The sequence below is a fragment of the Alosa sapidissima genome, chromosome 15 (assembly GCF_018492685.1).
Source record: "Alosa sapidissima isolate fAloSap1 chromosome 15, fAloSap1.pri, whole genome shotgun sequence".
In the NCBI taxonomy this organism is placed as follows: domain Eukaryota; kingdom Metazoa; phylum Chordata; class Actinopteri; order Clupeiformes; family Clupeidae; genus Alosa; species Alosa sapidissima.
In genome coordinates, this window is record NC_055971.1 from 11,766,830 (window position 1) to 11,911,008 (window position 144,179).

The 144,179-nt window shown below is 40.8% G+C and overlaps 2 protein-coding genes and 1 long non-coding RNA gene across 7 annotated transcripts; all 3 read right to left on the bottom strand.

The window, feature by feature from the left end:
- Positions 1 to 14,484: 14,484 nt before the first annotated feature.
- Positions 14,485 to 14,975, bottom strand: LOC121684437. Its single transcript, XR_006023130.1, has 3 exons — positions 14,918 to 14,975; positions 14,653 to 14,777; positions 14,485 to 14,538 (listed from the first exon to the last, which is right to left on the bottom strand). It is a non-coding gene; the product is annotated as an uncharacterized LOC121684437 (long non-coding RNA).
- A 29,979-nt stretch (positions 14,976 to 44,954) lies between these two features.
- rnf7 (ring finger protein 7) lies at positions 44,955 to 50,847 on the bottom strand. The gene is made up of 3 exons (XM_042063751.1): positions 50,625 to 50,847; positions 47,223 to 47,270; positions 44,955 to 45,496 (listed from the first exon to the last, which is right to left on the bottom strand). Exons 1-3 carry the CDS (start codon positions 50,800 to 50,802, stop codon positions 45,378 to 45,380), a joined length of 345 nt encoding a protein of 114 aa, XP_041919685.1. The 5' UTR covers positions 50,803 to 50,847; the 3' UTR covers positions 44,955 to 45,377.
- A 1,467-nt stretch (positions 50,848 to 52,314) lies between these two features.
- On the bottom strand, positions 52,315 to 115,587 carry LOC121683888. Of its 5 annotated transcripts, XM_042063747.1 has the most exons (11): positions 115,305 to 115,587; positions 114,995 to 115,205; positions 85,573 to 85,725; positions 68,294 to 68,442; positions 65,341 to 65,481; positions 63,840 to 63,955; positions 61,595 to 61,663; positions 56,680 to 56,836; positions 55,100 to 55,206; positions 53,496 to 53,617; positions 52,315 to 53,271 (listed from the first exon to the last, which is right to left on the bottom strand). In XM_042063747.1, the coding sequence occupies exons 2-11, from the start codon at positions 115,199 to 115,201 to the stop codon at positions 53,257 to 53,259; spliced, it is 1,236 nt and encodes a 411-aa protein (XP_041919681.1). In that variant the 5' UTR covers positions 115,202 to 115,205; positions 115,305 to 115,587; the 3' UTR covers positions 52,315 to 53,256. The 5 variants fall into 5 exon arrangements, 4 of the variants coding, with proteins under 4 accessions (XP_041919681.1, XP_041919683.1, XP_041919684.1 ...); XM_042063749.1 differs by lacking the exons at positions 114,995 to 115,205; positions 115,305 to 115,587 and adding an exon at positions 114,185 to 114,527; XM_042063750.1 differs by lacking the exons at positions 114,995 to 115,205; positions 115,305 to 115,587 and adding an exon at positions 85,860 to 85,892.
- Positions 115,588 to 144,179: the final 28,592 nt, after the last annotated feature.

Genomic DNA, 144,179 nt, shown 5'->3' on the forward strand with positions numbered 1-144,179 from the left:
GTGTGCAGTGTTGGTTCTATTTCATATCGGTCAACATGCCACAGTATGGGTCATCCTCTCCGAGACAGAAGACAGAATAGCAAATTAACCACTCCCCGCTACGTGCGTGCAATCAGCCTCAGTCTACATTTACAGGTGCAGGCACGCCGGCACTTTCTCTTTTTGCCTCTTGAAGACGGTAAGCTGAAACGAGATGTGAGTTTTTTCGAAATCTATATTGGGATTGTTGCTAAAGTAGGGCATTTGCTCTCGAGAGGGAGTAAGTCGCTGCTTAAAAACATATTCCTGTTGCGATTAGCGATTAACAGCTCGCAACCGCAAACAAATCTCTTTGTTTTTCATTGTTGTTGAGGGCTCGCCATAGTGTAGCAGATTCGTTACAGAGTGTCACGCGGTCGGCCCCGGTTCGTATCCCGTATAGTGCAAGTACATTTTCTAGTTTACATATTTTTTTTTTATACGTAAGTATTTTGTACTTGTATGCCTTTTTGTCAGTGAGGAAAAAAGCTAACTGACCTGGACTGGTCCAAGGCGTGCACCAGCTCAGGCTGCCACAGCAGGTCCAAGCCAGTCTGCCTATCGTCCCTTTCGCCAGCAAAGGAGCGTCCGGCCTGCAAGCGGTAGGCAACCTGGACGGGCATTGCGTCGCTGACAGTTGCCAGCCTCCGACGTCCCACTTCACACCTCAACTCCTTGCCCATTGGCGCCAGTGTATTCATTGCCCTTGGGTGCTCAGCACCCTGGAGTCAGGGTACAGGCTGCAGTTCAAAACCAGACCCCCATGTTTTCTCAAGGTTGTCCCTACTGTCTTAAAGGACAATGCCGAGCACGATTCCTTGTCAAAGGAAGTTTCTGTTCTTTTGGGGAAAGGGGGCAGTAACACTCCTGCCTTCAGACGAGATAAGGCAGGAGTATTACTCCACTTATTTCCTCATTCCGAAGAAGGATGGCGGCTTGCGCCCCATTCCAGTGGTGTAGTGGGGATTTTTAAAGTGGGGGGACGCAATTTTAATGACATCATTGCAAAAAATCGTCACGCACCTCCACATACATCGGTGCGTAGGGCCAAGGCCAAAATTACCAGCTTTCGTGAACATGAAATCGAATAAAAAAAAAAAAAACAATTAAATGACATGGATTAGCTTCAAAATGTAGCATAATGTCTACACTTTTCCGCCAAAGTCTATGAATATGGTCTTTTGCTTTTACTTTTGTTGTATCATACAATAAACAGACAAACCATAATGTAGAGTAGCCTATGTAATCTAGTAGTAGTAGTAGTCTAATCTCCTTGACGCATAACATGCCGCGGCATGGCTTCATTCATTGCCACACTTAAACCATAGCAATAACAATAGCACAAGCAGGATTCTCGCATTCAACACGCTGTGTGGTCAGCGTTTCTCAATTTGAGGGGGCGTCATATGAATGTCATTGATGATTAAAATGCAGAGGTGCAGTCAATAAAACAAAAAAAAAAAACAGAAAGAACATTGGGCAGGCAAGTGCCAGTCATTTGAAAAGTTTTTGTTTGGATGAAGTAGCTGCACACTGCACCAATCGTAAGTTTTTCCTAAAGTTGTTCAGGTTCACCGTTGGGTCATTACTTATGGTAAAACCTTATCACTTATATTGGAGCTCCCTCGTTAAACATCACTCGTATTACTCACACATGCTTATCGTGTCTTTTTGACCACTGGATTAGCTTACATGCTTTCTGCAAAACACAAACGAAGGAATTGCAGTAGTGGGCCATGAAGATGCTTGCTAGATTCGGATACAGGCAGTTGTATAATCTATGGCTTTCTAGCCACTTTCTAGCTACTTTCGGGTAACGCGGAATGACGAGCTGCGCAGTTTTTAATGTCTTTACGCATGGTGGAGTGCTACAGCATGACGATCATTCTTGAATTTTATGACAAAGAGGCCTAATTGGAGACATTTGCGTGATGCGTTGTTATCACTGGTAACAACAGTTGTTATATTAATAAATGCTTATTAAAATGCTCAAAACAATGCTCCAAGAAGTAGGGGGATGGCGCTCCCCCGCGTCCAACGCCCACTACACCCCTGCCCCATTCTCAATCTGAAGAGGTTTAATCATCACTTACAGCGCCTCCCCTTCAGGATGCTGCGTCTGTCAACAGTCCTCACTTTTGTTCGTCCTGGAGATTGGTTCACACAGTGGACCTACGGGATGCTTACTTCCATATCCCACTCCAGAGACCACAGGAAGTACCTCCGCTTTTTCTTTGAAGGGGCGGCATACCAGTACAAAGTTGTGTCCTGAACTATCTGGACGACTGGTTGATTTGTGCCCCAACCTAGGAGCGGGCAGAGAGCGACACAGAGGTGGTGTTGGCACACCTCTTCAAGTTGGGCTTGGCGCTGAACAGGGAGAAGAGTGCTGGTTCCCTGCACCACAGTAGAGTACCTGGGTCTGGTGCTAGATTCCACCACAATGAGAGCCTGGCTATCTCCTCGGAGGAAGCTTGTGTTAAGGAAGAGCTTGTCCCATCTTCTAGGGGCAAAGTAAATATCTGTGATGTCCAGTCGGAGGCTGCTTGGCCTAATGGCAGCAGCAGCCCAGGTTGTGCCACTAGGCTTGCTTCATATGAGGACGCTGCAACAGTGGTTCTCGAGGAACAAGGTGAGCCCCTACGAGGACGGGCGATGTGTTCTGCAGCTGGATGCAGGCTGTGTTCCAGGCATACACTGGTGGCTTGCCGCCCTGGACCTGCAGGAGGGTGTCCCTCTGGGCCAGCAGAGTTCAAGAGAAACTGTAACCACGGATGCCTCCAGTCTGGGCTGGGGAGCCATGTGGCAGGGCTGTCCTGAACCCGGGTTACCTGCGTAACCCTGCATTTTTGTACATGACGTTATTATTTTGCAGTCACTTCATCTGTTTTTATAACCCAGATGGATTGATATACTTGGTACCAATGGATAGCCCTGTGTCTCCTCTTTCATCTGCTATGCTTGTCCCAGTCAGGAGGGGTTTATTGTCATAAATGTTGGGTTTTGGGGTTTCCAAGTATAAATGTCTGAGATGTGGGTTGACAATGCTTATTTGTGTACAATGAACAATTTCCTGTGATGGACATTTTCCTGGTTTCTCACTGTGATTGGTGGATGGACTAATTGGACTGGGGTGTGTGAGGGTTTGTGATTGGGAGGTAAATCCTTTTTATCGTATGTAATTCATTTGTACTAGTCCTGGTTAAATCATACCTGCCAACACCCGGGTTTCCCGGATTTCTCCTGTATTTCAGTCACCTCTCGGCGCCCTCCTGTTTTGTTATTTTTCCCGGAAAACTCCCGTAATTTGCATGACCATCAAACTTAATATCACTGATATTAAAATCACTGATCCATTCATTTTTTCTGTTAGTCTGACATTTCCCAAATTGCTAGATTTTGTATGAAATACACCCTACATATATACTATAAACAATGACTTACTTTCAATTTAAACCTTTTTGTCCTAAAATCTCGCAACCCAAAAAAGGAAGCGGGTGCACACTGTGCAGCCATGGAGTCTTGCAAGCAAGCGGGCTAGTTGAATAGCTTAGGCCTACTTCACAACTAGCTGTTGTCAAATTGTTAGGGAAGAAATTTTGTAATTAACACATCACATAAACTGTTATCGAGTGTTGTTGATACACAATAGGAAACTTGTGTCTTTGGAACATCATAATCAGACAGCAGCTTTGGAGTTTTGCATTACATCTCTTTATTCCCAGACACGACAGTCATATCATGCACGACCCTGTATCCCAAACCATGGATCCGTTAAAGAGGTGTCTGGTCCCGTTTCCCTGAATAAAGCTTGAAGTCTGACATGTAAGATGTGTTGCCGTCACATCGGGCCCAGAACTAGATTCCAAACTTTTCTGGTTTGTTAGGCATGTACATTACAAGCTCTGTTCTGCCTTTGAAGCCTTTCATAGCCTCGTCAATAGAAATGTCACGACCGTGTTGATAAAACAGCTTCCAATTTTGACGTGCCATCTCAAACACCGGCGCAACTTTAGCTATCGGATGATAGCTAGCATCAGCTCTCGTCACTCGCGCTGCAGCATTATTACAGTGTAAGTACTTATGCTGCACTTTTCGTCCAAAAAAAGCTCTCATCTCGTCGCCGTCAGTCGGAAACAAGAGGCTATCAACTCGCGAGTGTTCTTGAGCACAGCGCTCCGCGTACAAGTTTGTCACATTGTCTCGACGAAAAAAAGAAAAAAGTAATCCAAGGGTGTAGCGTTTCCTACATTGAATGTCCTTGGCAACTTCGGTCCCGAATCCATAGTAAATTGATTGATTGTTTGGTCCCTTATAACACGACTCCTGGCTACATCTCCCGTTTCTCTCATCTCGTCAGTGACATTTTCGTGACCATCACTTTCGCTGTCACTTTCCTCCGAGGGTATAAAATCATCATCAAACCCAGAAAAATCAGACCCATCAGACTCATTATCCAGAAAATTATCAATATAAAAGGCTGCATCTTCCGGATTCCTGAACACTCGCGCCACCATCGTCAAAATGTCAACATTCGCAGGTCACTCTGATAGCTGACGCGCTCGTCTTTTTCCCCCTCAGAGGCTAGAACCTACTAGATCGTCAAACTTCGGAAAACCCCGCGAATATGTATCCCCTATTAGTTAGCCTGGTGTTGCTAGGTTTCGGCTATGCCGATCAGATTATTTGTTACAAAGGCATACACGGTACTTGCTCTAGTCATCGTCAAAACACGTCTTTATTGATTCAACAGACTCGTCAAAACTCGTCATAAAGGATTTGTGGGGGGTAGTCATATGGCGTCTTTATGGGGGAAAGAGTTAAGATGTCCTTTCCTTTTGTAAGTTGCTTTGGATAAAAGTGCCAGCTAAATGACTCTACTGTACGTACCTACATGAGATTCTCTGGTTATTGGGGGAGGGACTGCACAAGGAGTTGTGGGATTGCAAAGCCAACGGATGGATGGTGGCGCTGGTGCGAACATCTTCCGAAAGCAAGCAAGATAAGCAGTAAGCAGACCATATTTATCTCTTCGTAATATAATAGTAGTCCAACAATTATTATCATACCTCCAATTAAAGTCAGTTTAACCTAGTAGTAATAATAGTAATAATCAACTAATGCTAGTTCGACTTCAATTTAACTGAACCTAAAAATCTTTCTTTTTAGTAAACTATGTGTACACGAACAATGTTCTCAATGCTCGAGTTCATATGTAGAGACACTGATGATGCTTTGATTAAAGTTTCATGTTATATTGAGCCTTCTTAGTGTTTGAAAAATAGCGATTTTGACGCAACCATATAGCCTATTAAACTAAAGTTTGACTCGGGTACGTTCGTAGCCTATTTCAAGTGACAAAATTTAAAGTTTAGCTGACGATATAACAACCTACTCGACTGTGACTTCGTTCGTGACACTCCTGTTAATAAGCTAAACTAGAAAGAGCTAAAATAACACACCAACCTTATTTGCGCCTTTTATTCACATTTGCTCAAAGATCATAAGTATAAGCCCTTTTCGCTCCCTACAATGATGTATTTATTCCAAGCGGTCAGCTGCATCGGGGGCGGGGAGGTAGTAATTGAAACACCATGCCTGTGTAACGTAATCGCTCTCAGGGATGCCCTCTGTTTGCTGGTTGGTTCGGCTGCCCAACTGCCGAAGTAAACGAGGGCGAATCAACCTATTCCAGACTGAGTACTGTAGGGAAAAGAAATCGAAAGTCGGAAGTACATAGGCAGGCCGAGGCCAGGCTAGCGGATTTGTACACACAGTCTTACAACACTGTTTACAGCTCTTCGAGTCATGGTAAAATGTAATTTTTGATACATAGCTAATTTACATAGACTTATGATGTGGGTGCTTGCGTTTCTTTAGGAATCCGCCATCTTGGTTTGTATAGAAATGAATATTAACTGACGCATCCTAGATAGTAATTACTTATTGAATCTATGTTAAATCAACATTATTTTGTCAACGTTAAATCATTGAATCAACGTTGCACTGCATGATTCTATAACATTTTTCACCCTCTATTAAAAGGGAAACTTGGCAGGATTTTCCCCTCTGCTGGAGAAATTGTGCATTATGCTATTTCAAACTGTAGGAAAAGGTAACGATAAAGCACATGGATTTGTTTACAAGCTAGCGAACGGTTAGCATAAGTTTGGCAGAACTATGTGGATGTTACAAGGTAAGAAACGCGATTTAAAATGAGTTTCTTGTTTCTCACTTCTCTTTCCAGGACGGTAGTCTCAATGTTGCAAGGTTGGTTTTCCGCCTGGGGACGCTAGGCGCAGCGGGGAAAGTCACCATTTTCACCGGAACAGGTCATTTAACCATTAATAAGTCCCGCCTCTGAAACAGCCGTGTCCACCCAACTTCCGGTCGTCAAATGTCTATGGGAAATAACATGGCGTTTCGAAATATCGTGCCTGTCAAACTCTGTAGGTGGCAAAGTAGAAAAAGCTGGTGGGGCGATTAGTCTACACACTTCTGCCATCTAGTTTCCACTGGATTTTTTGATTGTCTGTGCCGTTAAAGTAGTAAACGATTATTAATGATAACCGGGAGCTAGTTCCGATGTACGCGGGCGGAGGAGGGCGTTAGATCTCGTTTACAACCAGTCACAACCTAACGTGATGGTCATTTTCACGTGATTCATGCGTGATTTCAGTGGTCTATAAAAGTAAATTGTTTGCAAGGTTCAGCCTCTTTTCAACACGACTTAACTTAAAAGATTAAAAGATATTCGATTGCTGGCAGATTGTAGCTCATAGATAGTAATAGTATATATATGGTATAAATCTAGTAGTATTTTTGATATATTATAAATCCAGTACACAACCCTTAACTTATAAAAAAGCCACAAGGGTTGTGCTAACCAGCACGAGGACTAGTGTTAGCTTTCGGCAACCTAGCTGAATTGGCTAGTTTGGTTATATTAGTTATTATATTATTTTTATTTTTTTAGGATAGATACTCGATATTTTTTTGCCCGTTTGGCGCATTCTTACCCGCTCGTTTTAACTAAGCTAAAGCATGGTTTGCTTTTACGCGCTAGGTTGTTCTCACAGGACTGGAGGTGTGTGAAGAAGTGTACAGTAAAGGGTGCATAAGGTTATTATGGAAAGGATAGTTTGCAATAACGTGGTCAATCAATGAATGGTTTTAATTGGCACCTCATTTAGGTACATCCTCTTGAACTGTGTTTAACTTAAACAGGATTATACCTCCTCGGGTTTTGTTTTTTTAGAAATTGTACTTTGATTTAAGGTGAGTCGAATGTCTGTATCTGAACAGCTACAAGTAAAAGTATGTGGCTAGTAGCTCTCGACAGCACCAAGTTCTGTTGCACCCCTCCCGCTCTGGTTTATAGGAGTGCGTTTCAGCCCAACCTATTTCTAATGGTTATAGGATTGCTGTTAAGATCCTAGCACAGGCAACAAAATGTATTGAAGTGTCATGCTTGGCTTCAGAAAATGGGTAACGGATAATCCGTGAAGTACCATATACAGGTAAAACATATATTTGTTTTTTAGTAAAACACTTTTTAAGCCAAGGGGGGCTTCTTTGCCTTTAAAAACATGCTGCAAGAACACCTTAGAGGAGCCAGCCTTTGTTAAAAAAATTATTTATTTCCATTGATGTAGAGTTGAATGCTAGTCCAATTTAAGAATCTACACATGCAGAATCTACACAAAATGTGCTTCTGCCAACAGACGTGCTGACCGGAAACCCACTGATGCTTCCCGTGTCTGCTCATGCCATTTCCCATGAGGGTTGGGCCTACCACCAGTTCTATCTCCAGTTGCACGTACTGCTGTTCAGAGAAGCCCCCAGCCAGAGGTGGTGATTCAGAGCTCCTGTGTGGAGAGTGATGATGCGTGTGTTGCCAAACCCTTCAATTGAGGTATGTTCACCAGCGAGTATTGAGCCCTCACCAGCGTGTAGTGTGGGCAGTACTGAGCCCTCCAGCTCCAGTGTGGAGATTGATGATGTATTGCCAAGTCCTTCAATGGAGGTATGTTCACCAGCGCGTAGTGTGGGCAGTACTGAGCCCTCCAGCTCCAGTGTGGAGATTGATGATGTATTGCCAAGTCCTTCAATGGACAAGGTCAGGTCAGGTTTTATACTTCGTAACAGACATGTCTGAAAGAGTTCTGAGAATGGAGACGGGCCTGCCAGACAGGGCTATGTTTAATGTAATCCTAGGCTTTTTATCACGCTTCAGAGATGGTATGTCTTACATTGATAACTGGGTCGTCCGCTCTGTGAGTTTTGAAAACCAGCTTTTTATGACTTTAATGAAATTACGCCAGAATTACACAAACCTCCATCTTGCAACACTGTACGGCTGTGGTACCACTACCGCAGGGGTGGAAGTAGTTTTTATTTCTTGGTGGTACTATGATATAGAGTTATAATGCGCGCCCAGAGCGCGCGCCGAAAATTTCACTTAGCCTAATTATTTATTATTTATTTATTTGTTTATTTACTGTATTATAGTCTACTTATCAAGCATTCACTAGGACTTCTTATCACTCTAGTATCACTCTTTAACCCACCTGCATCTGTTTTTGATTATGAATAAATTGCAAACACTTAATTTCAACATTTATTTATTTATTTAACCTAGTTACTCTGCTCGCTCCCACTTCCAATCAATTTTTTTTTATATAGGCTACTGTATATCATGAAACACGTTTCTTTGAGTCATGCCTTTTTATTTGGGAGACTGCAACATACTTCTGTCCGCTAAAACACTTTCATTATTGCTGCGCAAGATCTGGTTAAGCCGTACACGCACTGTCTGTCTCCTGTCTCTCCAGCGAAACACTGCACACATAAAACCAGAATAGGCTATTGAAACATCAACATATTTTTCTTTAGCCTGTATGTTTTTTTTATTTGGGAGACTTTCCAAGAAACGTCCGTCTGCTAAAACACTTTGGATACCAGTGCACGTTGGCGCAATTACTGTAGGCTACTGTACGCGTGCTATAGCTTGTTCGTTGTCTGTCCAGCTGCACGGGAGGTTTAGACACAATTCAGATACAGTTCAGAACGATGTATATGAAATATATTTTGGGGGAAACGTGTTGCTTCTGGTAATTTGACGTTAGCAGTTGTGTTGTCATGCTGAAAGTGCTATATTTCAGAGACAGTATAGTTTTCTTTCCGGTACAGCGTACCCTCTCCAAATATTTTAGTGGTACTCCGTACCGGCCAGTACCGGCTTACTTTCACCCCTGCACTACCGTGAGTAATGTTGTGAAGACGTTTATTGTTATGATCCACAAGTTACTCTTCAAAGGCATTATGACCAATGTCCCTAGCAAGGAAAAAAGTATGCCAGCTCCTTCCTGAAGTTCCCTAATTGCAAAATGATAATACATTGCACTGACATCAGAATAGCAATTCCCCAAAAAATGAGTGTACAGAAAGAGACCTACACACTTAAAAATGCTGGGTTGTTTCAGTAACCCAACTGCTGGGTTATGACAGTAGCTTGGGTAGTTTCAACCCAAAGTTGGGTTGTAAATGCTCATTGATTAGTAACCCAATGCCTTGGGTTGGAGAAAATTTGGCTCCTCCTATTTTTCATAAGAAATCTCTGCATATCAACTGCCATTTTGTCAGATGTTCGTCAATGTCCTTGAGACTGCGAGGCAAACACCACTGCTCTGTATCAGGTAAGTTCATTTACGACAGAATTTTTCTCTTGAGTAATTCTAAACAATTTCAAATGGGAAATATTTGTTTGTGGCTCAAATGTAATAGGATAACTTTAGACACATTGCCGTTACTGAATGGTTGTTAGCCTAGCATGAGCTATTAACAGTTGGGTGCTAGCAGGTAATTTAATATCTTCAGGTGACCAGCCAGCCCAAAATAATTTAAAAAGGGACATTGGAGTTATTAATTTCATTTTCATATCGTCAAAATATCTAACGTTTTAGGGTAGCTATAAGAAGCAGGGAAATGGGATTTGGGGGAGTCCACTAGACGAGTGCATCTTGACTCAACATGAACACATACGTGAATATTACATGATTGGAAGCCAACGCATCTCTAATTCTAGAATACTCGCAGACTACTGCTACATCGCGTGGTGCCAATAAATAAGCTGACCAGCAGCGAGCGAGAAACGCTGTAGAAGCGCTCTGCCTTGGATAGAAGAGAACTTCAAGAGCGAGAATCAACGTGGGAAAGCAAATTTGAGGTAAGATATAAAAAACGAACAACCTTGGTTGCTGACTTGTATCAAACAGGAAAGCACAGTCTTGAAGAAAAGTGAACTAGCCGAAGCACTACTTTACTATGTATGCCAGTGTCTTAAGTTAGGTTCTACTGAATGCTAGCGGCTAGGGCACCTTGCATATACATAAGATGGAGTTCATCTAATCAACGAGCTATTCTATGGGGACTCCGCGGAAGAATGGACATTTGTAGATGAAATAGCTTTTAAATTTCATGATTTAAATTGATACAAAATAAACAAATAATGTCATAAGTTCAAATCTTCACACCTATGGCTACTGAAAAATGTAAGGTTCATTTAGCAAATGTTATTTTGAAGTATTAAAAAACATCATTGTTTTAAGAATTTTCGAACGAAATGGTTGGTAATTAGCACGTTTACGATATGACATTATGTGACCCTGCAAGGCGAAACCAGTCGTTTTGCGCACGGTGCTAGTTTGAGAAAATCCACGGTATACAGTGTCGACGGTATACAGTCTACTCTACACTTTCATATTGTGAACAAATTTCACGGATAAAGACACTCACTGCACGGTTGAAACTGCACTAGTCATCCGCTTCAAAGTCACGCTACATATCGTTGGAAAGCTTAGTTTATGGCCGTTCATGTGAGCACATAACTTAATTTTGTAAATGTTACCAAAGCGACTGGTTTCGCCTTGCAGGATCACATATGTTCGCTCGCTTAGTGCCTAACAACACCCCTCAGCTATGCTATATTCAATAATAATATTGCTTAAATAATATTAGACCAGCATTTAAATTACACTTTTGCTTGAACCTAAACTATGTTCTTATGGCTTTGTTCCAGAATGAGGGATCTCACTGTAGAAGATGTCGAAGAAAGGAGCACACTGAAAATGTTTTACATTTATTTTTATACCATAAGGGACTTTTCTACATTTTCTTTAATACCTAAAAGGACTTTTCTTATTATTTGAACAATCCAACTGAACTGCACTTGCTCTTACATTGCCATTGTTGACTACTGTGAGATGATTGATGTGATAGTGTTTATTTGCCATTTTTACATTTATACAGTATTGCCTTGCATACACTACATCCATAACATTTTACTAATTTACTAACTTTACTAACTGATTCAATGCCACTATTCTCCTTCAGTGTGAATTCCCATTTTTATTGAGATAAGTTGTTGGGGTATGCCACAATACAAGCCTTTTCTGTAAATGAGTCATTTTGTAGTTTGTTCTCTTTGTTAGTTAAAGTTAACTATGCACTGGTCTCAATGTCAATCGCATTTGTTTTGTGACATAACGGCCATTTCCCTTCTCGCGCACTCTTCTCACCTTTTTCACCCCTGACCAGTTTGCATGTCTGAACCTTATGGGCCGTTTATACGAGAATGATTGCGAAGGAAGACGACAAAATATTTTATCATAAGTGCCTTTCGTTTACACGGCGACCCCGCCATCGGGGCTTGAAGACGCAAAAATCTGAAGACTCCTTCCAGAGTGTAGAGTTTTGAAGACGACCCGGGTTGCGTCTCCGTCTAAACCAAAATCCTTGCTTACCTCTCTGGCTAAACTGTCAAATTAGAATGTCTGCGTGTGACGTACCGGGGTTCTATCACACCACCACCCAGTGGTCTGGAATGCATATCCAATCGAATATGACATACTCTTGCATCTTCATATAAACAAAGATTTCCTGAGAATGCTCGTCTAAACGCGAATAAAAAAATGAAGACGAGATGCCACTTCTGCGTCTTCTCTTTTCATCGTCATCGTATAAACGTAGCCTTGGTAAGTCATAGCATCAAAGTACAGGGATGCAAACGGCGCGCCTTTTGGCGGATGCCGCCTTTTTCACGGCTGTCTGGGGGACTTGAGTGAATCGTGCAGATCCGATGAGTTTTTCTTTTGGGGGGGTTGAAGTGTCTGATAAACACATAGCTTACCGTTACAGTCCATGAAACATAGAAAGTGTAAGACAACACTAAATCAAAAAGCTGCGCACGTAAAAATACCATTGGCTGCGCACCATTATCTGACTGCAGGGCTGCACTTAACTGCACTCACTGCAAGGATTTAACGTTACATCTATCAGTCCGGGATCCAGTAATTTTGTGTTGCGCCTGGTCTTTTTTGCAAGAAAGGTAAGGTTAACCATATTTGATGTCTTCTAATCACATAATTTCTACCATTTGCATTGTGTAATGTTTAGGTTGTCCTAATGTGTCATTACAGTCTTTACAATAACTATGCCAGGTTAGTGCTAGGTAGCACACTAGCGCTACATTTTACATGACTAGCAAAAACAGTTGGATTTTTTTTTAACCTTGTTTGTTGCGTCAGTCAGTTTAGTAGTATTCCGGACAGACTAGCAGTATTTTGTCTTGTAATATTTTAGTAGCAGCTTAATGTTATATCCAACTCTACCCCCTTTCCAATGTGTGCCTAATGGTAACGTACTTGTGCTAGTTTTAGTTCTACCCACACAGCAAAAGGACTCCGCGGCGGATCCGCCGCGGAGGTATGACGACTTCCGGAACGGACCCGCGAAACGGACCCGTATCGGAGTCCAGATGCTCTCAGGAACGGATCCGCTACGAAGGCGGATCGCGGACCCGCCGTGGCTCCGCACTGCATCCACTCCGCATCCGCGATTAAAACCTTACCTCCGCGGCGGGTCCGTTTGGGATCCGCAAATTGATACATACATCCGCCGCGGACCCGCAACGGACTCAAAGGCTCATCTGGCCCGGGTCCGTTTTGGACCCGTTTATCTCATTTTCAAAATTCCTTCTGTTCTTGCTGTAGGATAAAACTAGGCAACTATAGGATAAAAGTAAAACTATCACTAGGCCTAGCCTAGGCTACTACAGCAATATAGGCCTACGATTAATCTGCATTGCCTCGTATTTTAACTTAACAATACTGTCAATAAACCTAACAGAAAAGGTTTAAGTCAAGACATCAATTTACTGTACAAACGTGATCACTACTCAATGGAAATATAAAATGGACATTTATGGAAAGTTACAGGTTATAAGCTATTCTGTTTTTGTTAAGTAGCCTACATTGCCTAGGCTACTTTACATTCATTTTGTGGTCAAAACCTAATTTAGTGCTTTATAGGCCTAGGTCAGTGCAGACATGAAATATTTTATCTAATAGGCTACAACTTCAATGAAATACTGCGCTATGCACAGCTAAAATATCAGAAAATGAATAACTGGTGAATGACAAGAAGTTCAATAAAAAGATTGTTTAATGCTTATTTCTCCTATTACTCCATTTGTGTGGATGGAGGCGGAACACATCTCCTCGTTGCCCGATCCACCGCCGGTTGAAACACCTGATTGCGTGTTTGGTGACCTCAGTGTCCGTGGCAGACCGTGTCACCATGTTTTTCCTCACAGCACCTGTAATCAAACAGACAGATATGTTTATGTTTATGGTATGTAGCATCCAAAGCCAAGTATGCTTACACAATACAATATATGAGATAGGTATTAAGGAGATTAAATTTAAAAAGAAACATGACTTACAAAGCTCCTCTGTTCGCTGCACGTTGAGGGCTGGTGTGGGGGTGGAGGGAGTTGAGGAGGGACTGCCGTTCCTGGCCCATAGTGAGGTGGGCGGTGTGCGAGAGGGGGAACATTTTTTTATTAAATGGTAGTATTAAATTGTAAAATTGTAAAAAATTGTATTAAATCTGTTAACCATGACTGATAATACACATGGGGCCTTTCTATTCACTAATATTTCAGAGATCAGTCCCTACCTTGAGTAACTCTCCGTATGTTAAATGCAGGTGCAGGGAGTTGAGGTGGTGAAGAGTGTTGCGGTCCTGCCCCATGGTGAGGTGCTAAGGGAGAGAAATGGTTGTGATCTGTTAACCATGGTAGGCTGAGAGCTACAGGGCCAAACAATGGCAAACAAAAACAAATCTCTGGTCATGCTGGACATGAATTTGTATGTTTCAATATTTTGGTATGCACTATCTATATCAACTCCATGAATGGATTGACATTGAAATCAATGTGTTTCAATACAATCTGATAATAATGAATTAACTTTTCAGGCAATATTGCATGAATGCAGATGTTTTAACTGACAAAATATTTGGCTGAGATTTTGAAAGTAATGGAGTGACTACTGCTGTATTAATATAGATGGGGCCACTGTATTCAATATTATTTCAGAGATCAGTCTTTACCTTAACAGTTTTCTCCAGGTTGAGGGGTAGTGACTCGGCTGCCTGGCACTTGGCGAGATGGTGGAGCTGGAGGAATAGATACAAAGAGAGGGGAATGTCTTTAGCACTAAGAATGTTAACCATATCTCTAATATTAATATTATGATTTAGTTATTTCAATGTTAAGAGATTATTACTTACTTTGCCAGTGCAATTGGCTTGGGCTTGAGGCTTCAACTGATATACCAGGCGAGTTGGAAGGTACTTCAGAGATGCAGCCACCATTTTCTGGCTCTTCACTGTCATCAGAGTCCCCGAAACGATGGCTGTTACATAACGATATCATTATGGTTATTGCAATCCCAAAATTTCCAAATATACATATAGTACAAGCATCTCTGGTCTATTTTGGAATGCTACGGGAATGTGTTCACATTACATTTTAACAACCCAGAAAGTATCTTACTTGATCAAGCAAACCCAACAGAGGCAATCGTAACGTTAGATGCTAGAATCCAGCCGATAAAAGTTGACGCTGCAGAACAAACAAAATAGAAGATGGGGACCAAGTTCCATACAGTTAAGTTACGTTAGCATAATAAATCACAAACCGATGCCAATAGTTGTCTGAACCGACTTCAACAGTGATTAAAATGCCGAGGCTTTCATTACAAAGATGGCAGATAGACACTAAAGTTACGTATGAGACCAAACTTGGCAAAATGCAAACGTTAATGCACAGCTAGCTAGAGGCTAGGGCTAAACCATTATCAGTGAGTCAACATGCTAAAGTTGTAGGTAGCTATCATAGCAGAGTGCTTCACTGACTTCATTGACTGAAATACCAGTGCCAATATCACCTTAATCAAGGTTTGCATCGCAAACGTGATTTCAATATATGTATAGCACTAATAGACATTAGCAATAACTTATGCAATTGCGCCTAGCAGCATGCTAGCTAGCAGCTTTATGCCGCTAGCATAGTAGCACTATATGGACAACAGCGACACATTAAAACAGACAAGACCAGACTAATGTTAAATAACTATGTGTGTTTTTTAAATCACACTACCATAACATATTCTGCCGAAATTGCTATCCCATTTTAAACCAGATAGGCTACAGACTCATATGAGCATCACAGCTAACAATAACGTTAACTTTGCACAAACTGTTGCACAAAATGACAAACGTCTCTGGTTGCACTAACGTTAACGTTAGTCCTAATATCAAACAACGTCATTACAATTAATAAACATGATGATTATAAAACCACAAAGGCCAATGTTTAGCTATTGTGAATGTCGCAATATATTAATAAATATCACTTACTCGAGAGGATTCAGCGCAACCGTGTCCCAGCAAAGAAAATATCCACTAGTATGACTCTTCTTGGCTCTTGGTGTACAGTCATGTTCAACCGTTACAGTAAATGCGCGTCCGCGCCCGCGGATCCGACATGGGTCCACTCAGGATCCGCTGTTTGACAGTAGAATTTACGGGGCCGCCTGGAGGCGGAGCTGATCCTCTGTGCGGCACCAAAACGAATGCGACAGTCACGCGGGTTTGGCGTCTTGAAGGCGGATCCGCCTAGGAGTCTACTGCTGTGTGGGTAGCAGCTTGTTGACGTCTTGTAGCCTAATGAGCCGCTGGTCTAGGCTTTTTCGCAAATGCAACCCGAAGTGACAAGTGACGAACTGACTTATTTTCAATGACACCTACCACATAAGGGCGAGAAACTGATGTGTGGGCTTATCCTAACAGACAGACCGCACTACTTACTGTTGATACATTTTAACTGTACATTTTCGTGCAGAAGAACGTTATTTTGGGGCGCATTAAAGGAGAATTCCGGTGTGATATTGACCTAAAGTGTGTTGAAACATGATACCGATTGTGAACGCATGTCTCATAGCCCACCTTGGCTTGTCCCCTGCACTCCAAAATCTGGCGCTAGTTAGCCGATGCTACCAACAGCTTTTTCAATGGTGGTGCTTCGGCATCGGGCTAGCCATGCAAATAAATCATTGTTTAACACCATTTACGAGGCTCAATGTATCTCCACACTTCATTGGTAGACTTCCGAGAGCCCTGACATTTAAAACGAGACATTGAGAACTTTGAAAAAGCAATGGTAGTTTACTTACAAGACGATTTATACAGACAATACCTTCACAAAGTTTAGCGTTTGCAGCCATCTTGAATTTAGTCACGATAAGTCGAGCGACGAGTAAGAATGAACAGGTATGATAAGGGATCAGATTCCAAAAATAATTCCGTGGAAATGCATGGATTCCAGTTTCTTCCAGTAGCAGCAACTGGAATCCATGCATTTCCACTGAATTATTTTAGTGATATGTTATGATACTGTCAGGTCTAGGGTAACACTATGGCTAATATATGCAACTTTTCATTTGCAGAATGAGAGAATTTGATGAGAGTGAGGCACTAACAGTTAAGAAAGTGGATCTGGTCTTGGTTACAGGTTGAAACAGAGATTGAGGTCAAGACAGCCAAACACAAATTCAAAATGACTTTTTCAAAAAAAAAGAGAAAAAAAGGGACATGCCAAATGTACTTTATGCATGAAAGAGATTAATTATGCTAACAAGGGAGTGCATGCTCTGTTGAATCACTGCCAGAGTGCTATACACACAGAGAGAGTGGCTACCATCATATCTACCCAAAGTGTGGCCCATCTCCTCTGTCAAGACAAGCCAGCTACCAGCCAAAGTCAGGCAGACAGAATAAGGGAAGGAACTGGGACAGTGTATTTTCATACAAAGAACATTTTTGTGTGAAGAGGGTGAGCCCTGGATGGCAGAGGTGGTGGCAAAATGTAATTATATGATATTTCCTGCGGGGGCGTGGGCTTCGATAATCTCACTCCTTTTTGACCATACCTCTGTTTGCATCCCTGAAAGTAGGAGTTGAGCATTTGACACCGCACATTCTCAAAAAAATAAACAAAGTGAAAATGCAAGGTAGATCATATGGGTTCGGAATCCAGTTCTTTTAAGTTCTCAAAGTAGGTGATAAAGGGTTGCCATTTCAAGTAAAAGTTTTTCATTGATCCTCTCAAGGTAAATTTAATTTTTTCAAGCTTAAGAAAGGGCATAACATCCTCCAGCCAACGGGCTGGTGATGGAGGTGTAGTGGATTTCCACCCCAGGAGGATTCTACGGCGGGCAAGCAAAGAGGTGAATGCGATAACATCAGACTGGGCTCTAGTAACTGTTTCTGAGGGAGTACCAAATATAGCAATCAAGGGGTTCGGTTCGATGGATATATTGAGAGCTTCAGATAAAATGTTGAATACTCCTGACCAATATGATTTAAGGGAAGGACAGGACCAAAAAGAGTGTGTGAGATTAGCTGGGGAAAAAGAACACCTGCTACAGCTTGCATCAGCTCCTGGATATATTTCTGCTAGCTTGGCTTTACTGTAGTGTGCTCTGTGTAGCACTTTAAACTGAATAAGTGCCAAGTGGGCACAGGATGAAGATGAGTTGACTCTCATTAGCGCATCTTCCCAATACTCTCCCAGATCAACTCCTAGCTCGTCCTCCCAGTTAGACCGAATCCTGGCTAGGCTGTGGTTTTCCAAAGAGATTATTTTCTGATACAATACAGAAATCACTCCTTTTCCTGGCTCTATAAGAGTTTTAACTCCTCCCAGGCTTCACGTGCTGGTAGGGTGGGGAAGGAAGGGTAGCAGATCTTGAGATAATGTCGTATTTGAAGGTATTGAAAAAACAATTGTCTGTGGAGGTTATGAAGTCTCTGTAAATTGTCATAACTGTCTAGGACGTTAGATTGTAAAGGTCTTGAAAATAATAAATACCCCTCTTCCACCACTCCATAAAAGACAGATCCATAGTGGAGGGAAGGAATAGGTGGTTATTGTGAATGGGGCCAAGGATAGAGGCAGAAACAAATTTGTAATGAGAGCAAAATTGGTTCCAAATCTTAAGAGTGGAGAGCACTATAGGATGGGAAGTGAAGCGAGAAGCTCTTAAAGGTAGAGATGAATAAACCAAAGCTCTAAGGCTAGACCGCTGACATGACTGTTCCTCAAGAACGCACCAATTTATATGAGGAGAGCGTAACCAAAAATGTATCTTTTGGATATTTGCAGCCCAGTAGTAATGGGTGAAACTGGGCAAAGTAAGTCCACCAACACTACATTGTCTTTGAAGAAGATCTTTCTTAACTCTAGGGGCTTTATTGTCCCAGATAAATGAGTTCACCAATTGACTGATTGGCTGAAAAAAAGATTTAGTAAGAAATTTGGAAGCACAGTCATCTTCACTGCATTTATACGGCCTGACAAAGAAAGTGGCAGAGCAGACCATCTTTTAAAGTCCTCCTTCACTTGATTAACTAATACTGTGAAATTTGATGATTGGGGCGAGGTGAAAGATTTAGTAATAGTAATTCCTAAGTATTTGAAACCAGAATCAGAAAGATTAAAGGGGAAGGGCGTCAACCCAGAGGGCACCGGAGAAGTAAGTTGGAAACACTCACTTTTCTGCAAATTGAGTTTGTATCCAGAAAAGGTCCCAAACTCCTCAAGGATAGACACAATTTTGGAAGCACAGGTGGTTGGATGGCTGACATATAACAACAAGTCATTGGCATATAGGGAAACCCTGTGTTCCATTCAGTAAAAACTTTCTAGAGGAGAGGTGCAATCTGGTCTCTAAACTTTTTATAGAACTCTATAGGGTATCCATCCATGCCTGGAGTTTTGCTATTTTGCATGGCCTTAATGGCTTCAAGGACCTCTCCAATTTCTAAATTTTGTTCAAGTGTGGATACAACAGATTGGTCAAGAGAAGGGGCTTCCATGTTGTTCAAAAAGGCAAACATTAGAGGTGTCTGTAGGGAAGTCAGAGGTATAAAGTGAAATGAAATGGGAGACAAATCTATCGTTAATGTGTTTGGGATCTGAAATCAAATTACTTTGTTCATCTGCTAATTGCGGGATGAGATGGGATGCGGACTGGTGTTTTAGTTGGTGAGCAAGTAGACGGCTAGACTTATCCCCATATTCATAAATGTTCCCGTGGGTTTTTAATAAAAGTTGCTCTGCATGTTTTGTAGTCAATATGTTAAGTTTAGCAAATGCAGTTGCAGTATTAAAAATGTTAGAATTTTCGAATGAAATGGTTGGTAATTAGCACGTTTACGATATAGAATTGCTAGCTACTAGAATTAGCTCAAGGATCTTTCTAGTAGCCGTTGGTCTTCAGACTAATAATTTATTTTAATTAAATTTATTTATTAAATAAAGTGGCTTAGAAAACCAACGGTAACTACCGATTACGTTTTGAGGTGCCCGATCAATGAAGTTGGACGTTATTTGAGCTGGCATCATTTAATTTGACACCACACACTTTGCAAGGTGCCTTTTGCTTGTTAGCCGTCTGTGTTAAGGCTGTAACCATTATGCGATATCGCACAGTTCCAGGTGAACTTGTAGTCGTCATGGTCAGTGTTGATTTGAAATATGTGGCTTCGTTGCATTAATGTGTTGCGTGACTATCAAAGGAGATAAATATTCAGTCGGTCTCCGATTTTCACATAACGCTAGTCAACGGGTCTTTAAAATGAACAACCTGAACTGGTTCGCCTTTACAGTTCTTGTTTGTTCTTTCATTCGTCGCTGAATCACACTGACCTAGTGCTGCTCAGAGTCGTATGGCCCAGCTTCGTAAGGCGAAAGCCAAACCAATCGTATGCTGTTGTCTATTGTTTCTAAAAGGTTCTCATCAAATTAGCCAATGAGGGGCATGAAAGCATAGCAACCGTTTCCATGAAGGAAAAAAAAAAACAAATGGGCTAGTGAGACTAGTGGGAGAGCATAGGCCTACAATAAAAAAAATAACGATAATGGTTTACATTAACAATTCCATTTTGCATTTCAATATTGGCATTTACATTTAAATATCTGTCTAATGGTAAATGCATGCTGTCTTTGTATTTTCTGTTTCATGCCAGGTTAATACAATTACAAGGTCTCTTCAATTTGTCTCGTTCATAGACTGTATACAGTCTATGGTCTCGTTGTTCGTTCGTTCGTTCTCATGCCAAGACCCCCCCACCTGTTTCACTTCGGTCTGTCGTTCTCGTTAAGTCAGTCACTCGTTCTTGGCTGTATACTACTCTATTTACCTTCAATATGTCAATTTAATGCCAAGGTGAATGAACACATTAGCTACTGCTGTTTTGTCTAAAAGTACACATAATCATGAAGTTGCAGCTATAGCCTATATTTGCAGTGTTGTGTTGACCGTTTGCACAAACGAGGAGCTGAGAACCTGCATTCCATCATCCATGATTCACCGCTGAACTACGTTGTACCAGAGCCCGTCTACTTCCCGTCTTCCTATTAGACATTCTCTGGTTGTACCGGAAATGCGAATGAACGATTCAGAAGGAATCATCTTGGCGAAATTAACGACGCGAACTGTGTCATGAGAACGAACGATAAAATTCACCTCTAGTTGCTAGACTACCCTGGCTGCAAATTACATTTGCTGCCACTAGGGTGCGTCTAGATTTCTAGGCTAACAATTAGCTCCTTTCTCAGGTGTTTTTTCATGGGGATCTTTTTGAGGTGTCATTTACATTTCATCATGTGAAGGACTGACATACACATGAGGCTTTTAAATCACCATATACCAACTTGGCTGTTCGTGTAAAATTGCATTTTAGGTATGTACTTGCAAGGTAGACTACCTAATGTAGGCTACTGTTTATTTAGTCCACACAGGAAGGTGCATTTGTTTGTTATTAACATTGCAAGATTCTTTCTTAGAGATAGGTAGCATCGTGCTCTCACAACGACACTACCATCTACTACATTGAAGACTATACAAAAAGAACATGCAGGTAATAATTTAATTATTTAATTTAATTAAACAATTTACAAAATATTCACTGAACAAATTCTGATGTGGTACATGAAAATTTAGCGCAAAAATGTAGAGAATGCAATGCAATCAAGCATTTTGGACGATATATTGGCACAAGCTGGCAGAATAGGCAACAGGCCGATGTGCGTTTTATTTGGAGACTGTTTTGCGAGACAGAGACTGCTGCTGATATTCTGGGGATAGGCTACAACATAGCCAATGTAGGACTTTAGCCTTTTAATATATTTGCTGCATTGGATCAGTGTTTCTAGAACAGGCAAGAGCTTTCTAGCCTCACGTCAGCAGCGCTGCATCACCCATATACATTAAAACAACCAGCGGATGGTGGGCGGGTGCGGTTTTGAAAATTGGTCAAAAAACTTTGGTGCTAAAGGATGGCGGATGGATGATAAGTTTTGCTATGCAGTTATGGTTGAAATAATAGCACATCAGCGCATTTCTAGTGTGTGTGCCTCTCTCTCGCTCAGAGGGGAGGGGGAGGCTGAGGGGTCGATCAAGCATGGATTCTAAACTCTGTGGTGGATAGCATCTACAATTAGGTGTTAATTACTACGCTAGGTCGAAATACTCCCAAGTGCTATTGCGCCACACATTGTAGTTATCCTGTTTATTCGCTTGGAAAATCGCCACGTTTCATATTGTGTGACGGTACACATTTTTATCAACTACTCGTGCAACTGTATTTAAGTAGGGAAAACGTGGATGTTTTTGATTACTTCCATCTATGGCTACGTCTGAGCCCGCTAGCATAGCAACATGCTAACACATTCACGCCGCGCACCAGAGTGTTTGAGTGCACGCACCGACACGGGAGAGGTATGACTCAACTCGTGAAAGTTAAGGTAAGAACATATATTACTACTGACATTGGGTGGCGTGTTGGGGTTATCTGCTAATATGAAAAGGGACTGCAAATTGATTAGTAAAGTTTCTGGCACAGTATGCCTCCACAGGATTTACAATTGTCTGTCGTATTTCTAATTTTCATTTAAAGCTTGATTAATGAAAAAGTTGTTTATTGGCTTTTTTGACAAATCTGAAGGTAATGAAATTAGAATTTTGTTTGTGTGGTTACTTCTCGTTTTCTGCACACCTGATACAGTTAAATAACAGTGATTTTGTTTTATTATTAATGCATAATAACTTTGTGTTCTCTTTTGGGGGCTTTTGAAGTGTATTCTGATGATACTTTGGTACATGTTTTATCTTGTTCCATGACTCCTCAGGTTCTTGTAAGTCTCTAAACCTTTTCAGTTTGAAGTTTTTTTTGTTATTTAAAAAACAATGTTTTAGTAGTGTTTTTGAAAGTGACCTGAAATTGAAGTGGTTTTATCTAGAATGTTTATTGTGGAATCTTTCCATCTTTGATAAATGTGCCTGAATCATATCTGACCAAATTGGAATCACCGGTACACAATTATTGAATAATTTCTCAGGTAACATAGGGTGAAAGTAAAGTTTTTTTCCTGCACTTTTTTATAAAGGTCAGCTGTTTCCGTGCTTCATTGCGAATTTGATTGAAATAATTAAGAAATGGTGATTGGTGTGTGACTACCTCAAAAATGTCCCCTGATAGGCTGTCATCTTTTTCCTTAAAGTCTTCAGACCCTAAGCTCTTAACTTTTCTCTCTGAATTGGTTGTACTTTTCCCTACCACTTCTGAGTACTCTCTGCACTCCAAGACAATTAAGTTTTTAGCTTCATCAAGTGATTTAACATTTGTTAAAAGACTAAAGATACAGTACCAATTCTATATCTACAGAAGAGTATTAGGGCCACGTGAAGAGAAAATATTTTGCAAAATTCTGAGAGAAAAAATCTCAGAATTTTTGAGATTAAAATTACTTTATTTTGTAAGAAATAAAGTAAGAAAGAATTTCTGAGGTTAAAGTCAGAATTTCTCAGAAAAAAGTCCAAATTTTAGAGATAAACTAATTTTTCGAGAAAAAAGAGTCAGTAAGTAAGGAGCCAAACAACTTCATCTCAAAATGTCTAAAAGATGTTCTGCTGAACTCTGTGTATGGTCATCTGTTATCTTAAAGCCAATTGGAGCAGACGCATGAGGAGTTGAAGAAGAACTAATAGTCTTCTAATGGAGGAAATCATGTTACCTCATGCCAGAGTCTTATGCCACCTTCAGTAAAACAGATAACCCCAAATGGGTAAAGTTGAATGCTTTGTATGGATCCTTTAATCTTTTCATTGGACACGTCATCTACCTCCATTTTATTTTTCAGAAGCTGCAGGGACTTAATTTCATCTATATCCAAGTAACTCTTTTTGTATCTAAGTAACTAGTTCTGATTTAATTTTCCTCAAAATTGACGAGTCTGTTCCTATCCCACTCCTATTTTGTGCCGCCAGTGCTTTTATATTTGCCTCTGCAAAAAGGTTATTATATAGTTTGTAAGCTGGAATGTTTTTCATTGCAGCAGCAGCAGCAAGCTTTTTTCTTTCTGGCTCCCTAAATGGTCAAGCTTTGAGTTTCTCTCCAGAATTAAATATATGACCCTCAAAGTAAATTTAAAATGTTGGCTCTGTTTTTTGTCTCATTGTTATACTGAATGTCATAGCACATTCTTTATGCGAGCAGTAGCCTTCAATTATTAGATATTGTGTTTGTCTTTTTTCTGCTATGCTATAGTAAATTGATGACTTTTAAATACTATTGTACAGTATGGGTTAAATTCAGAAATCTCTGAAGTAAATAGTTGTTGCCAAAAATGTTTTGGAAAATATCTACCATTTCTATATTTATGACATTTTGTCCAGAGGACGTGTAAATACACCGTTTCCTGGGACAGATTTTGAAAATGGTTTAAGACGAGCTTCATTGGATAAAAGGCATTTGACAGTTTCTTCACTAATTTCAGTTTTTCCAAACGCTGCATCTCCTGTGTCCTCTTCCATGTAAGTGTGTCTGTCGGTGTGTCTGGTTTTTGGTGTGCATACAGGTGAAGATGGTGGTGTATTTGTGATGTGTTTGTTTTGGCCTAAGTCATACTTGTCTGAAGTCATGCTTACATCACATATTTGACCCACTGTAGTTGACAGTGTTGGGACATTTTATTATTGTATATATCCATTCTTTTGTGGATTTATTTGTATTTTGCACGAAATAGAAGCACAAATAAATCCTACAGAATCAGTGTCTACAGTGACACAGTCAAAATGAAACCACTCATCGCAGATATGACATGCTATCATGGGTTTTGTTTTGTCATTTGACAAAAACATAAAAGTTGTAATTTTGTTTACCACAATCTTGTGTTCCTCCTCCCGCAATACAAACCGGAACTGAAACACATTGGATCGAAACGCAATGGTCGGAGGAGGCCATCGAACAGCTGCAGGGCTCTCACTCCTGCACTGACGGGGGCATTTTCCAGGGAAGTTTGGATGAGCGGACTACACAAAGTTCTGCATCACCACCACTATTCCGGAAAAAACCCATCACCAGTTACCCAAATTCTAAACCCTGGATCACCCCTCCATATCAAGCACACCCTCAAAGAAAAACAAAAAGCATTCAAGGACTGGGCCACTCTCAAACTATTCAATAGACGGACACAAAACGACATTAAAGCCAAAATGAAATACAAAGATAAACTGGAGCAGGAATTTATTAACATGAGCACAAAACAAGCTTAACAAAGAGTCAAAATATTAACCAGACAGGAACAAAAACAGAACCATACTGTATCACAGCACCAGACCCATTAACCTCTGCCAACACCCTAACAGCTTCTTTGCCCGGTTCGACACCCACAATTACTCTGCCACGTGAGGATTTGCTCAGCTCCCTCACTAAGACCCCACGTACCCCCCTTCACAGAGGAGGATGTCCGACAGCAGCTGGCCAGGTGCAAACCTGGCAAGGCAACAGGGCCAGACGGCATCCCAGTGTGGCAAGTGGAACACAACTAACAGGGCTTAGGCCCAGACAAGTAGCAGACTACGCCACGATGGGACTTGCACCCAAATAATTAGTTCTCTTATTCTAGCAAGGCACTCAGGTTCGTTGATGGATTAGCCAGAAACAGTAGTCTAGTACAAAAACAGATTTTTTTCTTTATAAAACCAAGGAGCACACACAGTAATTCACTCAACATGCGATTGGATCTCACAGCAAACAATGGAACTGTACACCAAATCAAACAAGGCACAAACACTTACTACATTATAATCAACGTGCACAGACGCACACACAGGAGGGAGAGGGAGAATAGGGGCTGAAGCTTACCGGTGGGAGGCTATGGCTCAAGCAATGAGCATCCATAGAAAACACCCCACACACGTGCTGAGTTCACACACACACACAAACCGCAAGGGAGACAGCCACACTTGGTGAACACAGCCACTGCACACCAAAGGCCACCACCGCAAGGACACTGCTACCACTGGCAACCCTCAGCACCTAAATAGAAAGGGAACAGGTGAAAGTTACAGATGTTCACACATGCATAAGTTGGAGTAAACAGGTGGCTAGTAGACCACCTGTTCTAGAGCCCAGGGTATATGGCTAACACGAGGTGAGCGATCACTCAATAAACAAAAAAAAACATACATAGACAATACACAACAAGAAACAAAAACAGCCACGCTGAGGATCAGCAACTTCTAAGGCAGGGGTCTCAAACACCCGGCCCGCGTCCTGCCCAATTCCGGCCCGCGACGTATGACAAAATAATAATGTAATCCGGCCCTTGAGGCTATTAATTGCGACAAACAACGATACTGATTCAAATAGACGATAGATCCAGGTACGGTGACAAATCTCATTTGTAGGCCTACTCTGCTCCACTATGTGCAAGACATCCAGAGCTTGATTCAAACCCAAAATCGCTGCGCAAAGTTTTCAGGAAATACTTCTTGTATTTCTGTATTACACGCGAGAAACACAAAGACGTGCATTTGTAATGACGCGGAAGCGATGCAGGCCATAGTGTTGCAGAAATTAAGCAGAAACAGGCCTACACCAAATGTTGAAAAACGTTCACGTGTGATGAAGTCTTAGGTAAGCTATGTTATTCACCTATTCTAATTCTGAAGGAGAATATCCTTTTGGAGATTATGATCAATCGTCTATGACAGTGATAGTCACGGTGCGTCTGTGAATGGAGGTGCGTGTATACAACGGTGTCCACTAAGCATACCATGCTTGTTTCGACCCTCTGCCCAACATAGCTTGGAGGTTGCAGTGGTAATCGTGATGATAGTGTCCGTAATGGATGTGGTACAGACAGCAGGGCTAGTAGAAATAGGGCTCCTAAAGAACTACAAAGTCACCCGCAATATGATGCGAACTTCTGGGTACTGCAGATTACCCGCGATAGGAACTGTTTGACCAGAATACTTTATTGTAGGCCTATATTGTAGTAATTACTAAACCACAACATCTTAGGTTTTGGTATACATCTTAGGTGTTTTCCTGTTAATTTGTTATGTGGGTAATATGAAAAAAGGAAAGTAAACATGCTTAAATATGTTCATCCAGTATTTACTGAAAGGTGCATAATTTGAGGTGCTTGCCATCCAGTGACAAATTAGATGGGTAAATTTACCCCCTTCATAAACTTTTGTTTTACTAAAGATTTTTACATTTACAGTAGGACTTTATCTCTGACTACTTTCAAGCCATGGCCTTTTGAAATTTTGATATAAAAATCCAATGGTGTTGCTTTCTTAACCCTGATGCCTAGTTTGCCAGGTTTAAAAAAGTTATGAGAGGAAATATTTTTATTTGGTGTGGAACACACACACATACCTGTTTTTATGTTTTTCATTTATTTTATAATTTGTATTAATATTTATTTTATTATTATTTTATTTATAAGCTAAGGTTGCTAGCACAGGTGTCTAAAACTAGATAAAAACACTTGCACTTTCTGTTTGCAGTTTTGTGTGGTATTTGAAAAAAAGAACATTGCATTTTCAGAAATAGCCAGCCCTCCAATCAGATGACGTTGGCAGAATTGGCCCCCAGCTCATTTGAGTTTGTTGTACTAAACTAAAAACTCAATCACAGCAATAAAGCCCAAGGATTAAAAAAAATGCTATTCAGTTTCTGCCTATAAACTATCACCCATGGCCACTGCAGCCCCCCCCCCTTCCCTCACCCTACCACTAAACAAGACATGATTGAAAAATAATTAAAGAAATCGTGAACTTTATTTAAATGAAGCAAATGCGTAAATGCATACAAACAAACCTTTTTCAAACAGAACAAACTTTTTTTTTTTTTTTGAACAAATGTTGATGAAAACGGAGCAAAAACATCAAGCGGTCGGTTCTGCGGCAAACAAACGCTCAAGATCCTCAATGTCCTTCAGCTGCCGGCCCCTGTGAACTGTCACGTGGTGGGTCGCCAGACGCAACTGGGACAACCACAGCGTCCTCGGCAACGTTTGTTTCAGTCAAAGGGACAATGGACAAAGTCAATCAGCTGCAATTCACAAGGACAAGGGCGGAGTTGGGCAGTCTGACGCACTGGTCCTCGCCGTCGCAGTTCAGCTCCAAAGAGCCGCTGTATGTGGCTTGGAAGGACGAGAACTTCTGCAGCATCCTGCAGCCCTCGCACCTGTGGGTTGCGCAGCGCTTGGGAAATTCCTCCTGGCTCTTGTGACACCTCCGGCAGCGCTGCTTCTGTACGATGCACACCGCGCTGATGCAGCCGTGGAGAGTGGTCATGGTGTCCCTGGAGTCGCCCTGCGGCTTCAAGGATTCGGGCTCGCCCACGTCCTCGATAGCGGTGGTGAAAGGACTGCTGGTCAATACGGTGAGCTCACCAGACTTCCGAGTCACTAGATGGTAGAACTTGAAAGATTTCGAAGGCTCGGCGCCCACGATGCTGCTCTCCCACAGCGTCAATTTTGTCTGGCCCCTTTTGTCGCAGATCCCAAACTCTTTCAGCTCGCTCATCACCCCGTCCACCGACACCACCCAGCTCACGACGTCGTCAGCCAGTATCTTTACGTGCAACTCGCCCACCTGTAACAAAACACAACAAAGGCAAAAAGAGTTAGTGAGCCGCAGGGGAGAACAGCGGTGTGTCCAGGAAGACTGTAGGCTGTGCAACTCATGGCGCTCTCCACTTACTTTTTGTCTTGGGCCCAGTGACAACACGTCTGCGATCCGCAGGCGGGTTGTGCTGGGGGGCTCCCTCCAGATGAAGGGTGCCGTGTCCACCGCGTCCAAACCGCTGGCGTTTGAGAAGAGTATATCGAAGCCGGCGGAGTCGCTGCAACCTGTACAGAAACGCATGCCAAAGTTACATCACTGATCGTCTCGACAACAGCTGCGGGCTACTTACTGACGGTTTTCCTAACGTTGGTCAGCTTGATTAGTCGCTTCGCCAGTGACTACTGCGCGAACGCCGGCCGCTTGTCTGGTGAAAACGCCACCAGCCGATGGTACTCTTGACAGCCGGTCTGCAAATTGGCGTCGAAATACCTCACATTCCTCTTGGAGGTCTTTATCGGGGACACGCAGTGAAGGTATCCGACCGCGCTCTCCAAATCGGCTTGTTTCGCCGGGCTGGCTATTCTGCAGTTTTTCACCTAGTCTTCCTTTTCCTTGCGGCTTCTCCCTCTGACTAAAGCGGCGCTTCGGCCGCAGCATTTAAACTTGCTCCTCGCATTTGTTACTTTGTTTCTTTCAAACCAGACGAACGCAGCCCCCCTGCACCCTGAATTGATACATCTCTTCATCAGGTGCGGAAGTAACGTTCTCGAGCTGCCCGCAATCAGACTGTCGGCGTTGATTAAAGCGCTTTATTTCGCATCGACATACAAAACAGAAAAAGTTGGGACGTTGTGTAAAATGCTAATAAAAACAGAAAGTGACAAATCTCGTAAACCCATATTTAGCAGCAAAAAGGACATAGACAACATATCAAATGTTGAAAATGAAAATTTGGACTATTTCATGGAAAATATATGTTAATTTTGAATTTGAAAAGTTTCAAAAAAAGTTGGGACGGGAGCATGTTTACCACTGTGCTTCTTCACGTCTTCCTTTAACAACATTCTGTAAATGTTTAGGAACTGAGACCATTTGCTAGAGTTTTGAGAATGAAATGTTGTCCCATTACTTCCCAATATAGGATTTCAGTTGCTCAACAGTATGGGGTATTCTTAGTCATGTTTTTCATTCCATTATGCACCTAATTTGACAAATCTGGACTGCAGACAGGCCATTTTAGCACCTGGACTCTTCCTCTATAGAGAAATACTGTTTAAAGGAACACGCCACCCAATGTCAGTATTAATATACAGTATGTTCTTACCTTAACTTTCACAAGTTGAATCATACCTCTCCCGTGTCGGTACGTGCACTCAAACGCTCTGGCGCGCGGTGCGAATTTGTTAGCATGTTGCTTTGCTAGTGGGCTCAGACGTAGCCATAGAGGGAGGAAGATAGCAGCAAACAAACACATCCACGTTTTCTCTACTTAAATAGAGTTGCACGAGTAGTTGATAAAACTGTGTAAATCACACAACATGAAACGTGGCGATTTTCCAAGCGAATAAACAGGATAACTACAATGTGTGGCGCAATAGCACTTGGGAGTACTTTGACGTTAGCGTAGTAATATCTTAACACCTAAATGTAGATCCTATCCATGCTTGATCGACCCCTCACCCTCCCCTCTGCCTCTCTCTCTCCTCACACACACACTCACTTCTGTAAATAGAACCAACCTGCCTTGCTGGCGTTAGTTTGAGCTGACTTAGCAAAGTAGCAGGTAGTGGTAAAATAGATTGTGAACAATCATGGTTATAACATGCATTGTGAAGGGTTGTGATAACAACAGAAGCATTATAGTGATGTCATGTTTCGTAGAATTCCGCTTTGCTGCAAACGGCGGAAAGCATGGCTAGCTGCTTTGAACATTGATCTTACAACAGCAGTGGAGTTGGCGTGTTTGCTCTCAGCATTTCTCACTGGAGGATTACACCACATCAGTCTTCGCCTAAAAGATTCGGCCACACCAGTGATATTCAAATCATCTACGGAGCAAAGTGGATCGTCATCCAACGCTGTAAGTAAGCTATCATTTTGCATGGTATGTGGCTTGCCTGGAAGGGACAGTACAGTGGGCATCGCTTTCAAATGGCCACTTCAGTCGCGCATTACGAGGCGTGAAGCTGCGTGAAGCTTTAGTACCACTTTCAGCCACTGTACATCGCTCTGCCTGCCGCCCCTTCTGAAAAAGCTAGATTTACCTCAATTTAGGCTACTTGGGTATGGCTTAAGGCTTGACTACACGGTGGTAACGGAAATCGAAATTTGCTGTCTACATTATTGTCAGTGTTGGGTTAACACAACTACGCAAATCAAAACAGTGGTGTGATAATTGAGCCAGTAGAGAAATAACTGTTCAGAATTAATCTGATGTCACTGACCCCAGTTATTTGTTTGCAAATTAATAATTATAAATATATTTAGGTTTCTAATTGATATTTACACTTCTAACCACCATACATCCATATTTTAAAATGCCCAAGGCAGAAAATACATAAATTAAAAGTCAATTTGCAGCCATGTGCACGTAAGTAAAAGTCACACCTGCAGATAAGGTGGTGCGCACTTTTTGACGAGTCAGCTGAGAATATGGGGGGGTCCTTGTTAGTTTACGCAAACCAAGCCAAGAAGGCTGATTCTGATTTTGGTAATATGATCTGCACAAAAGATAAACTTAGGTAAACAACGATGTCAATATTGTTGTCAAAATCTTAACCCAGATTCGAACTCTTGGACAGGGGACTGGTAACTGCTGTGCAACGGCGGCTGTCATCTGCCGGCCTTAACGCAATGCGCCACAGAAGTATGTGCAGGTGCCCATTCACGTGCTACTAAACGTCATTAACCACCTTAGTCCAGACTACTGAAGTTTGGAAACTATCATGGTCCAAACTTACAGTACTATGTAAGTACGACAGTTTTGGGAAACAGTTGTAACTTACATGTTGGTTAGTTGAACGATGCATCCTGTTAGTAAAAAGCTAACCTCCGTAGTTGTACGGGAAACGCACCCCAGATCAGCTTGTAGGCCATTAGCAATCTGTTTATTTTATTTTATTTTATGAAGCCTACACAGTAGATCACATGCCACATTCTCACTTTCAATAGACAGATGCAATAGCCATTGGTCAAGTATTGAATATAAAGCAATTAAGATAGTACCCTATTCAAAAAGTACTTCATACTATCATAAAAATTCGTTAAAACGAATAGCATTTTGCAACTTGACAAAACACTGGATTAAATATCGTAGGCACAGGAGAAAACTTGTACATCCATTGGCCCGTGGGGAGATCACATGCCAGTTGCCTCTCACTTCAGTGCTATGACTCGTTCGGCTGTGAGCTTGTTTCGCCAACAAAAAACTATTGCAGATATCAATGCGTCTTTGTTCATGGGTTTGGCCTCACAGCAGAGGCTTAGACAACTATGACCCACGTTTTGGTTTCGTAATTTGCCCTACTTATTGACTGCAATGTAGTCAATTGACTGCTTGACAGGTTATTTTTATTTTTCTGTACAATAAGTTTTTTGAAGACGTAAATGGTTGGGCTATAGGCCTAGTTTGCAAGGAGACATAAAGCGTGAGCATGCCACACTATCCACAGCTGTGGTAGCGGGGGGGGGGGGGGGGGGTTATATAAAATTCTCCAACAGAAGGCCTGCTGCGAATGCAGGCTTGCCCAAAAAAAGGCCTGTGGTTTTCGCAGCCTACAGTAAGTAGGTCTTAGTGAGTTAGGCAGGGGCGTCATGCAAGCCAAAATTCAGAGGGGGCACAATCAGGCAATTTTTTTCGGGGGGGGGGGGGGGGTCATGTTAGAGGGGGTCCGGAGATTTCTCCCCCTGGAAATTTTGAAATTCTGGCTGCTAAACATACCATTTCAATGCAGTTTGGAAGGGACAGAAATACCTTAACAGAGCAAGCAGCAACCCTCATCTATCTGAGGACTAAGATAAAGTATCTATTTTGTAAGTTACAGTTTTTCTCAGTCGCTTTGGTGCTTTTCTTAGATCAGAATGAAAATTCTATTAACTATTAGTTCAACCTCCACAACATTTAGTCATTTGTGCACATCATAGTAGCAATTTCTCCTTCCTCTGAACAAATTGCAAATGCTTTTGAACATACTGTATATCAGTTGCTTTGTCATGTCAGTCAAAATGAACTATACTTATGGATGCTTAATAGTCGCTTCCAATAAAATTAATAGTCTTCATTTCATTGCTTGAGTCATTACATACAAAATTGGTGAACTAGTTATCAAATTCTGTCATAATGCTGTAAAATTGCAAAGAGCATATACAGTAAAACTGTGAAACGTACATATTCAGTGTCTTGTACTCACTTACTCCCCTAACTACAGCAATTTGTAACTTTACTGTAGTTTTCAAATGGCTGTACAAGTACTGTATAGTGATGTCTTGAGCATTTTCAGGTAGTGTCACCGAGGTCTGACCTTTTTTTGCATGGGAAACACTGAGAGCATAAACTGTCTTAGTCAAATGGCTTTGTCATGTTTTCATTATCTTGTTCATAAACGATGGTGTCAAGACTTCTCATTTTGATGACACTGGCAGTTCCATTGACATAAATACTTGCTTTTGAGGAATGGACTATCCATTTTGAGCAAGTGACGTGCTTTTGCAGGTTATCCACTAGGTTTTGCAGTTTGCACTAATTGTTTTGAGAAATGCACTAACTGCTGTGCAAATGTTAATAGTGATGTGAGAAAAGCACCAAAGCGACTGAGAAAAACTGTAATGTTAAAACACATAGGTTGGTTAAAGAACTGTAAGCTCAAATTCAGCTCATTAAAGTGTAAGCTAATTAAAGCATGTTTAGACACACACATTTACACTTAGGCGTACTACACATGATTTTAAAAACCGTACCATTGCAGTTGTTATGATTTGATTGATATGTGACCTAAGAACAATCTTACATTAAAAAAGCTGCTGAGGTATGACTTTGTGGTGCTCAGAAATTAAATTAGTTTAATCTTAATTCATGTGCTGAAGGACTTTGAACGAAGTTTGACAGGTTTCAGTGCTGAGTAAGGTTAACACTAAATATTTGAATATTTTACTACTAATAATATATTTTTCATTACCATTATAGCAAGCAATAGGCTAGGCCTACCTCATTTGTACCTGCAAATCATGAGCAAGTGACCTGATAATCTAAGTTATGAGCACATGAGAGAGACTATTATACTTTCTTGCCCTCTACATCACGGTCATAGCGATCCTATTGATATAAAACAACTTTAGGCCTCCTTTTAAAAGGGTATCCCTTTTTACTACATGGATTAGCTGCCACATATGTGAAGAGAACAAGTGGAGATTGAGAAACATCCAACGCAATGCCTTGGTAGGCCTAATGTTATTAGGTTGGATTTTGTAGTCACTGCAAATTTAACACCCTCGTTTCTATGAAACTGGAAACAATTTAACCAGGAGACTTTGCCAAATATTTGTAATATGTGTAAGAGTAGCCTAGGCTACGTTACACTGACACCATGTAGGCTAACGTTAACGTAATGCTCTGAATTCGCGGCCAACATCAAATCCATAGTTCTAACTATTTGATCGCCAAGTCAAAATTTCCTGGTCAACCACAAATAATTCCACTACTTTTTATTGCTTAGCTAGACTACTTACCACTTCAACACCATTGACTGTATCTGTTTAAACTGTAACTGTTCAAACTGTAGCGTTAACTGTAACAGTTCAACACAAGCAAAACATTGCGAGCTCAATGCGCGTGTGAGTTGTTACAGGAACATACACAGACACCAATTTTAGGAAAAGGGCTAATGTTGACCAGTCTTCAGCTATTTTGGTACGGTTTATTACACATGCAGAAGAATGCATTTGAGTCGTTATAGGCTCTGGCTTATTATGGAGCATAATAGGAACAAAGTTATGATCAAAAAAATTATCAGGGAGGAAAAATCCGAGGGGGCACGTGCCCCCTTTATTTCAATGGGCATGACGCCACTGGAGTTAGGAGTCCTCTAGACATCTTTTCAGCTGTCTCAGAGGTGGAAAGTTGCGTTCGTTGGGGGCAGGGCCGGATTAACAATTCATAGACCCTTGGGAACAAATGTCTGATGCCCGCCCCCCAGCCAACGTGAATCAGGCGGTCAGTTAATAGGCCTATCGTGAAGATTTGTATTGCCATTTAAGGCACGAGCGCATCTGTGAGGCTAAGCCTCACCAAGTAGCCCGTTTGTTTACAACTAACATTACATTTAATTAAACTGCTTATAGGCTATGCTGAAATAGTTTCAACATTTTGAATATCAGTGTCGGGTGAATTAGGAAATGCCTTATGGCTGAAAGCTGCTTGGGATCCCCCCTGTCAAGCAATAACCATACAAAAAGTTAAAAACAGATGACATGATGCGCGTCACTGACAAAATGCGCAAATAATATAGCCTAGATATTTCAATATATTCGAATACATGTGTATTTTAGAGGGGATATTCGAACGTCATTTTTGAGCAATTTTGACAGCCCTAGTCCACTGTAGGCTACGCCAATCGTCTATTAACACCTTCCACCTAACCCCGGTGAGTGGGGGTCTCTATAATGTGTGTGAAATAGCACCATTTAGTAGCCTATGCGAAATAGCCTTAAAATCGTTCCGGTGTTGTGTGCCTTCTGGTTTCTCCACCTACTGGTTTCCTTGCGCGTGCATGCGCTGTAGCAGTTGTCAGACATTCACAAACAAGTTGTTTTTTGGCGGTTTGAAGTCGCTTTTCATACGTCATGAGCGCTCGGCCACATTACAGCCACTCGGACAAAAGACATGTAAAAAATATAAGTTCTGAAAACTAGCATTAAACTGGATTCGATCCCGCAAAAGCAACACACGCGTGACTCTCCATCCTGATTCCCTACTCTTTGAGCCAACTAATATGTTACGCGAATCAATTAACTATTGTAGGCTACCATTAATTAATAACGTAGGCAACACCTATGTTATAGACGTTCTATGAGGTACCAGTGTTTAGCTGTGTCACAAAACAATAAGCTTTGTCAGACTACTTTTAAAATGATATTCAGGGCTATATACATTTTAAACATTCGGGGCTGAAGACCCGACAAAGCCTTGCGTTAATTCTTCAGGTGGGAAGTGTCAGGAATTTTCGCTCAGTGTCAGGAGAGACGCTGAATGAGAGAGACGCATGGTTAGTATATGAAGTAGGGAATTGACAGCAACATATCCAATCACATTATGAGAGATGCTGAATTTAACAAACTGCGATGTTTGATTTTAAATGAATGTAAATTTAGCCGGGACTAAGCTGGCACACGTGGGTGCTCGATGTTTTCAGTGGGTGCCCGAGAGACTGAGCACGCACGGTATCGGCGCCTATGACAAGCGTATCTCGCGGTTGCATCTGTGGCAAGAGCGGTATTTTAGATAGCCTGACTACGCCACTCTGGGAATTTCACCCAGAGAAGTATTGATTCAATTGTAACAAGATTAAGTAATGGCACACAAGTTCGTCTACTCAGAATGCAAGAGACGTGGTTCCATCCATAAAAGTATATTTATTAACAAATAGTTACTACAAAACGACTAACAGATAGAAGGATACCAGGGCTGAGGCTTACTGGGGGAGGCAGATCACCATAGGCCGGGGGGAATCCCAGGAAGCCACACACACACACACACACACACACACACACACACACTGCAAGAAAGATCCACTGCAACGAGCACACAGCACACAGGTATGGGACACCACCACCTCAGGGGTACTTCTACCCTCCCCTTGGGCTCTCAGCTCCTGGAAACAAAATAATAAATGGTAAACACAAACACACACATAACAGTGGTAGGGTACCACAATCTCAGGTGATCTGCAGCAACAGAGGTGGCCTCCTACCAGTGCCAAAATCATAAACCAACAGCAACCACCACAAGACACAAATAACAAACAATGAACATACACATTAACACATGGTTACGGTCATACACATTAATACACGATTATTCATTCACGATCACGCCAGACCAACACTAAAAGCAGGTGTCTGCGCCCGCCACTGCCGCTAGCTTCGGTGCCACAGCACGCGAACGGTGAAGCAGGAAACAATGTCTTGACAACGGATAATACACGGACCAAAACTCAGCAAAACAGCAGTGAGCACCATGCACATCCAGATGACTTAGGCCCACAACACCTACAATACACGACAAAAATAAGATTAAAACCGGACAAACATGAGAAACAAGTTAAATACCTCAATAGGCTACATACCGGTGTAGCAGCGACTCATCACTTGAGGCAGGGTGCATGTTCCTGAGAGTGCACCGTGGTCAGTGGTGGAATGTAACGAAGTACAAATACTTCGTTGCTGTACTTAAGTAAATTTTCCACGTATTTGTACTTTACTTAAGTAAAATTTATAGTGCATACTTTTGACTTTTACTTCGTTACATTTTACAGCAATTATCTGTACTTTTACTCCACTACATTTCTACAACACCATCGTTCCTTTTTACGATACATTTTATGATCAGTTTTTTTTTTCTCTGACAAACACGTTTGTTTTACCGGGGGGTTGCTACCAAAGATTCTGGAGCGCTACGTGCATTCTTAGAAACATAAGCTTCTAGTCTAGACCAGGCAAAGCGTGAGCTTGTAGCCATCTGCATTCGGTAGGCTATATTCACCAGACCCATGGCTACACTGTACATGCAACTGTGTTCTGTGCCTTTCTCTGTCTGTTATCTGCAGCGTTAGGGCCTCCTCTCCGATGAGATTGCTATCCGCGGATCAGCGAAGTTACAGGCTATGCCCATGCTTCTGTCACACGTCTGATCATTTGCGGCACAAATGAATGGTAGACTATTAATGAACCGGTGGCCGGAAAAAACGTAACATTTTCCAGATTAGGAAATATTCCTTAATTGTGTGTGATTAAATAAAGATGCATAGCCTACAATTGGGGGGTAGTAACGTGAGCGCTCATTCAATGTCTATGCGTCTGCGCAAGTGAAACTGAACTTAATCATAAAGACACCTTTCTCCGCAACTTTTCTGTTCAGTCAGCATAATTGGCATTACGATCCACCCGACGTTTCCCTTGTCTACCCCGTTAAACTTCAGGCTTTCGTGTTTTGCTGAATGATATTACTCAGCAGATCACCCTAGTAGATAACCAGAATTACAGTCTCTAGAATTGTAGGTCAGAATGTAAACTGGGCCACAGATGGTAAGGACAATTGCATTAACTTAAAACTATCTAGTCGAGTATAACCTAAAACTAGCTTAATTAAAATGCCACAGCCCATACTGATTTTTCCTTTTAGAATATAGATATTAAGAGAATAAATCATTATGCAAATACTTTTACTTTTAATACTTAAAGTACATTTAAAAGCAGGTACTTTTTACTTTTACTTAAGTAGGGTTGTCATTGTCATACTTTTACTAAAGTAAATATTTCTCTGTGCATTTGTACTTTTACTTAAGTACTGAGGTTCAGTACTTCCTCCACCACTGACCGTGGTGGAACAAGCCATGCACCAAGACAGCATGGAGGCAAGCATGGATGGTGCTATAAAACCAGGATTGCAGATATTAACCTCCCGAAACAAGTAACAACGGTAGCGCAAGAGGGAGAAAAACACAGATCTCATACCGGCGGCCGGCAGGAAGGCGTGCGTTTGGAAGTGACCGAGGCAGGTTTCCAGGTGTCCACCTGGGCAAACGCTACCTACCATTTTATATGGTAGCCAGGTAAACTTATTGGCTAACCAATTAGGGAGTGATTATGGGGCGCTCCACCCCTTAATCCTGCTACACATCCATTACAAGCAAACATGCAATGTGAACGTCTGGGATTGGGGAGAGCACTAAATGCTCTTCTGAATAAGCACGAAGTCAAGCCTTTAAATGAAAAACACTCTTTAATAATAAACGAAAGAAATAAACGCTAATGAAGTAAACTTGTGACCATCAATAATAGTTTATTGCCTGTAACTCCGTGATAACAGGATGTAACAGGAAGACATTTGGCTGAGCAACGGAGGTTAATATGCTCTATATTTTGTCCAAATGATGTCTGTCTATCATCGTTGCACTCGGAGAAAACCAGAATGTTTAATTTGTCCTGCGTTTCTTCTACGGCTGCAAATGGGATTCACTCGCCGTTAACCAAATATTTCTTTATTAGGGCAGGGCAGGCATATTTCTGGCTATTAAATTATTTCTAAACCAGTCTGCTAAAGTCTGTAGTGAAGTCTGTGTAGGGTTTTCCAGCTCCATTTCTTTTTACGAGACACCCTGCTCACTTGAGACGGTTGTTGCAGCGTCGTTGCAGCGTCACTGGAAAAATACAAATTAAAGTCGCGTGATCCCACGCGCGGACCACGAGGGAAGCTGGCCAAGTTGAAGCACTGCCCACTGTATCTGGCGTTACCCAACTTGAGGGGAGTTCTATAGGATTACAATGTAAAAATAGTGGACTGCAATAGTGCTAAAAAGAAAAGACTACAAATCAAGCAGAGAGTAAAAAAAGAACAGGACATTCCTTCCATAGAGGAAGTCAGAGTAAAATCACTTGAAAACATCAAACCCAAAAGGCAAAAAAACTCACCAACATTTTAATATCTTTTGATAATACATTTGAATAAGGAGGATATTTCGATCCACCATGAAAGACTATGCTTATCACAATCAATATATCAGGTACACCAAATCATCTGGAGCACAAATGTGCATTCAAACACGATCTTCCCCAACTTTCATCACTGCAGTGGCTTTCTACTTGATGTCACCTTACACAGACTTATGCTCTGAGTTGAATTCAATTCATTACAAAATTGTTATACAGAATCAGGGTTTCAAGGAAAACAAGACAGCCCTAATATACCCATGCATCTATGCCTTGGTTTCATTGCCCTCTACCCTTCATGATATGAGGGCAATCTTTTTGTTTTTATGTTATGGAAATAAATTACATATTTTCTCAAATGAGGTCACAAACTATGTTTGAACAAATTCAACAAGTTACATGTTCTCCAGGTAAAGCTCCAAGCAGATTTAAAAGATCCTTGATGTTCTATGACTGATAATAATTGAAGCCATGTAGGTTCAAAGATTTATTTATATACTGTACATCAAAGATACAGAGATGCCATAGCCTATCGATTCAGAGAGCAGGGTAATGTACAGACTGACTAATGATGTGCAATGTCATACAAAAGGGGAAAATGAAAATAAAGTGGTGGTGAGACAGTAATGCTAGTAATAATATGGAAAAATACAAACAGGTAGCCTACTGACATAAGGTGCAGATAGTGGAAAATGTAAGCAGATGTCCAGCACATCATCCATTTACAGTAGGCCTATGTCCACTGCCTCATTTACTTATTGGAATCCAATATAAACACCTGATTCAGAAGGATATTTTCGTCTTATGGCAACAACAACACATGATGGTAGTGGTTTCCGATGCTCTTTGCCCAAAATGTCACCCTGTAGGGCCCATTCAAGCACGATCCGGTAGGACACAGAGTTTGACTGAGAAGACAGGAGAAGATAGGCTAAGTATAATGCACATAAACAGTGGCATGTTACGTTAGATAGGCATATTTGAATGGTTTCAGCAGGCACTTACTCAGGGGATAGTTGCCATCCAATCAATGTGGGTCGTTTCTTCCAATTAACTTTGTCACGTCGGAAAAAAAGTCAACGACGGCCGGGTGAATCATTGCTGCTAACGCATCGCTTTCTGTGGCACAGCCAGGGTCTTCTATGACCCCCGCTACCGATGGCAACGATATAGACCCCATTCTGGACAGCACAGGCTCTCCAATTCTGTCGGCATCTGTTGGCAACAGCCACACCTGCACCACCAGCAGTTGCTGATTCGCCTCATATATTTCCTGCCTTTCACGATAATAAAAGCTAGTTCCTCCTCTGTGCATTCGGGTTCAAACAAATATGGTTCTGGCCTGCTAGCCAGTCGTTATCGTCTATTAAGTCAGCCATTGCAAATAATAGATAGATGATAGATAGATAGATAGATACTTTATTGATCCCCAGGGGAAATTCAAGGTAATTTCTTAGTGCTTCCTAGCACAGGTTGAAGTCAACGTCAAGTTGGTTCTATTTACGGAAGTGAGTGTGTGTGTGAGGAGAGAGGGAGGGTGAGGGGTCGATCAAGCATGGATAGGATCTACATTTAGGTGCAGTGGCGTAATAGTAGGCCTACACTGTAGGTGCAGCAAGTGCCTTCGCACCAGGGCCCGTGACCTCCCGGGGGCCGTCGTTACCCCCGCCCTGCCTCCTTTTTTTTTAGAACTTCACCATTAAGAATCAAACTATCAAATAAAATCGGCTAAATCAAATTACCATCTTTCTTTGTCGTCATACTGTTTCGCCAGAGTATCTTTCTTTCTACTGAGATGCAGCAAGGATTTCTGGGTAGGCTAACGGCTCCCACACACAGCTGCGTGCATCGCGTTGCTGGAGACGCATCCCATTCACTTTAAATGGGCTCACGTGATCCGTTGCCTAACTGAATTGTGGGTCCGTCTACGGACGGCACCAACCAATCACATTACGGTTTTACTTCAAGTCATTTGCATAGCTACCGTCGGGAACACCCACTGGAATGCGTTGACGGAACGCAGCTGTGTGTGGGAGCCGTAACGTTCGGCAACGGATCACATGAGCCCATTTAAAGTGAATGGGATGCGTCTCCAGCAACGCGATGCACGCAGCTGTGTGTGGGAGCCGTAAGTGATTTGTTGTGATTTTTTGAATGGATGGTGGCTGCACATTTCAGTCATCGTTCCGACCAAAATGCCCTTCAAACACGAGAGCGGCTGCAAGAAGCAGCAGGAGCGTAAAGGGCAAGGGGAAAGGGTGTACTGCTCTCATGTTGTTTCTGACATTGTCTGTGACTGTGGCAACAGCTGAGCGATCTTTTTCCAAACTCAAACTTATTAAGACCTACCTAAGGAGCAGCATGGGGCAGGGGAGGCTCAGTGTGTTAGCTATCCTGTCCATTGAAAATACGAGAGCCAGAGCATTAAATATTGGGAACATCGTTGACGATTTTGCACAACGAAAGGCTAAGATGGCCTTCTTCTAATGGCCTAATTCACGCATATTGGGGATTGTATGCATATGAATGATTTTATTTGGTTTCTGCACGGTTAAATAAGTTAGGCTACATTAAGTTTTGTTTCTGCGCAGTGCGAGTTTATAAGCAAGCAATCTACGCTTGCAGTTTCAGCAGAGGGTTGAAGAGGCGCATTGAGTGTTCCCATAATTCCATGCGAGTTGATGTTAATGCAGTAATATTAGATTACCCTGGCCTGCAGGCTGTTAATAAAATTATTTTTAATATTTTCACATGTAATGGATCCTATTTTTTATTTGAAATTGTAATCTCTAACTAGGCTACTAAACTACTTCGGTGCCTCAGGCCCTTTGCTTAAACAATTGAAGTCACCCTTAATGTGTATTGCATGTATCACAGCTAATTCATCCTGGGCCAAAGTATGTCGGTATGGGGCCCGCGCAGCACTCTTGCAATTAGGCCCACCATCGGTTTGTTACGCCAGTGTTTAGGTGTTAAGATATTAGGCCTACTACGCTAACGTCGAAATACTCCCAAGTACTATTGCGCCACACATTGTAATTATCCTGTTTATTCGCTTGGAAAATCGCCGCGTTCCATGTTGTGTGACCGTACACATTTTTATCAACTACTCGTGTAACTGTATTTAAGTAGAGAAAACGTGGATGTGTTTGTTTGCTATCGTCCTCCCTCTATGGCTACGTCTGAGCCCGCTAGCATAGCAACATGCTAACAAATTCGCGCCGCGTGCCAGAGCGTTTGAGTGTATGTACCGACACGGGAGAGGTATGATTCAACTCGTGAAAGTTAAGGTAAGAACATATATTAATACTGACATTGGGTGGCGTGTTCCTTTAAATATGTGCAGAATTCCTTTTGGCATTGTTTTCCTGAAATATTCAAGGCCGTCCCTGGAAAAGACATTGCAGTATATGTTGCTCAAAACCTGTATACATCATTCAGAATTGATTGTGCTTTGCCAAATTTGCAAGATCCCCATGCTGTAGGCACTAATGCACCTCCACACCATCATAGATGTTGGGTTTCGAACTGAGCACTAAAACAAGTTGGATAGATTGGATACTTGGATAGGCCCTCTCCTCTTTAGCCCACATGAGTCCATGATTTCCAAAAGGAATGACAAACTTTGATTGGTCTAACCACAGGACCTCAGTCCATTTTAAACAAGCTCAGGCTCAGATAAGAGGGTGGTATTTTCTGTATCATGTCTCAGTACAATTTTAGCTGTTACAATTTTGGCTGCAGTTTTTGAATTGAGTATCAAACTGTGCACATAGACAATGGTTATCAGAGGTTTTCCTGAGCCCATACAATGACAGGTCTGGAAACAGGTCTGGTATTGATGCAGTGCCATCTGAGGTCCAAAAGACTACGGACATCCACTTTGTTTTTCAGCTCTTTCCCTTGTTTGCAAAGATTTCTCTGGATTCTCTGAATGTTTTAATAATATTATGTCCTGTAGATGATTAACTCCTCAAATACGTCATAATTTTATGTTAAGAAGCATTAAAATGACATTGTTTCATCATTTGTGCACAAGTTTACACAGAGAGATAAATAAATACCCCCTACATCTTTACTTCTAAGACACCCTGCCTCTCTAAGATGCTCTTTTTCATACCCAATCGTGTTGCCAGTTACCCTAATTAGTTGTGAAACATTCTTCCTTTTGTTTTCTTTATCATTACACAACTTTTCCAGCATTTTGTTACCCCATCCCAACTTTTTTTTTAAACATGTTGCTGGTATCAAATTTGAAATTAACATATATTCTCCATGAAATAGTCAAATTTGTCATTTTCAACATTTGATATGTTGTCTGTGTCCTTTTTGCAATTAATGAGTTTAAGAGATTTGTAGATTATTACATTCTGTTCTCACATTTTACATAATGTCCCAACTTTTTCTGTTTTGGGGTTGTACATGCACGGTAAGTAAATAATCTAGCCTATGTTTATCCAAATCCAGATTCTACCTAACCCACATAGAGTTGAATCATCAGCTATCTTCTAACCTTGAACGCCCTTGTTCTGGCTCTGGAGGGCTGTCTGGAGTTGCCCCACAGTCAGAGTTAATAAACCCTGAGGGCATAAACCTTGTTTTAGATCAGGGATGGGCAACTTTGATGAAAGCCACAACATTTTCTTGTCGCTGTCAGAGGGCCAGATGTGACCACACACGGCCACTGGGATATCAGGATTCAGTAAATATACTGTATATACACAATAGCCTATGTCTGTATGGTTTATTAAACCAACATTAATTTGTTAACAGGCTTTCATTTAATATTTTCTATACTCAAATGCGTTTTAATATTGCTTCTATTCACCAATGAACTTGAAATAAACTAAAAAAATATTACACATTCACAATAAACCTTTTTTCCATCATAGTGACTTGTAAAAAGGCTCTGTTGTTAGTGCATCTTTACCAGGTTCACTTCCCACTCTAAGTAAATGTCCATGACCAATCAGGAAATTTAAAAAAGGGCATTGAAAAAAACAGGTAGGTCTAACTACAACTAGTAATGGAAAAAGCTAATAACTCAATAAACACCAATATACAGTATTTGTATTCACGTATTTTGACCATTTTAAACTCCTACAACAAAATTCCCTGATATTCCATGACTTTGCCCCCCAAATATATAATTCCCTGACGTTTTATATCTATGACTTTATTAAAATGCTGATGGTATTCTTGAAATTCCATGACCCGTGGGAACTACAGCAGCTCTAGCAGCTCCGATGTAGCCTACATTTAGTTATCTTCTTGCATGGTGTTGTACAGTAGGTGACTTAAGTTGAAATCTTTCACGGCTGATTTTGTTTCTAAGCATAGCCTACTGAACACATAAGTTGACTTTGAATTCTGTGATAAGGTCTGTTTCCCACCTTGTCTGAAAAGTAGGCTACGATTGAGTTTTCTTTATAAGCCGCTCGCTGGCTGTAGTGAAGAAAGCTCGACTCGGCTGGATTTATTTTATATACTGTAGGAAGCGCCCCTATCGGTGGACTGTATCACTACAATAAGGATGTTCAGGTGAGGTACAGTAAAAACCACGTGAAACGAACATTTTAATGACATTTCAAAATTGATTCGTGAGCCGCACTAAGTGAGGAGGGCCGCATGCCGCATCCCTGGTATAAAGCCTGCCCAGAAGATTTTATTGGACGGCTGATTCTGATATGGGCATATATGCTTGTCAATGGAGCAATGTCGGACCAAATTTCAGGCTTAAGTTCAGTGGCGGCTTCCAGGCTACCTATTATGCATAATGCATTTTCATGATTACAAAATCAAAATATGTGTGATAACATTTGAAATTACTCAATTTTAACAATGCACACACACACAGCTGAAGTCCTTAGATGACAAATAAATGACATGTATAGCATCTCCAGTCACTCAGTTTATTACTCGATGTGCAGTGCAACAAAGAAAAACACACACTTCCCTATTAACAACATACCACTGATGTGTAACATGTCTTTGATCTTCCCACCTTGAGCCCTGTATCCCATCACAGAGGTGGGGTGGGCATTAGTGACACCGGGTGTTCACTGAGAAACCTCCAGGACTGCCTTGCCCACCCCTGACACATACAGTGATGGGTGCAATCACACACACAATCATACACAAATATACACACCACACACACACACAGTTGGGGGAGACAGCAAAAGGGAGATAAAGAACTGTGGGAAGAGTCCTGTCACCCCGCTGGGGGTGAGAGCCAATCGGGACGGAGGCTGGTGATGATTGGGCATAGTTGGCAAGGTGGGAGGCTGGCCAGCTATTTGGCGCTGGCATCGCCCGTCCTCACTTGCCGATCCTCTGTACCACCCAGTCCTGCTGGCACAGTGGGCAGCGATTGTTCTGTTTCACCCATAGGGACATGCAACAGTTGTGGAAAGAGTGGTTGCACTCGCCCCACACCACTGGAGAGAGAGAGAGAGAGAGGTGTTTGAGGAGTAGTCAGAAGTGCATCAAGCTATACACAAGGACAAAATAATACACTACACTACACGTCTAGCAGTCCAGGATTTCAATACCAAAGATCTATTAATCTAAAAGAAAAATAGATATACGATCAAATCGGCACGGAATAATGCACACTGTGCAATCCCTGACATTACAACATAATTTCTTACTCCTTATCCATAGGATAATGTTATGGTGTTTCATAAATGCACAGGGAAAGGTTTTATTACTGAAACTCAAGTTTCCCATGGGTTATATCTCCACAAGCTTTTGTGTAGGTTGGTTTTGCATAATGCCAATCAATAAATGAGCAATCAGTTCTTATCTACCATATAAATGAGCTATTTTAAAAATGTATAGGCTAGTTTAGTAGTCAAGGGTCGACTTATTTGAATTTAATTGTTTAGGGTGGTTTCAGTTTGTGTGCATACAAGGTTGTTCACTAGAGGGGGGGGGGGATTATTTGCAATTCACATAGGTTTATTGTGATTAAAGTTGATGGAAACGGTCTGTTTGCATTTCTACCTGCATGTTTCGAGGATATTTATTCATCACATACTTAGAGATATGGTTGGAAAACATGTAGTGACATTTTTTTAAAGTTTTCCTGTTTGTTTTGATCCCACAGCTGTTCAGAAATGCCCCCTTGATTATGAGAATGGCAAATCTTAATTAAAATAACACAATGTATGGAAATGCACACACTGCACATTTCTTTAGCCGGATTTTCATTAATGTGCTTAGAATATGTATCGTAAACGTGCTAATTACCAACCATTTCGTTTGAAAATTCTAAAACAATGTTTTTTAATACTTCAAAATAACATTTGCTAAATGAACCTTACATTTTTCAGTAGCCATAGGTGTGTAGATTTGAACAAAATCTAGTTTGGTTATTACCGGGGCTTTTACCAGAGACTTCCTAATGAGGAGACACAGCACTCAAAAAATCCTCCATAGAAATGCATATGGGGTTAGTTTGTAACGATGGCTGTTGTCTACACATATCCCACCCCTTCCTCAGCAAAACGTTGACATGTGAATACATTGAGCCAATCATGTGGTGTGATGTGAATACATTGAGCCAATCATATGGTGTGTTGTGAAGATATCTTGCCAATCATGTGTTGTAAACTCGCCGCTGGAACAAGATTGGTGTCGTGAAGCCTTGCGCACGCGCATTTCTGCTGAATAGGATGCCCGATGAGTGCCCAAAAAGCGTTGCTATATGGCCGCCAAGTGGAAGGACTTAAGGACTTTGCTTTTACTGCCTGAAATATCCGATTTTGTTTACCACACTCGGAGTTTAGTGCTGGGCTGGTGGGTGCTTATTTCCAACCTTTCTCACGGCACATCAACGGTTAGCCCGAGAATTCTCGTCAGCAATTCAAAATTCCACTGGAGCTCCAAGCGGATTTGTACACGCAGTCTTACAACACTGTTTACAGCTATTCGAGTCACGATAAAATGTCATTTTTGGTACATAGCTAATTTAGATAAACTTATGGTGTGGGTGCTTGCGTTTCTTTAGGAATCCGCCGTCTTGGTTTGTATAGAAATGAATATTAAGTGACACATACATGTAAGAGATTGGACATTCGTGACGGTTGGTAATATATGACGTTACGATAAATGAGCTGAATGGAGACCCATCTTTGGATTAGGAGATAATGACAAGCTTACCAACACAGTCCTCCTGCTTGTTTTCTGCTTGACACCTCAAGCACGCATCTGAAACAGAGTGGAAAGAAGATATTGGTAGGTGAACACTAGCATGTATACCTGCTATGGTCAACTGCCTGATAGACTTATATCATGCATCATGTATATTTTTCCACACCATTTTCCCTGAAATTCAATGACCCTACATAGTTTGAGACACGGATCAAGGTAAATTTAAAGGTTGTATCAGCGATTTCAGGCCCAAAAAAGGCCCAAACATAAATGATCATTCATCTAATCTTTCCTAGGCAGTCAAAAAAACCTCTCTGAGTGCTCTTTTTTTCTCTTTCTCTGTAAATATCTTTTATCATTTTGCATTTTAATCTCTTCTTTTTAACATGATTAGGTGTATGCTTTTATATATCATGTATCATTTTATTATTTCATGTAAACGTATTGCCCCCCCCCCCCCCCCATTTATATAACTCAATAAACAGTTGATCACAAAAAAAACAAACGCGTCTCTGTAGGCAGCTTAGGCTCCGAGATCTGTACACAAAAACAATTGCTACCAACAAGGGTTGGCACCCCACTCAAAGGCAAAATAAAGTGGGGGAGGGAGTAGCGAGCTAGCTCTCTGATTAAAGGTTGTATCAGCGATAGCGGGGATACGTCACTTCTGTTGATATTCAAACAAAACAAAGTGACTACTGGGATGGAATATTCCATGACGAAAAGATTGGCACTACTGCTAAGGATCTATGTCAGTTGTTCATTAAAAGGACGCGGCCCGTTGTGACCACAGTGGAAATAAGGATGAGGCGTTATTATCCCAAATGGTTACATGGTACCGAGTACTGAGATCTGATTGGGGGACGGGTCTGCCAGCAGTTGGGGCGAGGGCTTCATAAGGGTAGGCACTCTCCTTCTTTGGTGTTTCGATGTCAGGTCCACTACACCTCCAGAGGGCACATCGGCGACATCTGACATGGTACACCCCCACCTGCCTTTGCTCCTTCCGTTCTTTGTAGTAGAGACCTAGTAATGTTGTAGAATCCAGGTAAACTGCTGTGTTTCACCAGCAGGGGGCAGTGAAGTCCATGCTATGGATGGTTATTTTGGTATTGGACAGGAGCCCAGATGCAGAGCCATAGAAAGAGTTGCAACACTTTTGATGTCGCCTCCACATGATCAAAAGTTCCTAAAAAAAAAACTGAACTAAATGGCTGAATCGCAGGAAGGTGGGATGCATTTCTGGATGCTGGAGGGAGTAATCAATTAACTCATTGACTACTGGCCAAGTGAATGGCCGTTTTAAAAAGTTCCAAAACTCCATAGAAAAGCGCTGCCATTTCTTTCCACGGTCTCCTATGGGATAGTCGCTGTTTTCTACTGCTCTGCCCAGATGGTGTCCTTTCTTTTAATCCACAACCATTGGTTTGCTCATTCTGCGGCATTAGACAGCACTGGTGGTACCAAAAAGGACCAGAGATAGATAGATGGATAAATAAATAAATAAATAAATAAAGATGACAGGCTACCAATGAAACTGTAACGGAAAGTGCTACGGCTTGACACAGTAGGTTTGCAAAGACCATAAAATGCATAATGACATGTTTGCACTGACATGAAATAGCCTAATTTAATTTGATTAACAATAAAAATACATTTAGTTTACATTTCAATAATGAATGGTTTTGGTTTTGTTTGTGGTGTTATCGTATCCCTTACAAGCTGCATTTAAAAACGTTGCGACCAACGTGTAATGATACAAACTGCTGCTTTCAGATCTCTTGTTAATTGGTCTTAGTGAGTTAGGAGTCCTCCCAACTACTTCTAAGCTCCCCCAGACTTAGGTGCTACTTTTAGCACTACTAAAGCTTTGTACATTACTCTTGGTCAAAAATTAGGAGGCTGACTGTTAGTCAGTTAAGACTGACACACACAACCATTATTTTTTGGAGTTTCTCCTAAATTCACCAGTCGGAAGCTACTTCTAGCTGCAAGACTCTTTGAGAATACGGGCCCTGGTCATTTTATTTAAATTCCAAGTGCTTTCCATGACTGGAAAACTAGTCCATTAAAATGTCAAGTTTTCCAGGATGAGTGAAAACCCTGCTACGTGTACAACTATTGTTTTGAAGCACTTACATATAAGGTTGATTATGGGGGTGTGCCATTGTTCATAACATACTCAAACGACATAATTCCTCCCCATAATAAGAACAATATTAATGATGCAGTTCATGAAATGTTGCAACCTTAACATGCTTTGTTGCTGCAACTTGGGCTGCTCACATAGAGAACGAGGGGAAAAGGCTGTTGGAGTTCAAAAACTGTGTGTGAGATAATAGCTGATGATGGTCAGGAATGAGTTTCACTTTTTAGTGTGTACCTGGCTCAAGACTGCTAAAGACTGTTAAACTGATATGGGGGGTCAAAAAGTTAGTCTAGTGATGAATGATCTCACATCAATATATATAGTAAAAACACCTTACAGGCTAGGACTGGGAGATATGGCTTAAAACGCAGATTTGCTGAGGAGAAATGGTGATATGATACAATATAATAACATTAAAATGTTCAGTCAGGCTATACAATGTTAGCATCATATCATTGTTGTGTTAGGTTAAAAAACAAAAACACTTAACTCACAGTTCTGCATGGCATTAGAGAAAGGTGCAAATTGTGCACAAAGCTATGCAAAACCATTATCATGCAACAAAGTCAATATTGCAATATGAAACATACTTATTATATAGAATGCTCACGATACACGCCATGACACAGCCCTAATGTAGGCAGACATCGTGATATTGGCAGTCCAGACCTACCAGATCAGTATCACCAGCAAAGAGTCTTTGTCACCAGTTATAATATAATATAATCCATAACGGTGACGTTGACTCCAAATTGGCTGTAGCATGAGCACCATGTTGATGTGCCTGCCGGCCAGTAGGCTATCACTCTCAGACCAAGCTAACCGGCTTGCTTGCAAGCTAGTTTGCGTCATGCTTAACGCTACTTTATGACTGGGCTTCGGTTGTCTTTTAATAAATAGCTCAATGTTGACACAACCTCTCCTAGCCGACTAGCTCGAATGGTTCACTCGATTCCAAATAGGATTATACTTAGCTGAATTACCAAGGATAACGTTAGCTAGCTTGCTGACAGAGGAAACCTTGCAAACAGACAAATGACTATCTGCAGGGAATAGCTGCTACAATTTAGCGTTAAGGTAAGTCTTTCATCTCTCATGGCAAGCTAACATGACAAATGAGCCTTGGTAAAAACATTAGCAGACCCACAAGCACCAGTCATATGTATCAAACAGGGTGGTTTGTTAGCTAAGGGGCTAACCGAAAGTTGGGGGCTTGGTAGTAGTTAGGTCAGTTAGCAGCTAGCTAGCCAGCGTTTACTTACCCATAACCTGAACCCGACAAATGGCACACGTATCACATTCGACATCCCAGCTCCACATAGCAACAGCATTCCATTTCTTCAGAGAAAACATCTTGTCCCCACTAGATTTTGACCCAGATGATGAACCACTGTGCGTGTGAACCAAACTCGGCTCGTCACCGTCATCCATCTCCGCCATAGCATAAGGGCAAAGCCAAGCCACATCAAAATGGCTGAAAAGTCATTGGCCAATTTCAGGCAGTACCACCTTTTGTACACACGATGGCGCAACGATCCAAGTTCTGCTGCTGCTGAAAGTGTTCTAGATTTGGTTTGATTTAGCTCATTTAAAATAAATGGATCCTAATATGACATTGACTGAAATGGTCAGGTAGACTAACATCATGACTTACCATTGAAACAAATCAGAGAGGTGTCAGTACAACAAACATGTTAACATTGCTTTGTCTGATTGCCCACTTGTCTTATGGTAGCCTATCCCAAAATGTGCAATGAGAATGTAGCACAGGCTGCAGTCATTCAGATATAGGCAAAGCATGTCCACCAACTGTAGTCTATAAACTATCAGGCAATTAGTGTGCTTACTAAAGCAGGCACACTTTGGGCTCTGTGCATTAGCTACTTGAAGTCGCCAAACCAGTTTCAGCACCTTTGAGTGCTTTAAAAAAATAAAATAAATCTGCAGCAACTTCTTAACACGACTTCCTACATTCGTTGCGTTGTTCGCACCATTTTGTTTTATGTGTAATGTCACTTTGATACCTTCACACTCATCAATTCAATTAATCTAGGGTGACCAGATGTCCTTTTTTTCTAGGACATGTCCTCTTGAGACCTAAAAATTGTCCAGGATGTTGTTCTTCTAGAGCCTCAAACGTGTTTACAGTGAATATGCATCGTGTTTACCTCTGTCGTTCACAAATTAGTTTAAATAGCCTTTTGAGGCAGTGTTTTCTCGTGTCCTCTTTTTCACAAACCAAACAGGACACAATTTGGTCACCCTAATTCATCAATTTAGTCATCCATTCCAAACCAATCAATTGTTGACCAACCAATTAATTCAAAACATTACAGAATTCAAATGACTAAATCACAGGTGTTTACCACCGCTAGACCTGCATCAACTTCATCAGAAAATGTCAACTCCATGATGAGGATGTAAGTTGTTCAAATGTATTTGTATTTGTTTTGTTGTTGTTGTTTGACAGTGTTGACCAAAAAAAGGTATATTTTGATCAAATATAAATAAGATGGTTGGTTGTATCAAAATCTCTGTCCATTAGTATATGTTGAACAATATAAACTACAGTGTAATTTTTCATGACATAAAGTTGATTGTTTCCTAACCTGCATCATGTTTCGTCCCATGTCTCATGAATGACAGAAAAGCACCCGTGACTTCCCAGTTGGACATAATAGTCTATACAAACATACATTATACATATAAACTGTAGCATGCAGGGGCTGTAGCAACACTTCGGAATTTAGTGAGTAGTAGTTTTGCCCCATAATGTGATTCAGCCTTTAGCTCCCTACCCCTACCACTGCTACAATTAGCTAAAAGCCTCTTTGTTTTTGGAGTGGATGAATCCATTGTTTGATTTGTAAATATTGATGTTTAGAATTTCAAAGGTTCAAACGCATGTCATACAAATGTTCTGAAGCTTGCTCAAAACAATAAAGAGCCAGATTCAGGGGAAAACAGTTCATTCCATAAACAGTGCATCACAAAAACAAAAGACCTCAAACGCTAAAAAAAAGTTAAGTGCATCAGACCGCATGGGGCAACAGGTTTGCTATTTCCCAGGAACTCTCTTCCTAAATCAAACAGAAGAGGTGAAACATACCAGGTGCTGAACCTATAGCATAAATAGTGGAAGAGACCAAGAGCAAAAGTCCTGCAGAGGTCTGCTGTATCTGACCCAGTCACCATCAAACTCAAACACACACACACGCACACAGAAAGAGAGAGAGTCCACCCCCACACCGCTATATTCTTTTTTTTTATCCACCCCACCACCCCTCCTTTTTAAATCTTGGTCTTATTATTTTACTGTGTTATTGTCAACCCTGGCTTTGGTGACACTGTACTCACACAGTCATCCTAATGAAGCAACTTTGAATTGAAAGAGAGAGATCAAAGGACTATTCGAGGAGTGTGCCGAAAAAGGGGAATTAGTTCTCTCACACCCTCACAGACACACAGAAGCAGAGAGTGACAGAGAATGTGGCAGAACATGTTAAAATTGGCTGAATTGTCAGAAAATGGCAAAAGAAAGGACTTTTCTATCTGTCCATCAAACATTCTCAAAGGATTTCACATTCCAATATCCCCAATTGGAAACACTTGGTTTTTTTAGGCCCCAAATTCTAGAGAACACTACGCTACATTTTTAAACGATGCCGACAGAACGAGGTGTTATCCCACCCTATCATCGGGAGCCAGGTCAGAGGTCACGGGGTCAGAGTGATGTTGTGTGCCAGAGCGCAGTGGCTGGCGGAGGAAGAGTTCCAGATGCACCTGACAGGGTTCAGGAACCTTCACAGAACATCCTCACGCCTTGATGTATGTCCTGATTCCGGTTCCTCTGTCTTTAACGCCAACCTGGACCCCCACTGCAACTGGACTGACTCAGTTCTTCTTTGTCTGAAACAGACAGGGTATGAAGAATTCCAGATGATGCATGAGATGTGAGATGGGTCATTCGGTACTGAAAAAGAAGTTCTTGTAAAAGGAAAAGAAACTAACACAAGAGTCTTTGACTGTGAATTGGGGAGTAATGGGAGGATAGAACAAAGGTGAATGAACCTGGTGTGGTAAGTGGTGACACTGATGATGGGGTATAACTTCTGTGTTGCATTCTGCCTCACCTTTCTTCTGGATGGTCGCTTTCTCTTCACTGACTTCAACTCCTTGGAGCTCTTCAAAATGGCTGAGAAGGTAGAGGGGCTCATCCTTGTAGAGACTCGGATTTTAACAGGGGGGTGCTTGGCTGATAAGGGAAGGGAAGAAAAGGGAGGGAGTTGGATTTTCTACTCAGAAGACTAGCTTTAGCTACAGAGAGGACCACATATATATTACAGCCTATCTTATCTGGTGTCATCTGTTGAAATTCCTCTCTAATGTTAAGGGACTTTTTGAAATGGCTGTTTTTCACCATACAGGCATTAAAAGTGAACGCCGTTGACATTATAGTACTTACAACAGGAGTGAACGGAGATTTGATTTCCTAGAGGGTGAACATGAGCCACTGCTGTGTGCTTTATGTGCTCAAATAAAGAAGATTATACAGTTAACACAGGACCACACGTTACACACAAAGCCCTCTCTCCTCTCCTACCTCTCACGACATATGGGGTTTTAAGTAAGGGAGGTGGTCTCCAAACCCGTGGCTTTCTGCCAATCTAATACATAACTAAAGTGTCAAGCATTCCAAACCCCAGTACCTATGAAACGCAATAACATCTTGCTATATGTCTGATACTATTAAGGTTACTGTACATAAACAAACCTTATACTCCCATTATATTAACGCTATTAATTATGTTAACACTATTATTGTATTATGATGATGTTTTTTTAAGAGTCTCACTGCATCCTCTCCAACTCCATGAAATGCATGCAAGAAGTCAGCACAAGGAAACGCACACAAGAAGTCAGCATGATGAAATGGACGCAAGAAGTCAGCATGGTGAAATGGATGCAAGACTGATTACTTCACCCTTAGCCATTAGGTTGCCTGCATTAACAAGCCATGAGACACATCTGCTGGCAAGCTCTAGACTGGCCATATCACGCCTTATGTATGTCTGCATTAACACGGAAGATGATTAAAAGCCTAATAAACAGCCCCTTGAACAGCTTATCATGGTGTGAGTCACTCCTGTTTTTCTGAAATGCGTCTGTTTGTCATGCTACATAACCTTGAACCAAAGCATTTTGTTTCAGGGTTTAATTGACTTGTTTGTCCTTTGATTCTATGTTTATGGAGGACTACACTGTTTATGAAGGAGACTGTTAGGGTGTAATTGTTGTTTGTCTTCCTTTTTCCTGTTTTCACACATGCATGCACACACACACACACAGACACACAGACACACACACACTCAAGGGCTGGGAATCACAGAGTAACTCACAAATCAATACAGTCAGTTACAATACCTTGCCCACGATAACAATAATACAGCGATTCTGCATTACTCAATTCATTGCAAAAGATTAATCTACAATAGGTCTACATCACGATATCTGTGTAAATGAAAAAGAAAAAAGGCAAAAAGATGATTTGATAAGCGCCACCTACAGAATATATGAAGTAGTGACTGTGAAGTCAAATTGGCAAATGAGACTATTAGAATATAAATTGTACAATTTAATGTTTTAGTTAAGATACTGATATTTGGTGCTAGCATATTGACAACGTACCACATTTTGCTGTATCGATATACAAGCACTCAGACACACACAATCTCACCTTTGCGCCGTTCAATGAGGGCCTCCAGTAGTAGTTTTCCACCTGCCTCTCCGACATGGTTCTCACCCAGGTCCAGCTCCAGGAGGTGAGATGAGTGCTTGACCAGACTACACAGACACAGTAGGTAGGGGCAGTGAGAATCAGACCTCGGGTGACAGTTGTGAGGCAGATTAAAGAGGCTTTATCCTCAGTAGTTTTTTTGTTTAAAATGTTCAGAAATGCTGATGCAAATGTACACATCTCCTTTCAAGGTTGCCATTTCCTAAGCACATTTTTGAGAGAGAGGAAAAAAAACACAATTGAATATTCAGAATCAAATACTAACCTTCTATCAAATTTAGTTTTCACCATATGAAATTATGTAGTGGACCTTGTTGATTCTCAGTTGACAATGTTTTACTGGCCGAAGATACTTTGAAAGCTTTGCATGCTACTGATTACTTCACACTACTAAAGCTACTCTAGGGAGGGTTACGTCTTTGGTTAAGCTAGTTTGGATGACGTTGCAAACAATGAAATGATTAAATTGACTATGTAAATGTGATAGGAATTCATAACAAAATAAAATACAAAAATCACATGCCAGGGAAGAAAAAAATGCAACAGGGTTAAACTGCAAAATGAAATACAAAAATTCCTATTTTTTCACTATTCGTGGGAAAAGTGCGAAGAATGTCATCATTGATTCTGCATACAACTCTACTGGTGGCCATAAGGTGGACTAAAGGTCGAAAGGTCATCCACTACTGTGAGGTGCCTTGACGCTGTATCATAGTAGCTATAGATGACTATAAAAGTTCAGACAGAGTGACGGATGCCAACAGGTAAACAAGAGTAATGATTCCCATCTACACGAGCTGAAGATGACGTAAACACTTGTGTGTGTGTGTGTGTGTTCTTTTTCCCCTTCTTCTTCAAGGACTTTTACATTTTGGCATGATGTATCATGCCTGCTATGATGTGTTAACCATCTCCTTGTGTGAGGATTATGAGTGACACCCTGTGGACCATGAACAGATGGGGTGTGGTTTGCATGGATGGAATGAAGTCGTTGCAATGTGACATCTCTTCAAAATGCAAGAGCGCTGTGTGACATGGAACAAGTCTGCTACAGAGAATGTTGTGTGTCGGCAAGAGATAAAGCATTTTTTTTTTTAATATGAGAGCACTCTATCATTTCAACAGCACCATTCATCTACCTAACAGATTTTATCCAACCCAAGTCACAAATGTGTTGAAACACACTAATCTATCACACTTCACACACTATCAAGCTTGAAATGATTTTAAACATAAAGTACTAGGGTTGTTACGTTGAGAGTGGTATCAGTGAAATTCATCTCTCAATTTGGTTATTGTGTGTTTTGTCTCTTTTTGAACAACACTCACAATACAAATGCAGTTTAAAACCTCATCCCCCTTCAGCTAAAATGTCAGTGGACACACATACACACACACACACACACCTTTACTTACAATGTAAATACACACACATATACACCTTTACTCACGATGTAAACACACACACCTGTTCTTAAAATACACACACACACACAAACAAATGACATGACATAACTCACACACAAATGATGTTGATGAGGTCCACCCCTGCAGCAGTGGCCCCTGGCCCTGCCTCATCTATGGCATTATCCAGCATGTGCAGCTTCTCCAGCCAAGGCCCAGTCGCCACGGCACCTGCACTCTTTCTTTTCACCCTCTGCCTTCGCTTTTTCTGCCCTTTGACAAAACAAAACCATGAGACCCTCTATTGACCCTGGGAATTTGGCTGTCAGCGAATTAAGGCTGTTTGAATCATTCAGAGTTCAGAGATCAAGCATGGTTGTGACAGCAGAGCGGTGTGATATTTTGGTGCTTTTTTTAGCGAGAAATCTTTTGGCGGTCAGTATTTCAATGCTAATGTCAAACACATTCAGTCAATGCATTAAAATGATGGAGTTGAGGGTGCCTGCACAACTGAGACAGTGAGTGAGAACAGATTAAACATGGTCAGGGCAAAAATGCAACATGGATCAAAATGGTTTTGTTTGAATGTGTGTGTGTGTGCGTGTGTACATGGAGTGTCTGTGCTTTGCGTGCAAGACCCCAGGTGGACCTCTTTGGACAGCGGGATTATGGGAGATTTAAAAATGATCCCTCACTTCTTCAAGGGGATGGGAACAGGATGCACTGGGATTCATTGCTCGGAATCCACACTGCACATAAACACACAGAGAGAAAGACACACACACACATTGTGTGTGTAGACACACAGAAACACACACTCACAAAGACAGACATAGGTGCACTTACATGTGTCTATTTGCACAAATATACAGTACACATACACACACAGACACAAACACATTGAGTGGACAGACAGAAACACACACACACACACACACACATGGGTACACTGACACGTGTACATATGTATACACATACACACACCTATATGTGGATGCACACAAAGTTCCTTACACCTTCTCCTTTCAAAACATTCAAAAGGTGGTCAGATAGGCGCTGCCTAAAACAATCAAGAAGCATACACACACACACGTATGGCTGCACAGCAGGCACAGAGCTGCATGTGTGAGTCCTTTGTCTCGTGCCTTTGGCATCAGATCGATCGGTAAATGAATCCGGCAGTTCAACGTAAAGCTGAAGAGTCTTTTAGGGTGAGACCTGCTAAGCCTCTCCCTAAACGATTAAAGACGGTCCAGGAGCAAACAGTTGTGGAGACAAAATACAGCCGGCACACTACGGGCCTCTTCATCCTCACCTCAAAAGCACCCTGAGGAAGGGAGAGAAAGAAAGAGAGAAGAAATAGAGGGATAGAGAGAAATGGTGGGAATGATAATTATAACAGCAGTGAGAGTGTGTGCTTATTGAGGCTCTGCCTGGAGAGGAAGTGATCAGGTTCTGTCGTCGCAGCGTCTCCAGGAAGCAGGCCTTCTTTCTCAACACCAGGGGGCCAATACTCTCGCTTACCGTCTCTTGTTTATGTTTTTATTTCATAATGGATACATGGATAACATACACACACACACACACACACACTACTTTACTTCTCCTTACCGCTCCTTTGATCTCTCCTCTCATATATAACAGCTCTTTGATTCTTTTGAAGAGCACAGCAGTGGGCTACTGGCTGACCGTAGTGAGGATGTGTCAGTCCCTCTGTGGGTGTGTCTGTGTGTTCACGTGTGTATATTTTATTCCTAATATGATAGCTTTAGTAACACTTTACAGTCGTATATTAATGTGGGTATGCGTTTTTTCCAGCTCACCCACTGGGAAAGTAAATGCTCCATTTTGTTTTCCCAGACCTAAGATGCGGTTACCCACCTTGATAATATTTCAACCTTCATATATTTTCTGCACTAGAGCTTTTATTTAATGTATGCCCTCTTTCCATATTTTTGTATCATACACTGCCTTGGCAGGCATATTTTTTTTAACAATTAGGCTATTACATAAGCATCTTGAATTTCACCTAGGGATCAATAAAGTATCTATCTATCTATCTACTATAGCTCAGACGACATGGCTGTAGGTTTTTAATTGTGTGATACAATTAACATAGCCATGCACAAAATAAGTTTGTTGAAGTGCAGATAGATATCATCAGTAATTCACTTTGGTGGTGCAGTGATGCTAATTTATTGATGCTAAGCAGAAGGAACTACAACTGAGTGTCTGAAGGTGTGAGACTGTATATCGAATTGTTGGCATTTACGAAAAAGTACACAGGGCAAGTACATGTATGAATATAAAATAACTTGCCCAGACTCGGAAACTGCTTGTCCCTGGTGCCCTGGCAAGCATTTTGTCCAGTACTGTACAGTCATGCTACTAAAGCAAACTACAAACTAAATACAAATGTGTTTGTGTGTGTGTGTGTGTGTGTGTGTTAACCAGCCTGTATTTGTATGTCTTTCAGTGAGAGATAGAAAGAGAGAATAGTGAAATTGTTCTCACCATTAAATCTGGACCATCTCTGCACCCTATTATAATAGGCAGGAGGCTTACCACTTTCTCCCTCTACGGGGGGGGTCCGTGGCATGGCTAGATCACAACTCCTCCAGCCATGCATCAGTACTCAGGGTATGCGAGCCTGGTGAACTGGCTCTATAACGCAAACAAATAATGGCTCTGCTCTTTGTGCACAGACTTTACAAGGAAGTGTGTGTGTGTGTATGTGTACGTATGTACTGTGTGAGTGTGTGTGTATGTATGTGCTTTGTTAGGTGTGTGTGTGTGCGTGTGTGTGTATGTGTGTGTCTAAATCCCCAAATTATTCCCTGTGACTTTAGCTTTTGGGGGAACAGAGAGAGAAGGATAATGATTTCACCACAATGACTGACGATGAAGCATGGGAGGCTCTCAGGCTTTTATTGCCCCTGATTCAATGTATTTGTCATAGTGGTAAGAGGCCAGGCCTGGGGGAGCTAGGGTGCGGATACAATCAAATGGTCTCTTTGACCCCTCCATGCCTCCCTCTCTGCGGTTGGTGAGCGCTGTTCAGCCTGGGTTCAGCTTACCCCGGGCCTTTACCAGAAGGTGATTAAAATGATGGAGTTGAGGGTTGAGGGTGAGGTGAACACTGTTTACAAGGTATGTTAGGTTAGCTGTGCATTGCTTTTTCGTCAAAGGATTTGCATGTATCTCAAAACATATTGGTATAACATTACATGTCATCCCCCTTGTTGCTGATTGGCATGGAAATGAACATGGTGGTGGTGGTGGTGGTGGTGGTGGTGGTGGGGGGGGGGGGTTCAAAAAGTCTGCACTCCCCGTCATAAGGGGTGTGGCAAAATGGATGTTGTGCAAATGTCGGAGGTTTAGTTTCTAACGTTTAATGTATGTTTATCAATGCAAATTGTGTGCCAATGCCAATAAAGAACTGTCTGAGTTTTTTCTCCAAGGCCTGAGAGGCCATAGTAATAAGGGTGCAATCAGACAATCAAGGTTTGGCGCTTGTAAAACGCGAGGTGCACTGTGAAAAAACATGAATAACGTTGCCCGTTTTTCCGCTTGGAGTTTAACTTTTTTTTAAAAAGACCCTACTCACTGCAACAACAGCGTCCTTTATGACTGCACCCTAAGAAGGGTTGAGCCTGAATCATCATTACTGCCTTCTTAATCAAAATACAGGCTGGACAAAAAAAGTTAAGATAAATATATCGTCAAAACAAACAAACACGCAAATATATTATAGTATTATGTCAAATAACATTAATATTTCCACTATATTGACATAGTTACAACCAATTAAGAAAACTCATTGAATTCATTTAAATAATTGGCTTCTTTGACAGTATAGAATTTTGAGGTTGACTGAACTCAATCAACATTTTACAGCTCTTTTCTTCATTAAGATTTGGTTTATTGGGTTCATGTGTTTTCGGGGACCACTCTTGATGCCTTTTAACCAATTACAGCAAAACCACATTTAACGTCGTGAAAATTTATCTTACTTGACAACTACTCATTAACTGCAACCGTCTTTACAAGAGAACATGAGAACCATTGAAATGTAAAAAGTGACTGTAAAATCACTACCATGTGTCCTCTTTTGGCAGATAGTGCTGGTGAAATTGATTGCACATAACTGAGTGAATCCAGACTGAGTGATATGGGGTGTCTGACAACAAGACCCATAATGATGACTAACAATGATTTTCATTGTCAATTAATCCGTTGATTATTTTCTTGATTTATCAATTAGTTGTTTGATCGATAAAATGTTAGAAAACGGTAAAGCAATGTTGATCAGTGTTTCTGAAAGCCCAAGATGATATCCTCAGAGTCCACAGAATAAAGATATTTAGTTTACTATCATAAAGGAGTAAGTAAAGCTGAAAATATTCAAGTTTAAAAAGCTGCAGAGACTTTTGAGGCATTTTCCATAAAAAATGGCACTAATCGACTACCTACATAGTTGTCGATTAATTTAATAGTTGACAACTTATCAATAAATTGTTTCCTTAGCCCTAGCAAACACACACACAAACTAACACACACACTCACACCTGTGCACACACACTCATACCGCACACAAACACATAGCGTGCAGTCTGGAGGAGGAGGACTGGTGCTTTTATGTTTCATCTCAAGGGAACAGAAGGAGTAAGCAGAAGATGTCAAGAAGATTCTGTGCATGTGTGTGAGAGTGTGTGTGCGTGTGTGTTGGTGTGTGTGTGTGTGTGCATGAGTGTGAGTGTGTGCTAACATGTGTATGTGTCTGAGAAAGAATGCAGCCGTGCAGTTTAGCTGTCATTAGCATGTCATATGTTCACACGCAACTCTGTGTGTGTGTGCATATGTGTGTGCATGTGCATAGCGTGGGGTGGCAGTGTGTACATGCGCGCACATGTGTGTTTTGGAGTCTCCATCTGTGGCATTCCTATCTGCATGCAGAGTCTGGCTCTGTATTTATGTGTGTCTAGGAGTGTGTTTTGGCTGGTCTCCGAGGTCAAAAGACTCCTTTAGTACCTTTACCCTTCACCCTCTTCTCTCTGCTGTCCTGAGATAAACCTTGATGGGAGTTTTCATTAGCCGTATCTGTAGGGTAAAGCACAATGCAAACACACTTAAATTCAGTCAAACGTACACAAACTTTGTAAATCTGTCTGACCGCATGTTTAAATCAGTTAAGGAACGGGTATGTAGACGACCACTTAAGTGTATACCTTGCTATTCAAAACACACGTATATAAACTTTGTAAATCTGTCTGACCGCACGTTTCAATCAGTTAAGAAACGGGTATGTAGACGACCACTCAAGTGTATACCTTGTTATTCAAAACATACGTACAGAAACTTTGTAAATCTGTCTGACCGCATGTTTCAATCAGTTAAGGAATGGGTATGTAGACGAACACTTAAGTGTGTACCTTGTTATTCAAAACATATAGGCACAGACACACACTCACACACACAGACTGACACACACAGACAGACAGACAGACAGACAGACAGACAGACAGACAGACAGACACACACACACACACACATACACACATACACACAAAACACACAAACACACTAACTCAATTGAGTAAAAAAACACAAACAACTGTTATTAACTTTTCCCTACAACCTTTCATTACGCAACTCCACTTTAGACCAACACTTACATCAGCGAAATTCCTGTGGTTCTAAACCAACTTCAGTGTTACTAATCTCACACACACCAAGCATGAACATCCATATACATGTAGCAGTAAAAACACCTTGGGCTTCAAAACGTCAGTTGGTCAACGTGCAGTTTTGAATCCAGCTTGGGGCAATAGCCTGAAATCATATCTCATATCTCTAGTGAGTTGTATACTGGGTTCATGCCTTTGAAGATGGTTACGTTAGCCAGAAATCCCCAACACCCTGAGCGTGGATTGAGGTAGCACTCAGTAGCACTTCAAAATACCCAAAAGTAATGGTTCTAGTAAAATGAGATAGCACGCTTACCAGCTAGATGTCTGGTACACGTTTTTATTCTGACTGAGGCATTACCCTTATAACACAACATTCAGGACAACTGATCTATGCAATTTTGCAATGTTACATCCTCTACTCTTCAGCATCATCTAGAGATAATTAGGTACTCACTATAGACCCTACATTAAAAAAAGCGTCTAAAAAGTCTACAGTGTAACCAAAGATAATTTAGTAACAACTCAGAATCTATTTTCTCATTAATACAGTGAACAAACTACTATGCTCAAACATTGGTGGATCAGTTCAGAGATCCCACATGCCACATGATGTCTTTAGTTCATACACAAGACAGTTTGCTCTGAGTGACTTTGGTCTTGGCTTGTCATTTGAAAATAGGGCCCATTGTCTGAAATGGCAAACTAGGCCTACAGTCTACACAAGTATTCGTAAAATATACACAAACCAGTAATATATTTCAAAATGCTTAGGAAGGAGAAAGTATGAACATAATGTACCTGTAAAATAAACGTAGTCTATTCCAACCCATTTCATCAGCATCCAATCAGTCATCTCTGACTCACTACAGCTTATCAGTACACCTGGCATCTGTGAATCAACACACACGCCCTCTGTCACAGTCATTGTGATGTGTGTATGTGCATATGGTCGTGTATGTGTCACTGTGTGCAAGCAATTGGGTCTGTCTTGGGATATGTGCGTGTGACTGTATTAATGTGAGTGTGTGTGTGTGTGTGTGTGTGTGTGTGCGTGTCGCATGGGCTATGATTTTTTTTGTTACACAAAATAAGTCCATGTGTCCTTCACATCATGGTAAGGAAAGCATACACGCCAAAAGCATGCAACAATTTTTTTCGTTTCGATTACAAATGGTCCAAAATCATGATTGAGATGCTAGCAACATGTACATAAATTCCAAGAAAAACATTCCAGATCTTTACAGATGTACTCCATATGTGCATTATGTATTATTTCATACAATAATGTATGTATTATAGAAGCAGGGAGAAACTACCTTTTTGACTTAATAATGTATGTATGTTCCTGTATGTTCAATGATAAATAACCATGAAGATCCAAACATTCTTCTTTATTCCATATTAATATGCTTCAAAGTCTGCTATGAGGCCAAATGCATAAACTCAGAGCTTAAGCAGCAAGCTGCAAGGGACCTGGCTGGCAATGTCTTTGTGTGTACATCCCTCACTTTCTTTTCACACAGACACAGACACACATATGCATGCACACACGCACACATGCACGCACACTACACTACATACAGTACCTGTGGGATGTGTAGTCTGCTGAGTCATGGCAGTTTGCTCTGAATGTTCTGCCAAAGGCTGCAGTAGCTCAGTGGCGCCCCCTCTCTGCAGGCCATTGCCATTGATGTAGAGGTGCCTTGACAGAGGAGAGAATGCGAGAAAAGCACCATCAAGCTAGCGGCTACAGCAGCCATATAACACTGGTGTACAGGCTGCACAGCCATACAAGATACACTATACGAACAACAGTATTGGGACAGCTGGCCATTACACCTAGAGGAACATTTGACATCCCATTCTACATCTATAGACCCTTTCAACTGCAGAAACAAACAAGTGCGTTCCTAAAGCATTTCTGGTAGCACAGAAAACAGTTATATTGAGGTAACTTTGGGACAAACCAAAATGTAAAAAACAAGTTTTAGAGTTGACATTTTGTAGGGCATTAGGCTAGTACCTGTGTTGGTTTTGAACGTTTCAACCGGAAACCCTCTAGGAACAGATTGGAATGGTCTAATAGGATAAGATAGCTGTAGCAGCATCAACTCTTCTTAGAAGGCTTTCCACAACATTTTTGGAGTGTGTCTGTGGGATGTTTTGGCCATTCATCCAGAAGAGCATGTGGGGGTCAGGCACTGACTGACGTTGGACGAGAAGACCTGGCTCGCCGTCTCTGTTAGTTTATCCTAAAGGCATTTCATGGGGTGGATGAGGTCAGAGCTCTGAGCTCTTCAGCATTACCCATTCTTCCATAAATGCTTGTGAATGCAGATTGCAAGACAACATGCTTGATTTTATACAACTGTGGTAACAGATTTGGTGATTAAGTGTCCCAATACTTTTGTCCATATAGTGTAATATAACTTACAGTTGCACCCCTTCATCTCTCAAGCAACAATACATGTGTGGGTCAATGACGTGACATGCAGATTTCTGTGTCCGAGTCCATTACTTTGGTTTAAAATAATTTTAAAGGATTCATAACGTCATTTTATTCTATAAAACCTGTATAATTTGAACATATTTTCTGTTTATCATAAAAATTATATATATTTTATTGTTTTGTCATCTCAATGCCTCAAAATGTCAGGTGGCGCAACCGTCCGAGAAAATGAACACTATGTGAAAAGTATTAAATATAGAATTTAAAAGGTAAGGAAATTAAAACATAAATATGGGGGCATCATTTTATTTTCTAGTTGATTTACTAGTTTACTAGCTCTAACTTTGGAAAATTGAAAAAAAAAAAAACTTTTGTCTGGAAATTTGCATATCTGACATTTTTTGGGTGGTAAAATTCCAAATAGAGTCTAAAAATGTATTAAAACTCCTGTAAATGTTGGATAGCCATTATGACTTGTTTAAACACTGTCTTCCAACTTTAAATGCATTCTGTCATGCAAATGCATGCTGTCAATTTTTTAAAGCCCTACTTGTCAATGACCCGTGTACAAGTTCACCACAAGTAAAAGACAGCTCAATTCAGGACAATTTCAGAGATCTTCAGAAAAATCTCCCTACCGGACGGCGCTCCTGGAGACGAGGGAGGCGAGGGGAGATCCACTCCACGGTCCTAGTCCGCAATAGCACAAACTCAAGGAAAGGACATGGCTGCTCCACTCCAGGCCACTGAGTAAGCCTTTCAAACCCTCCAGTTCGATACTGATTGAGGCACCAAGAAAAGAGGGGGGAAGGGGGTGGGGGGGCTGCACTGTTTATCAAAAGAAAATGTGTTACATTTTGAGGTTAACTTGGCTTGTGTGTACGTGTGAGCGGGTGTGTATGCATGTGCGTGCGTGTTTATATGTTTGGCTGGCATAGGATGGACCTTCACATGAAGCAAGAACAGAGCAAGCAATCAAGCTGCACTGTGTATCACAAGAAAATGTGTTAAATTACGGTGAACTTGGCTTTTGTGTATGTGTGAGCGTGTGTGTATGTGTGTGCGAGCGTGTTATGTGGGGTTGGCACAGGATGGACATTCACATGAGGCAACAACAGAGCTCCAAACGTTCTTTCATCTTCATGAGGGTCCTTCAGAGGAATTAAAAGAGACAGACAGACAGACAGGAAACACATAAATGGAGGAAAACAGAGACAAATACAAGGAAATTGACAGAAAGTGAAAGAGAGATACAAAGGAGAGGGAAAGAGAAAAAAGGAGGGGGAGGAAGGAGAATGAAAGAGAGCATGTAATTGAGAGTTACACACCATCCTGAGAGTTCTGACAGAGTTCTGTATCTAATTTAGAGTTCTCAACTCAAAACGCCAGGGGCCAACAGAACACAACACACACACATGCATACACACAACTCTGTCTCTTTAACAAGTTCTCACCACTCTTACTAAAGAGCTCCTGAGAACAGGAAGAATGCCAGGGGCCACAGGCCAGAAGAATATATTGCAAACACACACCACACACACACACACACACAGAGTTCTCACTCTCAGGGTTATCAGCAGCAAGAGCTCCAGAGAACAAGAGGAACGTCAGATGCCAGCTGAACACACACACATGGCCGCACACACACACAAACATGCATTATACATCATCCAGATTACCAATTATCTAATTCAGAGTAAGACTCTTAGGAGACATGGTGAATAACGCTGCTGTCGGGTGGACACCTTGTTACACCATATTTGTTGCGCTTTTTTTTTTTTGACGACGCAATGTTGATATTTATACTATGCAAAGTACTTTCACTATACAAGTGTTTTTCAATTTCCTGACTAATGAATTTCCTGACTAAAACTAATGGATTTGGACATATGAGGTTTCCACCCAACAGCAGTGATAAGTGGTTTCATAAATTGGATGAGACATAGGCTGGGCATGATAGCATTGTGAGTATACTGTATATACTCCCAGTCTGCGTACATTACAAACAACTATGCTTTTTCTCACTTTCTAAAGCTCAGCCATGAATTTTAGAATGACAGACCATCTAAAACCCTCGTAGACAATGGCAGGTTGTTAGTCAACAAACCACAGGATGATAAAAGAGGTGGAAATATGCCATTGAAAACTATAAAACAAGTTTTCAGACAGGCCACACACACACACACACACACAGAGCCACACCCACACACACACATAAAAGACTTTCTCAGCTCATTGCAAACAGAATGGGACAGCCATCAACAACACTCGATACAGAACTAAGAAAACATTTCCGTCAGATTCTTCTGAATATGGATTCCTGATGTGTCTAGTGGGGAAGACACATCAAATTATTTGACACATTAGTCATGCATCAACTACCACTGGTGGTGTATAGTGTCAGCTGTTGGCTTTGGTAATCCATTGGGCCTCTTAAGAGTTAAAAGTGAAGTCACAGCCAACCAGATGGAGCTTTTTATGACCTATGGACAATACCTGTTAATGTTGTTTTTGTTTCCCTAGACATTAAAACACTGTACGCTATAAATTCAAGAATGCAGAAGAACAGCTCCCCAAGACTTGTCCAACTCCACATGTTTTGGCTAAAACGAGTCAGTCATTTGGACCAGTGTGCCTTTGTGTGTCTGTGTGGACTGGACACTACACTGACCACACACACACACACACACACACACACTATACACACACAGTGTACAATGCAGGCACACAGACACACATTCATCCACCGACTCTCTCTCTTACACACACACACACACACACAGGCATTACACAAGCAGACATCTATTCTACCCAGACATTCAAACTACCTATCCAAACAAATACAACACAACACAACACACAGAAATACCCACAATCCCTACAGCTAGCCAGATCACTGATAATCTGAGTCTCAGGACAGGTATCCAGGGTGCCATGCACGTGCAACCAAAAATCTGCCAAGCGCAACAAAACATTTTCATTGGTCATATTGGTGCCTACAATTTACCCCATTCTACAGCAGTGGAGTCAAAGCAGGGTATCTGTACAGGGTCTCTGAGGACAGTTGATTCCACAATGTCAATTCTGTGAAAAAACCTTTGAAATACATAATTTTGTGCAGGAGACTTCGATCATGTCCAGGACCTGTCCGGAGCTGCTAAACATGGCAGCCATCTTAAAAATCATTTAGCTGCCTGTAACATTGCTAACACTAGTCAAAACAAAAGAAGGGGGAAAAGAAGAATAAAACAGTGGTTAATGAGAACCTTTTACGTTGCTGTTACTAAAGATCCTTAATATATATATTATATTATATTATATATATTTATCAACCGTCTCTGCTGTTACTAAAGCAGGCACGCCAAACCTTAATTTGTCCCTACAAATAACTATGTTGTCATTTCTAACACTCAACTAGCAATACCTTCCTAATGCACTCTTAGCTTGCCAGGTGTTTTGTTAAGATATTGTCTGACAGTGTACACAACTTTAACATAATCTAGGATGTAGTTAAAGCTGTGAATTAAACCTGTGAATTAAACCCCAGACACACACACACACACACACACACATACACACACACACACTCACGGTGTGTAGTCCAGACTGAGGGTGGTGATGGAGCTGAGGGCTACGGCCCGGCCCAGTCTCGTCAGAGCCCAGTGGTCAAGCCTGCAGTCTAGCAGCTCCAGTGTGGTCAGCGGATACACTGTCCTGCCCTTATGCTCCAGCAGCAGACACTGGCACAACAAATAAACAAACAAACAGCTACTGTTATGGTATTTACTGTAACAAATGCTTTAATTGGTGTTCAAAGTGATTTACAAACACACACACACACACACACACACACACATACATACACACACATAAAAATGAGTAAAAACAACAAAACTAGTGAAAAAACTTTCATTAAAAACAATAATAAGCATCAATTTCAAATAAACCAATAACAATATAATGGTGATAATAACTAGATGTACCGCATAGCGCAAAATATGACACCGCTCAGTCCTGTACCTCCTCTCCGCGAAAATAAATCACGCTTGTCAATTTGTCTCCACCTCCTACTCCCTCCCCTACTCTTGCAACAATCTTGCTTTATGTGCGTGCTTGTGTGTGTGTGCGTGTGTGCCTGTGTGCGTCCGTGCGTGTGTGTGTGAGTGTTTGTGTGGATGTGTGTGTGTGCATGCGGGTGTGTCTGTGCCTGGTGATGTGCGTATGTGAGTATGTCAATTTGTCTCCATCTCCTATAGAGCCTGACCGATATGGGATTTTGAAGGCCGATACAGATTTCGATATTATTTGAGTTTTTCCAAAAACTGATAACCAATATATCGGCCGATAGTCATTTTTAACAAACACAATGTAAAAATAAGGTTCTAATCAAGGTGGGGCATTATGTATTTGAATAGGCCTAACTAGTTTCCTAATGAAAGGCTCTTCATATACAGTAATTTACTTTTTTAAGAAATAAAAGTGTATAGAATAGAAAGAATAGCAAGAATAAAACAGGTCTTTGTTCTATGATAACCACATTGCCACAAACTACATTGTGAGCAGTCGATACTTAATGATTCAGTTACTTTACTTTACTTTTAGCTTTTGTAGCCTAAACCATGCTCTTCCTTACTTGAAACACCTTTGTTGAAATGCAAGAAATTAAAGACTGAAACTAGGGAGTAGTCTAGTGGGTGTTTGAGAATGAATGTTAGCTCAGATGCTCACATTAATTTCGTGTAGACCTTTTGTGGTCTTAGTACAACATTTTACAAAGCACTGACAGGGCCACCAAGAACTGTGAGCGAGTCAACAGCAGAAAAACCTATTTAGCATGCAGAAATGTCCTAGCCCAGTGTTTAGGATGTATCGTAGACAGGTTTCCATGCCCTGCTGTATATCTTCCATCAGCAAACAATCACATTAGCGAATGTTAGTGTTGTGGCTAACTAATTTAGCTCCTGTCAGTATGGTCAGAAAACAATGGGATGACATTCGAAAGGGACAATTACAGTGCTGTTATCAATTTGCTCGGTATAACCGTTTATGTTTCACATACACCAACAATCAAACTAGCCTCCATCACTCAACCAATGCTAACATTGATGTTCATTTACCTATGGATATAACATTAAGCTAGTGTATGATTAACATAAGTGCAGTAAATACCCCCAGAGGATGTCAGGTTAATCATACACATGAAATTTGGTGCAATTCAGAACATCTCAACTGAAGATATAGGGGCAATTAAAGCATATTGCATTGCATTGTCCCTTGAGACCAACATACCATAAAAAATCTGTCATCCTCGGTCACACGGTTCAGATAGTTATTTAGGAAAACTGAATTTTTTGGGGCAGTGCGAAGGGGGGATTGGCCCCTGGGGACCAAACAAAACTTTTCCGTAAAAGTCTAGCGGGGCTACATGCACACCAAGTTTCATGTGCCACAGTGTTTTGGTGTCCCGAGTATCGTTGACCAAAAATTCATGAAGTACAACCCCAAAACAGAAAAAGTTGGGACGTTGTGCAAAATGTGAATAAAAACAGATTGTAATAATCTGCAACTTTCTTAAACTCATATTTAGTTGCAAAAAGGACACAGAAAACATATCAAATGTTGAAAATGACAAATTTGACTATTTCATGGATAATATATGTTAATTTCGAATTTGATACCAGCAACATGTTTTAAAAAAAAGTTGGGACGGGGCTAACAAAATGCTGGAAAAGTTGTGTAATGATAAATAAAACAAAAGGAGGAATATTTCACAAATAATTAAGGTAACTAGCAACACGATTGGGTATGAAAAAGAGCAGAATATCAGCAGAACACATGTTGCAACATAGCCAGCAACCACTGGTGGTGGAATAGTTGCTGTGATAATCCATTGGGGGGGCAGTGCGAAGGGGGGATTGGCCCCTGGGGACCAAACAAAACTTTGGTAAACATGCTCCCGTCCCAACTTTTTTTGAAACATGTTGCTGGCATCAAATTCAAAATTAACATATATTTTCCATGAAATAGTCCAAATTTTCACTTTCAACATTTGATATATTGTCTATGTCCTTTTTGCTGATAAATATTGGTTTACGAGACTTGTATATTATCACATTCTGTTTTTATTTGCATTTTATACAATGTCCCAACTTTTTCTGTTTTGGGGTTGTAGATGACGGGGGAAAAACAAAAAACTTTGACAATCCCTATATGACCGGCGGTCATAATGATACCCAGGAGGCAGGAACATGGTAGCAGTGGTTCTCCACCCATATTCGTATAACTGGAGTCACATGCACAGTAGTTATTGAGGAAGTAATATCAGCAGAACACATGTTGCAACATAGCCAGCAACCACTGGTGGTGGAATAGTTGCTGTGATAATCCATTGGGGGGGGGGGGGGGGGGGGGGCAGTGCGAAGGGGGGATTGGCCCCTGGGGACCAAACAAAACTTTTCCGTAAAAGTCTAGCGGGGCTACATGCACACCAAGTTTCATGTGCCACAGTGTTTTGGTGTCCCGAGTATCGTTGACCAAAAATTCATGAAGTACAACCCCAAAACAGAAAAAGTTGGGACGTTGTGCAAAATGTGAATAAAAACAGATTGTAATAATCTGCAACTTTCTTAAACTCATATTTAGTTGCAAAAAGGACACAGAAAACATATCAAATGTTGAAAATGACAAATTTGACTATTTCATGGAAAATATATGTTAATTTCGAATTTGATACCAGCAACATGTTTTAAAAAAAAGTTGGGACGGGGCTAACAAAATGCTGGAAAAGTTGTGTAAGGTAACTAGCAACACGATTGGGTATGAAAAAGAGCATCCCAGAGAGACCAGGTCTCTTAGAAGTAAAGATGTAGGGGTATTTATCACTCTGTGTAAACCTGTGTGCACAAATGATGAAACAATGTAATTTTAATGTTTCTTAAGATGCAATTGTGAAGTATTTGGGCAGTTCATCATCTACAGGACATAATATCATTAGAACATTCAGAGAATCCAGAGAAATCTTTGCAAACAAGGGAAAGGGCTGAAAAACAAATTGGATGGCTGTGGTCTTTTGGACCTCAGATGGCACTGCATCAACACCAGACCTGTTTCCAGACCTGTCATTATTGGGGCTCAGGAAAACCTCTGATAACCATTGGTTATGTGCACAGTTTGATACTCAATTCAAAAACTACAGCCAAAATTGTAACAGTCAAAACAGCCAACATTGTATTGAGACATGATACAGACAATACCACCATCTTATCTGGGCCTAAAATGGACTGAGGTAACATGGAAAAAGGTCCTGTGTTTAGACCAATCAAAATTTGCCATTCTTTTTGAATCATTGATGAATCATGGACTCATCTGGGCTAAAGAGGAGAGGGCCTATCCAAGTATACAACCTATCCAACTTGTTTTAGTGTTCAGTTCAAAACCCAACATCTATGATGGTGTGGAGGAGCATTAGTGCCTACAGCATGGGCATCTTGCACATTTGGCAAAGCACAATCAATTCTGAATGATGTATACAAGTTTTGAGCAACATATACTCCCATCCAGGCAATGTATGTTCCAAGGAAGACCTTGAATATTTCAGGAAAACAATACCAAAATTAATTCTGCACATATTTAAATAGTATTTCTCCATAGATGATGAGTCCAGGTGCTAAATTGGCCTGTTTGCAGTCCAGATTTGTTAAATTAGGTGCATAATGGAATGAAAAACAAGACTTAGAATACCCCATACTGTTGAGCAACTTAAATCCTATATCAGGGAATAATGGGACAACATTTCACTCTCAAAACTCTAGTTGAAAACTCTTTAAGCAGCACAGTGGTAAACATGCTCCCGTCCCAACTTTTTTTGAAACATGTTGCTGGCATCAAATTCAAAATTAACATATATTTTCCATGAAATAGTCAAAATTTTCACTTTCAACATTTGATATATTGTCTATGTCCTTTTTGCTGATAAATATTGGTTTACGAGACTTGTATATTATCACATTCTGTTTTTATTTGCATTTTATACAATGTCCCAACTTTTTCTGTTTTGGGGTTGTAGATGACGGGGGAAAAACAAAAAACTTTGACAATCCCTATATGACCGGCGGTCATAATGATACCCAGGAGGCAGGAACATGGTAGCAGTGGTTCTCCACCCATATTCGTATAACTGGAGTCACATGCACAGTAGTTATTGAGGAAGTAATATCAGCAGAAGACATGTTGCAACATAGCCAGCAACCACTGGTGGTGGAATAGTTGCTGTGATAATCCATTGGGCTCCTTATAGTTTTTTTCAATCACTGTAGTGGATTTCTCAAATTATCATTACATTTTGCACAAAAGAAAGTGTATGCCTTGAAACAATTAGTGCAAACTGTAACATGTAGCCAGTGGAATACCTGCAAAAGCACGTAACTTGCTCAAAATGCTTAGTTTATGTCTCAAAAGCTATTATTCATGCCAATCAATATGTCACTGCCATCAGAATGAAAAGCTCCTGTGTCACTGTTATGAACAAGATAGTCAAAATGCTTAGTCTTGTTGTAAATATAACAGTTTACTCTGTAGCATTTTTTTTTTATGAGACAGGATTCATATTTAGTGCATACTTTTACAATACTACTACTGTACTGCTACTGTTGGCCTACTATTGTACTGCAGTTTGCTGCCAGACCATATAACAAGACAACTGGTTCAACACTTTCGCATGATTCAAGTGATGAAATAATGCCTAAATGTCTTGGGGGGAAGAACTAAACTATCATAGCAGCTTCATGGATGTGTGAAAACATTTGCTGTTTGTCCAAAAGTAATAGGAAATTGATGGTGTGTACAAGTGACTAGATTTTGTGGAGGTGATTAATAGTTGGCTTGAGAATTTAAATTCTGAGAAAGTGACCAAAACAACTGAGAAAAACTGAGAGTTGAGAGTGAAGTAATATTTCAGCACCACAAAGAACCTAAACATCACAGCCAACCAGATGGCGCTTTTTCCATGATCTAAGGGTAGTACCTGTTAACCCGTCTTCTTTTTCTTTCCCCAGGCAGTAAAATACACGAAGGTCATGAAGCTGAGAATGCAGAATGATTTCCCCAGACCACAGTCCAACTCCATATGTGTTGGAGGAGGACCAAGATATGGTGCCTTTTACAAACATTTGAAGGAAATTGGACAAATTTCACTGCAAAAACAGCTTATCTAATAACATCTAACCAAGTGTTATTAATCTTATATCAAGATCAAACAATCTAGTTGGTATTGTTTTCAGTATAAAGATACTTACCTAGTGCTTTCTCATAAAATCATTTGACTGAATTTATGGAAAGTTTGACTTCTTTTAAGAAGTCTCATCCTGAAAACAAATTTGTCTGCCAGTGCATTTGTCCTGAAAAGAGCAAATTTGTCTTGATAAGACTCCTTAAAATAAGTCTTCTTAAATGAAGTCAAAATTATCTTCCGAGAGAGTGCTAGGAAAGTCTCTTCATACTAAAACCAATACCAAATACATTCTTTTGATCTTAATATAAAACACTTGGCTAGATTTTATTTTTTGCAGTGTTTATACTATGTAAGCAGACATACACACACACACACATGCACACACAGATAGACAGAAAGAAAGACCCAGGGCGAGGGTAAAAAGTACAGTAGTCATACAAAGATGTGTTCCCTGCCTCTTCCTCTCTCTCTTGCCCCTGTTTGTTCCTCTTCTCTTCTTCCTTTAATCTTTCCCCTGGGTCAGATCCCCCACCCAGCCACCCTCAGAGCTGAGTTCAGATTGGGTTGAACCTCAGCTTGAGGTTAAGATTTCTTCCTGAGGGAAGTTCTTAGTGAACTGCAGTATGGGCTGTTCAAATTTAGGGCAGGCTTGTCTATTTGCACTGGCAGCATCTACAAATCCAATGAAGTGCAGAAGTGCAACATTGACAGCTCTCAGTGCCTTTGGCAGAAAAATGTGCTCAGTATAGAACACTTTTTTTTCTGTACTCTGCTCTGAGCAGTTTCAGCAAGTTTTGGAACAGCACAAAGCTCATCAATATCGCTTTTCTCGTGCTGGTCAATACAAATTGAAGAGGGGGACATACATTGTCAATAATGTCAGTAACAAAATGAAAAGACTGCCAAAACCAAAACAGGAACTTTAAATGTCATATTTTAAAGGACAATTTTACATAGATCTCTGTTTCTCAAGGTCACAGAGTGCATTTGCTTACACAGAACACAAGCTAAAGCACAGGATGAAATAACACTAGCCTGCTACCCCCACTAATGCAGATACTTTGAATAAATAGAAATATCTTTGATTAGGCTATGCTGTGTTTCATGGAAGTGAAAAATGAAAGGTTTTTTAAGTAGTAGTATTAGATAGTATTTCACTAGACGCCTGATATAGGCTAAATGTAAACATGACAAAGGATGATACCATTAAAACAAAATAAAGAAAAATAGAATGAACTGGTAATGAAGAGACGAAGAGAGGGAGCAAGAGAGAGAAAGGGAGGATGCAGAAGAATTCATTTGATTTGTTTCTCTTTTTTCCTTTCATCGTGAGACATGCCTCATTCTCTCCATCACACTCCCTCTCTCTCTCTCTCTTCCAGGACAGGATGATATAGATTCTCGCCTCCTGGAGTCCAATTCCTTGCATGAAACAGCCAAGCTCCAGTAATAGGGAGGGCCCCTTTGATAAAGCGCTACTTCCACTGTGTTATTCTAACCAGCTGACCGCGGCCTCGCGTGTCTGGGGCCGGTGGGGAGGCCGACTGGGCCTCTTCTGAAGAGCTCTTTCAAGTGTGCAACCCGACCCGCTGCCCACCATTAGCTTGTGCATTTCTTAATCATTCCGACGTGATGGGGATAGAGAAGGACCTCAGAGGAGCCTCGCAGGGCCTCCCAGCCAGAAGCTGTAAATACTGGGGGGCCGCCGCAAAAAACTAGCCGGTGTGATAAATGTTTGGGGGAAAAAAATACAGAAAACCTGTTATAAAGAAAAATAAAATCTAATTTCACTTAGCCAAGGCTTAGAGACTGATGAAAAAACATGGAGGTGCCAATATCATGTATGTTTCAGTCCATAATAGACTATGTAATACATCTGAATAAGATTTCTAGGGCTCTATTCTAAATTATGGGTAAAGATAAAGATATGGTAAAGATAAAGTAGAATAGCTTATAGCAATAGCTTTAGTTCATGCACAAGACACTTTGCTCATTGCCTGACTTTGCACTTTGCCTATCATTTCTATCAGGGACACCTTATGTGACTTTATCATTACATAGCCTAATTGGGTGGGGACCTAAAGCTATGCCATAATCAGAAATATTATATATATATATATATATATATATATATATATATATATTTAGCAAAAGTAGGCCTAAGGAACAAATGTGTACAAAGTTGCACAAGTTAGGCTACAAAGTTCCAAAATGTAATTTGTAATGTCATCTGCGCAACACGTGACATGTGCAGCGTCTCCTCCACTCGCACGCATCACACCAGGCCTGCTGTGCTGTATTGTGTGGCTTAAGTGTAACATGGAGCTTGAAGATGTAAAGAAAATATAAAAACAGGAGAATTAACTTTGAGCAAGTTTGGAGGAACGTCAGAGGTATGGAACCATTTTAAACAAGTCATGGGCAGTGACAACATATGTGTTGGCTTTGTCGAGTGCATTACATGCAGCATGCTGCCCGCCTATGACTGCAAAAAACGGGGACTTTGGCGAAGAACAGACACATGAAGCAGGCTTGCCATGGCAGAAAGGATGATAGTCAGCCTTCAATGTCCTATTTTGTTAATTCTCCAAGCATACCCCTGAGGGCGAGGCAAGCCTTCACAGAGAAATGCGTTGAGTTTTGCTGCAGGGACATAAGGCCATTTTAAATTGTAAGTGGCTTACATTCCTTCATTTGGATCCATTCCATTCTGAATAAACAAACAACGTAGGCCTAGTTTACATGCTTCGTCCTTCGTTGCATTATTTATTATATTCAAGATAATTCTAAACAGATTTCTGTAGTTCAAACAACTCGGAATTGTAGTTGAGAATTAGTTATTGAGAGACAGTTATAATGGCCCACGTATTAAATAAATGTCAGGTTTAAATCAGGCTCATAATTACAGTTAATGTGTCGGGCCGGACCGGGCTTGGGCACAATGTGCACGGGCTTGGGTAGGGTCGGGCTTTTTTTTTTTGTGCCCGATCTAAGCTCTATTGTTCCGGTGCCTAAACACTCCACAGCCAAGGAACTAAACGATTTCCGCCCGGTTGCACTGACACCCATCATTGCGAAATGTTTTGAGAGGCTGGTCCTCTCACAACTGAAATCATGTCTGCCCACTGCACTGGACCCGTACCAATTTGCCTACCGACTCAACAGATCTACAGAGAATGCCATCTCCACAGCGCTCCACCTGGTACTCACCCACCTGGACAGTCCCAATACATGCTGTTCATTGACTTCAGTTCAGCATTCAACACTGTGATCCCCTCCAAGCTGATCTCCAAGCTCAGCCAGCTTGGCATCAGCAACTCACTCTGCAACTGGATTATGGACTGCCTTACTGACATACCCCTGAACTGTTAAATTAGGAAGTCTCTCCTCCTCCACTATCACTCTGAACACTGGTGTGCCGCAGGGTTGTGTGTTAAGCCCCACTGCTCTACTCCCGCTTCACCAATGACTGCGCCGGTGCACCCCTGTTTATGGCCCCAATGCCATAATCAAGTTTGAAGATGACACCACAGTGGTGGGCCTGATCAGAGAGGAGGATGAAACAGCATATAGGGATGAGGTTCAACACCTAGCTGTGTGGTGTAAAAATAATAACCTGGCACTCAATACCCAGAAGACCAAGGAGATCACTGTGGACTTCAGGAGAACCAAGAGCAAGGCACACATCCCCCTCCACATCAGCGGTGCTGAGGTGGAACATGTGTCTAGCATTAGGTTCCTTGGGGTCCACAACACAGACAATTTTTCTTGGTCTTTGACTTCTACCACTGTACCATTGAGAGCATACTCACAAACTGCATCTCTGTATGGTAACTGCAACGATGTTGATCGTAAGTCACTACAAAGTGTAGTGAAATCTGCCCAAAGGACTATTGGCACCCAACTCCTCTCCATCCACAACACATCATAAACGCTGTACAAACAAAGCCAAATCCATTGTCAAGGATGCCACCCACCCAAACCATGGTCTTTTCACCCTTCTTCCATCTGGCAGATGATACAGGAGCCTGCGCGCCCACACCCCCGCATCAGCAGGCTCATACTTCTTTCCAGAGGCTGGAACACTGCTGAACAAATCTACATCTCCTATCTTGCATTTGTACTTTAGCTGCTTGTTTGTTTAGCTTGTTTACTTTTTTACTTCACTGCACTGTTACCTGTTAACATTGGCTGCACTATATATATATATATATATATATATATATATATATATATATATATATATATATATATATAAATAAAATGTATATAGAATGCCTATTTATACTCTCTGTACATAACCCTCTATACTCCTTATCTGTAGACATGTCATCTGGAAAACCTGTATTTATCTAACTAAACACTGTTGTACATAATTAATCTCTATCGTCTACATAACTGCACAGAATACTGTACTCAACCTGCACTTTGGTATTTAATGCTTCTTTTGCACTTCTGGTTGGATGTCAACTGCATTTCATTGGCTCTGTACCTGTACTTTGCTAAATGTCAATAAAGTTGAATCTAATCTAAAAAATGGAACTGGAACAGGAAGAGAGACTGGAATTGAAATCGGAAGGGAGAATGGAATTAAGGGCCCGTTTACACGTATCTAGATATTTGTATAAACGCATACTTTTGTATGCGTTTGGCCCTTTCGTTTACACGTAAATGGAGATTTAGCTCCCTCAAACGCATACTTTTACAAACACACTCTAAAGTGAAGATTTCTTAAAACGATGACGTGTTTGATTGTGTCGTGTGTCAATTCGATTTCATATGTGCAGCAAAGATTCTAGAGCTGAGCTTTTGACGTGCAGTGCCTGCCTGCACATTTCACACAGGCTGTAGCCACACCACACGTGATATGCGATTATTTTTAATATTTCTCATACTATTTTGTGCTCACCTCACAGGTTCACACAGCAACTGTCTGTTGACTTCCGAGTTAATTATAGAGTTGTTTAGTTGTTTACTTCATGTAGCTAAGTAAGTCTCGTCTTGTGACGCTAACATAGCCTAGGCTAGGCCTACTCAATGGATTATAACATGTTGGATTAAGTCATCTTCATTTCCAAACCTAGAGGATTTACACGTGTAGAAGATAGGTAGGCTATGTTTGTTATTCTGGCCTGCTGTGGCATGATTAATTGCCGTATCTGAGAAGTTATGAATTGCTATGGTGAGTTTTGGCAATGGGTTTGCTATTCTGGTCAGTTTTGGCATGACGTGCGAGTTTTAGCGTTAGCGCATTGTAACGTGTTGTGATGTTGGCTCTGCTACAGCCCCATTCCCCCTCGACCTTCTCAGTTAAAAAGCCCTATGTGTGCTATGTGCAGAGTCTAACACTAGCTAACAGGAAGGGATAATGGAATTGAAACAGGGAGGGAGAATGGAATTGGAACAGGAAGGGAGAATGGTCTTGGTCAAAATACTTTTAAAAGCAACCAAAGCACCTTCAAAAGCAATGCAAGTCTGAGGCCGTACCAAGGCGTTGGTATTTAATACTACTAGTGGATATATCAAAGATATATTTGTTAAGCAATACAACACCATTTTCTGAAAAAAATATATTCACATCAGAAAATCACTAAATGTAATGATGATGTGCAGTTAAAATTGGTCCATCAAGAAACACGCATGCACTAATTTGAGCTTGTAAAACCAAATGCCGTCCAGCTTGGAAACATTACAAAACCATCTCTAACGGCTACTACTGTGTTCAGGCTCTCAGAACTACAGTATGATGCTCTGGTGATGGAACCAATAGTTGTTGTGTCTAACTGTTGTTGAGGGGATTTTACGAGCCTGGGATGGAGCCATCATGAACCACTGCCAAATGCCAAACGCATTGAACCAAAGTCTTGTCTTGTCTTGTCACATTCTGTCTCTCCTGTCTAGGCGAATATCAATTATGATATCAAATCTGGAGGTTTGGAACCCTATCTATTTTGAATGAGGAAGTTGCTGTTTAGAAGTGAAACTTCAATATATGAAAGTACAAAGACACAAAATCCAAAGCCATCTTTATGAACATACTAACACACATCTGCTAACAAATGCTCATTTAAAACAGATCATCAAACTACTGTCATCCTAGTTCACCATATGGAAACCACTGGATGCATATAAACCCTAGAGATACACCTAAAGAGCATTCTAAATTCTGCACATCTACACATTCCCACTTGATAAACTTTGTAAACCTGAAAATACTTCTCATTCCTCTTACCAACCAATGTGTGAGTTTAAGAGTAACTGCAATGTTCCTGACAACATATTCCATCCAAGGGTATGTACACGCAATAAATAATGCTGACAAGGGCGACATCTGCCATTTCTCTTGTTTCGAGTCGGTAAACAAAAAAATGCTGAGAAGTGCAATTAAATGCTGAAACCCATCACAAGATGAGAAAAATGTCATCTGTGTCTAATTCGAATGACTCGATGATGTAAGTTCTGCTATCTCTCATTTTCATTTTTCGAAGCCATGGTCAATGTCATATTGAAATAAGCGGTGCATCACATCCTGTTTGCAGGCTTGTGCCTTTCAGCAGATGTGACCATGTGTGTGATAGCAATCGGAATGCGCTTCAGTAGTTGGCTCCTTCCCACAATCTCACATATTGCTTTTAAAACCACACACACACACACACTACATAAGTTCATAATCCCTGTCTCCAAATCCCACAGACACACACAAGATTCAAACAGTAGAATATGCAGTGGCAAGTGTCGTTTATTTTTTTTCGAGACAGAACGCATTCTGCATTATGCATGTATAAAGTTGCATGCCTAAAGTTATATGGAACTGTGTAACATCGTGATGCCTTTTGTTCCCAACAAACAATGCACAATGTGTCCAACAACACAATGAGTCCAAAATTAAAGCGAGCACATTCTTTCGGGCACAGGAAATGAAATGGATGATTCATTTTGTATGCTGAATTGACTATTGTGCTTTTCATTATGAGAGAAGCAGAGACTTGCATGTTCTTTCACTGAATTTTCATGAAGGTGCTTAAAATAATGCAAAGGTTGCATGGACTGGAAACCTAACTACTGACTGCAATAAACTAACATCTATGGACTTCTTTTCTTACATCAGTATCATGCAAGACAACTGCAGTGTCAAAAAATGTCAAAAGACTGCACTTGATAGCACAATTACTATAATCATTGATTGTGTGTGTGTGTTGCAGTGTATTGAGGCCATGTTGCATGGTGATTTTGCACTTTAAACAATAAATTGATTGATTGATTGATTGATTAAAGTCAGATCTGTACCAGAATTTCATGGTTTCGACCTTGGCCCATACAGCTAAGAAACCAAATAGATGCAATGGACGGCTGAATTAAATTAGAAAAACTATGTTTGGAACTTCATAAGCAGCCTTGGAAATGAACATAAAACTTTGATGATCCACACATATGGATATAAACATGAACGAAATATCTACTGTAGATCAAGCAGTGGCATAAACATGAATTGAGGCCACATGAAAGGAGCAATAGAAGGGCCAAGTATCTTTAGAATTGCCCCCTGCTACCATACATTTGAAGTGGCTTTTACCATAATTTCCCAAGTACTAACTAAGGTTCAGCAAGTTTCTTCAGCTATGAGGTTTCTATATGGGGACGGGCTATACATGGGAATGCATTTCATTTCTTCTTTCATCTCCTTCATTGGGCTACTGGGCACTACAGTTTATACACGGGTTTTGCAGTTTATACGCATTATGGCTAATACGCGGGACATTTCTGTACTTGAGTTAGAGTAGCCTAACTACTGTACAGTTTGTGCTGTTTCACACTGTATTATGGTTTTAGAATGCAATGCTTCAGTTTATCATTATCAGTATTCTGAGTAGCACAATTGGTTGGTTTTCTGGTCTTTCCTCAGACTTCTGCACGTAGGATCTGTATAGAACAGGTGTGGGCAATTATTATGACCGCCGCGCAGCGAAGCTTTAGGTTTAGTCAGATTTTTTTTTTTTTTCCTTTTTCGCATGCCCAAATTTCCGTCAATGATTCCCGGGACACTAAAAAAAGACCGGGGTACATGAAACTTGGTGGGCATGTAACACCACATGGATAGCATGGAACCATCATTTTTCGTTTTGATCTGTAGCCCCCCCGCTGGACTGGAACCCCCGAAAGGAGGGTAGGGCAGACACAGTTTTCTGTGAATATCTCGAAAACTGTAGGGTTTAGGAGGACCATATTTTTTTTTGTATGTTGATCTCAAGGGGCCATGTCAACCCATTCCATAACCACTCATTTCATGTATAGCGCCACCTAGTTAAACACAAAAAAGTAAAAATTAGGTGTTGTAATTGAAGGTATCTGTGACCTAACATAGTCAAAACTGCACGAAATTGGAAGTGTAGGATCATTATGACACCCTCTGTATGCACGCCAAGTTTTGTGGAATTCCGTTCATGGGGGGCCACACAATAAATTAATTTATGTTACTATACACCAACTGGTATATGTATGCCTCCAGGGGTCATGTTAACCCATTTCATGTGCACACATGTGCACAAACAGATACACACACACACACACATTCACAGTAATCATACGTATGACACATACTCACACAGTAGACATATGTAGGCTTGCATGCACAGGCACATACGCAGGCACACACACACACACACCCACACACATAACATAAACATAACACAAACAATCAAGAATTTCTCAGAATTATGAACAGGCAAGATGGAGGTGGGGTTGTATAAAATGAATTTTACATGTGAAATCTATGAACTAATCATGTTTTGGTACTTGTTGTCTAGCAGATACCAGTGAGAACTGAGTGTGGATAATGCAATTTAGTGAGACAGTTGGAATCATATAGGCCTTTCAGCGTGATTTCTTTTTGTGGAAAAAATGTGCTGGACTGGGCGGCGGTCATATTTTGTACCGCTCTGCGGTACATCTAGTTTTTTTCATGGGGCCACAAGAAACAAAATATTGTGGAGGGCCAGGCCAAAAGGCTTAATTCAATTCTGCATAATATTAATTGTATTTCTTTATTAAAAAGCAGTAAATAGCATTGTTTTGACAAGCTGGTAAGAGTATATGTTATGATTAAGCAATGAAAAAGTGAGGTTGCCTTACAAAGTGAGGTTGCCTTGAGAAAGTCATTTATTTAACCCCTTTTCTCAAAACAATGGTAAATAAAATGTGAACGTTCTTAACATTTGTGACTCATTATATTAGTGATCATTTTCAGTCACATTCACCACAAAACACATTTTGAGTTTCATATACTGTTGGAAAGAGGTTCTTAGCTAAAAAGACATCACAATATTGTCTTTGTACTGAATCACTGAACTGTGATTTTGAGAAAAAGGCCTCCAAAGAAAGTGTTCCAGTTCACTGCTAGTTGGTGCCTTTACCTATACATTTGTAGTCTGACCACCTCATTTGGTGTTTTTCAGTTCTTATTTCTTGTACAGTGAGAGAAATCTAGTCTCTGTTGGGCTTTAACAAGTGCATCAAAGTCAGGTTGAATGTCTGAGGTGGAGATGCTAAGCAAAGCTGACAGATGATCATCAGTGAGAGAGGATCTATACCTGGATTTGGTAAACTTCATCACTGAGAATGTTTGTTCACATATGTACATGTACAGTAGGTAGAGCCAAAGAGAACCAACATCTTCTGAGCATGTCTCCTCATGTTTGGAAAGTTCTCCTCCTTGAGAGAAGAGTAAAAATCCAGCAGTGATCCTGACTTAAAGTGCTCTGCCAGTACTGGATCAGACTACAGGTCAATGAGTTCCCGCTAAACATCACTGGGAGCATTATCCACACTGCAGGTAAAGGGAGAGGAAATCATGTGCATTTCATCCTCAATTGTGCTGAAATCTTCAAATCGCCTTGAAAACTCACCATGCAGTGCTCCTAACATGGATGAGTACCTGCAGAGGTGATCAGCTGATGGTGTGACTTCTTTCATGGTTTGCATGTGAGTGAGAATGTTGTTCTCCAGTTGGCTTGAAAGAAACTGCATCTTTCTCATGAAAGCCTTCACCAGGGTGTGCATTTCATGAACAAAAAGGCCCTTGCCTTGCAGTTTGGTGTTCAGTTCATTCATCAGTGCAGTCACATCAACAGCAAATGCAAAATCTGCCATCCAATCCTAATCTGAGAGCTCTGGGATGTTTTTGCCCTTCTTCTCACAAAACTCTTGAATCTCTGTGTTCAGGTCCCAAACTCTTTTTAGCACTTTGGCCAGGCTGAGCCATCTGACAGCTGTGTGGTAGCCAATGTCATTATGCTCAGTCTCATGCTCCTCCAAAAGTGCAACAAACTGCCTGTGATTCAATGCTCGTGCCCTGATGAAGTTTACTATTTTAGTTACAACATCAATCACATGGTTACTTTTTAGCACTGACTTGCACAACACATGTTGGTGTATAATACAATGCAAAAATACCAATTTCTGATCTGCGTCAGAGAAGAAAAAGTCGAAACTTGCCACTTCACGTTGCAGCTGAAGCTCCAGATTCCCCGCAGTGTTCTCGATCCTTCTTTTCACGGTTCGCCTGGACAGCGGGACTTGTTCAAATGCTACTTTTTTTTCAGGGCATATTAGTGCTGCAGAGTTCACCAAGCACTCTTTGACAAACTCCCCCTCTGAGAACGGCTTACTATATTTAGCGATTTTGAGGGATATCACAAAGCTAGTCTTGGTTGCTGCAACACTGGATGTGTGAATCTTCGTAAAACAGCCTTGCTGCTTTTGTAGCTTGCCTAGCAAAGCTTCCGATGTCCTTTCAGCATCAGTCAGGTTGTTTTGTATTTCTCTGCATGTTTCGTACCGTAATGCCGACTCAAATTATAATTATATATTCAATGAAAATATTGTGTGCACCGGGGCCCAGCACAGCTGCGTTACGCCACTGCTTACACGGGCCGGTCAGAGTCAACCAAAGGGCCGTTTGTGGCCCCGGGGCCGTACAATGCCCAGGTCTGGTATAGAATAAATAGATTAAATAGATGCTGCCAATGCAAATAAACAAGCCTGCCTCAAATTTGAACCACCCATACTGCAGTTTTCTAAGAACTTCCCTCAGGAAGAAACCTTAACCTCAGACTTGTGCAATTGTCAGTGAACAACTTGAAGGAGCTTTGTGGAATTCTGTAGGCAATGAGTTGTCTTGAACTCAGCCACAAGGCACTCTTCCTGTGACTTGTGTTGTATTAACTACAGCTGCCACACATGTTTCTGCATGGTATTACAAAAAAGTGGGCCCAGAGCTCACTGGCTTGAATGCGCAGAGCACAGGCTTGTTTACATTATGTAAAAACGTTGGTTTAAGTTATTTCTGGATTTAAACAAACAAAACAAAAAAAAGAACTCCACATAGCACCTTTAAAGGAGAATTTCGGCGATTTTTCACATAGATCTCTGTTTCTCTGTACTGTACCCCCGAAAACAATCGGTTCTACCTAGCTCGAGTTGCTGTAGCCAACAGCTAGAGCTACCAGGCAGCTACAGTGCTACACTGAGGGCATGAACATGGGGGCTCATGAACATGCCCCCAGAGTGTAGCACTGTACTTGTAAATTAAAACCTGAAAAATGTATTTACAATGAGAGAAAACCAATGTGTTCAAGTAGCTCACAAGGTCAGCCATGTCCTCATGTTTAATGGGCAGGTCCCAGAGACGCAGCTCCTTCACATGGGTGTAGCGCTCATCCCGCACCGCACACAGCAAGGGACACACACTCACTGACGCCCGCTCTGCAGTGCTGCATTCTGGGAAAAACAGGGTGATCTACAGCAGAGAGAGAGAAAGTGGGGGAGAGAAAGATAGAGAGGAGAAAACAAGAGAGAAAGACTGACCGTCCATGTCATTTCATGCCTTACTTACCTACAATATAATAAATATATTGACCCTAGTGGACTTACTTAAGAACTCTTCAACCATATGGAGCACTCTGCTGATCATCCACTTTATTTCTGATTAACATTATGTTAGTGTCAGTGCGCAATTTCCAGCTCTTTCATATGCCAAGAAACCGCACATGGTTTTACGAGAAGCAGTGAGAGGAGGAATACAGGACAGTCGCTTGAGAAGATGATCAAAAACTGCAAAAGGAGACAAAGGGAGGAGGAGGTGGCAGGAGCGGTGGGAATTCTGGTGAAAGAATGAGGAGACCTTCTGTTTCACGTTTAAATGGTACTCTAAGCAACTCCGAAAAAATGTTCTTGAAAAGCATAAGTTAGGGGATTGATATAAAAAAAAAAATCAAATAATAATTGAACATCACCTGGAGTTCAGTAGAAACCGTCATTAAGGAATGTAAGGAATATGGCAAATGTGTAAATCTGCCAAGAGCAGGCTGTCCCCACAAACTGACTGGCTGTGCATGAAGATTGGTGTGGAGGCCACCAAGGCACCTATGACAACTCTGATGGAGTTAAAAGCTTCTGAGATGGGAGAGACTCTGTATACAAGAACTATTACCCGAGTTCCTCACCAGCCAAAGCCCATATTTAATCTCGACTAAAAGTCACCCAAAGACATGTGGGAGGTCTAGGTCAAATGGAAGAAGGTTCTTTGGTCTGATGAGACCAAATTGGAGCTTTGTGGCCATCTAGATGCTATGTTTGGTGGACACCAAAAAATGCACATCATCACAATACACTATCCCTACGGTGAAGCATGATAGTGGCAGCATCATGCCGTGGGGATGCATCTCGGCAACAGGCTCTGGAAGGCTTGTATAGGGAAGGGTAAAATAAATGCAGCAAAATATATGGAAATTCTGGTGGACAATCTGATTCAATCTGCAGGAGAACTACGACTTGGGGGAAGAATTATTTTCCAGCAAGACAATGACCTGAAACATACAGCAGAAGCAGAATGGTTTAAAGACAACAAGATGTATGTTCTTGAGTGCCCAAGACCTCAATCCAATAGAGAATGTGTGACTGGACTTAAAAAGGGTGGTTCACGCCCAATCACCATGCAACCTCACAGAGCAATTTTGCAAAAAAGAATCGATAAAATTGCAGTACCCAGATTTCAAGCTTAATTGAGATCTATCCACGAACACTCAGTGTTGTGATTGTGTCAAAATGTGCATCTATAAAAAACTGACTTGAAGGGGTTGAATTTTTATGCAATCGCTTATTTAACATTATATATTTTTTTGTTACTCAACATTACTTTGTTGTTTTCACTTAGACATTAAATGGTTTCAACCCACTCCTTCTCAGTGAGTCATTCATCTCCAACATGGAAAACCCTTAAGCCCTCAGACACTGCCTAGTCTGTTTCTATTTAGTGTACAAGACAGTGCCTCTAACTTCAATATCCAATTATGTCATTATGGCATGACTGTAATTCCTACAATTAAGTGATCACATGATCAAACAGTGGTGTTACACAGGCAAGTAAGTCAATCCAATTGACTGTCTTATATATACACCTGTCTTATATACTCTTCCAAAAATACATAGACTACACCGACGTACCACCAGGCCGGCCAATAGTGGCTGCCATTGGCTCTGTCACAGAAAAGATATCAGCTTTTGTAGACCACTTTCTCCAACCACTGATCATTTCTTTACTGTCTTACGTTAGATCTACCACATAAAAGGCACTATAACTTGTACATCCACCAATGTCATCTATATGCTCCGATGCCCATGCGGATTAGCTTATATAGGAAAAAACACTAGACCTCTTAAAACATCAGTTGAGGGCTGCAACTTCACTTTTTAAATGACAATATCCTGGCCGGACTACCGTTGTCAAAATGATTCATGAGGTTAGTAGATAAAACTTAAAATGAAGAACATTTTCGACATAAAAAAATTAACTTTGCTACTTGTACATGTATAGGTGAGTTGTCAACTTATTTTAAGGAGTTTGTAATACTGAAAAAGAAAGAAAGCTGTCTCAACTTATTAATATATGGATTTTCAACAAACAGTCTTGCTTTCACCTAACAATAGAAAGTATTAAGTTACTGAAACTTGTAAATCTCGTGACCAAACTTATAAAGCTGATAACACGACTGAACGTTCAGGACCTTCCAGACCACGCCTGAGAAGTAACAGAAATTATGGCACAGGATCCTGTAGCCTGCATCGAACATCACAGGTACGTGCAAAGTAGTCTAGCCTACTATTTTTGTGTTTGTTTTAAAAGCAACAGCTATCAAACGGCACACAGTGCATCAAAATCTTTGTCACATGACACTACAAATGAAATTAACGCTACAGCTTGCCCTTTTGCTAATTTTAATATTTGAAAAGATGGATTTTACCTAGCTATCTACAGACAGTAGCTATCGTGTCTTCCAAGCTAGCTGCTGCTTGCACGGTAATTAAAGGAGGAGTTGACGGGCCCTGGATCATCAGGTCAAAATCGCCCAGCCAGTCTTCTTGCTGGGTTACATGTGAAGTCAATGGTTGAGTAACAGTTTGGTCACTAGCGGGGGCTCGGGCACATGCCGATCCTTGTTCAAGTCATTTACTGGTTCCACAGTGTACACCATGCCACCCTCCTTTGGCTCTCAGTGCCTGGTGCACTGCTGAGCTCCAAAGGTCAAGGATTTTGTGGCGGCCCCTCACCCCGAGATCCCGGCGATATACCAACTGGCCCTCCTTTAGGAGCGCCTCGCAAACTCGCTGGTCATGGTTTGTCTTACGGCGTGTAGCCGCTGCTTGCAGCCGCTCTCTGGCTCCATGGAATGCAAGCTGTAACCGAGCCTGGTGTACTTGGACCCATTCGTGAACCGTATAGCACCAGAGGGCTCCGGGACATGACCTAATAGGAAATCCAACAGCAGACGTGGTTCTTGCCCGAACATCAAGAAGAATGGTGACTCCCCTGTGGCCTGGTGGGGTGTTAAAACAATACAGGATTTGGGGCAAGCAAGAATTCCAGTCTCTTTTTTGTGAGACTGGTAAGGTTGTGCATGGTCCTATCAGTGGCGGTTTTAGGTACGGGCGAACCGGGCGGTCGCCCGGGGCGGCATCTTGTAGGGGGCGGCACGAGCGCTTAAAAAAAAAAAAAAAAGAAAAAAGAATAATAATAATAATAATAAACGTCGCAAAACGATTTTCTATTATCCATCACTTGTGTGAGGAATTAGGGAATTGGCGCCCCTGTTGCTCAGAAGGTAGGCCTACTGCACTGCACTGTGCAGAGGAAGGGGCGAAGGGAGGGGTTTGCGGGGGACAGTTCACCTCTGGGTCTCCTTAATGAAACGGGAAAGGGGGGATGAATGGGGATCCACTGTATAGTAGCCTACAACAGTCTATTAGTGGGCTAAAATCAGTCACACCTTGACTTTCTTCCAAACAACGCACATCTCATAATGTTATGAATGCAGACCTATGATTCCTGCACATTTAATTAACCGTGTGAAATGGCTAATAAAAATAGGTGACAAAACGATTAAGAGGTCACCCAGGTGAATTGGTTTGGTCTTGACTGTGGTCGCGAGTGGATCATGGGAATTTGTGGATTGTTGTCGACTGTCGAGTGCCAAACACGATGGACAGATGATTGTAAGTTATATTTGCCACTTTTATGTATATAGGCCTATTGTGTATTTATTTAAGTTCTAATACGGTTTTGTGCAGAATTGCCTCATTGTCATTTGGCAATGCTGTAAGCAGTATTTTGCCATCTCATTGTTTGCCATCTGCTTGTTTGTGCAGAATTGCCTGTTGTTGCTTTAAAAATGACATTTAAAATGTCTCAATAAAAAAATGACTGTTTGAAAAAAAAGAAGATTTTTTTGTTGTTGGGGGGGGGGGGGGGGGGGCTTGGGGGGGATCTCGCCCGGGGAGTAATTGAGTGTAGAACCGCCACTGGGTCCTATTAAAACGTTCGCACTGCCCATTTGCCGCTGGGTGATAGGGAGTAGTGCGTGTTTTCTGGATTTCGTATAAACCACAGAGCTGCTGGATGAGCCCATTTTCGAAGCTGCGGCCCTGGTCCGAATGAATTTGAAAACCACCAGCTCTCCTACCAGCACCTGTGGCACTGTAGAAGCACCTTGATCGCTGGTCAGCGAAAGTGTATTTACTAAAAATATCAGTCATTACTAAGACATTCTCCTGCCCACTCCTGGCTGGCTCTAGGGTGGTAAAATCAATTGCCAAGATTTCATTGGGTCGCCCTGCCAGCAGGTGGAGTAGTGCGTGTTTTCGTAAAACACGTCATCATCAACTTAATGCACACACAACTTTTGTTTGAGCAGGAGAGAGAATAACAATGCATGGACGCAGCAACTACAGAAATTGTAGCCAAGGCTACTTGCTGCTTTCTTTTACTATCTATGGTTGCTGGTAATCGGCACATAATAAGCTGATTTAAGCTAATTCACTAACTCAAGACTTCAAGGCCATCATGGATATAAAAGTTTTTTTGAAAACAACGAAAGGATGGAGGGAACATAGCAAAGCTTGGAGTTATTTCAGATGGGCAACAACAAGTTAGGCAAAATTGTGGTGCTTGTCAAAACCTTAGAACAGCTGGAATAATGCTTAGGCTGATGTTAAAGCACACACGATGTTTAAAGCCATACACAATGGTAAATTGGAACAAAACTAAAGGTAACTTTAGCCTTTATAGGGCTGTACAGTGGGCAGTGCTTCAACTTGGCCCGCTTCCCTCGCGGTCCGCGCGCGGGATCACGCGGCATCACGCGACTTTAATTTGTATTTTTCCAGTGACGCTGCAACGACGCTGCAACAACCGGCAGAGGTCTCAAGTGAGCAGGGTGTCTCGTAAAAAGAAATGGAGCTGGAAAACCCTACACAGACTTCACTACAGACTTTAGCAGACTGGTTTAGAAATAATTTAATAGCCAGAAATATGCCTGCCCTGCCCTAATAAAGAAATATTTGGTTAACGGCGAGTGAATCCCGTTTGCAGCCGTAGAAGAAACGCAGGACAAATTAAACATTCTGGTTTTCTCCGAGTGCAACGATGATAGACAGACATCATTTGGACAAAATATAGAGCATATTAACCTCCGTTGCTCAGCCAAATGCCTTCCTGTTACGTCCTGTTATCACGGAGTTACAGGCGATAAATGTTTTTTGATGGTCACAAGTTTACTTCATTAGCGTTTATTTTATTGATTATTAAAGAGTGTTTTTCATTTAAAGGCATGACTTCATGCTTATTCAGAAGAGCATTTAGTGTTCTCCCCAATCCCAGACGTTCACATTGCATGTTTGTTTGTAATGGATGCAACCACAAGATACGCTCATAGGCACCGATACCGTGGGTGGTCCGTCTCTCGGGCACCCACTGAAAACATCGAGCACCCACGTGTGCCAGCTTACAGTCCCGGCTAAATTATATTAATTTAAAATCAAACATCGCAGTTTATGTTAAATTTAGCATCTCTCATAATGTGATTGGACATGTTGCTGTCAATTCCCTACTCCATATACTAACCACCAATGAGAGCGTCTCTCGTATGAAAATTCCTGACACTTCCCATCTGAAGAATTAACGCAAGGCTTTGTCGGGTCTTCAGCCCCGAATGTTTAAAATGTATATAGCCCTGAATATCATTTTAAAAGTAGTCTGACAAAGCTTATTGTTTTGTGACACAGCTAAACACTGGTACCTCATAGAACGTCTATAACATAGCCTAGGTGGTCGCAACTCACAAAAGTAAAGCAGATAGAAAGAACTCACGCAAATCTAGCCTACAACCAGTGTTGTTGGAGTACAAATACTTCGTTACTGTAGGCTACTTAAGTAGAAATTTCACGTATCTGTACTTTACTTCGCTATTTAAATTTATGTCAACTTCCACTTTTACTCCACTACATTTCCTAGATAAAATGTATACTTTTACTCCGTTATATTTCCACTAAGCATCTTCGTTACTCGTTACTAAAACATAAAATTAGAAAAAATGTGTGCGACTGCAATAAGGGAAGTTTGGCGAATCACTGCTCCTAGATTGCATTACGCATGCTCCGCACTCTATTTCAGCTCTTATTTGTTGCTAAAGGAGGAGGACCAAAAACGGGAGATTTGTATTATTTTTTTCGGGGGGGGGTGTCAGTGTTTATACCGGATCTGTGTTTGCATATTTAATACGTTTCATACACGTGTTTCAACACTGCATTTCGGTCAGCCTACTTCCAAAACTCCAAAGCTGCTTGCTGTCAGATTTGGTTCCGAGGGAACAAGTTCAGTGTATCAACAACACTCAATAACAGTTTATATGATGTGTTCAATTAAATTCCCAACAATTTCACAATAGCTAGTTCCGCTTGTTTACGACGAGACTCGAGGCTGCGCAGTTGGCACCCGCTTCCTTATTTGGGTTTTGGGTTGCCAGGTTTTAGCCTATGACAAAACGGTTGAAATTGAAACTAAGTGATCGTGTATGTGTAGGGTGTATTTCATACACAATCTGGCAACCTGAATGGATCAATGATTTTAAAATGAAGTTTGATGGCCATGCAAATTACGGGAGTTTTCCAGGAGAAATAACAAAACGGGAGGGTGCGTGGAGATGACCTTGAAATACGGGAGAAACCCGGGAAAAACGGGAGTGTTGACAGGTATGAGGAGGACGCACAACTGAAACCGCCATGGAAGCACGAGCACCTACTGGAGGACCTCCCGTTATCATAGACGACCACTCCGACGATAGTGGTGAAGTCGGTGAACAGGGTAGTGGTGAATATAACGTCATACACCCGTGGCCGTATTTGCAAGAAATGTTTCTGTACACCGGCTACCTGCCCTAGCGGCCTGTGAAAGGCTATATATCCATAGCATCGCCGGAGTGGTCTTCAGTCCAAGAAGTGTAAGACTGAATCAGGCCCAGGGTGGGTAATCGGTGGGCCGCTTCACTTTTGGCCCGGTCGAGGAAACAAATATTGACATTTGTCACGTTAGTCTATCTTTTCTTAAAGTAGGACACGTTCCGCATTCTGTGCATGACACCAATGCAATGCCTCTGCATGGGTTGTAGCCTACGTGAGGGAGTTCTCCCCTCCCAAAAAGAGTTGGTTGGGTCCATATAGCCCGTCTTTTCCAAAAAGTTTTCTCAGATACGGATAGCCAAGCCGGCCCTACAGTAGACACAAGCGTCAGGAAGGATGGAGGGTAGAAAGAGGCCAGGAGAGACTGAGCAGCAGATCAACCAGTCGATCACTGAAAATGATGAGCCCGAAATTAGTGATGAGGAGGCCATGACTACAGGGACAAGTAGAGAGGATAAATTAAAGTTATTTAATGTAAGAAAGAGCAATTACCCTACATGATAAACCTATATGCCTTGTTTGCTCAGAAGAGGGTGTAGTAAAGGAGTAGGCTAAATCACCAAACAACAATATAGCCTACCCATGCAAAAAACATCTAGCCTAAACATTAGTTCAATATGCCTCTTTGTGGAAGCATGGGATAGGCTACATTTCAAAGGCTTTCTTTCTTTCTTTCTGTTTTGGTAACTTGTGGAATAGTGGAATATTTTTTGTTAACTTCTCAGTTGAAGTGAATTATTATATAACCTTTACACATTTGTTGAACCATGGTACTAATAAAAACTACAGGATAGCAAGAGCTGAAATGTTGCTTAATTTATCCAATTTCCACCACTATGGTCGGTCTTGGGCCTGAAACTCCCGGGCACTGAATTCTGACAACTTTGAAAACCAGCTTCTTTTGAAGATGAACAGACACCTTTTCAGTTTCAACTAATGACTGGCATATTAGTAGCTGCTGGACATAAGTGGCCTGTGTGTGTGTGTGTGTGTGTGTGAGTGATGGTGACCTGGGGAGTAAGCCCTAGAAATGCTCATGCCACATGACCAAAATGTTCTTCCTACAAGCAGGTCATTTTTTTTGTGAAAGAAATAAGTTATTTATTTTTATTATCAGAGAATTGTGCCTAAAAAGTCCTAGAAAAGAATGTGATTTGATTTGATGAGTGAGATTAAGAAGATATGGGAACCCTGAATATGCTTTATGCTTTGCTATAAGAAAGCCAAAATAAAGTTTACAATAAAAGTTCAAAATAAAACCGCTTGCTTTTTACTTTTACTTCAAATACTTAAGTACATTAAATATCAGAAAATTACTTTTGATACTTAAGTACAGTATATATCAGACTTTTACTTAAGTAATATTCTAAAAGGCAACTTTCACTTCTACCAAAGTCATAACTCCTTGTCTGAGCTACTACCAGGCCTATGGTTTTTAAAAGTCAGATGTTCCCTGACAAAGACATTCGAAAATTAAGAATGTTTATTGACTTGAAAAATACACTAATTTTTGCAAACTCCCTTCATTCAACCCTTGAAGACATCGCGGTCTGGTGCGCTATCAGTGTTGCGCGGGTTTGGTCACAAGCGGCCCGCGGTCGCCCGATATTTTAATCAACCCGACCGCAACTCGGACCGCGAATATTAATTAGGACAAAATTATACCCATTTACAAAATGTGTGCTTTTGGTTATAGCCTGCATGCAGTGTGACAGTAGGCCATTTCTGTAAAACAAACTAATTTATTTGCGAAACTTAATGCAGTAGAACTACACGCAGTAGGCATGCAGGGCATAATGTTTGCGCAGGAGAGAGAATGAGAATGAGAGCGCACGCACGCAACCACCAAGGATTAGAACACTAGGATAAGATTTGAAGGCCATGGACATACATCTTTCTTTCGAAAACAGAAATGGTGAGGCAAGGTATAGGCAAGAGAGATACATTGCTGGTCAAAAAGTTAGCGTAAGAACTGGTTTATAATGCTGAATGAAGCACAAAGCACATTTACTAAAGCACATCCACTGTTTAAAGTCACAAACACAACGAACTAAGGTAACTTTTATGCATGCGCGAACCTATACATACCGGTAGATATGGCTGTGGAGTCTGTGCCATAACATTTATTCCTGCAGTTGTTGTAGATGAGAGGCAACCCCTTGTTTCAGATAGCCTGGACAACATGTTACCTGGGTGTTGCCTACGTTATTAATTAATGGTAGCCTACAATAGTTAATTGATTCGTGTAACATTACTTGCCTCAAAGAGTAGGGAATCAGGATGGAGAGAGTCACGCGTGTGTTGCTTTTGCGGGATCGAATCCAGTTTAATGCTAGTTTTCAAAACATATATTTTTTTACATGTCTTTTGTCCGAGCGGCTGTAATGTAGCCGAGCGCTCATGGCGTATGAAAAGCGACTTCAAACCGCCTAAAACAACTTGTTTGTGAATGTCTGACAACTGCTGCAGCGCATGCACACGCAAGGAAACCAGTAGGTGGAGAAACCAGAAGGCACACAACACCGGAACGATTTTAAGGCTATTTCGCATAGGCTACTCAATGGTGCTATTTCACACGCATTATAGCGACCCCCACTCACCGGGGTTAGGTGGAAGGTGTTAATGATTGGTGTAGCCTACAGTAGACTAGGGCTGTCAAAATTGCTCAAAAATGACGTTCGAATATCCCCTCTAAAATAAACACATGTATTCGAATATATTGGAATATCTAGGCTATATTATTTGCGCATTATGTCAGTGACGCGCATCATGTCATCTGTTTTTAACTTTTTGTATGGTTATTGCTTGACAGCGGGGATCCCAAGCAGCTTTCAGCCATAAGGCATTTCCTAATTCACCCGACACTGATATTCAAAATGTTGAAACAGGGGGTGCCATCAGACATTTGTTCCCAAGGTCTATGAATTGTTAATCCGGCCCTGCCCCCAACGAACGCAACTTTCCACCTCTGAGACAGCTTAAAAGAAGTCTAGAGGACTCCTAACTCACTGACCTACTTACTGTAGGCTGCGCAAACCACAGGCCTTTTTTTTGGGCAAGCCTGCATTCGAGGCAGGCCTTCTGTTGAAGAATTTTATATAAATCCTGCGCTAACAGTAATCCTCCTACCCCCCGCTACCACAGCTGTGGATAGTGTGGCATGCTCATGTCTCCTTCTTGCAAACTAGGCCTATAGCCCACTGGAAATGACTCTTCTATATTTGCTGCCTGCTGCATCCTTTCTGTTTGTATTGTTTAGAAAATGTTTGACGTCTTGAGTTAATGCATTAAACATTGTTTGCTGGTAACCAGCCACAAATAGCCTACAGATTCTTGCGTGCTTACATTCTCTATTCTCTCCAAAATGTGCCCGTTCTATAGGCTGGCCAAGTGCGTAATTCTGCGGCATAAAGCAGATGTATTTGTTTATTGTACAGAAAAATAAAAATAACCTGTCAAGCAGTCAATTGACTACATTGCAGTCAATAAGTAGGGCAAATTACGACACCAAAAAGTGGGTCATAGTTGTCTAAGCCTCTGCTGTGAGGCCAAACCCATGAACAAAGACGCATTGATATCTGCAATAGAGTTTTTTTTGGCGAAACAAGCTCACAGCCGAACGAGTCATAGCACTGAAGGGAGAGGCAACTGGCATGTGATCTCCCCACGGGCCAATGGATGTACAAGTTTACTCCTGTGCCTACGATATTTAATCAAGTTGCAAAATGTTATTCGTTTTAATGAATTTTTATGATAGTACCCTATACAAAAAGTACTTCATACTATCTTAAGGCGAGACACGGCAGGTGAAAACATCGTTTTTTCATGCACTGGTCAATTTCGAGATTTTGGGCTAATTTTCTACCTTAGCATGTATTCTTTCACACTACTACAACAACAAAGCCCGATTTACACATTTAGGTGTTAATTTCATTACATTTTGTCTACTCGCGCTTGTATATTTCTCCTAAATTCACCAAAAGTTAGTCTTCTAACGTTTCATGCTCTACCGCGACCGTGCTACAAAACATAACATGTGTAGTACCGTTGGAAAGCTCTGTTTTTGGACACTTCCTTTGCAACCGCAACCAATCGCGAAAGTTCAAAGGCGAGTCTAGGCTGAGAACGGAATCTCTTGTCTGTGTTCCAAGGCTGTTTTCTCAAATTGAGTTTTTCTCATTTTCCAGTAGATACATCTCAGCCTATGTAGCACCTATGTACACCAAACTTTCCAGATATACACTTAGCAGTGCTCTGAAGATATTTACAGAGGGATTTGTTAATAAATCATTCCTGGCCTGATTTATGTGACATTTTATTCAAAAATATATGGCAAAAATCGATTTTTTAAGGCTATGGACAGTATATTCTGATTTCCTAGGTAATGAAAGCAGATATCCTGAAATCCCTCTGTAATTTTATTTTTATCTTGTATGCAAACAAAATGAAAAAATAATTTTGCACCTGGCTTCATCATATGTTCAGATCTATCTACCGAAAATATATGCAAATGTGCGCATATTTAATGAGATAATGCCTAATTTGCATAATTAGACATTCGAATTTCAAAAACTTGTAATACATTTTTTGTTCATACTTGTGTAAGTAATCAACTGAGGAAGTTTCATGGTGATGTCTATTATTTTAAAATTTTACCCTATTCACCTGTAGTGTCTCGCCTTAATTGCTTTATACTCAATACTTGACCAATGGCTATTGCATCTGTCTATTGAAAGTGAGAATGTGGCATGTGATCTACTGTGTAGGCTTCATAAAATAAAATAAACAGATTGCTAATGGCCTACATGGGGTGCGTTTCCCGTACAACTACGGAGGTTAGCTTTTTACTAACTTACTAATTTACACGATGCATCGTTCAACTAACCAACATGTAAGTTACAACTGTTTCCCAAAACTGTCGTACGTACATAGTACAGTAAGTTTGGACCATGATAGTTTCCAAACTTCAGTAGTCTGGACTAAGGTGTTTAATGACGTTTAGTAGCACGTGAACGGGCACCTGCACATACTTCTGTGGCGCATTGCGTTAAGGCTGGCAGATGACAGCCGCCGTTGCACAGCAATTACCAGTCCCCTGTCCAAGAGTTCGAATCTAGGTTAAGATTTTGACAACAATATTATATAAGTTTATCTTTTGTGCAGATCATATTATCAAAATCAGAATCCGCCTTCTTGGCTTGGTTTGCGTAAACTAACAAGGACCCCCCCCCCCCTCCATGAAAATCAAAGGCTACATATTCTCAGCTGACTCGTCAAAAAGTGCGCACCACCTTATTATTATCTGCAGGTGTGTGACTTTTACTTACGTGCACATGGCTGCAAATTGACTTTTAATTTATGTATTTTCTGCCTTGGGCATTTTAAAATATGGATGTATGGTGGGTAGAAGTGTAAATATCAATTAGAAACCTAAATATATTTATAATTATTAATTTGCAAACAAATAACTGGCGTCAGTGACGTCCTTGACATGAAGATCCCTGGAACTATGCTTCTACTAGCATTCTACCACAGGTCGAGAGGTGTAGTTGTAACTACACAACTTTATGATAGTGGTTGCGAACGTTCGTTGCTACTATGGTTTTGGGAAACACTAACGTAGTGTAACGATGCATTGGACTAGGCCTATGTAAGTTCCAAATATGAATGTAATTCTGCGGCATAAAGCAGATGTATTTGTTTATTGTACAGAAAAATAAAAATGACATGTCAAGCAGTCAAGAAGTAGGGCAAATTAAACTAAGCCTCTATAGCGTAGCCTGTTAAAAACGTCGCAGAAGCCTACCCAAGGCTACAGATTAATTCTGAACAGTTATTTCTCTACTGGCTCAATTATTACACCACTGTTTTGATTTGCGTAGTTGCATTGCCCCAACACTGACAATAATGTAGACAGCAAATTTCGATTTTATTTACCAGTAGTCAAGCCTTAAGCCATACCCAAGTAGTCTAAATCGAAGCTTTTTCAGAAGGGGCGGCAGGCAGAGCGATTACAGCTTCACGCCTCGTAATGCGCGACTGAAGTGGCCATTTGAAAGCGATGCCCACTGTATATAGTAAAGTATAAGTATATATACTTTTTTGATCCCGTGAGGGAAATTTGGTCTCTGCATTTAACCCAATCGGTGAATTAGTGAAACACAAACAGCACACAGTGAACACACAGTGAGGTGAAGCACACACTAATCCCGGCGCAGTGAGCTGCCTGCTACAACGGCGGCGCTCAGGGAGCAGTGAGGGGTTGCCTTGCTCAAGGGCACTTCAGCCGCGAGGGGTTGCCTTGCTCAAGGGCACTTCAGCCGCGGCCCACTGGTTGGGGCTCGAACCAGCAACCCTCCGGTTACAAGTCAAGAGTGCTAACCAGTGGGCCACGGCTGCCCTAAAGTTGTCCAAATGAATAAAGTTGTCCAAATGAATAGGTCGTAATTAGGCGTTGTTGTTGTAAAGATATTGCATGTAGATGTTGTACTATATAGGCTACTTTTTAGGTGACCAACAAAACCGGGAAACGGACAAATATTATCAAGGCTTTGAATGTTTCCGTGTGTGCCGTGTGTTTGTAGATGGGTGTGCATAGCATTTATTCCTGCAGGCCTGTGACCATGCATGCGCCCATAAAATAGCATCTGAATTTGCACCACTGACTTTAGACCAGGATGTTCCTGGTCTGTGGCGGAATTGTTTTCTGAAACATCAACATCAAAATATCAACAGGGAACGTTTGTGCCGGAACATGCCTCCTCTTTTAGCTGAACTGCCCCCGTGGGCACAATTGCATTCCCTAATTTACCGCCGTGTACCAGTGGAGGGAAAATTCCAATATGCGCTGAATGCAAAATAGGAAAGACAAAAGCGTCAGTATACAAAGTCAATTGCGCTTGAGTGCACGATAGGGCTCATAGTATGTGAATGTGTGTAAAACATTTTCCCCAAATCTAGGGTAAAAAATGAGCATGCCATACAAACTTAATAGTACGAAGATATAGGCTTTTTACTATTTTAAAAAATAAGGTAAATCAATCAGGACCCATATTCACAAAGAATCTTAAGGCTAAAGAAGCTCCTAACTGGCAAATTTAGGAGAAACTCTTTTTTTTCTTCTTTTTTTTTTTTTACCAAGAGTCATTCCCAAAGCATTTTAGCCTTAAAAGTAGCACCTAAGTCAGCTTAGAAGTCAAAAGGACTCCTAACTCACTTAGAGCTACTCCAAACAATCAGTAAATGGCAGCTTGACAGAATGTTTTGGACACACTCACAAGGAATTATTACAAAGATACCGCCTTAACTGTGAGAGAATATTGATTGTTGTGGACCTTCTGAGGGATGCAGTACCAGCGCCAACTACTCGCAGCAACCCAAGCAGTGCCGAATTAAAATGTTTGACAACACTTCACTACCTGGCAACGGGGAAAATTCAATTGTGTAACGCCGATTTAGCAATATCCCAGCCGTCGGTAAGCAGATCCATCCACCAAACCATCAATGCACTCTGTAGACCCCATATTATTCAACAGTTTATACGTTTTTCCCTTGGACATTCGCCAACTTCAAAGAAACAAAGCCAGCTTTATGGATATTGCCGGTGTGCCTGGAGTGGTCGGTGCTAAATATGGGACATATGTTAAAATAATTGCACCATGTCAGGATGAGGACGTGTTTGTCAATAGAAAGAAAACCCACTCCATCAATACCCAGATTGTATTTGATTCAAACTTCACAATCCTCGATGTTGTTGCAAAGTGGCCCGGATCCACTCATGACTTGAGGATATTGATGGAGAGTGGTCTGAGGCAACTGTTCGAGAGACGTCATGTGCCAGCTGGATGTCACTTGGTAGGGGACAGTGGCTATCCCTGTCAGTCGTGGCTCCTTACACCTTATAAATTGCCTCCGTCCACAAGTGGGACCACAGTTACATTACATTAAGTAAGCGCACATGTTGGCTATATTATGTAGGTGACATTATTCACTAGCATGACCACAATGTCATGGTTACAAAGCTTATTACAAATTAATGAGGCTCTTGGTGTTGTTGGTTGAATCGATGTTTACTGTTTACTTCCTTGTGCGGTATGTTTTAGAGCACACAAGAAGACACGCAGTGTGGTGGGATTGGATAGCTACAGGGCTTAAAGCAAAGTCAAAGGAGAATTCCGGTGTGATATTGACCTAAAGTGTATTGAAACATGATACCGAGTGTGAACGTATGTCTCATAGCCCATCTCGACTTGTCCCCTGCACTCCAAAATCTGGCGCTAGTTAGCCGATGCTACCAACAGCTTTTTCAGTAGTGGTGCTTCGGCATCGGGCTAGCCATGCAAATAAATCACTGTTTTACACCCATTTACGAGGCTCAATGTATCTCCACACTTCATTGGTAGACTTCCGAGGGCCCTGACATTTAAAACGAGACATTGAGAACTTTGAAAAAGCGCCAGATTTTGGAGTGCAGGGGACAAGCCGAGATGGGCTATGAAACATACGTTCACACTCGGTATCATGTTTCAATACACTTTAGGTCAATATCACACCGGAATTCTCCTTTAAGCATACCAGCTCACGCCTGAATTCAGGCACGGTGCCTAAACATTTTAAGCCCTGCAGCTAAAGCGACGTTTCCACGTTTAACACAGTAAAATCTGCCGTACACACCGAGTCCGATTTTTCGGATGACAAATTCACACAAAATTATGCAGGCTATTAAACACATGTATTCTAATTAGTCTGTACACACCGAGAACAAAAAATCGTAACCATCCATGGCAGACTTAAAACCAGCTACGACATGACTAAACGATTGTACATGCTCATATAAATGGCAAAAGTTAATGGGGCATCAACCTTGTTTTGAGAAAAAAAAAAATATTCGCGGTTTAACGGAAAAGTACTACACTAGCCTATCCAAAATCCAGCGGGGAAACCACCGTAGAAAAATTGCAACAAAAATTTCGGTAATAACCGATCATACCCAGAAAGCACATCAATTCCTTCTTTGTGGATGGCGTGGGAAAGTTTTCTATTGCCACGACCTTCCCATTTACTGGCCGCACCTTACCTTGGCCAACCACCTTTCCTAAATAAACGATAGTGGCCTGGGCAAACTCACATTTGGCAAGGTTCACAGTAAGAGTTGCTGCCACCAACCTCTGAAACACTGCGCGAATGCATGCCAGATGGTCGCCCCAGGTGTCGGCGTAACATAACACGTCGTCTAAATAAACGGCACACCCCTCCAACCCCGCAACTACCCTGTTCATGAGACGCTGGAAGGTTGAAGGGGCGTTCCCAAGGCCAAAACTCATCCTGGTATAAGAGTATAAACCAGAAGATGTGATAAATGCAGACACCTCCTGTGCTCTCGGTGTTAGTGGTACCTTGTAATACCCCTTTAATAAACCAAATTTACTAACGTACCGCGCACTACCGACCTGGTCCACACAATCCTCAATACGAGGCAATGGAAAGGAATCAGGCTTTGTCAACGCATTAACCTTCCTATAATCTGTACAAAACCTATATGTCTGATTTTTTAACCAACAAACACAGTGATGCCCAGCTGGAATATGACGGTTTGGCCAGGCCATTGTCAAGAAGATATTGTACACTGGCCTCCATACTATTACGCTTCTCTAGAGGCAGTCGATAAAACCTCTGCTTAACCGGGCGGGCACCTGTGTGTCAATGTCATGCTCGATTAGACTTGTGCAGGTCGAAGTGAAAATTAAGATGAAAACTCAGAAATGAAAGACTTTAACTCATCGCGCTGTTCCCCACTTAAAAAAAGTTTTGAAACAATATCATATGTTTGTCTAAAATGGGAGGGTGCATATTTTATTTTAAAAGCCTCACATCTTCGTTCGTAGACGTTCGTAACAGGGGCTTTACGACGCTCTTAGGATGAGCTACACCAGGCGCGTAACTGAAGTGCTCCGTTTGCGTAGCGTCTGCTGCAACAATTCATACTTTGCACGTGACGTCACAACCACTGGCTGGCGGGCAAGAACGTCGTTCTCCAGCAACGAAATTCAGTAAATCAGTCTAGGATCTGGCCAGGACGTCGCCAGTTTTACTATACAAAAGTTGGTGTTTTGAGGTGTAAATAACATGCCAAATAGTTGTTGTGCGATTGGATGCACTAACCGCCGAGGAGATAAGCCGGGGTTGTTTTTGCCGGATCCCATCTGATAAGGAGATACAGGCTATCAGATGTGCAATCGTTTCAGGAAATGGGACCTGGCAACCTTCACAGTATACACACGTCTGTGCAGTGATCATTTCATCAAAGGTAATTTCAACATTTGTTTGAATACAATGGGGTGGGGGTTTCGTCAATCAACATATTGTGTTATGAGTCTAAGCTAGGCTAACAGCTGTCGTCTTTTGCTAACAACAACAAAGTTGTGTGATAGGTTGTTTTGAGGTTTGTGATATCTATGGTTTTCAATGAGAACCAGAGATGACCCAAAAGTAGAGCTAGATTATTTACGGAGGAATTATTGCTGCTCGATTATTAAAAAAAAAAAAAAAACTTGACTGCTTCACACAATTTAGCTACCTTTAGTCCTAGTCCATAGTTATGCAGCTAGCTCGCTAGCAGACTTGATAGCTACTAGAAAGACCTGGAACTAACATTACAGGACTCAATGTTGAAAATACCCAAAGCCTTGTGTGGCAATAACGTGTTTATCTATTATATTATATTATTTTATTATTTCAGGTGCCAAATTTGATGACCCGCTGTCCCCTGATTGGGTTCCAACTGTCCACAGAGAGAAGAGCTTCGGCTGTCAGTGCCCATGACAAACTTACCCTAGATGTGCCTGCAGAATTGATTGTTTTTGAAATTTTTATAGAAAAACCCAATTTCATCACACCATGAAATACCTAATAGGCATATCGCCACAAGGAACAGTCGTATTCATATCTAAGGGATGGGGAGGCCGAACATCAGACAAACGTGTCACAGAAAATTCTGGGTTTCTGGAATGCATCAGTGCAGGTGATGTAATACTGGCTGATCGAGGGTTTAACGTGGCAGAATCTATTAGCTTGTATAATGCTGAGCTGAAGATCCCAGCTTTCACCAAAGGAAGGAAACAATTGAGCTCAGTAGAGCTGGAGTCCACACGTGGACTTGCCGCAGTAAGAATCCATGTAGAGAGAGTTATCTACAAACTCTATACTACAAGTACTATAGGTATCCAGATGTTTGAAGCGGAACACCCCAAAGGGTTAACAGTTTTAGACAAAGTAGTCCATGTGTGTTGTGCCAACTGTGGTTGTTACAAATGTGGCACCCTCAATTATTCCTTCTGGTTAAATACTACAATAATACAATGTAAATATGCAATGATTTATTTATACAAACACACACTGTAAATAATAATAATGAATATATGACATTTTATATATTACAATAATACATGTATTACATTTTCACTTTAAATACCTTTGTGCATTGTCTTTATTTGTATCCATCTGTTTTATTTATCTATGTATGTGCATTTTATTTATTTATTGAATAAATCTGTATTTGTCTGTCTAACAGTACAATTAAAAATTTAGCACTTTTCATTTGTTTTCTTTGTGCACACTTGCATTTTGCCAATTCACTAACACTAAGATCAGTAGTCTGCAAACAACTTCAGGCATGTACAGTCTCTTACACATTCCTGATGTACACAACATGTGTAACGATCCTGTGTTTCCTGTCCCTCCTTTGTTTACCTCCTGTGCCATGTGCTCCTGTGTTTACTTCCTGTCCCTGTGTTTTAGTTCCTGTCAGCCATGTGCTCCTTTGTTTGTCTTGCCATGTCTCAGTTCCCTGTGTCTCCGCCCCTCACCTGTTCCTCATTATTAGTCTGCTAGTTTAATTATGATTTCCAGCCCTGTGTTCACCTGTCTCTTGTTTCTTGTCCACTTTTCAAGATTCCTGTTTTCGCTAAGTGTGCCTCGATCTCGTCTTGTCTCCACTTGCCCTGCGCCTCGGCCCAGCTCTCCATACTGCAACCCTGACAACATGTGAGCACACTTACACCTAACCCGGCCATACAGGTGCAGTGGCCAAATCGAACCAGTCCCTCCTTTTCCACAGCAACCTAACCTCAGAGGCGATTCATTCAAGCTGTAGGAATGATGTACCTAACATAGATAAAGGTTTTAGTTAGATAAAGTATATCATTCACAAGCACAGTAGCCTACCACAGATATTTTTTAAAGCTACACATTTCTTTCCTTTTTTTAATTAGGTTACCATATATGTTTACATGTGGCATCACGTGGGTAGACAAATCAGAGGAACTGCAAGCTGTGCGTCCAGCTGGGTTTCACTTTTAAGTAGAGCCCGACCGATTTATCGGCGGGCCGATATTAGGCATTTTCCAAACTATCGGTATCAGCATTTATAATGGCCGATAAATGAATATTTTAAAAATAAAATAAAAACGGACGAAACACCCTTCAGCCATGTCATGAGTGTTGGCGTTGTATAGTTTGTCCACCAGAGGGCACTCTACACCGTCCCTGCTGGCAACACTCGTGTATAACGCGCCACACATCCTGCAACCTGCTGATCCAGCCAGAGTCGGGCAGAGAGAACCAGTTATCCGCGAGTGAGATCATCAGTGAAGTGTGTTCATGGAGATTTGGTCACGAGACGTATATTGCTTGAATAACAATTAAAAGAACATCCCCATCAGTTCTTTTAACTCAAATAAGCATGACAAAATTCATGAAAACAATGTCCAGTTTTGCTGCTGTTAAATAAGCCGAGAGTGAAGCGGAATTAGCTAGTAATTATGTTACGTTGTTACAGTGTAGTTGACTGTCTGTCCTTTTAACTTTTGGCAATGAGACGTATCATCTCTCCCCAGCCTGTTATTTTGAAAGCGTATGTTTTGCAATTTTCAGTATGACGTTATCCATTGCTAAATTATGGCTCATCATAGACTAGCTAACCACAAAGCTAGCTAATGCCATGAATATCAGTGGAAGACCGCTAACGTTAACATTAATGAACTTTGAAACCACAACGAACTTATTCTGCCTAAATAAAGTAATGATTACTGTATTTATAACTAGTATATCTGTAGTTACAGTCCCTGCATTGTAAAATGTAAGTTAGACGTGCGAGGAGTGAACATTTTGACATAGTCTTTTGAACAAAAAGACTAAGTTTCATAGCTTAAGTTTCTATTTTTATACATTTTATTTATCAGAACTTAATATATTTCGATGTTCCACTGTGACAATATTATTTAAAAATAAACAAGTTTGTTTTTAAAATGCATTGTGCAAATGCATCATATTATTTTAGTCAATACTCATAAATAACTACAAATAACTAATGTTAGGGAAATCTGTTAATGTTTTGTTCCGCGTTTCTGAAGAAAAAAAAAATATATAGGATTTTTAAATCAACAAATATTTGTATCGGTATCGGCCTTCAAAAATCTTTTATCGGTCGGGCTCTACTTTTAAGTGACGGTCATAAATTCTGCTGTCATAGAGACAGTTGACGTGCATAATTTCAGACTTATGATTCGCTGATGTTATGTTTCATGTCAATCGTGTAATCTTAACATAACGTGCTTACACGTTCGCCAGCAGGTGGCGAGAACGCGTTATCATCTGTATACGTATGATACGTGATTTGATATGATATGAGAAGAAGAATACATGGTGAATGAATGACACATTACTGTTGTACTGCATCTACTTATTACTTATAGTTACTTTGCATGCATACTATCGTACACTTATTACTACTACATTACAACCTAATCTGTATACGTATGATACGTGATTTGATATATGAGAAGAAGAATACATGGTGAATGAATGACACATTACAGTTGTACTGCGTCTACTTATTACTTATAGTTACTTTGCATGCATACTATCGTACACTTATTACTACTACATTACAACCTAACAGATTACTAACAGGATTATATGCATTTCGCTGCCCCAACTGCTCTTGTCTGTTGTCAAATGCTATGTGGAGTGGATAAGCAGGTAGGCTACAATGTTGACATCCTGCTAGCCATATATGATACAGTTAGCATATGTTTTTTTTTTTAACTACTTATCAAGCGGTCATTCGCCGGCAGGCAGGGTGTTCATATTCAGATGGAACAGATGTCACTTTGTGTAACTTATAGCTACAAACATGTAAACGGATAACGTTAGCTAGCTAACTAGTAACACTCACCTCATTCCTGTTTTTCACCTCCCATACGACAGCGTTGTTAACCCATCCACTCTTGAAAAAAAGATAGCTATCTGTACTTTTGCAAGCTTTCGTTTTTTTGTGCAGTGTAAGGTGACGGATTCTCTATAAGATATATGTACATATCTCCAAACTCCAAGTCTGGTAGAGACTTTGCCAGCTTCAAAGCAATGAAAACATCAGCGGGTGCTGTGTAATGTTATGGATCACACGTTCCGAGTATGCTAATTGTATTGCACATGCAATGGACTATTATCGCTGTTCTTCTTAATATTATTAGAGTGCATGAAAATGCACTCTACTGTTATCCGATTTCTTCTTCTTATTCTTCTTCTAACGCTTTTTGCGTTTAATACAGCTTCAACCGTTTAACTTAGAAACTTCATTCAAACTGTGTTGCGTAGGTCTTACTTATGTGACTTCAGCTATGTATTTTTCAACTTTGTAACTTTTATACTTTTTAATCTATTAATTAAAAACTACTAAAATTTCCCCATTGACTTAACATTAGATTATGACATCACAATAGAGCAATTAGAATCCTATGCCAGGTGTTCAGGCCACCTGCAGCCACTGTCTCAGTCTTTAAGCATACAATATGGCTGTATTAAGACTACAGATCCTGTTCAACTGCTTCCTGTGCCCACAACTGTTTCAAAATAAAAGTCCCTTTAAACTATCCAACTTTTTAACTGTTCAACTACTGTCAACTGTTCTACTGTTGTAACTGTCAGTCAACTATGACTCCCATCAACTGTATCCTCTGCCTTCAACTATTTCAAAATAAAAGTCCTAACTAGCTAGTTAGCATTATTAGCATGGTTAGCATTACTGTGAGCAAACATTAGAGCCATTCCAACTGTCAGTTATCATCAACTATCTACCTATATAGAGCTTTTGAACTATTTGTCTTTCAACACGCATTAAACTATCAGTCTATCAACAACTTTTAAACTATCTACATTTAACTTTTAAACTTTCAACATTTATTAAACTATGTGTATCAACTTCCATTAAACTATCTGTCTATTAACAACTTTTAAACTATCTACATTCAACTTTTAAACTGTCTACTTCTAAACTATCAACTTTTATTAAGCTATGCTATGTCTGTCGTAGCTTCATTTTCATGCACTCGTAATTCCCCGGAATTGCATTCTCTAGTTCTTATTCTTCTTCCGACCAAATTTGACGTTCAAAGGCTCAAAAACCACTGAACCGTTCGACGTCATTCAACCACTCCTACAAAGGTCTTGTAACGGGGATTTGTTCTATGTTTTTTCACATTTGTGAACTTTATACTTGTTTAGATATTTATGATAAAAGAGCAAGAAATTCTCATAGAGTTAACATTGACCGCCGTGGCGGCAACTTTTAGCATTATGACGTGACCTGCATCTGAAAACAGTCAACAGCTGAACGCGAGCTACTAGGCCTACTACCACTAGAGCTGTGAATCTTCTGAACGTCTTCTCCTGCTGTGCCGTGGTCACTTTATTTGCTTGTAAAACTCTCATTCAGAGGCACATTTCTCTAATTACAGACAAGGTAAGTGTTCCGGTTTTTGGTATTGGAGTCATTTATGTCGTCAAATATTATGTTATGTAACGTTAAGTTGTATGAAATTATGGGTCACAAATAGCTAAACTAACGTTATAACGTTAGGTCACGTTAACGTTATAACGTTAGTGAAATAGTTAACGTTAGCACCTTGCTACGTTGATGTTATTTAAGGAAACCCACTGTTAATCAACGTAAATATGTCGTCAACTTTACAGTGACCGGTTAGCTGTAGGTTTCGATAGCTAACGACAATCAAACGTAACGCACTATCGTTACATTTGTTATTAGGCTAACCAGCAGCGTTTCTATAACCAGAGCCCGTCTGTCTTCTCTGCTAGAACGTTAACGTAGGCCTACAGATAGGCCTACTAATGGCTCTGGTTCTATTCAACATCAGGTCACTTTCCACAGGTTTATAGAATCAAGCACCTAGAATAGATTATGAATGCAGACTACATGGTGCTTGATTAGGCTATACTGTGTGAAGGGACCTGATGAAACCCATCATGTGTTTCATTCATGGCATGAATAACGTTACTCATTGTTGATGATCATAACGTTATAGCTTCTACCATTCACATTTAGTTAAAGCTAACAAATATGTTACTGTTTTTATTTTACCAAATTTTTAACGTTGTACACCGCTTGTTTGTGTATCAAATAGGCCAGGCAGAAGTTTTCATTCTACGCTCCTGATTCTAAGTAGCCTAAGTAAACACTATCACCAGAGAGGGTTAAAGCGGAGCGAAAGGCGCAAACGTTCGACAATTTCCACGTTCGATTCTTGCAAGGGGGAGGGGGGAAAATCCCCCTTTATGCAGACCAGAGTAAACCCTCGCTGCACTAATGTCAATGGAGACTAGTTATCAAGGATCTTTGCTATCACGGTATGCTATCGTTCGTCTATTGTTTCATCAGGTCCCTTTCCACATGTGTACAATCAAGCACCTAGGTTATGAATGCATTGGTGCTTGATTAATACTCCTGTGGAAAGGGACCTTATGAAAGCCATGAATAGGCTACTGCTAGGAAATGGACCATATCACTAAAGTCTTGTTAAAACACACTACAGAAGTTGAGCTGTACCGTTTGTGTTGTCAACATACGCTACAATAGTATGTTTACTTGGCTTACTCATTTCTGCATTGTTCTGGTCTATAAATTAAAGTGTAGCCTGGCACGTGAATCAAGCTTTCCAGTTGTAGTACATAGTAATCTGTAGGAAAAAATGTTGCTCACAGACCTAGCAAGCTGTTTAAGTTATAGCAGTTGGTTATCAAGATACTTAGTATCAGAATGATCTGTCCTTACTCATATGATTATTAACAGCAACAACTAAGCTGTTTATGTTTTATATTTAACAATAAAAACACAGAATTCTGCTTTGTTTGCAATTTAATATTATAGGCTAGCATTTAAGCTTGATGGAGTGTATTATACTCTACCTTTTTTTTATTGTCCTAGAATTGTTGAGAGAATTGTTTAAAAAGCTTAAACTGTTTAACCATGTTAGTCATTAGGTTAAAAATGTGTCAGCCTAATGTAATGTAACAACTTCACTTAAATAAATGAGTTGTATTAAACAATTGTACAATTGCAGACATTCCTTGTATTGTTTTGGTATAACTGTTAAACTTGTTTGCTTTTGTCTTTTAGGTTCCAGACCAGAGGTGATGGCTGTGTATGACATTTTGTGTGTGCCTGTCTGTGCACACCTGTCAACCAATCTCTGACAATGTTGCTAGAAACATACCTACTAACATACATTCTTACAAACATGTCACCATATCTCAACATATCTGTGCACATACCATTTAACCATACTGAGACTTATCCAAGATCTACACTGAGACATTCTGAGAACTATATTGTTGTGTGAGGACTATACTAACTATATGGAACTTGTATACTTGTGAATCATACAGTATTTGTCAACCATTCATACCTGTGCTGTAACATCTGTGAAACTTAGCTGTGCTGTTAGTCCTCCGTTTTTAGACCTGTGCTGTGTGAACATTAAGATTCTAACCTAAGTTCTGTCTAAAACGGATCATCTGAAGGGCTGACTCTTTTATTCTTCAGTATATATCACCATCAAATTTGACCTATTATCATTAACTGAGGCCTCTAGCTGTTGCTGCCAGTTCAGAATTAAAACTGATAAATAGATCTGTCTTAGGATAATATGATTGGCATCATCAAGTTCTGTAAGAATGCAAATTCAGACATCTGGTTTCTCCCTTATCATTATTGGTTAACTTTAAAATTGGTTTCAACAACTTTTTTGACTTCAAGCTTGCATTGGTTGTTAAGTGTTCATTAGTGTGTTCTGAGTATCATTCTGCTGTTTCTGCAGTACTGTATTAAAACAAAGAATTGTTGATCAATATTGAATTGACAATTTATTTGTACTGACTGTCATATACTCTAAGCTAACATCTAACCAAGTAAGTGGTTTTCAAAAATACTGTAAGTCTACATGTATGTAATCTGAATAATCATACTGTAAGTAATGTTATACACAACAGTTTTTACATTTACATGCAATGGTAATTCCCTGGAATTACATTTTCTAGTCTTTTCTTGATATCTATTTTAACATTTGGTGACATATGGTCTCTAAATAGTTAATTGATTGTAGTATTGGAAATCTGCAAGGCTGCAATTCCCCTGGCTGGCCACTGTTCGTCGTTTTGTTAGAGTTTCTTGCCCGCCAGGTATCCATGGTAATCACGTGACTGCAAAGAATGAATTAGCTGCCACTATAATCAATGGAAGTAGCTACACCAGACGTGATAGCAGCGCGTACGTTCGAAAAAAATGTTGGATGTGGATCCTCCATGATTTGAAACCAGGTTTTTGCAGCACTTGCATTTAGCCTTTAGAGTTTTGCTCTCCTGGTCAAAGTGCATCCACACATTGTTCATCTTTTTGGTGCTCATGTTCAGAAACTTTGATCTTATTGACAGAGAGGGTAGCCTATATTATAATAATTAATTATTTGTTGTTGTTTTGTTAACAATAGAAAAGTTTGCCTAGGTCTAATGCTACTCTGCTACAATGTTTATTAACCTGACCCTAGCCAGATGAATGTCGTTCCGCTTAGCTCCGCCTAGCTTCACTCACATCCATTTGGGACCTCTTCCATTGAGAGTGATTTCTCCAACCAACTTTATGGTTTAGCCAATCAGGACGCAGGGCGGGAGTTTCATAGATGTGACATAGCGTAGAAGCGACTGCGAGTCTGTTATTAGTGTCACGGGTTGGCTTCGATGTGAGTGGTTGAAGTAGCACGTCAATAGATGACGGACAAGTGGCTTATTCAATCATATGCAAGCATTTTTTGATTAGGCCCAGCCTTCAGAAGCAACACTTCAATGGATCGGTTCCAGATGGATGAGTGGAGCTAGGCGGAAATTCATCTGGCTATTGCCAGGTTAAATGTTTATTACCACTACTACTAATAGTAGGCTACTAGGATTTATTCTAATAAGTATTATAGGCTGCTAATACTAGGCAACTAATATTACTATTAATCATAGCTATACTGTTAGGTAGCCTAATATAATATCATATAATATAATATAATATAAAATAGCCTAATATAATAGCATCAAAACCTCCACCCACTCACGGGAAAGAAAGCAGTTTGAGCCAGACTGTTTATTTATTGTCTTAACCTAGCCTAAGCAATTGACTTTCAATGTAGACATAGAAACAGGAACGTAGAAATGCCCTGCAGTGAATAAATTATTATTATTGTTGTTATTATTATTATTATCATTATTATTACTACTACTACTATTCTCATTAGGCCTATTATTATTATCACCTTGACACGAGTAGAAACTGGGCTACTCGCTCGTCTACAGATCCACTCATGTAGCCGGCTGATTCTACTGACTCGCACTCATAACAACATAACGTAACCGGTCCGCCCGGCTGATCCAAATGACCCAGGTAGGCTAGCCTACTCAAGCAACTCCATACAGAGCTTGCAATGTTTCGGACTGTCTTCGCGACCTAATTGCATTTTATAGTAGGCTATGCGTGCAGAACATATGTTATTTCAGAAGTGAAAGCATGGCTTTTGTTGTGGATTTGTTTTTCACCTTGACGAGGAGTTGCTCGCTGCTCTAAAGATCCACTCATGACAACGTAGCCGGCTGATTTGGCTGACTCGCACTGATAACAACGTAACCGGTCCGCTCGGCTGATTCGACTGACCCAGGTAGATACTCAAGCAGCTCCATGAGCGTGCAGTTCGGAATGTCTGCACGACCTAATTGCATTTTAATATGCTACATCTATACACCAAATCTAATTATGTCTAGGCTACATGCAGAACATTGAATGTTATTTCAGAAGTGGAAAAATGGCTTTTGTTGTGGAATTGCTTTTCACCTCGAGGAGGAGCTACTCGCTCTCGCAGATCCACTCATGACAACGTAGCCGGCTGATTCGACTGACTCGTACTCAACGTAGCCTAACCGGCCGGCTGATCCGACTAACCCGGATTGCTACTCAGCCGCTCCAATCTGAGTCCCATGGTCTGTGAGTCTGCAATGTTTCCGGCTCTGCGGGAAGTTAACCAGTTATCTCGGACTGCCTGCTCACTCAATCGCTTGAGTTGATTTGTGGAGTTGTGGTTGCCTACGAAATTGTTACATTTTTGGCAGCTACGATGGCTAGGGCTAGGAGGCTAGCTAATGTTGCAAGAGGTTTGTGTGTGGCGCTGTTTATCGTTTTAGATTGAATTGTAGTAGGACTCAACTGATCCGAGTTAATGATACTAGAGACTCGCGACTCATGGGTTAATTTAAAGACACGGGTGAAAGATCCGAGTGAATCACGACTTAAACACCTTTAATTCAGAGTCAAGTACATGCAGTGCCCAGTACAAAGCACGTTAGCATGCCTGAAAAAAGCTCTTGCCTTCTGCTGTCAATTGGCGTCCTTGCAACATAAAGCCAACCAATATTATTATAAGTAAAAAATCATATTTTGAACATTAATGTGATTATGGGCCTATGTACTATGGCCTTTCCTCATCAACTACATCACAGTTGGTTACGGTAGCGCACCACTTCACTCTATTTAGAGTCACTTACATGTGGTGTCCAAAACATGGCAAATATGGGAGCTAACTTTACCTAGCTCTTGACCACGGTTATTTGACGTTCATGTACCGTTCAACAATCCAACACCTTTGTCTAGAGAGACTAAATATAGTTATCTTCTCCACTACACCTGCCACACTGACAAGCAGATCATTCCGGAAAAAATATGTAACGTTAACTTAGCTGCTAGCAGGAGGAACATCAGCCAATGCTAAGCTACGTTTGCTATAACTATAACAGCCATATTGCTTAGTTCGCTAGTCTTAAAGCAATTAAAGCCTCACAAAGTATCTATGAATGAACGAGTATGAGGAATTTCTTTTTGATGACATTTCTATATGATGAATTTTCTACGTTAACACTTCAGTTATTCCTGTTCAGCACAAAATGTAAACCACGGTTACCTTAATGCTAGACTTGTGTCTATGTTAAAACAAGAATCACTGGGGCAACAAGGAAAGTCTATGCGAATTTGTATAAACACCAAACACATAATATGAAAGTGAAAACTGAGAGATTGTAAGACTATTTACTTTTTAACGTCTTGCAAAATCGTCTTTTCCAAATCCACTTCAACTGCAGTGATGATGAACAGTATGGCGGACAAACGAAACTTAACTTCTTTGACAAGCCCCGCCTATTTATCAGTTACTCTGTGACTTTGCTCTTTCTCTTACTCAAAATGTTACTCTCCAAACTCATTATAGAGCCAAATGTACTCTCTTTGAGGAAAATGGTCTTAACTCTGTAAAAAATGATCAGTCATTTTTCCTGTGTGAAGACCCGACAAGGCCTTGCACTTCAGGTGAGAAGTGTCAGGAATTTTCATTGGTGGTTAGGATATGGAGTAGGGGATTGACAGCAACATAGCCAATCACATTATTAGAGCTGCTGAATTTAACATCAACTGCAATGTTTGATTGTAGCCGGGACTTTAAGCTGGCACATGTGGGTGCTCGAGCACCCACGGAGCACATATATTATAAACTACCTTGATAATAGTTTTAAATGCATTTTCAGAGACAATTAGCTCTCTTAAAATAACCTAGGCTAGTAATGTAAACTTATTTCAACTACATAGTAGCATAACAACAACATCTACTACATTGTCCAAACATGAGACCAGCCTTCGTAAAAGAATATAGCCTAACTAAAATGCGGTCCTCATGTACATATACATTAAAACCTTTTACATTCTATGATTAAAACATGGACACGTGCCTCAACTGAAATGTATTCGAATAAAACCGTATAGTACTAGGATTCATACCTAATATGATGCTTAGAGGAATGCTTACTAAAACGAGGTTATTTTGGACTATTTCTACAACGCATTTTCATACCTTAGTCAAGGGTTTTTGAATGTCAATGCACCGTGAAAAGTCTTCCCTCAGAACCGTGCTGACGCAACTGCCCATCTTCATGCAGTGGCTCTCATAAGCCCGCAGGAGCCCGTGGACTTTAATGGCAGCTAGATTTTTTCTCGCTGGGGTCTTGCCCCCTGGCAACACAGCCACTTTCTTCTTCTGAGAAGGTTGTGTCTTCGACATGGCACTGGTATGACAACAAATTCCTACTTAAACAGCTTACAAAAACTTGAACTTTTATATTGACAAATGTCTCTGCTCCAAAACGGATGCTAAAAATGCATACACAAATCTGTCGACGGGTGCATCTGCCGCTTCTTTTCTGTAGTGAATATTTGGTTTCCTTGCTGGTGGCGACGGTCTGTTTCGTAGCAACAGGTGAGAAGTGTTTGGGGGAGTTGCAGTTTGCCTAACAGCATGCTTCAGTTCACAGTGCAAAGACCCATTAATCGCTGCACAACTTAAAACCACATTACTGTTAACGTTGAAGAACTCTGCAATCTCACGGAGCAACAAACTGTCGCTGTGAAAAGCGAGTTGCCAGCGAGTTGCTGATATGCAAGATCGCCCACGACTTCAGACGGTTATATGCTTCCAGTGATCTCCAGACTGCAGACAAGGCCAAAGATTCTAGAGCGGAGCTCTGTTCTAGAATCTTTGGACAAGACCTAACCAGAGAGGGTTAACCAAAGATCCTTGATTACTAGCTCCGCTTTAACCCTCTCTGGGTTAACCCTTTAGGCGCCAGAGTTTTTTCCCCCCGAAACGTTCGATTTTGACATCTTCATTTCAAAAGGCTATTTAGACAAGTGCCATTTCAAGAAAAAGTCCTTGTATATGGGTCTAGAGGCATTTCTTAGTAAAAGTTGGGAACAGGACTTTTTATCATAATTAACATGTGCTGAATCCAACTAGCCCTGTTCCCAAGCAGAATTTTGAGTTTTTGACCATCTAATTAGCATAAACAAAATGGCGATTTTGGGCACTTTCTTTGGAAGAGCATCACGGGCAGTTTGACTGTGCCTATCGATACATTTGTGACACTCCTGTTAGTAAACTGGAGAGAGCAAAACATAGGAACGTGGTCACATTAATCCCATAAACACACAGATAACTCTTACACCAACCTTATTTTGTGCCTTTTATTCATGTTTGTTTCAAGATTTAGTAAGTTTACTATAAGCACGTTTCGCTCTCCACTTTGATGCAGCATAGATTTCCATTATATCAGTCATCTTCCCCCTAAAAGGGGGCGTGTATGCAGCACATACAACGTTCTGTTCCATTCCATTCGTTAGTGTATTGTTTAGTTTCCGGTCTGGCTAGATCGGTGTGGTGTTGTAGTTGTTCTAACGTTACTAGTTGTTGCAACAGCATGTGAAAAAACTACAAAGTTTACACCAAAATGAACGTTAATCTCGCGATAAAAAATTGACGCCGTTAAAATAGGTTTCCGTTAACGCCGTTAATAACGCGTTTAACTGACAGCACTAAAATAAAGTAACTTGAACTTGCACTAGTTATAAAGTTATTCATCTAGCTATTAATTCACAGGACATTCAATCATTTTACTAACACAAAGGTTATGAAGAAATATGGGTAACACTTTATGGTAAAGGTACATGAATTATCATGAATTCATGCATGAATTAATTCATGATTTATGCATTACTTCATTCCTTTATATCCTATGAATCATCAGGAATTGACATGAATTCATATACTCTCATTCATGATGACCTCATGTATGAACAACACATCAACTAAAGCATTAGGTCTGATGGGTATATCATTATGATTTATGATTTTTTCGAGCATGATCATCATGATTACATGAATTTTAGGATAATTGCTCATGCATTCATCATGTCTGTGGCCCCTCAACTAAAGTAGTGAATAATGGCATGTGTTTAGAGAACTCCAAAGTTATGTTCAAATCAGAATTTGAGCGGTGATGACCACATTTTTGGCAGAAAAATAAAGTCATGATCATGGTTAATACATCATAATTCATAATGATGTGCCCACCGTACTTAATACTTTAGTAATGTGTTCATGTATGAGGTCACAAATGACAAACTATGAACTCAGTAAATTCCTGATGATTAATTAGATATTAATGAATGAAGTAATACATAAATCATGAATTAATTCATGTACCCTTACCGTAAAGTGTAACTTACTCTGAGACTACATACATTACCAACCTAATTCGCTTCAATTATGTAAAATGTAATGTAAATCAGGTTTTATGGTCAAGTATACTTTGGTATACATGGAATTTGGTCTCTGCATGTATCCCATCCGTGAATTAGTGAACACACAGGTCACACATTGAAGCACACATTAACCTGGAGCAGTGAGCTGTCTTGCTACAGTGATGCTCGGGGAGCAGTGGGGGGTTAGGTGCCTTGCTCAAGGGCACTTCAGCCGTGGATGTGGGCATGGGAGACTAGTGCTCAACCTTTCCACCACCCACATTTTTCCTACTGGTCGGGGATCATACCGGCAACCCTTTGGTTTCAAGCCCGAAGACCTAACCAGTAGGCCACAATTTTAAACTTTACATTTCATCACTACACATCTTTCTTGACCCTCAAAAAACATAAGTCTCATTCTTCAAATACCGTGTGCCTGCTCGGTTATAAAATTTTAAGGTTTTTTAAGGTAATTAACATAATACTAGATTTTTTTTCTATTTTTCACAGCCTGTATCCTTGATCTATTGGCCAAGGGAGATTTCTGGGAACAATATGAATTAATTTACATGGTATAATGACATCTGCCCAATGAAAGTGCCCAAAATCGCCATTTTGGCAACCATTTTGTTTATGCTAATTAGATGGTCATTAACTCAAAATTCAGCTTGGGAACAGGGCTAGTTAAGTGTGCTTGCAAAGTTCTTCTTAAGTTTTATTTTTCCCGTCTCCCTAATTTTTTGTCAGCTCTAGCGCCTAGGCCCTTTGAGACAGAGACACCGTTCCAACTTTAAAACGTCTGGTCAGTACCGGTGTAAGTTGGTCGCGAAGATAACGTCAGGTGGGCGTGTCGTTCGTCCGCCATATTGGATTGAACAGAAAGCGAAACTAAATTTTCACAGGTCACAATTTGGTCCGAACGCCACGAAACTTGACGTACATTATCCTTGGACCAAGCCTCACAAAAGTTACCAGAAGGATTTTTGATTTTCGAAAGCGTTTGCCCGTCACAGCCAAACGAAATCGGCGGCGAAGCTCCGAAACAGGAAGTCGTCCATATCTCAGGAACACTGTCACATATCGATACCAAATTTTGTATTTTGAACTCGGGACTCCAATGTGAGGGTGCATAAGCTAAAAAAAAAAGAAAACATTCCAAAAGTTTCCAGCATTTGGCAAACCACCCACCCGTATTTGGTAACTATTACCTTCCATATTTGCAGTTGTACATCTATCACAATGTCTTCCAAGTATGCACAATGTCTCTGGGCAGCCACAATGTCTCCAGGCAACCTTGCCCAATCATGAAATCCTTGCTCTGCCATGGGATAGTATGGACTTATGAACTGAAATGGAAAGGAGAACATTAGCTATTTATTGCTGACGTAGTACAGTTATTTTCACACTGACAGTATTCAAATTAAAATTTTCATTATTGTTAAATATCATGATGGGAGAGTATTATTAAAAATGTTACAAGTATGCAAATGTATATGTTTACGGGCATTTAGATTTTACTGTGTTGTTTTGTTGTAAAGACATGCAAGGCATTCTGGGCCGTAATGAACAGTGGTCGGCAGCACTCCATAGGCTACGTATTAATATAAATAGGTGTTTCTGTAAACCTAGGGACAATAAACAGCTATCTCTGTTACAAAAACGAGCTGGTAATCGCTCATTGAAGAGGAAACTATGATAAAAAGATTGTTTTCCTAAAAGCATGGAGTTGACGAAAGAATAAGTAAGCAATGTCACGTTAATGTTAAATAGCCAAAGTCGCCACAATATTCCGTACAGTCTGCCGCCTCTGGTTTGGCGCGGTACTGCACGGTATTGCACTTACGATCGGATGATTTAGCAATACGATGTCCAATAGACTTCCTGTATACCTCATTTGAGAGGGATAAATTACCTCATTTGAGAGGGATAAATTAATTTTATTTAATCGTAAAAGTAAATTGCATTCAATTAAATTGCAATTAAAAATCTTTCCAGTAGGCTTTAATGTCACGCAAAAAGTACAACCAAAGCTGAGCTTGATCAACTAGAACGTCTAAAGAACCAGAACTTGAGTGTAGTTTTTTGCTGGGTCCCAGGCCATGTTGGTCTGAGGGGAAATGAGAAAGCTGACAGTGCTGCTAAGCAAGCCCTCAATGAAGAAGTCACAGAATGTCAAATCCCTGCCCCAGACCTTAAACCTATAATGAACTCTTACATCTGGGATTAATGTACCAACAACAAGCAAGGAATGTGAATTTTGGCACATTTTCATGATCCACTGGGTCGTTATGGGCCACACAAAATACGGTGTTGATAAAATTACTCCTATTGTGGCTATTGGAGACATGCGTGTATCCAGCTACATTCAATGAGTTAAGTAAAATACATTCACACACAAAAACAACATCACTAATGTTGTGGACATTCCTTTATTATGAGATACATCAATAGGCTCTCAAAACAATCCCAAACAGACATAAGGTCTTCATAGAGCAAATCCATATAGATTATTTGTCAAATAAACCAGTAAAACAGAATTAGGGGATGGAATATATAACATTCACACTCATAGCTCATATTTTTTAAATAAATCAGTGAAAAAGTATCCTGACAAACAAGCAGCATTTTAATGCCTTAGTCATATTTCATAATTTCAAATTTTTCTCTAGGTTACCTGATAGCCCAGTTTGAGAGGTGCAAGACGCGTGACATTTTATTGATTTGATTTTAGTCATAGAAGCTAAATTCGAAGGCAGGCCACAGGTAAAATTCAACGAACCGCATTCACCCCGCAAGGCAATAGTTGAATAGAGCTTTTGAGGTATTGCCACTGCTCCAACACTGAAAGGCACTGTTAGAATGCTTGGATCAAGCCAGGTTCAGCATAGCGTATGTCACTGTCTGCAGGGTGCTTGCCCTGGTCCGGTTGGTGACTGGACCAGGGCAAGCACACTTTCACAGTTCCCGCCGGAAATGCAGTCTAGTTGGATTCAGCACACCTTAATTATGTTAAAAAGTCCTGTTCCCAACTTTTACTAAAAAATGCCTCTAGGAAGCACATATCTCAAAAATATCACCTGTCTAATATGTTAAAAGTGATAAGAGATAGAGTCACTCTGTAATTGAGAGAAATATTAAGGATGACCCAAAGTTTATGTAGGGATCAAACGTTCATATCTAATTTGCATATTATGACGTCATATGGCGGCGGCCATCTTGGATTATAGAATTTTCATGAAAAGTCGCATATTTGAATGATAAAATGCACCACTTCTTTCCCCATAAAATGTCCCTCACCTTCTGTATGCTATATTGCACAATACTGAATGCTCAGGTAAATAGTAAGAAATAAACAAACTGTGTAAATCATTACTAATAAATGGCATAAACAAACCGAATGCATACACGGTAGGCTGGACTTTTGCTGTAGAGAATTTCCATTTACTACATACAGTAGATGGATTCCATGTATGTGGCACATATATATTATTCATATGACACACAAACAAGTAAACAAGACCTGTTTAGTTCAAAAGCTCACTTGCCATGGCAAGGCACAGATCAGGAGTGAGATGACAAGACAAGACAAGAGACAATTAGTTAGTATTTTTTTCTTTTTGTTGATGTTTTTTTGGTTGTTTTTTTCTTAGCTGACAAAGACACACACATCACAAGGACATGAACACACAAAAAATAACACATATTGTATGTGCTAAATGGTCAGGGAAATAGATAGAAAATCAACAGTGTAGCCTAAATCATTACTAATAAATGACTGACAAAAAAAAAAAACACCACCTCTGCTCCTGCTGCATGGCCAGATCTGCCTTGTGCGCCCGCGCCGAGTGGAGAGAATTTGCGCAGCTCGGACTAGGCCTACTGTCATTCTCATTGCGACTCTCCACACTGCCTCTACGTTCCCCCCTAACTGTCCTATGAGCACTTCAAACTCGTCTAACATACCCGGTGGCATTAGACAAAGGCTCCACCACGTTACTGTCGCCGCGATTGCGGAGAGGCACGCGATCAGAAGACAAAGAAGCTAGCGCTACATGGATATTGCCTCCAGCCTTGTTCACCACACCACTAACACGCCTGCTAACTTCCCGATGAACACTCCGACCCCATGAAACATTATTCCCACCACTGACATTGGGGAAAGGATTCAACGTTTGTGCTTGGTGTAAGCTAAACTCTCACTGTCCAGCTGCACCATTATAAGGCAGGGACGCATCTGAAGCCTGGTCACTAAACGAATCACCGTCATTTTCTGAAGGCAGATATTCCCCTTCAAAATCAGGGAATAGAATAGACGACCCAACACTTAATTTCGGGTAAACTTTTTTTATACCAAGGACCACTTAACCAATAAAAAAAAATTCACGGACCACCTATCTAAAAAAAAAGTAGTACATACTTCAACAGTATATTACACAAGGCCTACTCACTGAACCACTTTGCTTATTGTGTCAGAGGATTAATATAATTTAAACTGGCATAGTTTACATAGGCAGTGTTGCAGAACTGTTTGGATTTACATACAAGTTGGTTCAATATTGCATCTATACTATATTTTACCACGTCTGCTCGCGGACCACTTGGGATAGCTTGCGGACCACCAGTGGTCCCCGGACCACACTTTGAGAAACACTGCATTAGACGATAATCCAATGCAAATACTCGCTGACGTTGACAATATCGCTCTGATAAAGTGGCTCACACGCACACTAGCTCCGGTATTGCACACACTGATTCAATGCGCTGTAGCTCGAAAGTTTTGTTGGACTCGGGGATGACGTATGACATGTCTGCCATCTAGTGGAGTGGAGGTCGAACGAAATATGACACCCTATTTGACTAAATCGGTTGTTTTATTCAGTGCCGCATCTTGTCGAGTAAACTCGACCGTGGCGCCTAGAGGGTTAAAGGAGAATTCCGGTGTGATATTGACCTAAAGTGTGTTGAAACATGATACCGAGTGTGAACGTATGTCTCATAGCCCATCTCGGCTATCAGATTCCAAAAATAATTCAGTGGAAATGCATGGATTCCATGCATAATTTAAGTCGAGCGACGAGTAAGAATGAACAGGTATGATAAGGGATCAGATTCCAAAAATAATTCAGTGGAAATGCATGTGCATTCAGGTTGTGTGGGATAAATTTTATATGTCTCTCATTGAATGTTTAGTATACCTTACATACATGTAGTGAAATCTAATTGTCATCTCCTTACTCTGACCCTTGTGTTTTCGGAAACTCCTATGTTAGAATGTTTAGTTAAATTAACCCTTGTGTCAGCGAATTGTGGGTAACCCTCAGGATGGGGGGTCATAAACATTTCTTATCTTTGTCAAAACACCAGATGGTTAAGTGGGGTTGTAAACATTTCTTATCTCTGTTAAAATACCAGATGGTTAAGTGATTAATGGAGGGTGACAACTTGTGATTTTCCATGGGTGTGGGGTAAGGTATAAGAGTTGGCTTCACCCACAGATGTGTGGGCTTGTTACTTTGACATTTCATGTGGGTAACATGCTCCCGGCGTCGTGAATAAAGCTGCAGTCTCACACCAGTTGTCTTGGATTAATTTTGACCACAGTTGCTTAAAACTTAACATTGTGCATATATTATTGTTAATATTGTGCTATCAATGTAACTCAAACAAATAAGGCTTGTAAACAAGAGCTGGCAAAAGGGCATTATGACAACATAAAGATCAATGCTCTTAAAGTGACAGTGCACCATTTATAAGTAAAACAGCATTTCTTCAGAAATTAATGTTTAAAAACACACAGTAATGGTCTGTAAATAATAGGCCTTTTATTTTACTTTAGGTGTTTGAGTTATCATTTAAATGTCACTCACTCAAAGCCACTCACTTGGGGCACCGAAATGGCCAGCAGGCCACCATCTTGACATGTCTTTATTAAAGGAACCGTATGTAAAAAATGTATTTCAATTAATCATAAAATTGCCCTGATATGTCACTAGACATTAAGAAATCAAGTTCATTTCAAATTTCACTGACAACAGTAGTCTGGCCAGGATATTGTCATTTAAATTTTAAAAAGTGAAGTTGCAGCCCTCAACTGATGTTGATGTTGTCATGTTGTGTTTTGGCCTAATGTGCCACCCTCCACCTATCTACTAATCACAAAGTCAGTAGTGTTTCGTCATCCGGTTGCCAACTCTGCCAGTCAGAGGGGAGGGGAAGGGGATACACCGGTCTACAGTAATTTGAAAGTGATTGTAGTACCAGTTTTGGCCACAATCTTACATACGGTTCCTTTAAGCTTTGATTTACAATATAGTAGGCTCTCTATTGATTTTAATGAGTAGGCCTTAAAGTTACAGTTTAAAGTTACACTTTGACGTTTTGTCGGTTTTTAACAAAATTCTGACTATGATTGTTCCTTGTATTGCATCATGAGCACTGTGCCTATTGCATTCTACTGTTGTTAGCCTTAAGCCTAGCTCAGTCATTATGCTATACCACATCTCACTCCATTGGAAGAGCAAGCTGCATTGAGCGTAATAAACTGCATTTAGAATGGCAAATCCATATTTCTAGATATTTTGGTGAAAGTAACTTAAAAGTAATGCAATAGTAGTGTAATGCCTTACAATTCAGAGACAGTAATATTATAATGTAACAAATTACTTTGAAATGACAGTAATACATAATACATTATGATTTTGAAGTAACTTGCCCAACACTGATGGCAAGTTCAAGTTCATATAGCACATTGTCATAGAATGTCATTCAAAGTGCTTAAAAGGAAAATAATAATAATATATAATAGTAATTTGCTTTAAGCAGACTCTTTAGAACTTCCGCAACAATGTAGGCCAGTTCATTGATTTCCGGTGGAATGTTAGTAGCAGCAGAGAATAGGCTTGTTCGTCTTCATGCAGATCTGACTTGATGTGATGCATGCTGGGTTGAACACAATGCATAGCCTACTGGGATGGACGCAATGCTTACTGGTTAGAAATCCTGTCCGACTTCCAGTAGGGAAGGGTTAAGTCATTGAGAGACCTCAGGGGCGCAGCTACCCATTTTTTGAAGGGTATGCAAAGGATAAGGCTGCTAGGCCTATTCTAGCCTTGTTTGTTTGCGCCACATTGACAACATTTTTGAGTGGTATGCAAAGGATAAGGCTGCTAGGCCTTCTCTAGCCTTGTTTGTTTGCGCCACATTGACAACACAATATTAAGTTATTACAAGGAGCCTTCATTGTTAGGATATGGAAACATGTAATGAGTTGTTGCTAGCGTGACATTTCTGTTTGCAGTTTGCTATTAAAAGTGCAGTATGAGCATGGTAGCAACCTAGCTATCTGAATGGAATAGGCTATGTTTCAATCGGCATAATGCTCAGTCATGAATATTTGCAAGCCTCCAAGCACAGACGTCATCACTTTAAATCCTACCTGTTGCCTTTCACCATCCACTTATTTAACTTCTGTCATATCCCTTGACATGCCATCTCCTTTTCCCTCTTCCTTTTTCTATTTTTAGCTGCCAACAGCTTTTTTTGCTGTATCTATCTTTTTCCATAGACGGCGGCAACTCACTAGGCCTACCTGCTCGCTCAGCGTTCACGGCGCCCCCACTCCCTCTTCTATGTCGCTTACTCTAGCCTGTTAGTCCTCTAAAGTGTTATAACATTGAGAACATTTTGAAATAATTTAGAAATGCACAGCAGTAGCTACATATATATATATTTTTTTACCATCGCTTTGGCGCCCCTATGCGCTGCATATAGCGCATACCCACTTGCGCCACTGCCTCAGACCCATACAGACCAGCCTCAGACGAGTCCAGGAAGTGACGTCAATTCTGGAAATAAGTACATAATTTACTTTACTCTTTATGGAGAATACAGCGGGAAAAAACATGGAAAAAAATAGTCACATTAGGTAGAAGCTTTTTATTATTATTCGCAATTCACATTTATTTATTAAATAATCAATTGCGACTGACTGTCCACGTGATCTGCCAGAGTCAGCTGGGAGGAGCTTGTGACTCACGCATAGGGACTCACGGCAGATATTGCGCAAAATTTTGGTTTATGGATATCGTTTAGATGTCCTTCCTATTCATTACCTTGAACATGATGACTGACTAAATAAATGACTATGATGTTTAATAAACCAGGTATACATTTAACAAGTTATGATTATATCACATCAATTAAGTGTTTTCTGTAGGCTAGGCTACTGTATGACATGCTTTACACTACAGCATAAAAATCAACAATAGGCTATCAACACGTTTGCAGTCTCACTGTTGCAGAAATCACATACAAGAAGGCATCCTCTTGATTGTTTGTACATTTTTGCACATTCCAACATAAGGAAGCAGCATGAGGAAACTTGTCGTTTTCTGCCTTATTTTCTAACTACTTTTACGAGTCTGCAGTATCACTGAGTATAGCTGTTACAAGAGGGTCTGGCGTTCCTTTGTTATGATGCACTTCCTGCGACGGTCATTCGTCTCTAAATGACTTAACTCCCTCTCCCGACTTCTGTCAGCTGGGGAGGGACTTACCACCGTGTCACCATGTCACATGACCTTAAAATATCGCGGGAGTCTTAGCCTGCAGACAGATCTTGCAGTTGCCTTCCACGATCTGCACGAGCTGAAACACGCCCTCATGACGTCAGTTCAAAGACGTGATAGGGCCATTTGGAAGGAATCTCCTCATGACGATTTTGACGGGTGTCTCATGCTGCTTCCTTATGTTGGAATATGCGAAAATGAACAGAAATCGAAGGGATACCTTCTTATATGTGATTTCCGCAACAATGGTTGGCTACCCTACTGAAAACGTTTAGATATTCTGTTATTTTCTGCTATTGGTTAAATAGATACACACATATAGGGAAAACACTTGATATTGAATTTATGTGCTACAAAGCAGGCATGACAAGAGTGGTTTATTTAAACTACATCATAAGAATTATTTCGTCAGTCATCATGTTCATTTTAATGAGTAAGAATGAATGAAGTTATGCTGTATTTATTGCAAACAAAATTCCGCGATGTCTCCCGCGAGTCACGTCAGACAGACTGTAGCCTGTCTGTCCAGGATGAGCTGCCGTCTGTTGTAGCTCCTCCCGGCTAGCCTCTGAAGATCACGTTGAAGTAGAAAGCCAGACAAAGTCAGACTCAGTCGATCTCAAACAAGCCTATTGTCTAATAAGGGACGGGCTCTGGCAGCAGCTAGCCTGGGTTTTCCCATGCTGCCTTACGCGCGCAATTTTATTCACGCTGCTAGGTAGCCTGGATTCTATATAGTTATTTCATAGCAGTAGGCCTAATAAAGTGAAGATGAGTAAGTCGTATTAAATTCAGCGTCGAGGGGACGAAGCTGATTCTAGCGCTGTGTGGCATAATAGCTAAATGCCATTTCTCCTTGCTTGGTTTTAACCCTAATGGATATCTCACACTACAGGATAATCTGGCCGATTTTGGGCCCGATTCTCCCCTTACGACAATTGGGGGGCATTCCCTCCTACAGTCTGATTGGAACCGATTGTCGGCTCAGATTGTCTTGTAGTGTGAGATATTCAAAGATAGAATGTCCGTGGTTCCGAGAGTGCCCAATCGCGAATTGGAGGTATCAAACATGTTTGATATTTACGACGCGATTTCTAAGCGTCTGGATATTATTTTGCGTTGTAGTTGCTTATTTAGGGCCTCTGCCCTTTCTTCTGTCTCCATCAACACTACAGCTGTCTAATAATAAACCACCAAAACTGCTTAGTTTTCCCCTATTTCTGGATTTAAAATTCTTGTTTCTTACACCCCCTCATTTTCCCAATACAAATCAAAGCTGCACGGAATTTCTTTCCGCTCTGCTAGGTCGACAACTGGGCGAAATGTGCTAACGTAGCCTAGGCTAGGTTACTCTGCCTTCAATGCATCTAAACAGAAAAAGTTGGCAACGCACAGCAATCACATACATGCTATAGGTTTAGCCTACTGTAATAACAAATGTGTACATGTAGTACTGATACAACCTCAAATTAAATAAAAGAAGGGACCTCTTGGAATTAAGACCTCCCTCGAGATAGTGGAATATGCCACGGCATAGATCTAAAACCAGTCTAGCAGCTACCTTTGGAGGTTCGGTTGTCAGCGCGAGCTGTTTTTCCGTTAACAACGTTAATGGCTGTAAATATTGGCACTAATATTTTGTTCGTAGTCCAGTTTGCAACAATTATTAGTTAACACTAAGTTGTAAACACTTCGGAAAAAAATATATTTAAAACTGGATATACCAAAAAACGTTGATGTAATCGCTTCCTGCAAGGACTTTTACAGGCTTTTCTCAAATCACGGAAGAAACGTCGATGCAGCGGTATAGTAGCAGATAATCAGGCAAGTCTTATTTAAATAAACTCCTGGTGCACTTACAAACTTTCTAATGCCTCGTTATTGGACTAAAGGTCATAGTTGTACTACTGCAGAAGTTTCGTACCATTCAGGGCATTATTAGTGGTGTAATTTACAAGATAAAAGTTGGTTCCATCACGACTGCAGAACGTCATTAGTTTCTGACAGCGCTACTCGACCAGGGTTCGACCAAGGGAAAAAAGGTTCTGGGAGGGTGTTTGGCTCGGGGTCATGGTGCAAAGGACCCTAGGGTGAAATTACTCCGAACCATCGCTTTAACGTTAGTAACATTGTGCAGTGCTTCGTATCTGACTGCCATCCTGATGCATGGACTGCTCTTGGACCACCATATTCAGTTTATTAACTTGCTGTGAATTATTACACAAAATGTTCATTAAATGTACGAAGAAGTATTTCTAGGTTAATGATTAATGATATAACTCGTACACTACAGTATGAAGGCTACAGTAGCCTAGCTAATGTGAACTAGATCTAGCATTACCAACCTCCCTGCAAAACTCACCACACAACTTTGTAGGTATGTCCCTCATGCTGGCCCTTACAAAACCCACAAGCTGACCCTCGGACACACAACAGTCAATAATGTGACCCGATTTAAAGTGGTTTTCACCCCTTTGGACACTCTTGATTTCGTCCTTGAAACAGTGAAATATTCACGGGGGCATGGACGGTTTGCTAACCATTTTAGCAGCAGCTACTGCAGTTTCTAGCCGGTGGTAGCATCCAGCTTGTGCTATCAGCTAGCTAGCTAGTTCAAAAGTTTAAGTACTTAATGAGGATATACAGGGGTTTTTATGCCTCGACTAAGTTGTTGTTTCCTAAACAACAATTCATGTTCATAGAAACAACAAGGTCACTAAAACATAATATATGTCATTCATACCTGTGTTGCAGCATGTAGACTAATGTTAATGACATTCTAAATGTCTGAAAGGCTAATGATTGGCCTATCGGCTACCTGAAATGTTAAAGAGGCCTTATGCAACAATTTTAGCAAAAATGACCTTAATTATGCAGGTTGAGAGTCGTTTTGTTGGTTCTACGACACTTTTTGGGTCGTTTGGTGGGTGCTTCATCTCCCCCTAGTGCTTCTCAGCGGAAAAAACGAATATGCAACTTTCTGTTCGCGGTCCGAACACATCCGAATGTAGTCAGATTGTAGTTTCTAAGAAGACTGCAAAACGGACTCCGACTTGGCTTTATTGCTGTTGAAATTGTAAGTAGCCTACCCTTAGGTGAACTTCGTTTTTGTAATGTGATTTGATAGTCTCTTGAACAATGTGTTTGCTCGACCGTTTTATTGTGAGCCCTATGTGTTTAGCTTGGTTTATTGATGGCTAGCTCGCTAGCTAGTGCGGGTTTAGCGTAGCAGTCACTTGCTACCGAAGCTGCAGGGGGAGCTGTCATGAACAATGCGAGCCCAAATCAGGCGAAAACCTAGCCTAGAAATCTAGACGCGCCAGGGCTACATTACATTTGCTGCCAGGGCTAGTCTAGCAACTCTCCGTTGGCTTGTGAGCTCCAGAAATAAAAACTTAATCAGGCCAATGAAATCGTGTATAGAGTCGTTAGGTGGGCTTAACATAATGATTGATGGCAGAGTTGCAACGGTTTGGTTTGAATTCCCTGCTACTTGAAAACAAATAAGATGGATGTTGCTGCTGGCGAACAGTGTGACACGAGTTAAGCTTTTATTAAGTTGGCAAACGTTTGAACTAGCCAACTAGCTCCGCTGGTGGGAAACGCATGGGACTCATAGCGCTGCCGCTGTCCTATTGCGTGCAGAGGGAATTTAAAAGACAACTGATTATCCCGCCCCTCGGACTGAGCACTGCGAACGGTGAGTGCCCAGACCCTACATTTTAATGTGGGTCTGGCTCGTCAGGCTAGCGAAAACCCTGAAACAGCGAAGGAATAACCAGACCTGCATAGGGCTTCTTTAAGTGTTTAAACTAGCATTTACAGTGTCCTATTTGATGGTGTATTGGCGCTGTTTGTGTGATATATAGACCACAATCATTGTTGATACAATTACCAATGTTCGTTTAGAAAGTTTTTATTCACATGAAGATTTTCGCCGTATGCAGACTCCGCCATCTTTATTTTCGCTAAAGAGTTTCAAACTATGATCATAACGGCCTTTCCACCAATCAGAGGCATCCCTGTGGGATTGTTCAGGATTGTGGGTAATGGAAGTACTTATCCAAGACATTGCGAATAAAAGACATTTATCTCAAAACGAGGTTAGTGCCCCGTGAACTTTTAGCGTCTATATGAGCATACACAATCGCTTAGTACAGCCGTAGCTGGTTTTGAGTCTACCATGTGCAGTTAAGTTTTTATGGCTTATACCCGAATTGTAAATGGAGAAATTACTTCTTACTTCCAGAAACTCCTGTGGGCGGGACTGTGATGCTCTATGACACCAAAACAACTGTGGCTGCTGAGGTCACTGGATTTTTTAAAGAGGCATGTCGCTCAGCGTCCCTCAGGAACTAGCGTGAGTGTTTTTAGCCAAACCTGTAATCATATACACGGGTTTCCCGTTTACCAACAAAACTAGATGCGTGCGCAGCCTTGAGGCAGAAGACGCTTGGTGGTCGTCCACAATGTTATAAACTTAACCTAAATAGTCGGCTGCTGTAAGCTACAATCTGATTTTTTTGTATACCCCTGTTGTCTCAATGATAATAACATCTCATTTCAGACTATATTTCAAAGTTTGACGTTCATTTGGATTGGATTGGAACATCGTATTTTGTCATTTTTGGCGAAGACATGCATTCCGTTAGGGATATTGAACATATTTAACATTCTCTAACCATCGTGATTTCGAATTGGTGCAGTTTTCAGCACAAAAACTAATTTTATTCTTTTGCTCTTTTGCATTGCTCTATGCTGTTCTATGGTGCTTTCTGCCTCTTGGTTGCGCACGCATGTTTTCGTGACGTTCCATAGAAATCCATGTATAGGCCTACTGTAGTTAGTCTAAATGTAAATAAAGACAAATTATTTCAGTAGCCTACTGTTTAACCAAACTTATCACACGGAGATAAGAAATACTCTTTTCTGATTGGCTGTTGGGGTGTCTATTAATTCTACACATATATAAACTGTTTTAGCTTCCTCAGTCAGTGAGAAATACAATGGGCTATGAAAACATAGAAGACACCCTCAGTGACACTGAAGATGAGATGTATGAGGACACTGCAGGGAGCCTGCCAGCTAGCAACATGACAGCAGAGCATGACCGCACCTCTCTCTCCAACTCCAACCAACCCAACCCAGAAAACGCAGAATTGCCCCCCTTGATCAAATTGAAAAACAAAAAATTTAATTGTCAAGAGAGATGTCTGCTGCTATTCAGAAGCCTGCCTTAGACAGCGATGACATGTTTGGCAAACAGGTGGCAGAAGAACTGAAGCTCATTAAAAAAATCCAATGATGAAAACACAACTGAAAAGAAAACTAATGAATGCCATTTATGAGGCCCAAGAGTGTGATCAGGCAGTCACAAGCTCTTATCTGCCACCACCTATGTATCCCCCTCCCTCACCCACACACCCTTACCTCATCAGCAGCAGCCCACCCCACACATGTCTGAGCACCACACTCAAAACCACTCTGGTAACTACTCGCACATGTAAGAAAATTGTTGTGTTGAACCATAAACACATACTGATATGAAAATATTTTATTTTATATATTATTTATTGCATTCAAATTATATTAAACTTTATTAAACCAATGGACTGGTTGGATGGATTTCATCTTGTTTATGAAGACACTGTGTGCAGACAGGCGCGCGGAAACCTATTTTTGACCAGGGGTGCTGAATAACAAAAATAATGGATATCCAACGATTTCTCCCCTCCTGGACAATTTTAGTGCGGTGTGCGGGTGATGGAGAGAAGTTTTAGGGATCAATAAAGTATATCTATCTATCTATCTATCTACATCCTGGGAAGCCACAAATTCCAATGTTCCGCGACAGCACTCCAACTCCACTGCACCCACCCTAACCCCACAGAAGCGCACTTGACATCATTAGCCTATTTCAGTATAGCTAAGGAAAAGTTTTCTGATCGTCAAAACCACACCAGAGATGTTTGGCTTTAAATATAGGCTAATAATCAGGCTGCAATGATCTCGCAAATAATTCCTGAATAGCCTAAAGTGTGTCGTCTCCACAGCAAGAATGTGTCCTAATAATTTCTATCTGCGACTAGTGAAATTATTTCACTAGCTATAATTTATTAATTTTGAAAAACTGTACAACACAACTAAAGTTTCTTTCAGCTTATCCATGCTTTTTTGAACGTGTAACAATCGTAGGCCTACACACTTGATCACTATCACCAGAGCCCGTTTACAGATTAGACATTATCTGGCTATCACATAGCTGAAACCACGCTACGGTTCTTACAGTAACTGACTCAAGTTCACGTTGATCTCTATAACTGTTCATTTTTAGTAGCCTATATTCCAACCAATCCATAACCCTTTTTTGCTATTTGACTCATCATTTCACATACACAAATATAAATAATGACAGATAGCGAATTAGTAATTATTAAAAAATATATATAACACATTTTTAAAATCTATCTCCTGCCAGCAGGGGGTGCTGCAGCACCCTCAGCACCCCCCTTCCCACGCCCTTGTGTGCAGAATACAAAATGTAATGATAAAAATACATAGGGCTCTATTTTAATGGTCTGAAACGGAAGTGTCTTTGCGCAAAACGCAAGTGACTTTGTGGGTGGATCTTGGGCGCTGATGCTATTTTACCGGCGGGATAATTGACTGCCCGACGCAAATCTAAAATGGGGTGGTCTGAAGTAGCTACATTAATCATGGGTGTGGTTTGGGCGTAACGTGCAATAAACCAATCAGAGCGTCATCTCACATTCCCTTTAACAACAGGCACGCTTGTTCCATAGCTGATTGCTATTATGGTGGCGTATTTGCCAGGTGCAGCCAGGAGCGTTCACAGCGCTATAATCACTGTTCAGTTGGGAACAGTTAGCTATTGATTTTTCCTCTTGACAAAATGTAATGCAGAATTGTCACAAAGACATACTTTCCGATGTTTTGGGATCACTCACTGAATCACGAGGTTATGAATGCATGGTGATATTTTTGCAATGTACAATGTAATCTAACATACTCTCCCGTGCTGGCGCTGGGGCATTTGGGTTAAATGGCATCGGCATGCAATTCAACATCACGTCTCCTTAAGTCCTCTAATATTTCCTAATTTATGTCATCAACACATCCGTGATTCGTGAAAATGTGCTAGATTTATGCCTATTTTTCACATCTTAATGGACACCACACTGATTTCCCTCGAGTGGTAATATTTTTCTTTGAAATTATGTATGGTTTACAGAAACGCCCTTAAAATAGCATCTGCATTTGCGCCACAGACTTTAGACCAGGGAGTTCCTGGTCTGTGGTGGAATTGTTTTCTGAAACTGCAAAATATCAACAGTGAACGTTTGCGCCGGAACACGCCCCATCTTTTCGCTGAATCGCCCCCGTGGGCGCAATTGAATTCCCTAATTTACAGGCATGTACCTGTGGAGGGAAAATTCCAATATGCGCCGACTGCAAAATAGGAAAGACAAAAGCGCGAGTATACAAAGTAAATTGCGCTGGGACGCAAGATAGAGCCCATAGTCTTCAAGTCATTTTATTTGTATAGCACATTTAAATGAATGAAAGTTGATCCAAAGTGCTTTACAAGTTAGAACAGGGAAGGCAGAAACAAAGTGCCTTGAAGATACAAAGACAGGTATGCAAGACTCTATGAATATAGTTAAATAATGTAAAATAGAATAAAACAGATTCAAAGTTTAAAAAAAGGTAAAACAAAGCATAAACATAAATTAAAAGAATATAGAGTATACAAACCAAATGATAAATACCTGATAGTCTTAATGATCTTGACAAAACTGATTAATGACAATTAATAATTTAGGCCTAGATTTTGTCTTCCTGCCATGACACCAGGCCAGTAAGTGACATGAAGTATTGTTTCAGGATGTCTCTTTGTTGCTTAGCTGTGAGGGTGGGGTTCCGTGCCCTTTCAGCTGGCAAGCTCTGCATAGCCCCAAGTCCTTCCCTCCTCCATGTTCCTTCGTGGACAGTGTGGTCGGCATCCACCCAGTCTGCTAACCCTGGTGGCAAGTAGGTCTCAGAGCGAAGCTCACGCAGGAAGTTGTGCAGGCACGCCGCAGCCAATGTTATGATGGTGACACTGTCTGGGTGAAGGAGGATTGTGGAGCGGAATAGCCTAAACCTATTGGCTAGAATGCCAAAGGCATTTTCTACTACTCTCCGCGCTGCCTGAATGGATAGGGCTTCATGAGGTCATGTCTAAGAGGGTAAGCCTCATCTCCCACAAACATGTACGGCAGGGTGACATTACTGTTTGGTAGCTTTTCTGCTGGTGGAATGTTAAGGACACCCAGGTCCAATGCCATTTTGAGGTCAGAATGGGCAAAAAGCCCGCCATCTGAAACTACCCTGAGTACCGACATTAAGATAAATAAATTTGTAATTTGCATCTACTACCGCCATCATCAGAACCGAAAACCTGTTCTTATAATTATGCCATGTGCTACCACTGTGTGCCGGGGGCTGGATGTGTATGTGCTTCCCATCAATGGCACCAAGGCAATGCGGGATATGACAGTTGTCCAGAAAGCCCTTGGCTATTGCTTTCCATTCCTCTTCAGAACTTGGTGTCTAAAAAAATGGAGATGCACAATATAAGTAAAATACCATGTATTGTATGTCATAATGTATATGGTTGTGATGATGGTGTGGTAGGCCTACTATGGATGTAATGCTACTTGTATTTATGTCTGTATGTTTAGGCTATATGTCTGTCTACTTTTGTTTTGGTTTGTGTCTGGAGGTTTTGGGTGTAGTAGGTGTTGGGATCATCTTTTAAACTCTGTCTTTATTTTAACTGTGAAGTACTTTGGAAGGAAATGTGCTATACAAATTAAACTAACTTAGGCCTGCCTACTTACCTGTAGCCAAAAACCTTAGGGTCAGGGAAAGCCTCTCGCTGGCAGTAATAGCCCGCCTCATCTTTGTGTCTTTTTTTGTGATGAGTGGTCCCATTCTTGTCAGCAGCATTTCAAATTCGTGTGGGGTCAATCGAAGCAGCCCCCTGAATCCTGACGGGTCCTCTATCTAACAGAAAAAGACATGAGTTTAGCCTATTATGAACTGTGATTTGTTTCTAACGTTAATCTATTTGATGCTTCTATTTTTTGTTCTCGGGAATAATACAGTAACCTATCTATCTAGCAAGCATATTTAATACGAAAAGAAACGATAGAAGTCTGTGATGAATCTGGCATTTCACTTTTAAGATCCCAAGCAAAAGGTAAAGTTAGCCAAAAATGTTACTTGTTGGTTAGCCTAACGTTACATTGTTGCTGTAACGTTATTTGCTGGTCACCGCTTAGCACACATTCTAGACAGCTAGCTTGACATAACAGTTAATATTACTAACACGGGTTAGATGTGGTACAGTTCCCTATGAAGGCGATACAATCCTAATCATCCTCTTCGTGACACCCACGAACGAGTCCACGGTCGTCGTTTCTTTTCTTTCTTTTTTTCTGAGCACAACAATCCTATCACAACACATACTGCTACTGTCTCCATTGTTGAACGTTTAATTATAACCGCTGTCTCAAGATGACACGCACGCGACCTAGGCCTACTCTTTTTTAAATGGCAAGAATGTATCAGAAAATGATTTAGCTTAGAAACCGCGTATTGTCGATCAGTACACGTTTATAAGGCAGACGTTTTACCGTTTTGAACAGAGCTATCACGTTCACCCTCTGGCATGGCAATCTTTATTAAAATCCTGTAGTGTGTGATCCCCCATTGTTTTCAAATCTTGTAGTGTGTGCGTGTTTGTCGGCTGAGATTGTCTTTATGTGTGTGATACCACCCGATTTTTAAAATCGTAAAAGATTTTAAAATCCTGTAGTGTGAGATAGGCATAAGTTCCAGTAGGTGTATATTGGAGAAGCATTTCAGAAAAATATTTGGGGCCAAGTCCATTCAGTGACTTATGGGCAATTCCACAGAAAATTTACTTTTTGTCACATCCATAACGCCAGTGAAATTACTTGGCATTTGTATGATGTGAATGATAACATTAATTTTTTGTGCATTTCTTTTTCTCATGTACATTCTTCAGCCAAAAATAGCAAATGCTCAAATTTCATGTAATCATTCACATCATACCATACCATCACATTTTATTGGCGTTATGGATGTTACAAAAAACGTAATTATCCATGGAATTGCCCTCATACTAGGAGTAGAACCTTGAAATCAATTCTGAAATTAACTGGGAGCCAATGTAAAGATTTAAGAATGGGTGTAATATGATATCTCTTTTTAGTCTTGGTTAATAGCATAGCAGCAGCGTTTTCAATTAATTGAATCTGTCTAATGGACTTCTTGGGGAGGCCAGTTAGACTATTACAATAATCTACACTACAGGATATGAAAGGATGATTAAGCTTTTCTCAGAAAGAAAAACAAAATCTAGAAGTCTAGAAACAAAATCTCTGATTTTAGCTATGTTTCTTAGATGCCAGAATGCTGATGATGTGATCATTCATAGTCAGGTCCCTATCTAAGATGACTCCCAAGTTTTTTACTTGAGTCGTAGTTGTAAGTGCTTTAGATTCTATGTCAGCACTTATTTGTGTTCTTTCCTCTTTGTTACCAAATAAAATAATCTCAGTTTTGCTCTGATTTAAATTGTAAACAATTCTGCTGCATCCAGGTATTTACTTTTTCAAGGCAAATACATAAGGAGTCAATAGGACTCAATTCGTTTGGTGATGGAAGGTAGACCTGTGTGTCATCTGCATAGCTATGATATGCAATCTTGTACTCTTGAAATATTTCACCAATGGGGAGCATGTACAAGTTAAATAAGAGTGGCCCAAGAATGGATCCCTGTGGCACCCCATATGGCATAGTATGTTTCTCAGATACATACTGTACTGTAGGTACCAATAGAAACAAAATACTCCCTGTGATCTAAATAAGACTTAAACCATCTAAGGACAGTATAAGAAAGCCCTACACAGCATTCTAGTCAGTTGAGAAGTAATACATGATCAACCGTATCGAAAGCTATTATCAGTACGCCATTATCATTGCCATTGGACTGAGTTGGACTAAGTTAACACAGACTTTTCTTTATTTTAATTTCTTATTCATTAGAGTGCATGAAAATGCAATCTACTGTTATCCGATTTCTTATTATTATGACCGCCGCGCAGCGCATATAGGTTTAGACAGACTGGACCCCCCGAAAGGAGGGTAGGGCAGACACAGTTTTCTGTAAATATCTCGAGAACCGTAGGGTTTAGGAGGACCACCTTTTTTTTGTATGTTGATCTCAAGGGGCCATGTCAACCCATTCCATAACCACTCATTTCATGTATAGCGCCACCTAGTTAAACACAAAAAAGTAAAAATGAGGTGTTGTAATCGCAGGTATCTGTGACCTAACATAGTCAAAACTGCACAAAATTGGAAGTGTAGGATCATTATGACACCCTCTGAATGCATGCCAAGTTTCGTGGAATTCCGTTCATGGGGGGGCCACACGATAAATTAATTTATGTTACTATACACCAACTGGCCTGTAGGTGGCCGGAGACAGTTTTCCGTGAATATCTTGAGAACCGTAGGGCCTAGGAGGACCACCTTTGTATGTTGGTCTTAAGGGGCCATGTCAACCCATCACATTACCACTTATTTCATGTATAGCGCCACCTAGTTAAAAATTAAAAAGCAAAAAATTAGGTGTTTTTATCACAATATCTCTGGCTGACATGGTCAAAACTGCATGAAATTGAAAGTGTAGGATCATTATGACACCCTCCGAATGCATGCTTCATGAACTTTCGTTCATGGGGGGCCATACAATACAATAATTTATGTGTACATTTAGTGACCGTACACCAACAGAGTTTTCTGTGAATATCTTGAGAACCGTAGGGCCTAGGATGACCAATTTTTTGCGTATGTTTGCCTCCAGGGGTCATGTTAACCCATTCCATATGCACACATGTGCATAAACAGATACACACGCACACACATACTGTACATTCACAGTAATCATACGTATGACACATACTCACACAGTAGACATATGTACGCATGCATGCACAGGCACATACGCAGGCACACACACAAGCACATGCACGCACACACACCCACCCACACACACATAAACATGTACACGCACACATGCACACAATTCAAGAATTTCTTAGAATTATGAACAGGCAAAATGGGGGTGGGGTTGTATAAAATGTATTTTATATCTGAAATCTATGAACTAATCATGTTTTGATACTTGTTGTCTAGCAGATACCAGTGAGAATTGAGTGTGCATAATGCAATTCAGTGAGACAGTTAGAATCATATATGCCTTTCAGCGTGACTTATTTTTGTGGAAAAAATGTGCTGGACTGGGCGGCGGCCATATTTTGTACCGCTCTGCGGTACATCTAGTTATTCTTCTAACGCTTTTTGTGCGTTTAATGCGGCTTCAACTGTTTAATGTAGAAACTTCATTCAAACGGTGTTACGTAGGTCTTACTTAGGACAGGTGTGGAATGTATTTTTTATATTTGTAACTTTTATACTTTTTGAACTAAACTACTGAATTTCCCCATAGACTTAACATTGCCGATTATGGCATCACAATAGGGCACTTGGAATCCTATGCACCTCCCACCTCCAGCAACTGTCTGTCTCAGGCTTTAAGCATATAATCTGGCTCTCTTAAGACTACAGATCCTGTTCAACGGTTTTCTCTGCCCACAACTGTTTCAAAATAAAAGTCTCCACTACAATAATTCCCTATTAAATAATTTGAACCATTTAAACTATCCAACTATTTAACTTTTCAACTATTCCAACTGTCAGTTATCATCAACTATGCCTCTAGCCCAGCGGTCCCCAACCACAATTCGCAATGTCACGTTTTTACATGGCATAGGCCTATATGCAGTTGTTTGATTGCACGCATGTTTGCATTTTGAAAAGTCTATTTTCTTACGTCCGTCTGTCCCGCCTTCAACACTTTTACATATTGCCTTCAGCGCTGCGCAGCCTCAGGTCAGCTCACTTCACTTGATCAGTTCTTGGCGAACGGTAGTGTCACACGAAGTTAGCTAAACTGCTAGAATGAGCAACAAAAAACAAGCATCTTTAGCAGGTCACTGGCCAGAGTGTTTGAGTTGCGAGAGCAGAAAAAAAGTCACTGTTAGCTGTACATTTTAGTGATGAGGACTGGGTGTCAAAACTCGCTTACCTGTGTGACATATTCGGGTTGCTTAATGACCTCAACCTGTCACTCCAGAGGAGAATGACGACTGTCTTTAAACTGGCAGATAAAGTCGCTGCATTTAAAGCCAAGCTTGATTTGTAGGGACGACGAGTGGACCGGGGTGTATTTGATATGTTCCAAAAAGTAGTGGGGGTTTTGGGAGAGACTGAGGCAGGGCCCTTTCTCTCGCAGCTGGTGCGCGATCACCTTGTTGCGCTCTCAAATGAGTTTGAGCGTTACTTCCCATCCTTCAAAGATTCACGGCAAACCAATGAGTGGGTCCGCAACCCATTTGTCAATATCCCGAATAGTCCTAACTTGTCAGCGCAGGAGGAAGAGCAGTTGATCGAAATTGCAAATGACGGTGGTCTTAACCCTCTAGGCGCCACTGTCGAGTTTACTCGACAAGATGCGGTACTGAATAAAACGGCCGATTTAGTCAAATAGGGTGTCATATTTCGTTCGACATCCACTCCACTAGGTGGCAGACATGTCATACGTCATCCCCGAGTCCGAAAAAGGTCATGGTTTAAACAAAACTTTTGAGCTACAGCACATTGAATCAGTGCGTGCAATACCGGAGCTAGTGTGCGTGTGAGCCACTTAGTCAGAGCGATATTGTCAACGCTAGCGAGTATTTGCATTAGATTATCGTCTAATGGCATCAAAAAAGTTTACCTGAAATGAAGTGTTGGGTCTTCTATTCGCGGACCCTGATTCTGAAGGGGAATATCTGCCTTCAGGAAATGACGGTGATTCGTTTAGTGAGGCTTCAGATGCGTCCCTGCCTTCAATGATGCAGCTGGACAAAGTGAGAGTTTACTCCATAGTTTAGCTTACACCAAGCACAAACGTTGAATCGTTTGCCCAATGTCACTGGTGGGAATAATGTTTCACGGGTTCGGAGTGTTCATCGGGAAGTTAGCAGGGTGTTAGTGGTGTGGCGAACAAGGCTGGAGGTAGCCTAATAGCGCTAGCTTCTGTCTTTTGCCTCTCCACAATCGCGGCGACAGTAACGTGGTGGAGCCTTTGTCTAATGCGACTGGGTATGTTAGACGAGGTCGAAGTGCTCATAGGAGAGTTAGGGGGAAACGTAGTGGCAGTGTGGGGAGTCGCAATGAGAATGACAGTAGGCCTAGTCCGAGCTGCGCAAATTCTCTCCACTCGGCGCGCGCGAGGCAGATCTGGCCATGCTGCTCGCATGGTGGAGGTGGTGACACGCTCTCTCCCTCTCCCTCTCCCCCACACACACACACACACACATTAGGTCATGCATAGTCTATCACAAGATGATGGGAATGCCGGCCCTGTATGGATAGGGATAGGGAGTCATTATCTCTACAGCAAAAGGCCTGCTACATAAATAAAAAAAAAATGTCAGCCATTTATTAGTAATGATTTACACTGTTGATTTGCTATCTATTTCCCTGATCATTTAGGACATACACTATGTGTTCCTTTTTGTGTGTTCATGTCCTTGTGATGTGTGTGTCTTTGTCAGCTAAGAAAAAAAAACATCAACAAAAACAACAAAAAGAAAAAAAAATACTAACATTGTCTCTTGTCTTGTCTCGTCATCTCACTCCTGATCTGTGCCTTGCCGTGGCAAATGAGCTTTTGAACTAAACAGGTCTTGTCTACTTGTGTTTGTGTGTCATCTGAATAATCTATATGTGCCCCATACATGGAATCAGAGTGCCTACTGTATGTAGTAAATGGAAAATCTGTACAGCAAAAGGCCAGTCTACCGCTACATGCATTTGGTTTGTTTCGGCCATTTATTAGTAATGATTTACACAGTTTGTTCACTACTTACTATTTACCTGAGCATTCAGTATTGTGCAATATAGCATACAGAAGGTGAGGGACATTTTGGGGGGAAAGAAGTGGTGCATTTTATCATTCAAACATGATAAATTCTATAATCCAAGATGGCCGCCACCATATGACGTCATAATATGCAAATTAGATATAAACATTTAATCTCTACATAAACTTTGGGTCATCCTTAATATTTCTATAATTTACAGAAAGTCTCTATCTCTTATCACTTTTAAGATATAGCCTTTTGAAATGAAGATGTCAAAATTGATCGTTTCGGAAAAAAACCTCTGGCGCCTAAAGGGTTAACCCTTACAAGCCCGACCGTTCTAATTTCGTGAAAATTTTAACGATGACCAATCATCTAATATCTTAGCTGTCCAATGACTGATTTTATTTCTGAAATCTTCCCCGTAATGCTGACAACATAAGCTTCAATTTGGTTAAGGGGTTTATGGCGCGAAATGTTTTGGATACTTGAAGATGAGTCTTGAAAAAATCTTTTCACTTCAGTCATACATTTTGACATGAACCGCCAGATGCCACCTGCACTTAGTTGGAGTTTACCTCGACTGGAAACCACACAGCTGGATAAACTGAGGTAATATATGTTTTTAAATCGTTTCTAGTTATGGTTCATCTTAATTTGTAGTCCTAAAATCATGCTAAGTGCATTGTCATGTAACTTTAGCTAGCTGCATTACTCTGAACTGCTTGCAGTATTCTCGTTTGCTTTTGATATCAGTTGTTTTCATTTGACAATTTCATTTAAAAACCTGTTAGTATATAACCTGTAAGTAAGTTTGTTTTCTAGTACCAATTTGCTTGTTAGGTAAGCATTATATTGGCAAGTCAGTATAGCATATCAAAGCTGAATAAATCAATGGGCGCCGCGTTTTTTAAGTTGCTACGTTCTCTTACATGAAATAAGTTGAGCTATATTTTTACTCCTCTCTCCTCTCAATATGTAGTTGTAGAAAACAAGATGTGAAATCACGGATTCTGTCAGAAATGTAGTGCTAATTAACTTATTGCCTCTCCTCGGGTTGTTACCTCGCTAGGCAGTTTGTAGTGAACTGTTTTACCTTGCTAACTTCTAAATGACAAACATCAGACGTGCTTGTCTCAACATTTTCTAAGATGGCATGACTTGATATTCTACTCTTCTCAATATGTAGTTATAGAAAACATGATGTGAAATCACATATTATGTCAGAAATGTCATTATTGCATTTCAGCAGTTAGTTACTAGGTGAATCTGTCTTTATCTTAATGCCAGCCAGGCAATCAGATTTAGGGTAGCTAAACCCATGTGTAATAAAATTACGTTTCATACTTCTAAATATTTTTGAGTTACTCAGAATGCTTCAATAGTTTAGGCTACCTCTTCTTGTGTATATATGTGCACACACTCACGCATCTGTAGTTTTGTGATTTTATTTTTTAAATTAATAAAGATATTACATTTGTATGATTTTACTGTTGATTCAGATGATAAGACCTACACAGACCTCCTTGCAGGCCTGAAGAGGTAGCTGACTGCTGATGAGCTTGCGCTCACAATGTTGAAGACCATGTGAGCATGGAGGAAGAAGGTATAGATTTAGGTGGCGTGCGTAGGGTGGTGTAAACTGCCACTAAACACTGTGAAATAGACTTGTTATGTTGTTTTTTATATGTTGTTGTCCCAGGCATATGTGGTTTTACCAATCGGAACGGGTGGCAGGTTGTGCTTAGTAGGCCGTCGTATGCAAACACACAGTGCAGGGGCATGGGACGAAGAGACCCCAGAAGAGTTTCACAGTTTTCTGGGATTGATCATTGACATGGGACTTCACTTCCCTCCCTAATATCCATTGCTACTGGGGAACCAAGTCTCTGAAGGGATCAGGGAGCGTTGACCAAATGAGAAATACATATTGTGTACACTTTTTCTCCATTGACATTGCCGTTGTCAGTAGTTTCTTATTATTTCAAGTAGGGCTGCACGATATATCTAAAATCTATCGTTATCGCGATATCAACGTTTGCGATGGAGATTCCGCAAAGATTACTTAATTTTCGATACATTTCGATACATTTTCTGTGCCGTGCGCATTCCATACAGTCTATGGTGTATTCGCATTCTAAATGTCAACATATTTTACCAAACCGATGCGGTCATGCTGCCCTAGAAGCCCGTCCCCTACCAGTTTAGGTGTTTGGTGTTTTAGGTGTTGAGGCGGGAGCTAATGTCGTGATGGCTGAAGATAGTGAGTCGAGCGAGGTAGGTTACACTTAGGTGAAGAGGAATTGGTGACTAAAAGGAAAAGCATGTCTGTTCTATGGAAATATTTTGGTTTTATTAAGGATGACGTGTTACAAACACAGCGCCAAATGCATCCTTCTCCACCGTGTTAAAATAAACCATTTCTTTCGTTATCGTTATAGGATCAGAAGATATCTGTCTTTCACTGTAAGGCTTGTATTTCATGATTTGCATTTAGCAAAAACCCCAGACAGCAGCAGAGAGGTAATCAGGATTCGTTATTTGTAAAAGTTGTTTAGCCTACTTCGTTGGACTGTGCGATCGCAACCCCTTACTTTCACTTTCCACTGCACTCGGCATGCCGGTAGCCTAATAACGTGGGATGCGCAGCGTATGAGGTTGGAGAAAAACATGAGGTGGAGAAAAACAGCAGATTTTTCACAACAGCTGGCAGGCATTTCCGTTAAAATTTTAGCCCCGCCTTTAGCTGCTCCAACTACTAATCTGTCGTCTTTTCATCAAGTACATATTCCTGTACAGCAGGAGTCAATTCAGTATTTGTCACGGTTTTCCTGTGATGCCACACATTTTTCCCATAGTATTGTTGTATCTTTAAGTAACCTAGGCCTACTCTTGTTTAAAACCGTACAGTTAGCCTAGGCCTACTGAGTTTTCTTCAATGTGCTGTGGGCCAAAAATAATAGCCTATGTCTCCATGATGCCTCTCTGGTAAATATTTTATCTACTGAGCTCAAGATATCTGGCATGCAGAACACTTGATTTAGAATCATATGCACTAATTAAATATGTTAGACATTTCATTGAAGTCTTCATGAAATATATATACCATGGCATGTGAACAAAGTGTGTGCTGGACTATTTGTTCAAAACACTGGGATGACAGTAGGCCTACAGAATAAGACCTTTTAGGAATACGTATAATGAATGCATAACAGAAGTTGTGCAGTGGTCTTTTCAGTCTATCCCATGGGGTGGTGGGGGACTACTTTTTACATTTACAATGTCAAGCGTGCGCGAGAGGGAGAGAAAGCCGCAGGTTCCAGCT

What these genes read in the sequence shown, in the direction of transcription:
- rnf7 (XM_042063751.1), bottom strand. Translation starts at nt 50,802, where the DNA reads ATGGCGGAGATGGATGACGGTGACGAGCCGAGTTTGGTTCACACGCAC. An exon ending in TTGTCGGGTTCAGGTTATGG is followed by an intron (nt 47,271 to 50,624) that starts GTAAGTAAACGC and finishes ACTCTGTTTCAG; the next exon opens with ATGCGTGCTTGAGGTGTCAA. An exon ending in CAAGCAGGAGGACTGTGTTG is followed by an intron (nt 45,497 to 47,222) that starts GTAAGCTTGTCA and finishes CTCTCTCTCCAG; the next exon opens with TGGTGTGGGGCGAGTGCAAC.
- LOC121683888 (XM_042063747.1), bottom strand. Translation starts at nt 115,201, where the DNA reads ATGTCGAAGACACAACCTTCTCAGAAGAAGAAAGTGGCTGTGTTGCCA. An exon ending in ATGAGGACATGGCTGACCTT is followed by an intron (nt 68,443 to 85,572) that starts GTGAGCTACTTG and finishes TTGTTGTGCCAG; the next exon opens with TGTCTGCTGCTGGAGCATAA. An exon ending in GCAGACTACACATCCCACAG is followed by an intron (nt 61,664 to 63,839) that starts GTACTGTATGTA and finishes TTTACCCTACAG; the next exon opens with ATACGGCTAATGAAAACTCC.